At 51.8% G+C, this 137,483-nt stretch overlaps 7 protein-coding genes and 2 long non-coding RNA genes across 24 annotated transcripts in view; 5 read left to right on the top strand and 4 right to left on the bottom strand.

Moving 5' to 3' along the window:
• ALAS1 (5'-aminolevulinate synthase 1) overlaps positions 1-14,763 on the top strand; it is a 16,377-nt gene extending 1,614 nt beyond the window's left edge. For both annotated transcript variants that reach the window (XM_055274869.2, XM_055274878.2), the window contains exons 3-11: positions 2,782-3,009; positions 4,117-4,269; positions 4,949-5,171; positions 6,101-6,285; positions 6,833-7,012; positions 8,358-8,522; positions 11,740-12,008; positions 12,713-12,875; positions 14,473-14,763. In XM_055274869.2, the coding sequence (XP_055130844.1) occupies positions 2,782-3,009; positions 4,117-4,269; positions 4,949-5,171; positions 6,101-6,285; positions 6,833-7,012; positions 8,358-8,522; positions 11,740-12,008; positions 12,713-12,875; positions 14,473-14,633 (1,727 nt within the window). In that variant the 3' untranslated portion in view covers positions 14,634-14,763. The remainder of the gene's footprint in view (positions 1-2,781; positions 3,010-4,116; positions 4,270-4,948; positions 5,172-6,100; positions 6,286-6,832; positions 7,013-8,357; positions 8,523-11,739; positions 12,009-12,712; positions 12,876-14,472) is intronic.
• Positions 14,764-21,467: 6,704 nt separating this feature from the next.
• TLR9 (toll like receptor 9) lies at positions 21,468-28,735 on the bottom strand. Its single transcript, XM_055274779.2, has 2 exons — positions 25,916-28,735; positions 21,468-24,701 (listed from the first exon to the last, which is right to left on the bottom strand). The coding sequence occupies exons 1-2, from the start codon at positions 25,916-25,918 to the stop codon at positions 21,606-21,608; spliced, it is 3,099 nt and encodes a 1,032-aa protein (XP_055130754.2). The 5' UTR covers positions 25,919-28,735; the 3' UTR covers positions 21,468-21,605.
• A 248-nt stretch (positions 28,736-28,983) lies between these two features.
• TWF2 (twinfilin actin binding protein 2) lies at positions 28,984-39,964 on the bottom strand. Its single transcript, XM_055274857.2, has 9 exons — positions 39,372-39,964; positions 35,416-35,493; positions 32,318-32,496; positions 31,817-31,912; positions 31,500-31,604; positions 31,243-31,368; positions 30,293-30,443; positions 30,033-30,154; positions 28,984-29,573 (listed from the first exon to the last, which is right to left on the bottom strand). The coding sequence occupies exons 1-9, from the start codon at positions 39,844-39,846 to the stop codon at positions 29,406-29,408; spliced, it is 1,500 nt and encodes a 499-aa protein (XP_055130832.2). The 5' UTR covers positions 39,847-39,964; the 3' UTR covers positions 28,984-29,405.
• A 1,169-nt stretch (positions 39,965-41,133) lies between these two features.
• Positions 41,134-51,246, top strand: PPM1M (protein phosphatase, Mg2+/Mn2+ dependent 1M). 9 transcript variants are annotated; one of them, XM_063646202.1, is made up of 13 exons: positions 41,134-41,279; positions 45,601-45,698; positions 45,789-45,900; positions 46,033-46,687; positions 47,340-47,457; positions 47,619-47,873; positions 48,328-48,440; positions 48,803-48,887; positions 48,985-49,103; positions 49,285-49,348; positions 49,602-49,709; positions 49,916-49,968; positions 50,316-51,246. In XM_063646202.1, the coding sequence occupies exons 4-13, from the start codon at positions 46,161-46,163 to the stop codon at positions 50,458-50,460; spliced, it is 1,587 nt and encodes a 528-aa protein (XP_063502272.1). In that variant the 5' UTR covers positions 41,134-41,279; positions 45,601-45,698; positions 45,789-45,900; positions 46,033-46,160; the 3' UTR covers positions 50,461-51,246. The 9 variants fall into 9 exon arrangements, with proteins under 9 accessions (XP_063502272.1, XP_063502275.1, XP_055130781.1 ...); XM_063646205.1 differs by having other exon boundaries at positions 50,291-51,246; XM_055274806.2 differs by having other exon boundaries at positions 49,820-49,968.
• Positions 51,247-55,138: 3,892 nt separating this feature from the next.
• Positions 55,139-81,078, bottom strand: WDR82 (WD repeat domain 82). The gene is made up of 9 exons (XM_055274744.2): positions 80,577-81,078; positions 73,064-73,161; positions 69,263-69,329; positions 62,163-62,262; positions 61,171-61,287; positions 60,492-60,647; positions 59,910-59,979; positions 59,250-59,392; positions 55,139-58,235 (listed from the first exon to the last, which is right to left on the bottom strand). The coding sequence occupies exons 1-9, from the start codon at positions 80,735-80,737 to the stop codon at positions 58,206-58,208; spliced, it is 942 nt and encodes a 313-aa protein (XP_055130719.1). The 5' UTR covers positions 80,738-81,078; the 3' UTR covers positions 55,139-58,205.
• Positions 81,079-81,115: 37 nt separating this feature from the next.
• LOC129480701 (uncharacterized) lies at positions 81,116-83,425 on the top strand. Its single transcript, XR_008657107.2, has 2 exons — positions 81,116-81,355; positions 82,672-83,425. It is a non-coding gene; the product is annotated as an uncharacterized lncRNA (long non-coding RNA).
• Positions 83,426-90,669: 7,244 nt separating this feature from the next.
• On the top strand, positions 90,670-98,101 carry GLYCTK (glycerate kinase). Of its 3 annotated transcripts, none has more exons than XM_063646226.1 (5): positions 90,670-90,720; positions 93,145-93,560; positions 93,801-93,952; positions 94,583-94,758; positions 95,097-98,101. In XM_063646226.1, exons 2-5 carry the CDS (start codon positions 93,184-93,186, stop codon positions 95,961-95,963), a joined length of 1,572 nt encoding a protein of 523 aa, XP_063502296.1. In that variant the 5' UTR covers positions 90,670-90,720; positions 93,145-93,183; the 3' UTR covers positions 95,964-98,101. The 3 variants fall into 3 exon arrangements, with proteins under 3 accessions (XP_063502296.1, XP_055130703.1, XP_055130706.1); XM_055274728.2 differs by lacking the exon at positions 90,670-90,720 and having other exon boundaries at positions 93,184-93,560; positions 95,097-95,406; positions 95,883-98,101; XM_055274731.2 differs by lacking the exons at positions 90,670-90,720; positions 94,583-94,758 and having other exon boundaries at positions 93,184-93,560.
• On the bottom strand, positions 91,423-102,650 carry LOC129480700 (uncharacterized). 5 transcript variants are annotated; one of them, XR_010122541.1, is made up of 7 exons: positions 102,590-102,650; positions 102,403-102,501; positions 101,723-101,790; positions 95,864-95,998; positions 94,650-94,831; positions 93,727-93,976; positions 91,423-93,608 (listed from the first exon to the last, which is right to left on the bottom strand). It is a non-coding gene; the product is annotated as an uncharacterized lncRNA (long non-coding RNA). The 5 variants fall into 5 exon arrangements; XR_010122540.1 differs by having other exon boundaries at positions 102,403-102,647; XR_010122542.1 differs by having other exon boundaries at positions 91,423-91,567; positions 94,650-95,998; positions 101,723-102,501.
• Positions 102,651-118,984: 16,334 nt separating this feature from the next.
• DNAH1 (dynein axonemal heavy chain 1) overlaps positions 118,985-137,483 on the top strand; it is an 83,780-nt gene continuing 65,281 nt past the window's right edge. Inside the window, exons 1-8 of the mRNA XM_055274669.2 lie at positions 118,985-120,701; positions 125,326-125,692; positions 126,728-126,800; positions 128,577-128,751; positions 129,172-129,328; positions 130,305-130,437; positions 133,570-133,731; positions 134,556-134,808. Coding sequence (XP_055130644.2) covers positions 120,643-120,701; positions 125,326-125,692; positions 126,728-126,800; positions 128,577-128,751; positions 129,172-129,328; positions 130,305-130,437; positions 133,570-133,731; positions 134,556-134,808 — 1,379 coding nt within the window. The 5' untranslated portion in view covers positions 118,985-120,642. The remainder of the gene's footprint in view (positions 120,702-125,325; positions 125,693-126,727; positions 126,801-128,576; positions 128,752-129,171; positions 129,329-130,304; positions 130,438-133,569; positions 133,732-134,555; positions 134,809-137,483) is intronic.

The following is a 137,483-nucleotide window of genomic DNA, read 5'->3' as shown; positions in this document are numbered from 1 at the left end:
TCTGTTGGGGTTTTAGTGTTTCCTCAGTGCCTCGTTCACATAAATGTTAAATTGGAATGTTCTAATTTCCCTCATTAAACATTTGGCCATCGGCTTTTTATTTATCTATTTTTTCTTTTTTGAGACAGAGTCTTGCTCTGTCGCCCAGGTTGGAGTGGTGATGCAATCTCGGCTTACTGCAACCTCCACCTCCCAGGTTCAAGCGATTCTCCTGCCTCAGCCTTCCAAGTATCTGGAATTACAGGCATGCACCACCACGCCCGGATAATTTTTGTACTTTTAGTAGGGTTTCACCTTGTTGGCCAGGCTGGTCTCGAACTCCTGACCTCAAATGATCCACCTGCCTCAGCCTCCCAGAGTGCTGGGATTGCAGGCGTGAGCCACCGTGCCTGGCCCCTTTGGCTTTTTAAAGTAATGATTTTTTTTTCCTTAAAAGTTTTTGTTTTATTGTGGTAAAATGCCCAAGAAAAATTACCATTTTAAGCACTTAAAAATGTGCAGTTCAGTGGTACATTCATATTGTTGTGTCATCACCACCATCCATCTCCAGAACTTTTTTCATCTTCCCAAACTGAAATTCTATACCCATCAAACAGTGACTCTCCATTCCTCTCTCCCGAACCCCTGGCAACCACCATTCTGCTTTCTGTCTCTATGAATTTGACTATTCTAGGTACCTCATATAAGTGAAATTGTACAGTATTTATTAGTGATTTTTAAAAACAAATTTATCCTAGCTGTATGCAGTGGCTCACTCCTGTAATTCCAGCGCTTTGGGAGGCTGAGGCAGTTTGATCACCTGAGGCCAGGAGTTCGAGACCAGCCTGGCCACATGGTGAAACCCCATTGTTACAAAACATACAAAAATTAGCTGGATGTGGTGGTGTACGCCTGTAATCCCAGCTATTTGGGAGGCTGAGGCATGAGAATTGCTTGAACCCGGGAGGTGGAGGTTGCAGTGAGCTGAGATCATGCCATGTATCTTTATTTGTATATACATTTGTTGTTGTTGTTTTTAACAAAGAGAGTAGAGTTGAATTTAGTTTGCTCTGGTTCTGATAGGAGAGAACAAAGCTTTTCAGGTTCCACTTAATCCTAGAGAATATCTTACAGGTTTTTCTTAGGCGTGTTCTCTGGGTGTGGGCTTGTAAGAAAAGAAATTTTTTTTTTCTTTAAGCAAAAAGGATTTAATCCTTTGTAGGGTTTATTTTCAAGAGTTAGTTATGTCTTTTTTACCAAAATGCTTGCAATGGTTATGTTTTAAATGGTAGGATTTTTTTTCTTTTTCTAGACTTTAATGAATATGTGTTACTTTTATAATAAATGAAATTAACTTCAAAATAATTTTTTTGGCCTTCCTTTATAGAAGATTTTAATGAAAACTGTATTGAGACACCTTACCCAAATTATAGGAAAGGCTAGCCAGTGACTCACAGGAGTATTCCAGAATGATGAAGAAAGACTTTTCTAGAAAGAAGGTGAATGAATTTGCTCAAGGGGAGAGGGAAGTCACTGTAACTAGAAGGATAATTACCAGCCAACTGTGTTAAGTCAGCAGACTTTGATGAATTTAGATGAGAAAGTAGATGAGGTATGTGAATGTGATATACCCCTATTTTTTCTTACTTTATTAGCAATCTAAAGACCTAAGTTTTAGTCTAATTTCTTTTGTTTAGATGAAAACCAATAGCTTTTATGTTAAGCAACAGCAAGCTTCTTTGTCAAGAATCTGTTTAGAAAATGTCAGCAGGGACAAGATGTGGTGGCTCATGCCTGTAATTCTAGCACTTTGGGAGGCTGAGGCGGGAGCATTGCTTGAGCCTAGGAGTTTGATAGAAGCTAGGGCCACATAACAAGACTCTGTCTCTACAAAAAATAAAAAATAAAAGAATCAGCTGGGCGCAGTAGAACACCTGCAGTCCAAGCTACTTGGAGGGCTAAGGTGAGAGGATCACTTGAGCCTGGAGGTCAAAGCTGCAGTTAGCTATGATTGCACCATGCACTCTAGCCTGGTTGACAGAGTGAGATCCTGTTTCAAAAAAAAGGAAAAGAAAATGTTAGCAGAGAAAAAAATGTGTGTGAATATTTCCATTTACCTTACAGAGTGTGTCCTCTCATAAAATAAGCTGAGTGTAGTTGGGGTAGAAATTACTGGAAGTGATCCAACTCAAGGATTCCGGGTTGTCTAAAACTAGAAAATGGTACTTTTTTGGATTTATGAAGAGAAATACTATGGGTTTAAGAGGCAACTGGAATGTGCCAGTTAACTCTTCATAGAAGCATTGTTTCCTGTGAAGCAGATGAAAAACTAGAGAGATTAGCAGAACTTAATAAAAATAAGCTTGTGGCTGAGTGCAGTGGTTCACGCCTATAATCCCAGCACTTTGGGAGGCCAAGGCAGGTGGATAACCTGAGGTCAGGAGTTCAAGACCAGCCTGGACAACATGGTGAAACCCCATCTCTACTAAAAATACACAAATTAGCCAGGCATGGTGGTGCACACCTGTAATCCCAGCTACTTGGGAGGCTGAGGCACGAGAATCACTTGAACCCAGGAGGTGGAAGTTGTAGTGAGCCAAGATTGTGCCACTGCACTCCAACCTGGGGTACAGAGCAAGACTCCATCTTAAAAAAAAAAAAAAAAAAAAAAAAAACTTGTGTCTGGATGGTGGGGTAGAGTAAGTATTAAGTTTATCTTTGAGGCAATAAAAGAAAGAAGTGGTTTTCTTACACACTGTGCAACCAGATCTGATGCTTCACTTTTTCCATTTCCTCCCTCAGAAGACAAAACTGCCAAGGCCAAGGTCCAGCAGACTCCTGACGGATCCCAGCAGAGTCCAGATGGCATGCAGCTTCCGTCTGGACACCCCTTGCCTGCCGCAAGCCAGGGCACTGCAAGCAAATGCCCTTTCCTGGCAGCACAGATGAATCAGAGAGGCAGCAGTGTCTTCTGCAAAGCCAGTCTTGAGCTTCAGGAGGATGTGCAGGAAATGAATGCCGTGAGGAAAGGTAAAAGATGAGTTATGAACCATCAGTGGTAGTGAAGGGGTCCTTTTAGTTCTTTTGGGCCCTCAGATTTGTGTATGAGCTATTATTAGGGTAATATTTATGGAAACACCTTCCTCTTTTAGGGCCAGAGAGGAAGGTCTTCAAGATAGACAGTCAAGGGACTGTATTGCGAAAGTGGGACTTTCTTTCTGGTGCATGTGTGGGATGTGACCAGCTTTTATAGTTACTACTTAATTTCTGAAAATAACCTGCAGTCTTGAGCTGCCACCAGCTGCCTTTTGTCCCTTTGGTCTTTCCCATCATCTGGTAGGATAAAGATAGAAAACAATGGTTTTACTGCAGTAAGTGCTGGTCCTAGGGCTCCCAAGCTGTGTGTCTTACTGATGGTCATTGAATTGCAACCTTAACTCCACAATATATAGGTGTGGCTATATCTGCAGAGAACTCAAGGCTCCCCAAAAGCCTAACCAGCAGAAATTATGCATATGGCCAAAATTGTTTTCTGTGAAGAAAGTTGAGATTAGGACCAGGCCCAGTGGCTCACACCTATAATCCTGGCACTTTGGGAGGCCAAGGCAGGTGGATCACTTGAGGCCAGGAGTTTAAGACCAGCCAGGCCAACATGGCGAAACCCCATCCCTACCAAAAATACAAAGATTAGCTGGGCATGATGGCACATGCCTATAGTCCCATCTACTCAGGAGGTTGAGGAGGGAGGATCGCTTGAACCCAGGAGACAGAGGTTGCAATGAGTCGAGTCCAGCCTGGGTGACAGAATGGGACTCTGTCTCAAAAAAAAAAAAAATTGAGATTAGGATTCGGGTGGGGATGTAGTGGAGTGAATAAAACATGCCAACCAGCAAGAAAGCTTTGGACTTTATTGTTCATTAAAGCTGGCCAGTAGCTCTGAAAACAACACCAAGAGTCTGCCATTACAGTAACTAAAATAGAAGAGATGCTTTGTACACTCAGTTACAACTAACTTTGGTTATGCTTGGCCTTTTTTGTGAACTAGGCCATAAGCCATTTTTGACAATATGTTTGGAAGATATTGTGAACTCAGAATAGAAAGTTGGTCCCATTTGTTTCTTGTTACTTTTGTTCCAGAGGTTGCTGAAACCTCAGCAGGCCCCAGTGTGGTTAGTGTGAAAACTGATGGAGGGGAGGATCCCAGTGGACTGCTGAAGAACTTCCAGGACATCATGCAAAAGCAAAGACCAGAAAGAGTGTCTCATCTTCTTCAAGATAACTTGCCAAAATGTAAGTCTCCTTGTTATTTGCCTGAGGTAGGAGAGAATTTATAATTTAAATGTACATTAGATTAAATATAAAATTGCATGGCGAGGCTGGGCACAGTGGCTCATACCCATAATCCCAGCACTTTGGGAGGCTGAGGCGGGAGAAGATCACTTGAGGCCAGGAGTTTGAGACCAGCCTTGGCAACACAGCAAGACACTATCTCTACAAAAACAATTTTTTTAATTAGCCAGGCATGATGGCTTGCATCTATAGTCCCAGCTACTCAGGAGGCTAAGGTAGGAAGATTGCTTAAGCCCAAGACTTCAAGGTTCAGTGAGCTATGATCACGCTATTGCACTGCAGCCTGAATGACAGAGAGAGACTCTGTCTCTAGGAAAAACAAAAAATGTATGGTGAGTTGAGGCTTGAAAGCCATATTCCTTGCTTGCGTGAGCAGGTGCTTTTGGTTGTGGTGACTACAGGTGCTGTCGGTAGCCTGCCTTCTGTCCTTTAATACCTACCGTCTACACATGGCACTGGGCCAAACACGACATACAGTCTTTCTTACTTACAAGATGAGGACATCAAATAAGCTGCCCAGAATCTCCCTCAGTTGCCAAGCTGAGACTTGTTGTCTTTCACCAAAACGCAGCTGTGTTTCACAACCATCATTCTGTACTGTCTTTTGTTCAATTTTTAGCTGTTTCCACTTTTCAGTATGATCGTTTCTTTGAGAAAAAAATTGATGAGAAAAAGAATGACCACACCTATCGAGTTTTTAAAACTGTGAACCGGCGAGCACACCTCTTCCCCATGGCAGATGACTATTCAGACTCCCTCATCACCAAAAAGCAGGTGTCAGTCTGGTGCAGTAATGACTACCTAGGAATGAGTCGCCACCCACGGGTTTGTGGGGCAGTTATGTAAGTAGCCCTTGGCTTTCAAATATTACTGGTGTTATTTGGCAAGCCAATGATGCTGTATAGGGGTTGGATCTTTTATGGAGGGAACATTCAGTAGCTGAAAGTGTGCCATAGCAAAATACTATTCTTAGCTTCTGAAAAATATCTACAGATTACTTTTAAAGGAACTCTAATATGCAGGTAGCTGCTGGAGCCCCTTAGCTTGTGAGGGTTCAAGCTTATAGGCTCAACGACCACGCACGTCAGTCCACTTTCTATCACTTTGCAAGTGAGTGTGCCTTTAACACCAGGCAGTCTTTCACAGAGACATCCCTGGATATGGCTGTGAGTGGAGAAATACGAATCTAGCAGCGCTAGAGGAAAAGCTACTTCAAAAGACCTGTTAAAAAGGATGGTAGATCCCATCACTCGTCCTTCAGGAGACTCACCATCCTAGGGATGCTGGAGAGAGTTGCTTGCCAGATTCTCCAAAGGCTTGCTAAGGAGGATCTCGGTTTGAGGTTTAATGATAGTGATGTATCCTAACATTACATGACTGGCTTGCAGAGGGTAACCACCATCCAGGATGTCCCTCTAGAGTTTGCTTTTTCTTAAGCTAACATGTTATTGGAAAGAATAATGTTTCTCAGAGAAAATAAACCTTAGTTTCTTAGAAAAGAAACTCAGCTAATACCAAGCACTTACTGACTGTTAAATGAACACTTGTTCTTGATGATTCCTGGAGGTATCATCACCCTAGCATTGACACCTTGTCCCACCTAGTCTGAAGATGAAATCAGTTGAAATTTCTGACCCCAGGTTTCACAGTGAGAGAGTTGCTACATCAACATGTTTCAGTCTCCTGGATCCTAGAAACAGGAAAAAATTCACATGGTGTTTAGAACCATGAGCTTTATTTTCTGGTTTTGTTTGTTTGTATTTTTAAACAGGGACACTTTGAAACAACATGGTGCTGGGGCAGGTGGTACTAGAAATATTTCTGGAACTAGTAAATTCCACGTGGACTTAGAGAGGGAGCTGGCAGACCTCCATGGGAAAGATGCCGCACTCTTGTTTTCTTCGTGCTTTGTGGCCAATGACTCAACCCTCTTCACCCTGGCCAAGATGATGCCAGGTAAGGAAGCCTGGCATGGGTGCCTTAGAGTTTTTTGGGTTTCTTAGTAATAACAAGAATATTGGCAACAAAGAAGGCTTACTAGAACCTCTCCATTGAAAATCATAATCCTATCTGGGCATTTGTTCCGGGGTCAAGCATGAAATGCTAACTGTACATTATGGGTTCCAGGAGAACGTGATACCAGTGAAAATTCAAACTTGAAACGTCTCGTCCTTGAGCTAATTGCCTCAGATATGTTTTATATTCTAAGATGATCCTTTGGAGAAGTCTCTTAATCATTTAGTTAGCTCTTGATTGAGTTTGGAGTGAGGCAGTCAGATTTAAGAGCAGATTAATTGCCTGCCACCAGGTTATTCTACACCTTTGGGCCTTCTCACAGGGGAAGCACTAACTAGTTATTTTGCCAGGAAGAAACTGGCACACAGTGTCTTTTTCCTACTAGGCATTTTCAAAGCATCATTTCCAAGGAAAAGTCTATTGTCTCTCTCTAGGAAATAATTTGTCTTCGATGACATGGCAATAAATAGCATTTTTGTTGTCTTAGGCTGTGAGATTTACTCTGATTCTGGGAACCATGCCTCCATGATCCAAGGGATTCGAAACAGCCGAGTGCCAAAGTACATCTTCCGCCACAATGATGTCAGCCATCTCAGAGAACTACTGCAAAGATCTGACCCCTCAGTCCCCAAGATTGTGGCATTTGAAACTGTCCATTCAATGGATGGTAAGTGTGGATAGAGGTTCCTCTGAAACCTAAGATGAGAAACTAGGCCTGAACTCTTTAAAAGTATGGTGTTTTGTTGTGTTTTTTAATTTTTTTTTTTTTTTTTTTGTGACGGAGTCTCACTCTGTTGCCCAGGCTGAAGTGCAGTGGTGCGATCTTGGCTCACTGCAAGCTCTGCCTCCTGGGTTCACGCCATTCTCCTGCCTCAGCCTCCCGAGTAGCTGGGACTACAGGCACCTGCCACCACGCCTGGCTAATTTTTTCTTTCTTTCTTTCTTTTTTTTTTTTTTGAGACGGAGTCTCGCTCTGTCACCCAGGCTGGAGTGCCATGGCGCGATCTCAGCTCACTGCAAGCTCCACCTCCTGGGTTCACGCCATTCTCCTGCCTCAGCTTCCTGAGTAGCTGGGACTACAGGTGCCCGCCACCACACCCAGCTAATTTTTTGTATTTTTAGTAGAGACAGGGTTTCACCGTGTTAGCTAGGATGGTCTCGATCTCCTGACTGCGTGATCCGCCCGCCTCAGCCTCCCAAAGAGCTGGGATTATAGGTGTGAGCCACCGCACCTGGCCTTTCTGGATTTTTAGTAGACGGGGTTTCACCGTGTTAGTCAGGATGGTCTCAATCTCCTGACCTTGTGATCTGCCCGCCTTGGCTTCCCAACGTGCTGGGATTACAGGCGTGAGCCACCGCACCCGGCTTGTTGTGTTTTTTAATTTTCTTTTCCTTTCTGCCAGGATTTTTTTTTTCTTCTTCCAACTTTTAGGTTCAGTGGGTACATGTGCAGGTTTATTATATGGGTAAATTATGTGTCACAGGGTGTTAGTGTACAAATTATTTCATCACCTAGGTAATAAGCATAGTACTCGATAGGTAGTTTTTGATCTCACCCTCCTCCTACCCTCCACCCTCAAGTAGGTCCCTGGTGTCTGTTGTTCCCTTCTTTGTGTCCATGTGTTCTCAATGTTTAGCTTCCACTTATAAGTGAGAGCAATATTTGGTTTTTCCGTTCCTGTATTAATTCACTTAGGATGGCCTCTAGCTCCATCCATATTGCTGTAAAGGACATGGTCTCATTCTTTTTTTATTGCTGTGTAGTATTGCATTCTGCCAAGATTTGTAATTGGTGGACGTTTTTTAAATAGATTTGGGTGAAAGTGGATTTTCTATTCTGGCTTTTACTAGGCTCTGGGACCCCAGGTAACCTAGAAATTGGAGGAAGTTCATTTTCTTTCCAATATTGAAAATGATACCTTAGAATATAAGTTTACATTGTTCTGACTCTAACCAAAACAGAAATTTCTGAAGTGGCAAGCTCTTCAGAGCAGTCTCTGGTCTTTCCTCAGGGGCAGTGTGCCCACTGGAAGAGCTGTGCGATGTGGCCCATGAGTTTGGAGCAATCACCTTCGTGGATGAGGTCCATGCAGTGGGGCTGTATGGGGCTCGAGGCGGAGGGATTGGGGATCGGGATGGAGTCATGCCAAAAATGGACATCATTTCTGGAACACTTGGTATGTATACATTGCATTACATACACTAAAATTCCATTATCCTAACAAGGCCAAGGACTAAGTATTCTAACTGGGATCAGGTGAGGAGACAGCCTGACAGCATATGAAACCTGGGCCACTCTTTCTTTTTTTTTTTTTTTTTTTTTGAGTCGGAATCTCGCTCTGTCGCCCAGGCTGGAGTGCAGTGGCGCAATCTCGGCTCACTGCAAGCTCCGCCTCCCGGGTTCACGCCATTCTCCTGCCTCAGCCTCTCCGAGTAGCTGGGACTACAGGCGCCCGCCACTCTTTCTTTTGGCCCAGCTTAGTGGAATCCCTTGGGTCATGGAGGCATGAGTCTTAGAATCAAAGTAAAGCCCACAGCCTAACACACAGATAGACCATTTATTGCCATCTGAGCTCATTTCAGACATAGTCGTGGGTCTAGCCACATGCCATGTCAAGAGCCTGTACTCTGTATGCCTCAGGCTGTCCTTATTTAAAAAGAAAAAGAATTCTAGTACTTTTCTCCTGGAGCACTTGTTAGGTTCAGGTGTTGTGAAGTGCTGAGCTCTGTGCCTGCCATGTGGGAACATTCTAATTCATCCTGGTTTTCCTCTGCTCTTCCGCATACAGAGGCTATGTCTCATGGTAGGTGGGAGCTAGACTTTGGAGTCCTGCCACCTCACTAGTTGTGTGACCTTGAGTTGGTAGTTAACCTTTCTATACCTCAGTTTCATCATCAATATAATGGAGAAAACAATAGGACCTAAATCAAAATTTGTGTGGAGAAGGTAAATAAGTTGTATGCAAACAGTTACTATAGACATTCCCTCTGAGAACCTATGAGAACCCTAAAGAGATGAAAGTTACATAAATTTGAAGGTTTTTTTTTAAGCCTTCAAAAGTGGGCAAGGCAGTTGGAAACCCATCTAGCAGTTAGCTAAAATGCCAGTTTATAGCCTATGCTTGGTAAAGGAAGGGCAGGCTTTTTAAAAAGTGTCCTTCAGCACCGTCAAGGGGTATGAGAACCTAGTGCAGACCCAGAAAGCCTGGGAGTTCTAAGGGTGGAACCCCTACCAGGAGAAAAGCACCTGATCATGTGTCCTAATTCAAGAAGCTCTTTTCTTTTCTTTTTTTTTTTTTTTTTTTTTTTTTTGAGACAGAGTCTCGCTCTGTTGCCCAGGCTGGAGTGCAATGGTGCAATCTCAGCTCACTGCAAGCTCCACCTCCCGGGTTCATGCCATTCTACTGCCTCAGCCTCCCGAGTAGCTGGGACTATAGGCACCACCACCATGCCTGGCTAATTTTTTGTATTTTTAGTAGAGATGGGGTTTCACCGTGCTAGCCAGGATGATCTCAATCTCCTGATCTCGTGATCTGCCCGCCTCAGCCTCCCAAAGTGCTGGGATTACAGGCGTGGGCCACTGTGCCCGGCCAGAAGCTCTTTTCTTTTAAGGATGTCTCCTGATGTGGGCTCTTTGAAGATATGGTCATTGTCAGATGGAAAAGGCTGGAGAGAGAAACTTTGTACCGTAGGAGATTGAACCAACCCAGCTTTGCATGTGGTTTTAGCAAAAACATTAATTATAGAATGTAATGTTAAGATCTATGAAGACTCTTCTGGAGTTCTTTTTGTTTTTTGAGACAGGCTCTCACTCTGTCACCCAGGTGTGATCACAGCTCATCTGCAGCCTCCACCTCCTGGGCTCAAGTGATCCTCCCACCTCAACCTCCTGAATAACTGAGACTACAGGTGTACGCTAGCATGCCTGGCTAATTATTGTATTTTTAGTAGAAACGGGGTTTCACCAGTTGGCCAGGCTGGTCTCTAACTCCTGAGCTCAAGTGATTTGCCTACCTCGGCCTCCCAAAGTGCTGGGACTATAGGTGTGAGCCACTGCGCCTGGCCTCTTCTGGAGTTTTTAATCCTGAAACTTGAGATGTAAATTATACAAAAGGACTCAATGAGAATTGAAAACCAAGTCTGGCCCTAAATCAATCCTAACAGGCTCTGAGTTTTCATATTTGTCTAGCAAATGCATTAATTGTCAAGAGTTTTGTTCTTAAGTAGGAAATAACACCAGTCACACCAAAATAGTTAATGCCTTAGCTGGGTAAAATTCCAGCTTCTGGGATAATGTTCGCTGTGGGAGGATGGTGCAAGCACTGCAGAGCCAGTCTTGTTCCAAAGAGCACATGCAGTGCAGACATGGGGAGTGGAGCTGTGCTGGCTGTCAGAGCAGCAAGCCTGGGTGAGAAAGGGAAAGGAGGATAAGATGGTGGGAAGGGAGGCAGCAGCAGGGTATTTGGGCACACTGGGACCAGTCACTGAGGTTTCAGGTCTGATTGGAAGACCTGCATTTTGATCCTGGTTAGACACCAGCTTGGCCATATGACTTTGGGCAAGACCCTTTTGTAACTTTCCTTAGCTTTTTTTACCCTTTTAAAAATGAGTAGTCAGGCACGATAGCTCACACCTGAATCCCAGCACTTTGGGAGGCTGAGACAGGAGGATCACTTGAGCCCAGGAGTTTGAGACCAGCCCTGGGCAACGAAGCATGGTCTCCTCTTTACACAAAATAAAAATTTTAAAAATTAGCCAGGCATGGTGGTTGGCTGTCCTAGCTACATGGGAGGTTGAGGCGGAAGGAATACTTGAGCCCAGGAGGTTGAGGCTGCAGAGAGCTATGATCATGCCACTGCACTCCAGCCTGGGTGACAGAGCAAGACCCTGCCTCTAAAAAAAAAAAAGGAAGATTAGATATCCTTTTATAGTCACGCGTCGTTGCTTAACGATGGGGGATACGTTCTGAGAATTGCATCACTAGGCAATTTCATCATTGTGCAAACACCACAGAGTGTACTTACATAAACCTAGATGGTATAGCCTACTGCACACCTAGGCTTTGTGGTATGGCCTGTTGCTCCTAGGCTGCAAACCTGTACAACATGTTACTGTATTGGATACTGTTGGCAACACCATGGTATTTGTGTATCTAAACATACCTAAACATAGAAAAGGTACAGTAAAAATCCGGTATTATAATCTTATGGGACCACCATCATATATGTGGTCGTCATTGACTGAGACATCATTTATGCGGTGCGTGACTACTCCAATCAGTCCAGGAACAAATTAAGAAGATGAGGAGAAAAGTCAGTGCTTTGAGGCTCCACAACACCTTGCTGTGTCCATTTAGAGGCTGTTGCTGTCATTAATGAAGCTATCTCCTCCCAGGCAAAGCCTTTGGCTGTGTTGGAGGGTACATCGCCAGCACGAGTTCTCTGATTGACACCGTACGGTCCTATGCTGCTGGCTTCATCTTCACCACCTCTCTGCCACCCATGCTGCTGGCTGGAGCCCTGGAGTCTGTGCGGATCCTGAAGAGCGCTGAGGGACGGGTGCTTCGCCGCCAGCACCAGCGCAACGTCAAACTCATGAGACAGATGCTAATGGATGCCGGCCTCCCTGTTGTCCACTGCCCCAGCCACATCATCCCTGTGCGGGTAATGGCCTGTCTCTGATTGGACTTGCTGCGGGGTGTGCCTCTACACATGATGTACGGATGTTCTGCTTCATACCTTCCTGAAGTTGGGCTTCAGCGGGGCGACTGCCAGGGCAGGGTTATAGCCAGCCACCCTCTGTCATGTTTCTGCCATTGGCTGACTTCACCTTGAGAAGAAAGCCTTTGAACCCAGCAGGCTGGGGCAAAAGTTCCCTCTCTGGAGCACTGACCTTAACAGGGTAAACACAGAGCTTGTATCTAGAAAGCTCCAGAAGCCTGAGCTTGGCCAGCTTTGAAGTATGGCTTTCTACTTAGTAAATTTCAAAATAGGTTTTGCCCTTCCTACTACAAATGGTAGCACTGTTGATGTCACAGTTGAATTAGTGTAATGAATACAGCTAGTATAACTGAATCTAGATTATACATCCTGGGTACGGGAGTCTGCTGGTATGAACAGAACCAGTGTTTTCTCATTAAAAATGTATTTCTTTTTAATAAGGTTTTGGTTCTCTGGTGTTCACGAAACAATACTGGCTCCTTTTAAATGACAGGTGTTTGGGCAGCGCTTTCCCTCTGCCCCAAGCTTGCGTATGTTGCTACAGTCTGGTCTTGAGCCTGAGCGTTGTGGGGACTGTGTTCGTTAGAATCTCTGCTAAGAGGTGGTCCTTCTGTTGTGACCTTACCTTCTGCTCTCATTGAACTTAGGTTGCAGATGCTGCTAAAAACACAGAAGTCTGTGATGAACTAATGAGCAGACATAACATCTACGTGCAAGCAATCAATTACCCTACGGTGCCCCGGGGAGAAGAGCTCCTACGGATTGCCCCCACCCCTCACCACACACCCCAGATGATGAACTACTTCCTTGGTGAGTACCTGGGGAGCTGCTGGTGCCTCACTGAGGAGTTGCATAAAGCTGTCTTTGCAGTGTTTACAATTGAAGGCCTTCAGAGGCATTCAGATTTGTTTCTTCTTCTTTTTTCAGTTTTGTTTTTGAGACAGAGTTTCGCTCTTGTTGCCCAGGCTGGAGTACAATGGCACAATCTCAGCTCACCGCAACCTCTGCCTCCCAGGTTCAAGTGATTCTCCTGCCTCAGCCTCCCGACTAGCTGGGATTACAGGCATGTGCCACCATGCCTGGCTGATTTTGTATTTTTAGTAGAGATGGGGTTTCTCCATGTTGGTCAGGCTGGTCTTGAACTCCCGACCTCAGGTGATTCGCCCACCTCAGCATCCCGAAGTGCTGGGATTACAGGTGTGAGCCACGGCGCCCGTCCTGTTTTTTCTTTTTCCAAGTAACTAAGCATGCCCTCAAATGGTTCAAAACCCTAAAAGATATTTATTGTCTGATTCACATCAAGAGGGTGGAGAGTCATTTTGGGAGCTCTGAGGGAGCCTGGGAATCCGCTCAGTGTTCCCAGTGCCCCGTTGTCTATGTGGCTAAAGGATGCACGGTAATGACTTGCAGGGAGAGGAGGCCTCTGAAGGCTTGAGTCCCTGCTGGCCCTCCAGAGTCCAGCTCACATTTGTCTTCGCCACTGCCCTCTACTCCGTGATGTTGTATAATCCTTGAATAACCCCACACCTAATCGCCTCTGATAAGAGGAATTGCTAATATTTTCAACTGCCCCATGGTTCTATACTGCCCCACCCATGTCCAACCTAAAGGCAGAGACGGAAGGGGGCTGTTAGCCACAGGTCACCTCTGCCTCAAAGGTACCTTGCCCTCCCAAGCCCGCCCAGCATGGCTCAGCTTCCTCACGGGCTCTCTGTCCTGTTGGAAATGCTGCGTTTAAACTGTCACGTGGCGGTGTTGAAACAGCTTCTTCCCTACAGGCCTGTGAAATCAAGCCCAACTCTGGGTTTTATTTTTCTCTTTATTTATTTTTATAAAAGCCTTAAAATTTTTATAAAAGCCTTATCTCAATAGAGATATAACTCACATACCATAAAATTCACCCTTTTAAAGTATCCAAGTCCATGATTTTTAAGTACACTCCCAGTGTTATGCAACCATCACTTCTATCTGATTCTAGAACATTTTCACCACCTCAGAAGCCCCTACCCATTAGGAGTCACTCCTCTTTTCCCCATCCCCAGCCCCTGTCAACCATGGGTCTTTCTGTCTCTATGGATTTGCCTTTTCTGGACCTTGTGTCTAAGTGGAATCATACGGCCTGTGCTCCTTTGTGTCTGCCTTCTTCCAGCATCATGTCTGCAAGGCTCATCCATGCTGTAGCATTCATCAGCACTTCATTTCTTTCTATTACCAAATAACCTTCCATTGTATAGATTTACCACATTTTGTTTATCCGTCTATTGGTGGACATTTGGTTGTTTCTCTTGTTAACTATTATGAATAATGCTGCTATGAACATTTGTGTACAAGTTTTTGTGTGGACATATGTTTTCATTGCTCTTGTGTATATTACTCCCTTTAATATTTAAAAACTGTTTCTTCTCAGAGAATCTGCTAGTCACATGGAAGCAAGTGGGGCTGGAACTGAAGCCGCATTCCTCAGCTGAGTGCAACTTCTGCAGGAGGCCACTGCATTTTGAAGTGATGAGTGAAAGAGAGAAGTCCTATTTCTCAGGCTTGAGCAAGTTGGTATCTGCTCAGGCCTGAGCATGACCTCAATTATTCCACTTAACCCCAGGCCACTATCATATCCAGATAGTCTTCAGAGTTGTCTTTATATGTGAATTAAGTTATATTAAATTTTAATCTATAGTAAAAACATAGTCCTGGAAATAAATTCTTGCTTAAGTGGTGGTTCTTTCTGCTATTGGCTACTGAATAAAATTCTTCATTGGCTAGACACAGTGGCTCACACCTGTAATCACAACACTTGGGAGGCCAAAGCAAGAGGATCACTTGAGGCCGGGAGTTTGAAGCTGCAGTGAGCTATGATTGCTCCACTGCACTCCGGCCTGGGTGACAGAGCAAGACCGCCTCTAAAATAAAAAATAATTGTCATCATCCCTGTAAGTTCAGTCTGTATTCTAGGAATGAATAAACTGAATAAAGTACTGGAGCTCTGGTAATGGCTTCAGAGCAGGAGCGGCAGAACCTCCCACTGCTTGAGCCCTGCTACCTCCTTAATGCCTACTGTATCCAGTGGCTGACCCAGCTGCACCTGGCAACTGAACAGTTTTGAGTGACACCACCTTGGCGGCCAGTTTCACTTTAAACTTCTCACTTCACATCTTCAATGGACAGTCAGTGCTGCCCAGCAGTCCTGCTACAGCTGCCTCCCCCCGACTTTCAGCTACTGCCTTGACCCCATTCTTCCCTGTGAAAGTCTGGGCGTCAGAAGACTGGCTTGTCTGTCACCACCCCATCCTCCAGCCTGTCGGCTTCCTTCACCTGTAGTTGTGTCCCATCCAGCAAAAGCGGAGGGGTTTGTGCTCCTCACCCTGCCTCTCTCCATTTGTATTTCGGGTCCTGTTGTTTCTTGCATGGTCCTGCAGCCATCTCTTTGCCACAGAATTTCTCCCCCTCTGCTAGTTCATTCTCCTTGGCCTGCAGAGGCTTTGTCCCCCTTCTGAAAAATAAGCTCGCTCTGTCTAGACCCCCTTCTTGCTGCCCCTGCCCCTCTGTGCTGCCCCTGTTCTAAGCAGTCGCCCTTTCATCTCTGTTCTCTAGGAAGGCTGCTCGTCTCTCACATCTGTATCTTGCCAAGTCCAGTGGCCAGTTCTGTCTTCCTTTGTTGGATCTCAGTGGTATTTGCAGTGGTTGTCCTTGACCTTTTTGAAGCTTCTCCTCTAAGCGTCTGTGCCACTAACCTCTGCCGGTTGTTTTCCCCCTACCTCATGAGCTGGTCCTTGCTCCATTTGGGTGGGTCTTCCTGTGAACCTTGATGGCCCCACCAGGCTCGTCTCTTAACTGTACTCAACTCCCCCACCCCACGGAATCTCTCGCAGCCTGGGCTTTAAGCTGCATCTGTGCACTGCCATCTCTGCCTGGGTGTCAAACAGGCACAGCCAACCACACAGGCACGGAGGGCACCCCGGGTCTGCTGCCCCTCCCTGCCTGGTCTTCTTCTTGCCTTATGATCTGCCCAGGCACCCAGACCTCTCCTGTGGAAATCAACCCTTCCCTCACATGCACACTACTAGCAAGTCCTGTAAGTTCCACCTCTGAAGTGCATCTCAGGCCAGGCCACGTCTCATTCCCTCCTCTGCCACCACCCTCGTCATGCCACCATACGGCATCTGCCCAACTCACCCCAAGAGCAGCCTGAGAGATCTTTTAAAAATAAAATCAGATCATGTCCCTACCCTGCAGAAAACTTTCCTGGGTCTTCTAGTCACACTCAGGTTAAATTCTAAATTCAGGCTGGGCATGGTGGCTGATGCCTGTATCCCAGCACTTTGGGAGGCTGAGGTGGGAGAATTGTTTGAGCCCAGGAGTTTGTGAGAGCAGGCTGGGCAACAATGGGAAATCCTATCTCTACAAATAATTTAAAAATTAGCCAGGTGTGGTGGTGCACACCTGTAGTCCAGCTGCTCGGGAGGCTGAGGCGTGAGGATCGTTTGAGCCCAGGCGATCGAGGCTGCAGTGAGCTGAGACTGCATCACCGCACTCCAGCCTGGGAGACAGAGCAAGACCCTGACTCAAAAACCCTAGGCCAGGCGTGGTGGCTCACACCTGTAAGTAATCCCAGCACTTTGGGAGGGCAAGGCAGGTAGATCACGTGAGGTCAGGAGTTCGAGACCAGCCTGGCCAAGATGGTGAAACCCCCTCTCTACTAAAAATACAACAAATTAGCCAGGCGTAGTGGCATGCACCTGTAATCCCAGCTACTCAGGAGGCTAGGCAAGAGAATCACTTGAGCCCAGGAGGTGGAGGTTGTAGTGAGCTGAGATCATGCCACTGCACTCCAGCCTGGGTGACAGAGTGAGATTCCATCTCAAAACAAAACAAAACCCTAAGCTCCTCACACAGGCTGACAAAGTTGGGATCAAGGTCCCATCCAGTTCTCCAGACCCGTCTCCCATCCTACCCTCGTTTGTTCACTGTGGGCCTCAAATACCTAGGTTCTCTGCAACTTCCAGGCCCTGGTGTGAGCCATTCTTTCTCTGCCAGTATGCTTCTCCCCTGGATCATGGTGTGGCTGCCTCTCTTCACTCAGACAAGGGTCCCCAAGGAGACCCCCACTGAGCATGCCAGCTAAGGCAGACCATCTTGCAGTCTCACCATTGCTTGGCCTCTGACGTGATGCCCTTCAGAGCTCTCGTCACCACCCACAATGACTTTTCCCCTGCTGGCCATTTGCCCTGTTGTAATGTCATCTCCCTGAGGACAGGTGCACTGTATTCTCGCTTCCGTGTCCTCAAAGTCCAGCACAGTGCCTGATACATAGTGGATGCTAAACAAATGTGTACTGAATGAAAGAAAAAGAAACCCAATGGCAACAGGTCAAGTTTACTAGAAAGACTGAGACAGCTGAAGCAAAACCAAGCAGCTGGAGTTGAGCAGAGTCCTTTGACCTTGCCTCCCTTCTCATAGCTCTAGAAACGGCAGCTGTGTTTTCTCCTCTCTGTACAGAATTGGGCTGGCACCCCTTCCCAGGAAGCTGGCAGTGGGCCTGGGGCACACACCCTCAGAGCTCGGCTGAGTCACACTCCCATCAGATAAAACCATACACCTAGGCAGGCTACAGGGCTTGATGGAAACCACATCACCTCGGAATCATGATTCAGTTCCTTCCTGCTCAGGAAACGAGCCTCGCTCAGCATTCCTGGCTCTGCTGCCTCACAGGAGCTTTCAGGGCTTTCCATTGTCCCTCTCATTCCCACGCCCAGGACCCCATCACCTCCCTTCCTTCAAATGGGATTGTTTTCCTCCAGCTGGGGTAATGTTGCTACCTGAATGCTTAGGAAGATCCACTCTTCCTTCCTTCGTAAGACCCAGAGCCAGCAGAAGCAAGGCCCTCAGGTGCATGTGCCCCTCCCTGCTTCTTGGGGTTATGAGAACAAAGGACCAGGTGATCTGCAGGAAGTAGGCGGGATTCGTGAACTGCTTAAAAATGGAAGTTTGGGCCGGGCTCCATGGCTCACGCCTGTAATCCCAACACTCTGGGAGGCCAAAGCAGGTGGATCATTTGAGGTCAGGTGTTCGAGACCAGCCTGGCCAACATGATGAAACCCCATCTCTACTAAAAATACAATAAATTAGCCAGGCGTGGTGGTGCGCCCTTGTAATCCCGGCTACTTGGGAGGCTGAGGCAGGAGAATCGCTTGAACCCGGGAGGTGGAGGTTGCAGTGAACCAAGATCACACCACTACACTCCAGCCTGGGTAACAGAGCGAGACTCCATCTTAAAAAAAAAAAAAAGAAGGAAAGAAAGAAGGGAAGTTTGGCTTTTATAAGCAACTCTAGTGTGAAACTACGATGTCATGAAAGTTCTCTAAGGATATTTAGAAGCTGACGGCATTAAATAAGGTGTCCTAAAGGGAAAAGGGCAAACTGTATTTGAAATCTTAGTGAACAGACATTCCTCACCTTGAAGTTTTCCTCCTATCAGGTTGCCTGAGTCTCATGCCTGCTCCTCTACTTCTTGTGCTGGGAAGCACTCTCTGCTCCCCAACACGAGGGGACGACACCAGGTCCATGGACTTTCCCAGGAGCCCTGGTCCTGCTCCCACAGTCAGGTACTGTCCCAGCTTCATGTGCCTCTGATGCAACCACATCTGAATCCTGTCAGTGCCCTGGGAGGCACCGGGTGGAGAGAGAAACACTGAAGCCACATCAGTTGAGGGTCCTGCGTGTAAATCCCATCACCTAATAATAACTCAGGCCTGCTCAGCGTTTCAGACCTTTACCCATAGTATACAAACCCCTCCAACGTCCTGCAGAGTGGCGCTGCGCATTCCCATTTATAGAGCGAGCAAGCTGAGGCTCCAGAAGGGGAGGTCACCTGCCCGAGACAACCCAAATGGCAGAACTGGCAGGCAAGCCTAGGCAATCTGGCCCGAGTCCTGTCTCTTTCCTGGCCGTGCTGACGGGCAAGGATGGCCGCTGTGTGGAGGAGAGAGCCTGGAGCCATCTCTGAGCACCCTTCCTGACTACAGTGCAAAGGGCGCTGCCTCCCACCCAGCCCCACCCTGGCCCAGCTCCAACCACTTCCCGCAGGACCTGAGATAGTGGTGCTCGGCTTCTCTGATCACGTAGGTAGCACAGAGCCAAGTGCCACAGACCCCCAGACTCACTCGAGCCGAGCCCAACAGCCCCCCACCATGGCCCGTGTGCTTCCTCTCCAAATGCTGTCCTGAATCTCCAGCCCCAAAAGCATCAGGACTGTGAGCGTGGACAGGGGATGGGGAGATGGAAGGTCCACCAGGAACTGCTGGAGGGTGGGCCTGGCAATCCCAAGAGAGGCAGGTTTGCCTTGCCTCCCACATGCAAAATTCGGTTCCCTGAATGGGACTCTGTTTCCAGCTTCCTGTCCCTGCCCCTGATTGTGGCCAGAATAGTCTCAGAGCCACTCAACAGGGGACTCCCCTAGACTCCAGCCTGGGGGAAAGGACTGATGTTTTCTTTTCTCTGCAGGCAGCCAAGGAAGGATGATAGGTTGGGTCAGAGCCCATGTGGGGTACGGGGCTTCCGATTGGAAGGTCGGAGACCCTCCTTCTTTCAGATGAGCAGATAACAGCGATCTACAGCCCACCACAGGAGCCCCTGTACCCAAGTCAGAAAGAGGATGGCAGCCTAGACTTCCCCCACAGCCATGCCCTGGGGAGTGGGGCAAAAGCAACCCCCCAAGGGCCTGCCCATGATCAGCCCACCAAGTTAGCTGTCTGCTGCCAGCTCCAGCTCTCCTCTCCAGAGGCCCTGAGTGGACGAGCAGATCTCAAACTGGCCTGGACCGGCCAAACCGGGCCCCAGCTCTGACCTGTCAGCCTGCATATTTCTCCCCTGCTCCTCAAAGGGCAGGTTTGGCAGTGGTAATGGTGTAGGCTGCCAGCCCAAGAGAGGGCCCCTCAGGGGCTCCAGGCCTGATGCTCCTCATGGCTCCACACAGAGTGTGGAGGAGATCCTGCTGAGGACAGACCCTGACCTCCCCAAACACTGGTCATTGGGGCTCCCAGCTCTATCCCGAAATGTACACTATCACATATAGACGCCGGGTGCAGTGGCTCACACATGTAATCCCAGCGCTTTGGGAGGCCGAGGCAGGAGGATTGCTTGAGCCCAGGAGCTTAAGACCAGCCTGGGCAACATGGTGAAACCTGGTCTCTACTAAAAATATAAAATTTAGCTGGGTGTGGCCTGTAGTCTCAGCTACATGGGAGGGTGAGGTGGAGCACCTGGTCCCAGAAGGTTGAGGCTGCAGTGAGCTGTGATCCCACCATTGCATTGCACTCCAGCCTGGGTGACAGAGCAAGACTGTGGCAAAAAAAAAAAAAAAAAAAAAGTCAGGCTTGGTGGCTCACGCCTATAATCCCAGCATTTTGTGGGGCTGAGGCCGGAGGATCACTTGCATCCAGGAGTTTGAGACCAGCCTAGGCAACATAGTGAGATCCTGTTTCTACAAAAAAATAAAAAATTAGCTGGGTATGGCGGGCACCCCTGTGGTCCCTAGCTACTCAGGAGGCTGAGGTGGGAGGATCGCTTGAGCCCTGGAGGTCAAGGCTGTAGTGTTCATGCCACTGTACTCCAGCCTGGGTGACAGAGTGAGACCTTGCCTCAGAAAGAAAGGAGAGAGAGAGAGAGAGAGAGAGAAAGGAAGGAAGGAGGGAGGGAGGGAAGGAGGGAGGGAGGGAGGGAGGGAGGGAGGTGGCTTGCCTAGGTGTCCCTTTAATATCAGAATGGAGACACCCAGCAAGCACCTGTAGGTGGAAAGAGAAAGGAGTGGATTCTCCTGTCTGCGGCTCCCAGCTCCCTGCTGCAAGGATGCACCCACAGGCCTTCCTCTCCCCACCCTGAACCAGCCTTCTCCGCCTGGCACAGGCATGGCCACCAGAGGGCGAAATCACCCCTCCACCCTTGCTGCAATTCATTCTCCCCTTCCGTTTTGGAATGAACAGTCCCCATAGCTGCTGCCACTCAAGACTTTGCTGAGCGCCAGAAAGGAACCAAGCCTGCAGCTTCTCTGCCCTCAAGGCATTCCAGTCCAGTAGGTGAGGGAGACAGACAACCTGAGACCCATACACAACAAAGGGGTGCTGCCAAGTCTGTCAGGGGCTACCCCGTTCTGCATGGGAAAGGTAGGGCAGGGCATTCTGCGAGGGGCTAAAAGAGGCCCTTGCTTGGAAAAGAGGGTCCTTGGAAGGACCAAGACCACATCCAGTGACCATCATCAGACTCCCCAGAGAACAGAGCTTAGCAGCTTCCTCCCCTGCAGACCTCTGTCCTGTCTTTATGGCAATTTTCCCTGAGCTGCTTCGTGGAGGCCTGGAGAATTCTCCCTTCCCTCCTCCTGTCCATGCCTCCAGGGAGCTCAGGGTTAGCATCTAGCCTTCGGTAGCATTTATTGAGTGCCTGCTCTGTGCCAGGTATGGGGTGAGGGAGGCAAGCAGGGGAGGGTCAGAGCCAGGCAGGCAGAGGTGAAGTGAGTGTGGAGGTGGCACCATGCAGGATTCCGGCTCAGGGCTATTCGGCCGTGGGTCCCTGGCAGAAGTTCCGGTTATAGAAGTGGTGGTTGTCTCTGGTCAGGGCCATGCCCAGCTGGGCCCAGAAGCTGCGCTGACCACTGGGCTGGTGGGGCCAGAGGAGGACACTCTGGCGGCAGAGGCGCTGGCGCAGCCGCACGTAGCGGGAGCGGCGGCCGTCGGGGCTCAGGATCACCAGCACCACGACGTCCTTGCGGTCCTCCAGCAGGCGCTGCTGGGCCAGCAGGAAGCTGGCGCGCAAGAGACCACTGACCCGGTCCGTGTGGGCCAGCACAAACAGCATCTTGCGGCTGCCATAGACCGAGGCCCACAGGTTCTCAAAGAGGGTCTTGCCAGGCAGCCAGTCACGCTCCTCCAGGCACAGGCGGAGTGCCCAGCGCCCACGGCGCTCCTCCAGCTGCCCCCGAAGCTCGTTGTACACCCAGTCTGCCACTGCGCTCTGCGTCTTGTCGAAGACCACGAAGGCATCGTAGGGCAGGGCATCCTCACCTTGCCCACTTTGCCGACCCCGCCAGGGAAGCCAGGCCAGGCACAGGTAGAAGCAGTACCAGAGGTCCCAGCCACAGAGGTGGTGCAGCATGGGCACACCCAGGCCCAGAGCCACAGCCAGCAGCGAGAGGGCGAAACAGTCCCAGGAGAGGGCCTCATCCAGGCAGAGGCGCAGGTCCTGCGCAAAGATGCTGAGGCCCTGGAGCTGGCCCGGACTGCCACACTTCACCCGGCTGGGCAGACCAGGCACGGCAGCCTGCACCTCCAGCAGGAAGTCCATAAAGGCCGCCCCACAGGCGCAGTGCAGAGGGTTGGCGCTTACATCTAGTGTTTTCAGGGCACTCGCCAGGGGCCCAAACCAGGAGTGGTCCACTGTTTTGAGGGCGTTGGCGCTGAGGTTGAGCTCTCGCAGCTCCTTGGCCTTGGAAAAGAAGCCGGGGGCCACGAAGCTGATGCTGTTGCAGCTGACGTCCAGCCTCCGGAGCCGGGTGCCAGCAGGCAGGCTGCCATTGGTCAGGGCCTTCAGCTGGTTTCCCGCAAGGTCAAGGACTTCCAGTTTGGGCAGGTATTTGAGGCTCCACCACCTAAAGAAGGCCAGGTAATTGTCACGGAGACGCAGCACCTGTAGGCTCTTGGGGAGGTTCTGCAGGGTGCGGGGCAGGAGGGTGTGCAGGCGATTCTGGGACAAGTCCAGCCAGATCAAGCCGCTTAGGCCTTGGAAGAAGTGCAGATAGAGGTCTCCCTCGGCCCACATATGGCCCAGCGCATTGCCGCTGAAGTCCAGGGCCCGCAGCGATGTGCTGCAGAGCTGCTGGGACACTTGGCTGTGGATGTTGTTGTGGGCCAGGCTGAGGTGGCGCAGGGTACGCAGGTGAGCCACGAAGCTGAAGTTGTGGCCCACGCCCTGCATGCCAAAGGGCTGGCTGTTATAGCTGAGGTCCAGGGCCTCCAGTCGCGGTAGCTCCGTGAATGAGTGCTCGTGGTACAGGTCCAGCTTATTGTGGGACAGGTCTAGCACCTGCAGATCAGTCAGCGGCAGGAACTGGGAGCCATTGACTGCCTGCGAGATGCAGTTGTGGCTCAGGCGCAGGCACTGCAGGTGCGAGAGCTGGGCAAACATCTCCGGCTGCACGGTCACCAGGTTGTTCCGTGACAGATCCAAGGTGAAGTTGAGGGTGCTGCAGTTGGGCCTGAAGTCTTCAGAGCTGGGAGTGTCCACTGGGGCCGGAGCAAGGTCCCCGGGATGCAGCCAGACCTTCTCCCCTCCATCTGCCTCCCCCATGGTGGCTGTCAGCTTCGAAGCTCCGCTGATGCGGTTGTCCGACAGGTCCACATAGCGCAGGCCAGGGAAGGCCCTGAAGATGCCGAGCTGGGCCTGGTTGATGAAGTTCATCTGCAGATGCAGAGTCTGGAGCATGGGCAGGCGGGCCAGCGGCCGGAGCGTGGTCTCATCGAGTGAGCGGAAGAAGATGCCGTGCATGTCCAGCTCCTTCAGTGCAACCAGGCTCCCGAAGGAAGGGGCCAGAGACAGGTGGGCAAAGGACACCCTCTTTTGGTAATTGAAGGACAGGTTAAGCTTGCGCAGCTGTGTTAGGCCCTGGAAGGCCTTGGTTTTGGTGATGCATTTGTAGAGGAAGTTCTCACTCAGGTCCAGCACTCGGAGGTTTCCCAGCCCACGGAACCAACTGGCATTCAGCCAGGAGAGAGAACTGTCCTTCAACACCAGGCCTTCGAGACGGCTCAGGTGGCTGAAGGTATCGGGATGTAGCTGGGGAAAGTGACGAGGGCACTCCATGCAGGGGTTGGGAGCGTGGTCGCAGCGGCGGCAATTTCCGCCCACATCGAGCACACGCAGGGCGGTCAGATTGGCCAGGTCCTCAGGCGCCAGTTTGACGATGCGATTGTAGGACAACAGCAGATACTCCAGGCTGGAAGGCAGGTTGCGGGGCACTACAGTGAGGTTGTTGTACTTGAGTGACAGGTGGGTGAGGTTGCCCAGGCCAAGGAGGGCACCTGGGGCCACCTCCAGTGCCTGCCTGCAGGGGTTCTTGTAATAACAGTTGCCATCCATGAATAGGAAGCGCAGGGCATGCAGGCCGGTGAGGCTGGCAGAGTCTAGCATCAGGATGTTGGTATGGCTGAGGGACAGGAATATGAGGGATTTGGGCAGCGCAGGCACAGTCATGATGTTGTTGTAGCTCAGGTTTAGCTCTTCCAGGGTGGGCACAGCCGAGAAGGTGCTAGGCTCGATTGTCATGTGGCAGGGGAAGTGCATGGGGCTGAGGCCAACCGGCGGGCAGTTCCACTTGAGGTTGAGACGCCGCAGGCTAGGCAGGTGGGCAAAGTCAGAATCATGGAGGTGGTGGATGCGGTTGGAGGACAAGGAAAGGCTGGTGACGTTGCCACGGGGTGCTGCCGTGGAGAAGTGGGGCACAGACTTCAGGAACAGCCAGTTGCAGTTCACCAGGCCGTGGGGCTGGAGCTCACAGGGTAGGAAGGCAGGCAAGGTACCCAGGGCCAGGGTCATGGCCAGCACGATGGCCTGTACCAGGAGACACAGCGGGTGCAGGGCAGTGCGGCAGAAACCCTGTGGGGGTGGGAGGGCTGTGTGAGTGGCCGGCCCCCAGCTCCACCTCCATCCACTCCACTTTATGGGCATCTTCCAGCGTCTTCCAATCCCTCTCTCCAAGCCCTACCTGCAGAAGTTCTTCCCTGGCTGCCAAGCCCCATTCCCATCCTCCATGGCTTGTGGGGAACCTGAACTCGGTCTCAGACTCAGTCTTGGACTCAGAATTAGGCCTCAGAACCAGGACTGAGACCTAGAATCCGGACTTATGATCTGGAGCTTTCACCGTAACCAATCCCTGGCTATACAAGGCCAGGCAAAGTGGCCCACGGCCCCCCCGGTCTCTCCCCAACTTTCCCTTCCTGCTCCTGAGCAAGGTGGCAGCTGGCTCCCTCCCCTCCAGCTGCCCTGAAATCCACTCTCTGCCCTCCACCAGCCACCCACAACCCCTTCCTTTCCCTTCGGCCAAGATTCAGGCAGGTGTGAGAGTCTCCCACTATGGCCCAGGCCGGCTGCCTCCCAGGTACCCTGGCCAGTGGGCACTGCACAGCTCCATCACTCTCTGCCTGCCTCACCTAGCCCGAGAGCCCTTGCCTTATGGGTCAGAACAGATGGAGAGAGGGGTGGCCAGCAAAGTGCCACACAGAGCCAGCCCCAAGCTACAGGCCCAGTGAGACCCAAACCCAGGCTCCAGCCCCAGCTCCATCAGTGCCTCAGCCTCCTCGTCCCCTCTGGGGGTTTGCGTCTCATTGCTCAGAAGAGGGCTTCAGTGGCCGGGCACGGTGTCTCACACCTGTAATCCCAGCAGTTTGGGAGGCCGAAGTGGGTGGATCACCTGAGGTCGGGAGTTCAAGATCAGCCTGACCAACATGGAGAAACCCTGGCTCTACTAAAAATACAAAATTAGCCGGGCATGGTGGCACAAGCCTGTAATCCCAGCTACTTGGGAGGCTGAGGCAGGAGAATCGCTTGAACCCGGGAGGTGGAGATTGCAGTGAGCGGAGATCAAGCCACTGCACTCCAGCCTGGGCAACAAGAGCAAAACTCCGTCTCAAAAAAAAATAAAATAAAAAAGAAGAGGGCTTCAGCTCTGAAGTCTTCAGGATTCAGCGAGTGTCCCCAGGGCCATATGGGTGACAACCCGTCACTCTTGCTTGCAGCTGCCAAGCCCACCTCTTTCCCCACCCCTTCCCAGGATATCCCCTTCCCCAGGGGACTGAGAGCTGTTGTCCTACCATGCTGGGGGGCAGGGGCTTCTCCAGAGGGTCTGGCGGGCAGACTGGACAGCAGCTGCAGGGAAGGATGCTTCACACTCGAGGTCCCTTCCCACGGGGGCAGCAGCGGCTCAGAGAATAGAGGAAGTAAGACTTTTATACCAGCCTAGTAGCTCCCCCTCCACTCCACCCTGCCCACAGTGAGGAGGACAGGGTCCCATGAGTCCAAGGCCATTTGCATAGTCAAGTGGCAGACAGCTCCTTCACCCCTTCCTCTTTCCACTCCCCTCTCAGACAGCCTACATCCCATGAGGGCCTCACACCTGTCCCCTACCAAACCCAGGGAGGAGCTAAGGCCCAGAGCTCAGGCAGAGAGCAGGCAGAGATGGGAATTCAGGGTAGCACCTCTAGTGGGTACACCTTTCTGGGCACTCCCCATTCGAAGAGGACTCTTCCACTCTCAGGTCTTGGCTCCCGCACCACAGCTGGTACCCTCAGGACAGCGGCTACCGACTTGTCCTTTCCTGCCCTTGTGGGCACCATCTCCAGGGTTCTGCAGGGCCTCGTGCATGGAGGGCCAGGGTGTAGCTTGAGTGGGAGGCTGGGCTGCACCTGCCTTCACCACAGCCTTGCAACCTCTTCCGGAAACAAGACCTCCTCCTCCGCATTCCCAAAACCCCTGGGGCCCCATCAGAGCACACACCACATCACTCCAGATGGGGCTCCTAGAGGCCAGGTGTGCGCTGGCCCAGCGGGGCCCCCAGCCAGTCCTCCCCGTCAGTTCTTCCCACACTCCTTCTGACCTAGGTGACAAGACTCAGATTCCTCAGGCCCAAAGCCTCGGGTGACCCCGGGCCCCTCAGCAAGTTCTGCTGGGTCCACCACGCTGAAGGGTGTGCCCGCAGCCCACCGCCCCCATGTCCACCAGCCCCACCCTCTCTCCTAGACCCATGCAGGTGCCACCGCCCTTCTGGCTGTCCTGCCCTGCTCTCCACCCTCCAGGGGCTGGTCACATCCAGCCCCTGGAGGGACCTGTTCAAACCTAAGTCACACTGGGTCCCTCCTCTGCTCAGATCCCTCCCTGGCTGACTCTGGAGTCAAAGCCACAGTCCACAGATGGCCAACAAGGCCCTATGGGACTTGCCTCCCGCTGTTCCCCTGAGTGTTCTCCAGACCCACTGGCCTGCTTGCGGTTGACTGAGTAGCATTCTCCTGCCTCAGGGCCTTGGGATGTGCTGTTCCCTCAGCCTGGAAACTCTCCCAAGTCTCACATGACCCCTCCTTCGCCTCCATTACGTCTCTGCTCCCATGTTACCCTCTCAATAGGGCCATCCGGCCTTCTTACAAACCTCCCACCCCAGATCTGGCACTCCTGAGCTCCTTTGCCTGCTCTGTGTTTCTCTTTGTCCTAACATTTTTTAACTGCTAGCACACCAGATCATTGATCTTTCATGGTTTATTGTATATTGTCTTATTCCCCTGCTGGAATGTCAGCTTCTTGAGGGCAGTGATCTTTTATCTGCATCCCCAGGATCCAGCACAGTGCCCAGCACATGGTAAGTCCTTGATATCTGCTGAATTATGTGTACCCAGCAGTCAGCTCTGGGCAGGCACAGACAGGGTATTTCTGAGTGAAGGCTGAATGAATGAATGGTTGCTGCTGGGAGGAGGCAGGCTGCACATCTGCCAGCCTGCTCCCCCCAGGCCCACTCTGGGTGGTATCATGGCAGGCAGCCTCCAAAGTGCCAGGCATCCGGGTGGCTCAGCAGCAGGGGGCGATGGCGTTGTCTTCCTGCCCACCTGGGAGTATTTAGGTTGGGCAAGGACAAGCCTCCTCTGGGTCCTAGCTAGGGTCTGGCTCTCCTCTCTACAATTCTAGGGGCTTGAGCAGGGGCTCAGAAAGGTGCCAGGGATAGAATGCTGCCCTGAGCCAGGAGGGAGAGCAGTGCCCACTCAGTAGCTGGGCTGCAGGCATCAACCCCATGCTTCCACTCCTGCCTGCCTGGGGTGGAAGGCACCTGCATTCACTCCCTCCATCCACCTCAGAGGCATACACCAAAGCTCGGGCTCCTGTGGAGCCCCAAGCCCGAGACTTTCCCAGAGTCCCTTAGACCAGGGACCCAGATCCCCATACCCAGCAGTGGCCCTGCCTTCCTTGGAGGCAGAAAACCAGACAGGCCAGTAAGCTGACAGAGGGGTCTGCACACACATGTACAGACCCATGCACGTGGACACACTCAGCTTGGAGACACCAACACCGATGTCCACAGAAAAACTTGTCCTGGCCTCAGCCCAGGGAGGCTGGGAAGCCTTCGAGGAGGAGCCCTTATCCCATGTGGGAGGCTGCATAAAGCCCCTCTTAGAGATCCTTGTCCTAATTCCCCAAACCTGCAAACACGTGACCCCAACGCCCCACATAGAGTGTGGCAAAAAGGACTTCGCAGATGTGATTAAGTTACCCATCTTGAGGGGGGTAGGTGGTGGGGTCGGGGAGGGTGAATGCAATTACAATGTCCCTTATGAAATGGAGACAGAGGGAGATTCGACTACAAAAGGCCACAAGAGCCCAGAGGCCCAGGGAAGCAGAATCAGAGATTATCACCTCTGGCTTTGAAGGTGGAGGAAGGGGCCCCAAGCCAAGGAATGCAGCCAGAAAAGGCCAGGAGATGGGTTCTTCCGAGGGGCCCAGACAGAGCCAGCCCTGCCAACACCTTAATTTTGGCCCTGTGAGACCCATCTCAGTCTTTCAGCCTCCAGAACTGTAAGAGAATACACTTGGGTTTCTTCTAAGCCACTTAGTTGGTGGTAATTTGTTACGGCAGCCTCAGCAAATGACCATACGCAGATCCCTCATGTCACAGTGGAGGCGCACCTGCCTCTCCAGCAGGGCTCCTATTGACTGGGAGACCTGAGTGAGGCTGCACCCCCCCTCACAGGCACAGCCTCTCCCACACACCTGGCGGCGGAGTGCTGGGGCTCCACCTTGCAGGCCGGCAGTCCCCTCTTCCCTGTTAGGAAAGGACAGTTATATGCACAAGACTGCCCAATTCCCAGGGCCAGAGACGGTCTCTCAGGGCCAAGCACAAGTCTTGATTTAAAAATATTTGATTCTTTAGAAAATACAGCATTCAACCATCCCAAACTGCAGTGACCCCTGCCCCAGCCCTGACTGACCCCACCTCTTGTGGCCAAAGGCTTCTGGGCTGTGCTGGGACCCTAGTCTCAGCTCCCCGGGAGGCCAGGTTCATTCCAGGCCCCTGACCCAGCCCCCTTAAGCCAGCCAGGCAGGGTCCCTGGACACCCTGGGCACACAGATGAGATGCAGGGACAGCAACAGGGAAGGGTCACAAAATGCCAGCCCGGTGGCCCTCGGACGCTGCAAGTGCGTTCAGCTGCCAGCCCTCCTGCCCTCCCAGAAACACTTTCCTGGAGCCCAGGAAGGAGGATGGTGGCAGGGAGCGGAAGGCAGGCAGCCCCACAGTCCACACGCGGCCGGCCCTGCTCCAGCCTCCTAGCTGTCATCCCCATTTTCACCCGGGCCGCGGATGAGGCGCTTATGGCCCCGCTTGCCCCCTGGGCCCTTGGGCTTGGCGAAGGCCTGCTTGAAGGCATGTTGCTTGGGGTGCACCTCGTCGTAGAGGAACTCTGCCGTCAGCTCTGTCCCATCGCCAATCTCAATCTGCATGGGGCAAGGCAGTGGTCACCCCAGTGGGAGGGGCTCTGACACACACCACCCCTGGTAGCCCCCACTCCTGGGGCACCCCTTGATCTCACATCCTAGCCCTGGGGTCTCCTGGGGTCTCCCCTTGAATCCCCACCTGGAATGCCACCCCCAGGAAAACAAGAGCTTAGGGCCTGCTGCCCTGCATGCCTTGGACTCTGCTCGCCGGGGTCACCTCCTCCATGTCTCCAGGCCCAGGGAAAGGACATGACATGGTAGCCAGGACTTGGACTTTTCTGAGCCGCCAATCAGCTGGGCAGCCTTGGGCCATGCATGTCGCCCCTTGGGCCTCAGATGCCCTGTAATCAACACGGCAGCAACGATTCCTGCTCTGCTGTCATCTCAGGACCCCAGCGCCCCACATGGAGATTGGGGTGATAGGGCCTGGGGAGGCGAGGCCCTGGGGAGGGCGCCTACTTTCTTGGCGATCTCCAGATGGAAGTCCTGCTCCACAGAGTCGAGGAGGCGGCTCTTGCAGCTGGAGTAGAGCATGCGCTCCTTGATGCTGCACTTGTACCCCGGCATGGAGTAGATGAACACTGTGGGGGGGGCGGGAGGTGAGTCTGGGAAGCCTGGGAAACCTGCTGACCTTCGCACCCAGAGCGGGCCCGCCCCACTGCAGACCAGCCCTGCTCCCACCCAGCCACAGGCTTGGTGGCCCTGCCATGGCCACTCACCTACAGACTCAAGGGGGTCGCCCTCATGGGTGTGCTTGTAGAGGAAGAAGTGGTAGCGGGCAGCATCTCGGGGCACCCGGGAGGGCAGCTGGGCCACATCCGTGGGCTCTGTGTGCACCAGCTCGATGGTTTCCCGCTCTAGGTCCAGCTTCTGCCCAGGGCCAAGGGAAGATGGGAGAGCACCAGGTTGGGGCGGGCCCAGGCCCCTCTCCCCAAGAAGCCCTCAAACAGGATTAGCTGGTGGGCAGGAGCCTGATGTGACCTCCCTCTCCCAAGACTCCTCTGCAATGGCCATCCCTCCATGGGGGTCCCTCTGAAGAGGCCAGTCCTGGGCCCAGCCCAAACTCTGCCCCTTTGAAGGTTGTGCTAGAGAAGGAACTCCCACCAAGGGTAGTAAACGGTAGTGACTCCTGGGACAGGATGGTGTGGAGGGTCTCAGCCTCAGGGAGATACTGTCACTGGGCCAGCCCATCCTCAGAGGCAAGGCCTCTGGCAGAAGCATCTTGGAAGGGAGGAGTCGTTTTGCTTGAAAGGGGCAGCCAGAACGGCCAGGGCAGAAGGACCCCGCCTAGGGAAACGGGGTGGCCAAGGAGACAACAGAGGGAATCTGTGACAGGAAGGGCCTCAGGGCTGAGGGGTCAGTGTGACCCCAGGGCTATGGGTGGAGGGCAGAATGGGGCAGTGTGCTCACAGGTGTACCTGTGTATAAGCAGGGCCTGGGGACAAGGGACCAGAGTGCATCTATGTGCACATAGTGGCTGCGCCCGAGGCAGAACAGGTAGGGATCAGGAAGAGGTGGGGTGGACCATGTGTTCCCAAGAGCACATGGACAAGCTGAGGGGGACAGACTGCAGGCTGGTGGGGTGGGGACTCCATGTACATCTGCGCATGTGCATGGGCAGGAGTAGGGGTGGTGGCAGCGTGTCCCAGGGTAGGGAGCAGGCACCCACCATCTGGATGTAGTTGACCATCTTCTGCTTGAGCTGCTGGAGTGCCCGCTGGGCCTCAGGCTGCAGGGGGAAGGCGAGGCCCTGCAGGGTCTGGTGCTTGCTTTCCACACTGATCTCTGTCTTCACCTGTGGGTAGGGGAATGGTAAGGGAGGCCCTCATTGGCCCAAAGCAGGGTGTGGCTCCCAGGCAGCACAGGCTGCCACTGGGCCGATGGGACCCTGAGGGCTCAAGGCTGGGGCCTCTGCTCCCCACCCACCTCATTAATGCGGATCTGCTGGAGCTCTCTCTCGGCGGAGGTCAGCGGGGCAGGTGCCGCACAGGATGACAGGTGTTTCTGGTACCCAGCAAAAGAGAGGTCGTCCTGCAGGGGTGGGGGTGAATGCAGAGCCATAAATGGGCACCTGGGGATGGGCTAGAGGAGGCCCACCAAGCACGCCAGCTTGCAGCCCTTAGACTCCCCCAGCGCCCCCATCTTCCTCCCGAGGCTGGCACTAGCTTGCTCTCTGACCCTGCACAGTGACCCCTCTCTGTGGGCCCAGGATTGTGTCCTGGTAAGTCCTGGCTTAGGGTTACCTTCACAGTCCCGAAGAGCTCATCCTTGATGTGGCCACCTCCAAATTCCTTTTTCACTGTGGCCCGTGTGGCCGCATACAGCATCTTCAGCCGCACCTGAAGGGCAAGGGCCAAACCATGAGAGGCCTCTGGGCAGGGCTGCCTCTCCCGGAACAGACAGGTGCCTCTGGAGGAACCCGGTGGGCTCATTGTGCTGGCACACCTGGCAGAGGGCCAGCCCGGGGCCAGGGCGCAGCAGGTGGCCCCAGCTAGCAGGGGGAGCCCTCGTCCAGCCTGATCACAGCCTCCAGAGCCAGGCTGATGCCTGGAGAACGAGAGGTACCCAGGCTGTGGGCACAGGGCCTTGACCCTCTCTCAGACTCCCTCGGGCAGGGCCTGACAGCTCTTCCTCCACCCTCCAGGGGCAGGCCTGTGTCCCCTCTTAGATCCCCCAGGGCAAGGCCTTGTTGTCTGGCTCAGCCCCAGCTCCCCCTCCTCACTCCCCACTGGCCCAGGACTCACGGGGGAGTTATCAGGCGACCAGGCGAGGAAGAGCCATTCGAAGCCCTGAGCATTCTGTGAGTCGAGGCGGTAGAGCAGGTAGCAGGGCTGCTGGGCGTCCAGCAGTGGCAGCACAGCCCTGTCATAGTCCTGGTCCCAGCGGCCCGCTGGCTCCTGCGAGGCACCCAGCACGAGCTGCTCTGGGGGCAGAGGCTGGGTAAGCAGCCACTCCCAGCTCCCACTGCACCTCCCACTGCAGAACTCCAGCCTCGCCGTGGCTGCCCAGCTGGCTCAGAGCCGCCGGCTGCCCCTCACCTTCCCTGGAGCCCCCAGGTCCCAGAAGTATGAGGCTGTGTGGCTGAATGAGTGAGCAAGGGAAGGCACAAAGCTGCCACCTTGGGGCTGCCCCCCTGCACATCCCCAGCGCGTGCACACCCGTGCACACCCCCACACACACACACAATGTGCACAGGTCACCAACAGAAACAGCCACACAAAGACACACAGCCGTCAGCCCCTCACAGACACCACACCCCTGGGTGCTCCCTTGGACCCCACCTCCACCGCACAGCTGCTCAGCCCACAGTCCCCACGAAACTGCCTCCTGCTCGCCTCCTCCCCTGGGGCTCCAGCAGAAGAACTGCAGCAGACCCCCCTCAGGACAAATGTGCTGAGGGGCAGGTCACAGCCCCAGGCCACAGGGACCTGCAGGGGCAAAAGCCTCTGGGAAGGAGGAGCAGGGGCTCTTACCAGACCTTGCATAAACAGACATCCTGCGGCTACCTGCCAGCTGCAGTCCCCTCGAAAATGTCACAGATCCTTGCCGGGCGCGGAAGCTCACGCCTATAATCTCAGCACTTTGGGAGGCAGAGGCCGGCGGATCACCTGAGGTTGGGAGTTCTAGACCACCCTGACCAACATGGAGAAACCCCGTCTCTACTAAAAATACAAAATTAGCTGGGTGTAGTGGCTTGTAATCCCAGCTGCTCGGGAGGCTGAGGTGGGAGAATCGCTTGAACCCAGGAGGCGGAGGTTGTGGTGAGCCGGAGATCGCGCCATTGCACTCCAGCCTGGGCAACAAGAGCAAAACTCCGTCTCAAAAAAAAAAGAAAGAAAGAAAGAAAATGTCACAGATCCAAAGCAGCCACCATTTAAGTGCCTAGGCACTACAGGCCTGCCAGCTCCTTGGCTGAATGGGGCATCCAGCTGCACTTGTAGACTGGGACCTCATCTGGGCACCAGACACCAGCCTGGGTATACACAGGTCTAGCGTGGAGCAATAACTGGGGCAAAGGGGCAGTCAGCCTGGCTGGGGGTCCCAGTGTCAGTCCACCAGACTCTCCTGATGGGGGCAGGGGCCCCGATGCCTGGACGCCCCAACAGACCAGGCCCTCTGAGGCCTCGGCCTCCTCACCTGCCCACCCAGAACTCAGACGGGATCACAGTCATAGTGACTTTGAGTAGTCACGGCCTGTGTTGGCCCCTACAGCACTGTCAACATCGCTTAATTTGTTGCTAACATTTTCAAACTGGGAAATTTTACATAAGAAGTAGAATTCTCAGCCTCTCTAGAAAAATCAGGCCCTCTGGCCACACTGGAGCCACCCTCAGTTGGAGATGGACAGTGGCTGCCCATCGGGGGCCTGGACCCTCCTGGGCACTCCCAGGTACCCCAACAACTGTCATGCAGAACTGAGATAAAAGTCAATCCAGAGATTCCTCCTGTTTACAATCTTCAGGGACAGCCGGGCGCGGTGGCTCACGCCTGTAATCCCAGCACTTTGGGAGGCCGAGGCGGGCAGATCACGAGATCAGGAGATCGACACCATGGTGAAACCCCATCTCTACTAAAAATACAAAATTAGCTGGGCGCAGCGGTGATCGCCTGTAGTCCCAGCTACTCGGGAGGCTGAAGCAGGAGAATGGCGTGAACCTGAGAGGCAGAGCTTGCAGTGAGCCGAGATCGCGCCACTGCACTCCAGCCTGGGCGACAGAGCGAGACTCCGTCTCAGAAAAAAAAAAAAAACAGTTTGCAGGGACATCTTGTCTGGGAGGCAACAGGGAAGGCCGAGGACTGGGGTCAATGAATGCAACTGCCTTTTTAAGGGTGGGTGGCTGTGGCCTGCCACTCCAGGAAGCCGTCACTAATATCCTGCCACAGTGACCCCTGCCCAGTCTCTGAGGGCATCAGAATTTGGAGTCCCTGGGCAAAGCACAGCCAAAGCCCTAAAACTTGGAATGGCAGACCCTGCTTTGAGCCAACACAACGCGTGAAAAGTCAGCTGAGCACCAGGCCCATTTGGGCAGCCATCCAAAGTGCGCGCTGCTGAATGGCTACTGAGAAGAGCTGGGAGGACCTCTGGGGAGCCTGGCCCACCCCAGTCCCAAAGTCTGTACCCCTCACCCAAAGGGACAGTCCGTTGGCATGGAGGAAAGGGGAAAAAATGTTCTCTGGCCTCTGACCTCCCAATCCTCCTCAGTTTAATCCTCTGCCTCCCCAAACCCTCCCCACTTCAGGCCTCAGCTCAAGTCCCAGTGTCCCCAGCACTGCTCTCTATACAGCTCCCAGGTCCTCAGGGGCGAGGCCAAGGTCCAGCCAAGCCTAGAACCCTCCCATCCTGCTCTCAGATGAGCCAGACACTGGTCCCTTCTCCCCATCATGGGGGCACTTCCAAGAGAAGGGTGCAGGATCTCCTTAGGTCTCCCCTCGGCCAGCAGCTGAGCCAGGCCAGGCCACAAACAAATAGGGGCGGGTGGCACCAGCCACAAGGGGCGGTGCTGGATTCACTTATCCCCTGCCCCTCTGCCTAGCCCAGCTCGGCATCCTGACCAGGCCCATCTGAATATCCATGCAGCCTCTGGGAGGTGGCAGGATCCCAGGACAGGGCTCTGTTTGCTGACCCCAGCTTCGGCTTCCCGCTCTGCATAACAGTTGACAATCGCGCCCACCTCTGATGCTGCCCTGTGAGGCTCTCCTTTGTAAGGATGGCCTCACACCCATTTCCAGAGTGGGAAATTGAGGTCCCGGCAGGCCAGGGGCCAACATCCTCCTTCCCCCACCCACAGAGGCAGCAGAGTCCACCCCCAAGCCTATGCCCTGGCCCGTGAGGGGCACTCACCGTCCTCAATCACAACCTTGATGAGCCGCACAGACCCAGCCCGTGCCTTGGCAAAGAATTCCTTCAGCTCCTCTGTGGCTATAAGAACAAGAAACATGGTGGGGGATGAGCGGGCAGAGTGGACAGAGACGAGTATGGGGCCTGCTCTGTCCCACAGGGTCTGGTGGCTGAGCTGGGAACCAGGTCAAATACAGCCCCCCATGTGACTGGGAACCTGAGACAGCCACTAACACAAGCTCCCAAATTTAGCCAGCAGAGGTGGCAGGCGAGTGGCCTGCTGGCTGGGATAGGTCTGATGATGGGGCGGGGTGGGCAGGGATGGGACAGCCCACCAGAAGATGGGCAGGCTCTGGTATAAGCCAGGCCAGCCACAGTGAATAGCCTCCATCTGCCCCGTCCCCTAGGATGGCCGAGCTCTGGGCTGGCCTGGGCACACTCAGCACGGTCATATACACAGACAAAGGAACACAGACAAATGCCCCCACTGTGCAATGACCACTATGCCCATTCACTCACACACACATAGCTCAATCCAGCATGTGTGAATGTAACACACAACACGCATGTGTGACAGAGGAACAGAAATTCAAACACCCTCATACATGAACACATGCTCAGTTGCTCAAACACAAATAGACACACACATTTAGATACGCAAACACACACAGAGATATAGTCCCTGGCTTGCTAACACGCACACAGGCAGGCAAGTGCAGAGCTTGGCTGAGACGTGTGTGCAGGCAACAGGATGTATCAAAGTATACACAGACGCACATGGACACGCATGACACCCATGTGTGCAGCCCCAGTCCCAGCCCTCCAGCCAGGCTGTCTAACCCTGAGACCCTGAGGAGCCACAGCCAGCCCAGACACAGCCCTGTGGGGGGTGGGGGGATAACATGCCCTTAACCCTCAGGCAGTCGGGGCAGCTTCTAGGAGAAGGAGTGGCCCCCCGAAACTCACTAAGAGACTCCATCTTGGTCAGGTGCGGTGGCTCTCGCCTGTAATCCCAGCACTTTGGGAGGCCAAGGCAGGCAGATCACCTGAGGTCAGGAGTTCAAGACCAGCTTGGCCAACATGGCAAAACCCCGTCTCTACTAAAAATACAAAAATTAGCCAGGCATGGTGGCATGCGCCTTTAATCCCAGCTACTCGGGAGGCTGAGGCAGGAGAATCGCTTGAACCCGGAAGGCGGAAGTTACAGTGAGCTGAGATCACACCATTGCACTCCAGCCTGGGCAACAAGAGCGAAACTCTGACTCAGGAAAAAAAAAAAAGAGAGACTCCATCTTGGTCATTGGGCTGTAGAGCTGGAAGGTGAGAGCCAGTGAGTGACCAAGGACCCCAGGGCAGAGGTGAGGACCATGGTGAGAGCTAGGGAGCCATAAGTGGTGGATCTACTAGTGGACAGGGAAACCACCATGGTCCACGTGGGGAAGGGCCCTGCTTGAGTCCCTGGGTGAGCAGGGCTAGGCCAGTGTGACCTTGAGGCTGCCCAAGGGTCCGGGGAATTCCGTCAGGAACACAGCTGGAGGCCTGAGGTCAGAGAATATTTATAGGGCCAGGACTGGGCAACTCAGGGGCGGGGGGGCCTTTAGGAAAACAAACTCTGGTTATGTCCTCAGGTGCCTCCCCTTGCAGAGTGACTGTTAATCTGAGACCTCAGGCTATGCACCACCCTCCAAGGCCACTGGGTGGGCTGGGCCCCAACTAAGCTCAGCAGGCCCTTAGGGCTCAGAGAAACACGGCATGGAACTGTAGGCAGGTGGACACCGTCCCACTGGGCCAGGACAGAACTTTCCATTGGCAGATCCCAAGCAGGTCTCTGAGGCCCCAAGCCTGGCCTCTGGGGCTCCACCTCTCCCTCAGCTGTGTGACCCCTGACCTCTCTGAACTTCAGTGTATAAAATGGAGATAATAGCCCCAAACTTGGCAGGGCTGTGGTGAGGGGTAAATGGGAGAAAGGGCTTGGCGATGGTGGCCTCTATTAATAACAATTAATCTTTTATTACGATAGTAACAGCAAGCTGACTGTGCTGAGCTGCCCCTTCTACCTGCCCAGACCTTCCCAGAAGGAAGGCCAAGAAGCTCCCCTAAGGGACAGGCCGACGGGCCCCTTCTAGTGTTACCAGGGCAAACTGACACCCCAGCAGGGAAAGGCACATCCCTGCCCACCCCAGCCCCAATGCCTGCCCAGCCACCATCAATAATCCAGAGGCCAGGCCTGGGACACTTGAGCCTCTATTATCAATGATTCATGAACACCCTCCCTCCGACTCCAGTGAGCCTCACGTTACAGGTCCCTTTCCTGCCCTGCTCTGAGGTCAGCAGATCCACACCTATGGTCGGGACAGGGCTGGCACTTGGTCCTCCAGGGTGATCTCTGCTGCCAACCTCCCTGGCCAGAAATGGGAAGGAGTGGGGTGCTCACAGGTGGAAGGAGGGCTGGGGGCAGCCCAGTCCCCAGTGACCCCCTCAGTGGGTCTGTCTCACTATGGGAAAGGAGGGAGTGAGGCAACAGGGAAGGGGTATGGGGTGGCTAACTTCCTGGGATCTCCTCCACCAGGGCTGGAGGCTAGGAGGCAGCAGCTATGACCAAACAAAGGGGAAGGAAGAAGCTGGCCAGGAGGCAGTTCCCTCCTGTGGGGCTGAGTCATGAAGCCCGGCCGCCAGCTCCTCCTGGAGAAAGGCTGGCCCATCTGGGAGCCCTGGCCCTGACCCAGGCCCCTGCCTTGGCCGGGCCAGGGAAACCTTCCCAGGGCAGCCCGCCACCAAGTGGCTACAACCGCACCAGGATTCAGGTGGTCAGGCAGGTCGATGGTGGCAGCCCCAAGCAGGGGATCCTAGTGTGGTGGGAGGGGTGGCTGATGGCCAAATCTGCCAGGCTGTCTGGGCAAACAGCCTGGGCCTTCCCCACAGGCCAGGCAGCCCTCTCAGGCCAGTGACAGATGAGGACACTGAGCCCCAGGTAGAGTCAGGGCACCTGGCTCCCAGCCACTGCTTCTCTCACAGCCAGTCCAAGAAGGAAACTGGGACCCCTGGGGGGAGGGGGGTGATGTGATGCTAGGGGATGGTGAAGCTTCCTAGGGATGGGGGCTGGGGGTGGGAGCTGGCCTGGATTCTTTAGGGCCAGGACTATCCCCCCAAAACCCCATATCTGGACCTCTTCCCTGTCTGCAGCCTGGAGCTGGGATCTTCCAACCAGACTGAGGCAGACTCAGAAAGTCACAGTGGAAAATGGGAGGGAGGTCAGAGGTCAAGGTCAGATAGGCAGCTTTCTCCATCCCACGTAGAAGTCTCCGTTCCGGGTTTTCCCTAGCCTGGGGAGAGTGAGTGTCCTGGAAGGAGCAAAGGTCAGGGCCTTCTCCTTACACACATACACAAGCCCATTCAAGTCAGACACATGCGGTATATGCATCCTTGGCAACAAATGCACACTGAGATGCACTCCAACTGTGCACACACACAGACACCCACATACATGTGCACACTGCCATGAAACACTGATGTCTAAAGAAGGTCCTATGCGACCTACAGTGTCCATTCAAACAGCCACTAGTGCCAGTGCATGAATGACCCTAGATGTGCACAAGCGAGTCACATCCAGAGGTGCACAGGCAGGACTGTACACGGAAGACGTGTGCACATGCGTGTACACCCACTCCCGGAAAGGAACAAAAATATACAGATGGGCACACACAGCCACATTCATCTCCAGGTAGGCACACAGATACTTCCACCCCAGTTGTGTACGTACATGTACACCCACTCCTAGCTATGCACACCACGTCCGTACTCCCCTAGATGTGCCCACCCCAGGCGACCCGCGGCTGCAAAAGAGAACAGGAAGCTTTCTCCCGGCTGGTGCGGGGTGGAGGGAGGGGCCGAGAGCCGGGGAGGGGGCGCTTCCGAGAGCCGAGACCGAGGCCCCCTGCCCGCCCGCCATCCGCCCTCACCGTGGATGCCCGTCTGGTGCGCCATGTCTCGGCGCTTCGCTCCGTCCGCGCCGTCGAAGCCCTCCGCTTGACCCTGGCCCGGCTCCGCTCGCTGGACCAACAGAGGAGGAGGATGTGGCGGAGGCTGTCGAGCCTCGCGCAGCTTCCCGGGCGGTGCCGCAGGACCCGCCCCCAGCGGCGCCCCGCCCCTGACAGGCGCGGCTGGGAGGCGGGGACTCGGGGCCGCGCGTGCGCGCAGCCTGTGCCTCGGTCCGGGTGGGTCTAAGGGTGATGATTGATCCGCCGTGCGCACGCCAACGCGTTCCTCTGTAGCAGGAGAGGGGGCCTGCGTGTGACTGAGCGTGCGTGGGAGGACGCGCGTGTGTGTCTGTGCGCCCTGATCACGGTGGTCTGTGGGTGGGGCGGATCGTGCGCGCGCGCCCGATCTGTGCGCCCCAAGCCAGGTGGGTCTCCGAATAGGAGTGGGTCCCAGCATACACGGGTTTGCACCCAGGAAGGGGTCTGCCTGTGGGTGGGCGCGCCAGCTCTTCCCCAGGGGCCGTTTCTTGAGCGCCTCCCGTGGGGTCCTGGGCACCTCGGGGTGGTCATGGCCGCTAGGCTTTGCCCTCACGGGCTCAGGCCCGCCTTCATCCACTAGATGGAGTGTATGGTGGTGAGAGCCCGTCGAGACAGTGTGAGGGGCTGCCAGGAGAAGGCGAAGATTGGAAGCCTAGAGGGGAGAATGAAACAGTCCAGCAGAGTGGAGGGAAAAGTTTTCTTTCTTTCTTTTTTTGTTTTTTTTGTTTTTTTTTTTAAATTTGAGATGGAGTTTCGCTCTTGTTGCCCAGGCTGGAGTGCAATGGCGCGATCTCGGCTCACTGCAACCTCCGCCTTCTGGGTTCAAGCGATTCTCCTGCCTCCGCCTCCCGAGTGGCTAGGATTACAGGCATGCGCCACCATGCCTGGCTAATTTTGTATTTTTAGTAGAGACGGGGTTTCTCCGTGTTGGTCAGTCTGATCTCGAACTCCCGACCTCAGGTGATCCGCCCGCCTCGGACTCCCAAAGCGTTGGGATTACAGGTGTGAGCCACTCACTAGTCCCAGCCAGAAAGGTTTTCTGAGAAGAGGGCATTGCATGTGCAAAGGCCCAGAAGTTGAAAGAGGGCCAGAGCCTGGTGAGGAACTTCCCATGTCCTAATGACCTTCTGTGTCTATATCCAGCAGCCTTGCCTTACTGGTACCAGTACCTGCCTGCTGCTACCAACCAGTCAACATGTGGCATCTTCCAGGCCACTGTGATGAGTCAGGGATGAGCATCTGACTCTGGTTGCTCCAATCAGCTTGTCCAGGGGCTTTGGCTGGGAAGATCGGAAAGGAGGCCAGCTTTTTGGGCTGGGGTTGCTGAGAGACATGATGATGAACTGTGTGGCCTACCTGGCATCTGGCCCCAGCTTCAGCTCCGTTTACTATCTTGCTCCCCACCCTCACTAGCCTGCATTGAGGCCTCCTCTGTGCCCCCCAACCCCTGAGTTTCTCATCCCCAGAGAGCCCAGCATACACAGAATTGAAGGGTTTTCTCATTCATCTTCCTGTGCTCACCCTGAGGACTGGGCCTATGTCATCTGCTAACTACTGTCCCCCCAGCACTCACAGTGGAAAATGGAGTGCTATGCAGCCCTGCAGCTTGCCTTCCAGAACAGTTCACGGGCAAGGCCTCCCACACTGAACCCTGCTACAGCCAAATGGTGCCAGCAACACAGAGCTACTTGTTACATCAGCTCAGACTAAGCCACATCCACAGGAGCATTTGGTGATTCCACAGAACCACAAGAGACTTGACCTCCTGGAAACGAATTAACCAAGATTAATGAAACAGATTAAGGTCATGTGCCCTGTAAAAATGTCCCTCACTGGATGAACTGTGACAAGGTAGGGTACTGCGTGGTCTCCCCGGCTGACCCTCTCCATGGGTCATTCTTTGCTTTTATCACTACCTGGCACATATCTTTACGTATTTGTTTATTGTCTTCCCTCCACCAGTAGTTAGGTGTTTGCCCTTGCTGTATCCCCTGTGCCTAGAACAGTGCCCAACATTGGCAGGTGGCCAATAATTGCAAAATAAGCAAATGTATGAATGCATCATTAGAGGCTTTGTGTTGTACACTTACTACCTGCTGGGCACATTTATTTAATCCTCATGACAGCCCCTGAAGTAGGTGCTACTTTTTCCATCTTAGAGATAAAGACTCTGAGGTTTGGAGAGGTGAAGTGATTTGATCAATGTCACATGGTAGTGAGTGTGCCCAAGAATCATAGTTTCATTTTATTCAAGAAGTTGGGGGCCAGGTGCAGTGGTTCATGCCTGTAATCCCAACACTTTGGGAGGCCAGGGTGGGAAGATCTCTTGAGCCTAGGAGTTTGAGACCAGCCTGGGCAACAACATGGTGAGACTCCATCTCTACAAAAAAAAAAGAATTATTGGTGGCCGGGCGGGGTGGCTCAAGCCTGTAATCCCAGCACTTTGGGAGGCCGAGGCGGGTGGATCACGAGGTCAGGAGATCGAGACCATCCTTGCTAACACGGTGAAACCCCGTCTCTACTAAAAATACAAAAAATTAGCCGGACGTGTTGGCGGGCGCCTGTAGTCCCAGCTACTCGGGAGGCTGAGGCAGGAGAATGGTGTGAACCCGGGAGGCGGAGCTTGCAGTGAGCTGAGATCGCGCCATTGCACTCCAGCCTGGGGGACAGAGCATGACTCCGTCTCAAAAAAAAAAAAAAAAAAATTATTTTAAAATTAGCCAGGCATGGTGATGTACACCTGTAGTCCCAACTACTCGGCTGAGACAGGAGGACTGCTTGAGGCCAGGAATTCAAGACCAGCCTGGTCAAGATGGCAAGACCCCATCTCTACATATACATATCTATAGATAGATAGATAGATTAATAGATATGTATTAGCCAGGCACAGTCACACGTTTGTAGTCCCAGCTACTTGGGAGGCTAAGGCAGGAGGATCACCTGAGCCCAGGAGGTAAGGGCTGTAGTGAGCCGTGATCACACCACTGCATTCCAGTTTGGGTGACAGAGTGAGACTCTCTAAAAAAATTTAAAAATACTAAAGAAACAAAGGGAGCAGTTTGTAGAATCTTGGAGTGGAGGAAACTTCTGTGTCACCAAACACAGAAACCATCAAAGAAAATCTTTCAGTTCCAAAATTAGTCTGTAGAAAAAAAAAAAAAAGAAAATCTTAACCCAAATAAGAGACTGAGGCAAGAGCTTCAATCAATCGAGGTTTACTGAGCCAGAGTTGGAGCATGCCCAGGAAAGCAACACAAGTCACAGAAACGTCTGTGGCCTGTGCTCTCCCAAGAAGTTTTCAGGAGGCTCAATATTTGTACATTTCTTTAAAGGGGAGAAGACAGTGAGGCAAATGGTTATGTTTTTGTGAGACTCTTAATTAGTGTCCCGTAAATCTAGGCTATATGGAAGATAGGGTGAACACTGGAAGAACAGGGAGTAACAGAAGAGCCAATTATGCAGAGGTCTCAGGGTAGGTGGAGGAATAATTGATCTCATCCTATCCTTGTTCTGCATCTGGGCAGATAAACTTGTAATTGACATTGTCAGTGTGAAATTTAACAGACTTTGGTTTTAGGAGTTAGGTTTAGGTTGCAGACCTAAAGTTGCAGTTGACATGTCCTTGTTTTATAGGAGGATATACATCCTGAAAGTTTTAGGGACTGGCAAAGAATTTACTGCTGAGCAATTTGTGAATGCAGTCACCTGGAGATTCATGAGGCTTTTTGCCTTTTTGTGGGGATCTGGTTAATGCATAATATTTTGACACAATTTTGCAAGGTAACAGGTATCCATTTGGGAAAAGAATGACAGTTTTGGAGAACATTAGTTCTACAGCATAGAATGAAGTGTTGCCGGAATAAAATTAAAAAAAAAAAAAAAAAAAAAAAGGCTGGGTGCGGTGGCTCATGCCTGTAATCCTAGCATGCCTGTAATCCCAGCACTTTGGGAGGCCGAGGTGGGTGGATCACCTGAGGTCAGGAGTTCCAGACCAGCCTGACCAATATGGGGAAACTCCGTCTCTACTAAAAATACAAAAATTAGCTGGGCATGGTGGCGGGTGCCTGTAATCCCAGCTACTGGGGAGGCTTAGGCAGAAGAATTGCTTGAACCCGGGAGGCGGAGGTTGCAGTGAGCCGAGATCGTGCCACTGCACTCCAGCCTGGGTGACAGAGCAAGACTCTGTCTCAAAAAAAAAAAAAAAGGAATGCCAGTGTTGTGTGACTCAGTCTCCAAGCTTAACTCTCCCTTTAGCATAACAAATTTGGGGGTCCTAAAGTTTTTATTTTCCTTTATGAAAAGATCAATAATCCATTTGCATTAAAAATAAAGTCTATATGGAAAAAGCCACCATCACAGCCAAAACACAAATAACAAACAGTAACTTGTTACAAACAGCATACTTGTAACTCATTTCAAAATAAAGAGCTGATTTCTCTAATATATAAAGAGCTCTCATAAGTCAATAAGAAAAAGACCAATGGTAGCCAGGCGTGGTGGCACATGCCTGTAATCCCAGCTACTCAGGAGGCCGAGGCAGGAGAATTGCTTGAGCCCAGGAGGCAGAGGTTGTAGGGAGTGGAGATCACACCATTGCACTTCAGCCTGGGCGAAAAGAGCGAAACTCCGTATCAAAAAAAAAAAAGAAAAAGAAAAAGACGAATGGCCCAGTAGAAAGTGTGGCAAAGGATACAAACAGACCATTCACAGAAAAAGATATATAAATAATATCTCTCAGGAAAGTACCTCCCAGTCACCCTTTCTTCGAAAGCTGTTGAAGGATGCACTTCAGCAAAATGAGGGAGTAAACCAAGAGACATAGGCTTAAGATCCAGGCAAGAGTGAGGCGCTCAGGAGCCCTGGTAGCCAGAAGAGCCTGGTGGCACTGAAGGAACACTCAGGCCACCTTGGAACAGAGGGGATGGGATTGCCATGTGTTTCCACATGGCTCTGAAAATAGGCAATGGCTAAGCTGTGCAACAGACTGCCTATGACATCTGGTTGCCCAGAGCTTCTGTGAAAATACTTTAGGACACGGCTTTCCCCCACCCAGGGGTGGGTTGGGGAATAGAGTGTATGCACTTTGTTCTGTCCAATTTTAGACTTTAAAATCCTCTGAGGCATCAACTGGTGAGGGTGAGGAAGTGGCCCCATAGACTGAATTGGGCCTGACCCACCCTGGTACATTTCTGTTCTGTCACAGTGACAGTTCTCAGCTCAGAGGTCCTTTGGGAAACTTTATCTGACGTCGCCCCATCCCCTTGCCAGCTGGATGAAGCAGCATCCACCAGAACTGCTACCATCACTGCAGGGGGCTCGGTGGGCAGAGGCCTGGCTAATCTCCATTAGCACTGTGTTCCTGTGCCCAGTGTGGCCCCAGCACACACTGTGGGTTCAGTCAATCAGCCCCCAGGCTGCTCTGGGACTGAGTCATCGGAGGGAGTGGGTGTTGAGCACAGCTCCCTGCCCTAAGAACCTTCCTTCTTGGGCCCGAGGAACTCCCACTGGGGCAGGGCTAGCTGCTGGGAGGAAGTGGGGCCTACTGAGCGTCTGCCTGGGCTAGGGAGTGGAGGTGAAGGTGGACTCCTCATATAGCTCATATGGGGGCACTGGGCTGTGGAGCCTTAGCTGCTTTCAATTGGCAAGCCCTGGCTTCCTGGAGGAGGAAAGGGGAAGAGAAGTGCCCTGGGGGCGAGGATTGAGTCAGCTGCATTGTCATAATGGAAATAGTACAGCCCTGGGTGTCCAAGACTTCCCTTCCATGGGCCTCAGAATCGTCCATATGAAGTAACACTCTTTTTTCTTTCTTTTTTTTTTTGAGACTGAGTCTCGCTCTATCGCCCTGGCTGGAGTGCAGTGGCTCCATCTCGGCTCACTGCAACTTCTGCCTCCTGGGTTCAACCGATTCTTGTGCCCCAGCCTTCTGAGTAACTGGGATTACAGGCGCACACCACCACGTCTGACTAATTTTTGTATTTTTAGTACAGACGGGGTTTCACCATATTGGCCAGGCTGGTCTCGAACTCCTGACCTCAAGTGATCCACCCGCCTCGGCCTCCCAAAGCACTGGGATTACAGGCGTGAGCCACTGCCTCCGGCCAAAGTAACACTTTTGCACAGGGAGTTGGACTTGAGTGACAAACGGGTGACAAAGTGCTTTGTTAACTCGCAGATGTGAAGGGGACACTGCCGCTGACCGCCTGGTGACAGCTAGCCAGTGGTTGAGAGACCGCAAGATGGTTCCTCGTCTTTCACTTCCCTTCGTCCCAGGTCTGAACTCGGACCAGCTGGAGCCTTTGGGGGACCACGGATTCCCCTTTACACTCACACGCATTTCTCTTGTCCGTCACTCACTCACAGTCCAGTAAGGATCCTGCTGTCTATTCCGCAAAGACATCTTGAATGCAGGGACAGCCATGTGGAAGACTGTCCTCGAGGGTGGCAGCAGCCTCTCAGGACGGGGAAAGCCAAGGTGACCACTAAGTCCGTCTGGGGTGGAGAAGATTGAAGGCCGCCTGAAGGAACCTGTGCTCGGTGGCATGTACTTAATGGGCAGGTCTGACACCTCCCAGCTCATCTTGTCCCCATCTTCCCCTTGCGTCAGGTCCCCACCCAGCAGGAGGAGGTCCGAGGCTCTGCGCGACGCTGGCCCCGCGGAGTGTGGGGGACTTTTCCTCTCAACCACCAGTGCCCCGCAAGCGTGGGTGAACAGTCCTCCCTGGCTACTGTGGGATGCTGGGCAGGCGACTTCGCTTCTCTGGGCCTCGGTTTTCCTGCTTGTCAAATGGGGCTGATGCTGGCGTGGGCTTCTTCGGGCGGTCGCAAGGGTTGACCCCTGGAGTCAACGAGCCAGCCACGCATGCACTCCCGGGCGGAGGTCGGGGCCTGGGGGCGCACCTCCCGCCTACGCGCCCCCGGCCCCGCCTCCCGCCGGCGAACCCCTCCCCCGGCCCCGCCCCCGGCCCGCTTCCTCCTCCCGCGGGCGGCGCAGCCCTAGCGCCCCGCGCTCCGCGGGCAGCCCCCTGCCGCCGCGCCATGTCCGCCGGCTGGTTCCGGCGCCGCTTCCTGCCTGGGGAGCCGCTCCCCGCGCCGCGGCCGCCCGGGCCGCGTGCCAGCCCCGTGCCCTACCGACGGCCCCGCTTCCTGCGCGGCTCCAGCTCCAGCCCTGGGGCAGCCGACGCCTCGCGCCGCCCAGACTCCCGAGCCGTGCGCAGCCCGGCACGAGGACGCACGCTACCCTGGAATGCAGGCTACGCCGAGTGAGTGCCCCTCCCCAACCCCCAGCTCGGGCGCGGGCCTGAGCCCGCTTCGGGTCCTGCGCCGGCCTAGAAAGTGGGAGGAGCTGAGTGAGTGACAGCCCCCACCCACCTGTGGACAGCCCCTTCTTGCCCTCACCTCCGAATCCTGACAACTTCCCCATCATCCCGACCCAGCGTTTTCCTTGGGATTCCGACCTCCCCCTCAGAGAAGACAGGAGGAGGTCGGGAAGGACCTGCAGCCCAGGGGCTTCCAAGATGAGGCCCAGAGACTCGGTAGAGTTCCAGCATTCGGGGCTTTGAAGATTTCCCCTCGCCCCCTACCCCCACCATCTCACCCTGGGTATGACCTGCGCTGTATGGGACAGGGCTTTGGGCTGCGACAGGACAGGGACAGGACCGGAACCTACCCTTACCTTCTAGCCGTGGGTCACCAGGTAGGCTCCAGAGGAGCTGAGCCCTGACTTTTACCTTAGCCGTGAGGCCACTGAAGTTAGGAAGCTTATATCGTGGTTGTCTAAGTGTGTGTTAGGGACGGCACTGGGGAGCTGTTGCCCCAGAGGGAGGGGTCCTCTCCCTGTGCTGGCTCGGGTCCCTGTGCCCATGGGGACATAGGTGTGTCCCTGGAGGGTCGCTTACCATTTCCCGGCCTCAGGATTATCAATGCAGAGAAATCTGAATTCAATGAGGATCAAGCTGCCTGTGGGAAGCTGTGCATCCGGAGATGTGAGTTTGGGGCTGAAGAAGAGTGGCTGACCCTGTGCCCAGAGGAGGTGAGTGCAGTCTGAGTTCTTGGCTGGAATCCCTTCTACAGGCTGGGGCCACGACCTGCAGGCTGAAGTTCTTACCCTGCTGCCCCAGGTCCTAGTTAGGTTGCGTCAGGGGACAACTGGGGAAGTCAGACAGAGGCTGACACTGAGCCCTTCCTGTGCAGTTCCTGACAGGCCATTACTGGGCACTGTTCGATGGGCACGGCGGTCCTGCAGCAGCTATCTTGGCTGCCAACACCCTGCACTCCTGCTTGCGCCAGCAGCTGGAGGCCGTGGTAGAAGGCTTGGTGGCCACTCAGCCCCCCATGCACCTCAGTGGCCGCTGCATCTGCCCCAGTGACCCTCAGTTTGTGGAGGAAAAGGGCATCAGGGCAGAAGACTTGGTGATCGGGGCATTGGAGAGTGCCTTTCAGGAATGTGTGAGTTTGTGGCTTTTGGCTGGGGAAGAAGTGGAGATTTTGCCCCTAGGGATCTCGGGAAATGGCATCTCTGTATACCCATGGTCATCACACCAGATCCTTGGATTGGGAGGATGAGATTGGGTTGGTTGGATTGTTACTAACGGCCATCACTATCAGCATAACCCTTCTCACTTATCCAGTGCCTACTGTGTGCTAACTGCTTTTACCTGCATCATCTAATTGAATACCCTATTGGTCCTTGGTGCAGGGGCTGGTTTCTCTTCCTATTTTGAGTAGCACTTCCCTTGTCTAGATCTCCTGACTGCAGGGATCTTGGAGGCATGGCTGGACTTTGGGCTGGGACTGTCAGGCCTGCTGGTGGAAGTGAACCGTAGGGTAGGGTGGGGATTGAGAGACAAAGCAGTATGGTGGCAGAACAGGCAGCAGCTAAAGTGGCCTCGGTTTGCCCCAGGATGAGGTGATCGGGCGGGAGCTGGAGGCCTCAGGCCAGGTGGGCGGCTGCACAGCCCTGGTGGCTGTGTCCCTGCAGGGAAAGCTGTACGTGGCCAATGCTGGGGATAGCAGGTGAGTGAGTCACCCCTTGGAGGGTGGGCAAGGGTGGGATGGGGAGGGCACAAGTAGCAATGGGGTCAAGCAAAGGTGGCTAGAAGTGGAGGGATAGTAGGAAGGATTGACTGGCTGAATTGTGTGTGTGCTTGGTATGTGTCGAGTGTGGACAGTGGCTGCTGGGGAGGGCAGGGACCTCAAAGGCCCCGCTAAAGGGCTAAGCCTTCACCCTTGCAGGTCTTAGGTAGTCATGGAGGGCTTTAAGGGATCATCATGGACAGAGCTGGGTCCTGGTGGTTGGAGGAGGGACTGGTAGGAGGGTGGCCATGGGTGAGGGTGGAGGCCCCCTCCTAGACCTCTCCCTTCTCTCCTCAATCCAGGGCCATCTTGGTGCGGAGAGATGAGATACGGCCACTGAGCTTCGAGTTCACCCCAGAGACTGAGCGGCAGCGGATCCAGCAGCTGGTAGGTGCCCTTGGCAGCATGGAGGCTGTGAAGCCCCAACTCCTGGGTCCAGGGCCATAAGAAGGAGTATGACCTGAGCGCAGCCTCCCCACCCCAGGCCTTTGTCTACCCTGAGCTTCTGGCTGGCGAGTTCACCCGACTGGAGTTCCCTCGGCGGCTGAAGGGGGATGACTTGGGACAGAAGGTTTTGTTCAGGGATCACCACATGAGTGGCTGGTGAGTGGGGATGCGGGACAGGTGGGAAGGGAGACCCCTGGGATCCAGACCCAGCTGTATGGCCTGGGGCCCCCCTCCACCTTGGCAGGGTGGCTGTGAGGGTGTGACAGCTGGGCCCTGAGTTGGGGAAGGATGAGATGGGGCACAGGGCTTGGGTTGATGCTGGCTCTGCTCCTGGTAGGAGCTACAAACGTGTGGAGAAATCTGATCTCAAGTACCCACTGATCCACGGACAGGGTAGGCAGGTCAGTGCCCAGTCCCCCTCAACCCCAAGAATCCCTCTTCATTGTCCCCTGCAGAGGTGGGAGCTCCTTTGCCTCTTGCTGGTAGCTGTGGCTGTCGGCCTGGGATTTGCTCTGAGACTAGGAATTTTCTCTCAATCCAAGGCTTCCAAGGGCCACAGTCCACCTCTCCCTGTGTGCTCTGCAGTGCTAGGGCCTGGTACTTGTGCATTTGCTGGAGCCGTTTGCCATCGCCTCACACCTCACTTTCCCTCAGGCTCGGTTACTAGGAACACTGGCTGTCTCCCGGGGCCTGGGAGACCATCAGCTCAGAGTCCTGGACACGAACATCCAGCTCAAGCCCTTCTTGCTCTCTGTCCCACAGGTAAGGAGGCAACGCTGTCCAACCCAGATTCCATCTGCCTAGAAAGGCAGACAGTGAGGCTGGTGGGAGTCAGGAAGGGAGTGTACAGGATCCTCAGGCTTAACTTGTAGGTGACTGTGCTGGATGTGGACCAGCTGGAGCTACAGGAGGATGATGTGGTTGTCATGGCAACTGATGGACTCTGGGATGTCCTGTCCAACGAGCAGGTGGCATGGCTGGTGCGGAGCTTCCTCCCTGGGAACCAAGAGGACCCACACAGGTACTGTAGCTGCTGGGGACCTGCCTGGGCCTGGGTTGGTGCCAGCAGCAAGCCCAAGTAGTTATGGCTGAGAAGACAGAGCACTGACAATGAGCTGGCAGCTGGCCAGGATCAGGGCTGTCTGAAGCTTCTTGGAGGAGGAGGGGAGACCGTGGGTTCCAAAAACCCCTGGATCTAGACTCTCATGGTTCAGCCCGTGGCCCTCCCAGGCTTGCTGCTTGCTTGGTCCACAGTCGGACTGCACTGCTTGGGTCCCCATGTTCAGCCTTGTGCAGTGAGTTCTCCTAAGGTCTGGCCTTGCCCCTTTGCTCTGCCCCTGAAGTCTATCTGCAGGATGGTCTTCACAGGTTCTCAAAGCTGGCCCAGATGCTGATACACAGCACACAGGGAAAGGAAGACAGTCCCACAGAGGAAGGGCAGGTGTCCTACGATGACGTCTCTGTGTTCGTGATTCCCTTGCACAGTCAGGGCCAAGAGAGCAGTGGCCACTGAGGATTCAAGACACTGTATCCCAGAACTGCTCTAGTGCCCGGGTGTGGTCTGGGCATCCCTCCACTGTGACCAAGAGCAAATCCTGCCTGCCCTATCCCTAGCCACAGCCCAGTGCTCTCACTATCCACCTCAACACACATCCATCTCAAGAGGAACATTTATACCAGGCAGTCAGAGCTGGAAGTGTATGGAGAGCCCAGCCCACCAGGTCCTGCCTTTTGCAGTGATAGCCTTCTCTGGCAGAGTGACTTTACAACTTAACTAGGAAACCCATGTGAGGCTCCTCAGACAGGATCTTCAACAGCCCAAAGTATCATTCTCAGATAGGGGCACCCAGGCTAAGGGTATTAGCCAAAGACACCAGGATGAGCAGCTAGCCCATGTTTAGATCCAGGTCTCCAATTCATAGATGTCAGGGCATGTGTTCAACAACCCCCAAAGTCCATGCAGGGTGGCTTGTAGAAACCTTTGGGCAGCCTCATGTCTGCTAAAACAGCCATCTTCAAGACAGCCCCTGAAAAAGAGACCAGTTCAGGTCCTGCCCTGCTGTTCTTTGCTGGAGACGAGGAACAGGCGCTGGGGCTAAAGTTTGGAGTAGAGCACAAGGGACAAGAGGAACTCTTGGAGTTGGCTGGGTGAGAGGGCTCTCCATTTGCTACCTGTAGTAGCCTGCCTCCTAACTGGTTGCTTCTCCCTAGTTCCAGCCCTGCCCTGGTCTGATGCCCCAACACTGCCCTTGCTTTGTTTTCCCTGTCACCTCCTTATTATTAAATGTTTTCTACAGAAGAGCCTTGTGAGTCATGAATTGCTGTACAGCTTGGATTAAGGATACCTATTGCTATTTCTTGTTACCTTTCAGTGGATTAGTTTTAGCTCCACCTTGTAAGCCTGCATATAATCAGGACTATGTTTTCTTTGCAGTTTCCCTAGTTCTCAGCTTGGGTGAGCCCCAGTGAGATAATTTTTGGCCAGGAAACAGAAAAGTCTCTACCACCACTTTTTTTTTTTTTCCTTTTGAGATGGAGTCTCGCTCTGTCACCCAGGCTGGAGTGCGGTGGCATGGTATAGGCTCACTGCAACCTCCAACTTCCACCTCCCGGGTTCAAGCCATTCTCCTGCCTCAGCTTCCCAAGTAGCTGGGATTGAAGACATGTGCCATCACATTCAGCTAATTTTTGTGTTTTTAGTAGAGACAGGGTTTCACCATGTTGGCCAGGCTGGTCTTGAATGCGACTCCAAGTGATCTACCTGCCTCAGCCTCCAAAGTGCTGGGGTTACAGGTGTGAGCCACCGCACTAGCTTTTTGTTTTGTTTTGTTTTTTTTGGGAGACAGGGTCTCACTCTGTCACCCAGGTTGGAGTGCAGTGGTGTGATCACAGCTCACTGCAGTTTTGACCTCCTGGGCTCAAGTGATCCTCCCACCTCAGCACTCCAAGTAGCCGGGACCACAGATACGCACCACCACACCCTGCTAACTTTTTATTTTTTGTAGAGACAGGGTCTGTGTTGCCCAGACTGGCTCAAACTCCTGGATGCAAGTGATAATCCCACCTCAGCCTCTCTGGGATTACAGGCGTGAGCGACCATGCCCAGCCTCCACTACTTGTAGGCTCTGGGCTTGAGATACTGCAAGGGTGGTCTTTTCACTTAAAAAAAATAAAATAAAATGTAGGGCCAGGCATGGTGGCTCACACCTGTAATCCCAGCACTTTGGAAGGCTGAAGCAGGGCGATCGTGAAGTCAGTTTGAGACCAGCCTGGCCAATATGGTGAAACCGTCTCTACTAAAAATACAAAAATTAGCCAGGCATGGTCGTGCATGCCTGTAGTACCAGCTGCTCAGGAGGCTGAGGCAGAAGAATCGTTTGAACCTGGGAGGTGGAGGTTGCAGTAAGCTGAGATTGTGCCACTGCATTCCAGCCTGGGCAACAGAGCGAGACTCCATCTCAAAAAACTAAAAATAAAAAGTAATGAGACGGTCTATTTTGCCCAGGATAGTCTCAAACTGCTGGGTTCAAGCAGTCCTCCCAGCCTGTAGCTGAAAGGACTAAGGACTAAGCTGGAAGGAAAAAGTCACAGTGTAGATGTACACTGTGACTTTTTCACTTACGTTTGAATGCAAATTTCCATAAAGCTAGAATTAGCTGGATAAAAGTTAGGGCCTTAGGGCTTGCTGTTTAATAAGCAGCTTAGTTCATCTTCTCCAAAAAGACTATGCTGTCATCTTGGCTGGGCACAGTGGCTCACGCCTGTAATCCCAGGACTTTGGGAGGCTGAGGCAGGCAGATCACTTGAGCTCAGGAGTTTGAGACCATCCTGAACAATATAGTGAAACCCCATCTCTATCAAAAATACAGAAAATTAGCAGGGCATGGTGATATATGCCTGTGGTCCCAGCTACTTGGGAGGCTGAGGTGGGAGGATCACCCGAACCGAGGAGGTGGAGGTTGCAGTGAGCGGAGATTGTGCCACTCCACTCCAGCCCAGGCAACACAGTGAGATTCTGTCTCAAAAAAAAAATAATAATAATAAAAATAAAAAAATAAAAACCGGGGCCTGGTGTGGTGGCTCAGGCATGTCATCCAGCACTTTGGGAGGCTGAGCAGGCGGGATCACCTGAGATCTGGAGTTTGAGACCAGCCTGACCAACATGTTGAAACCGTCTCTACTAAAAATACAAAATTAGCCAGGTGCGGTGGTGCATGCCTGTAATCCCAGCTACTCGGGAGGCTGGGGCAGGAGAATCGCTGGAACCCGGGAGGGGGAGGTTGCAGTGAGCCAAGATCGCGCCATTGTACTCCAGCCTGGGCAACAAGAGCAAAACTCTATCTCAAAAACAAAACAAAACAAAAACAGCTATGCTGTCAACTAGAACGTACCAAAGCTCAAGTGCTCAGGAATTATCTATTGAATTACAAGGCAAACCACCTTCATGACCTCAGCTTTACTTGACCCTTCCCTGATTTACTCCTACTTTATAATTTAGGTGAATTCTCTTACCAGGCAACTGACAGCCTAAAATTGCAGCCAAGAATATCCAACAGGTCACAGAGCCAATGGTAAAACCTGTATAATTAACTCAACTCAACTGAGAGGCTCTCAGAACCCACCCCACCCCAGCTTTTTTTTTGTTTGTTTGAGATGGAGCTTCGCTTTTGTCGCCCAGGCTGGAGTGCAATGGTGCAATCTCAGCTCACTGCAACCTCTAGCCTCCTGGGTTCAAGTGATTCTCCTGCCTCAGCCTCCTGAATAGTTGGAATTACAGGCACACACCACCACACCCAGTATTTTTAGTAGAGATGGGTTTCATTATGTTGGCCAGCCCGGTCTCAAACTCCTGACCCCAGGTGATCCACCCACCTCGGTCTCCCAAAGTGCTGGGATTACAGGCGTGAGCCACTGCGCCCGGCCTCAGACCCCCTTTCCTACCCACCCATTAACTCTAGATTTCATTTCCTACACGTTCTCCAGGGAAGACTGGAAAAACTGCATCAGACATTTCCTACTGCTGTATTCCACAGTGCAGGACTTCAGGGTTGAACCTGTCCACAGCTGGGCCCTATGGTAGTCTCGCCAGAACTCCTCTAGCCAGGCAGCTTGAGTGCTGTCGTACCAGCCTGTAGGAGTGTCACTTCCTCTTTCCTCACCACAGCCCCCACTACCTCACCACTCCGCCTGAGCAAAAAAAAAAAAGTGTGGGCAGCATCCTGTGCCTGTTTCTCTTACCCACATCAACTGCTGAGCCAGCTCGCCCCCACAGCCTGCTTGCCTAGCTTGCTACCATGCCTGCTGCTGTTCTCACATCACAAGGCTGAATGAAGCCTGGGGAGTGGGTGAAGTGGGTCTTTGAGTTGCGAGCAGGCCAGAGACCAGAGTGGCTGCTGTAAGGGCAGCCATGCTCACCTACTTCTTCATGTCTCCCAGCAGAGCTGAACACGGCAGCAGTCCTCCCACCAGACCAGGAGGGGGGTCTCTTCCTACATACATAGTCTGTGTCAGAAGAGCCTATGCATGGCCTGTCACACACAAGCTAGGATGTTCTCTCCACCACTGTTGCAGAGTCCCATGAGCAATGTGAAAATGTGGCAGGCCCGAGGTTTTCTTCTCTGGTCCAGAGAGGGTGAGACAAGAGCAGGAAGCAGGTTCTACAGCTCTGAGAATGCTGAGCTAGAGCAGCAGCCTCCAGGCAAATGGGTTACCAAAGCAATTGCCTTCTGCCAGACTGGGTGGTGGGGCCTCAGAGACACTCCAGTATTCTTGCCCTCCTGAAGCCAGGGCCTAGCAGGACAAAACGTATTCCAACTAGAGGTTGTCAGTCTGGTCAAGGATTGAGGTAAACAGTAGGGGATCCAAGGCAGCCTGAGGTAAGTGCCAGACAGTCTCCGAAGATTCAGGCTGGCTCAGGCTTGCCTTTCCCAGTCATTGCTGGCTCTATGGCTATTACAGCCTGGGGTTGAAGGTTGGTTCTAGGGGTTCCTCCCACCAGCCCATAATCTTAGTTACCAAGGGGCAGTCAGAGGCAGTCCCAGGGAGCCCAGCAATCCGTCCACACAGCATTACAGCAAGCTGCAGTGTGAGCCAGAAGAACTAACAGGAGACGACCCAAGCCTCCCTCCAGCTCTGGGAACCAGGCAAACAATGCTACAGAAACTCAAATCGAAGAGGCTGCAGCCATAAAATTCTGTTTAAGACTGTAACATGGAAAAATGTTTATACGTTAAGTACAAAAGGGACATAAAATTGTATATACAGAATAATGACTATGTAAACACACCAAAAATCTATGCACAGAAATGTCTAGGGGGAACATTTAACACCAAAAGATTAACAGTGGTAGCATTTGGGTGGCAAACTTGATTCTTTCTAAAATTCCCAAATTTTCCTTAATAAGCAGTAATTATAATCGCAACGGGAAATAATTTCTTTAAGTACCCAGTGCAGTGTTGCTGTCAAATAAACATCAGTGGCTTTGGCCCCGATTCCTAAGGTGGCAAACGCCGCTGCCCCACTCCCCACCCATCCCCAATAGGGCAAGTACCTCTAGCTCTGCTGAGCACATCTGTGCAGCCCCAGCCCTCAGCATCTCTTCCACTCACTTCCAGCTATATTTTTTCCCTTTCCTTCTTAATTCAGGAGGCAGCTTTGCAACCACAGGGCCCAATGATAGAGACCGTGAGGTGGCATATTTTTTTTTTTGAGACGGAGTTTTGCTGTTGTTGCCCAGGCCGGAGTGCAATGGCACAATCTCAACTCACCGCAACTTCCGCCTCCCGGGTTCAAGCAATTCTCCTGCCTCAGCCTCCCGAGTAGCTGAGATTATAGGCGCATGCCACCACGCCCGGCTAATTTTGTATTTTTAGTAGAGACAGGGTTTCTCCATGTTGGTCAGGCTGGTCTCGAACTCCCGACCTCCGGTGATCCGCCCGCCTCAGCCTCCCAAAGTACTGGGATTACAGGCATGACCCACTGCGCCTGGCCTTGAAGTGGCATGTTTTCAAAGAACATGGTGCCTCAGTTTTGGACACACAGGAACTCAAATACAATCATTTTCCTGCTGCTAAGTAATGCTTGGTGGCTGCTCTGGTTGCAGATATGTGAAGTTAGGTAGCCTTTCCTGTTAACCCACGGTTCCAAGCACTCTCTCTTAACCATCATTCCTATTGTGAATTTTCTACCCTGAAAAGCCAGGGGTGGGCAGTAACAATTAAGATCATTTGGTTTCCAGAAGTTCTTCCTCTCTGGGAAAGCAGAGCTATACAGTGGGTGGCATCCTGCAGATTCTAGTCTACATTTGGGAAAGGTGTATGCCTCTTGCACTTTCAGTTGGAGGAACAAGTCAAAAAGTAATTGCTTAAAAAAAAAAAAGTGCTAGCAATTCACAGCCTATTCCTGCCTGCTGAACAGAAGTTGTGATGCCTTGATTTACCCCCTAGCAGCTACATATTCTTGAGCAAATCACAACCCTATTGTGCCTCAGTTTCTGGATCTGCAAGGAGTGTTGCCTGTATAAATGTTTGTTTAGGAACTTAGTAAAATGACATACCACTCTCTCTGCTCTAAGAAGGCCATGAGCCAGCTGCAGCTCATCTCACTCAGCCTGGGCCTGACCAGAGTCCCTTCCTCTTCCAAGAGAAAGCAAGGAAAAGCAGCAAGCAAGCAGGCATGCCAGGTCAACGGGAGTGATCTATCATTGGCAACGAGGCCTCAAACAAACTGCAAATGCTCTGGCTTCAGCACCTTATCCCCAAATGCCACAAACCAGACACGGAAGCCATGCAAGAGTGACTATCACACACACACACACAGGCACAGACAGAGTACCACCAAGCAAAAAGGGGGCTAATACTGCAGAGATGGCCCCAAAGTGCAGCTTGAGGAACACAGCGAGTCATCCCAAGAACCTCACTTAGCTGCCAAAGAAACAGCAAACACCATAAGCTTTGCTTCAGTCTTCTGAAATGAAAATATTAATAAGGAAGACTCACTAATACTTGTGGCAAACACTATTAGCAGGGATGCAGTGTGTCTCCTGAGCTGCAGGACTCCATCTGCTTCAGCTGAACTCTCAGAAACTACCGATGAGAGATATATGCATACGCACACACATATATGCATATCTGTATGCACACAGATGTATTTAAATGAAGGTGCATACACTGTGCTAAAATACAAACAACAGAAATCAAAGGTCATATATAAAAAGGCTAAATATGACATATAACACAGGCCTCGAACCAGCTCTTCGCTGGGAGCTGGGGAAAGGGGTGGTATCATCTGAAGACTATGTACACAATCTGTGGTGGGCAGGGAAGGCATCAGTGTAAACAACTCAGACTCACTTCACAATACTGGCCCACAGGAAAGTGTGATGTATCTCATGTACAAAAATAGACTCCCACCTTGCTTTTGTACAAACCAAGCTTGGTAGGCACCCAGGAGGACCGTGGGTTAGTCTTGATGACAGGGCACTGCACCAGGCTGCTGCGAAACCTTCCTAGACCTTCCAGCCCTAGGAACTCACCTGCTACCCTCCCACTACCCTCCCCTTTCCCTCCCTTTCAGGCCCTTGGGTCTTTTCCCACCCAACACCTACAGCCTGAGGCCTGCCCGACCACCTAGCCTCACACGACTAACTGCAGAAACTAACTGCATGGCGTCCTGCAAGCAAGGTCCTTCTGTATCTGTCCCTTTCTCTGACCCCAGGATATATGAAAATGTTTCTGTAAATGTTTGGCACCTAAGAAACATGATGGTTGTGGATAATGCCGCAAGTACACAGGGAGACCCAGTAACAAGACATGCAGGGTGAGGGCAAGCGGCTGAGCTGCCTAAGCGTTTCAAAACCAGGACTTTGGCTTCCCATGCAGTTGGAGGGTAGGAGAAGGGATGTGCGGAACTGATGACTTCACCGGCTCCTCAGCAGCATGTACATTCAAATTGAAGATGCTTGAGAGCCCCACTATACCAAATCGTGAGTCTGGTCACTCCTCTAGCAGAGCTTGGTGCAGTGACAGCTAGAAAAGCTGAGTTCCAACTGAGTCTGTTGCACCAAGAGTCCTTTTGAAGACGCTCATCAAAGTAATTATTTTCTTTTGAGCACAAGTACAGCACATCCATGGGAAGGCCATGTAAAAGGATGTTCTCCAGCCCAGTCAAATGATCCAATCCCACTATTATCTCAGTTCCCTCTGAGTTTCTTTCTGCTGGCCGCCCTCACTGTACAGAAATAGCCGAGCAGCAACAGGGTCAGTCATCAATGGTGGGCAACCAAAAGGCCTAGAAGGAGAACATAAATCAACTTTAAAAAGCCAAGCATCTCTTCACTGCCAACGGTTCTTCACATCCCACCCCACAGCAAAAATGTGCCCAACCCCAATGGCTCTGGTAGCCCTCCCTCCTAACCAACCAACTGCTCTAAGGAGACAGAAACACTCTTCCCTCTATGTGAAAGTAAACTGGTTTTGTTTTTCGCCAATAATCACTGTCCACCTTCCACCAGAGTAGACCCCCCCCCTTTTATTTAAAGGAAGGGAAAAAAAGGAGTGCTGCCTGGGAGGTGGGTGAATAGGTAACCTGCCCTCATTGCTAATCCACCAGGTTACCTCCAACAGGCCCCCTCCTTCCTGGGCTGTAAAAAGTAGGGAACTGGATGGTTTTGCTACATTTTTTCTAACATTTTTTTCTTGGTTAAAAAAAAAAAAAAAAAGCAAGGGGGCAGTGTGCTCTGGGTAGGCTAGTAATGAAATGTCTCATCCCTGAATACCCAGGCAGGTTTAGGAGATCACAAGGGAAAATCGGAGCTGAGACTCACTGATCCTTTGTTCTGTTAGTATTATGTAGGAAGAGACAAGGGCCTGGAGTTAATTCTAAGTGGTGAGTTATGACCAACTGTAGAAATTTCTGGGAATTTGGCGTAAACCAACAGGAATGGAAAACTGAAACCACAAAAGGCCAGTTCAGAGTACTTTAAGGAGCAAAAAAATTGCCAAGCGTAGCCCAGGTAGTTTGGACCTAAAATTAGGGTCCAGGGCAAAAACTGGCCTATGATCTCCTTGGAGCTCAAAGGTGATTCCTGATCACCTCTAGGAAGAATAAAAATGAAAGACAAGACCAGCCCAGCTAGAGATCAAGTAATAGGAGGTGAAATAGGGAAACCACCAGTTGAGAAACATGTACTTGGATGCTTGTAATGTACCTATGTAGAACACACCTTGCTGTGCTTGTTGAGGCACTGACCACCCCAACTGGAAAGGGTCCCTGAGTGGCAGATACCTCTTAATGTTCACATACCATGTTGGAACACGCGCTGGCAAAAGTCATGAACTTGGGGTTGAATTGCAAACAGGTAATCGGGCCTGTGTGTTTACCATCCAACACAGCTACTTTTATACCGCTCTCTCCATTCCAGACATGGATCTTGCCATCCTCTGAACCTAAAGAGGATATTCAAGGAAAATGTAACAGCTCAAGGCACAATACAAAGACAACTGGAAATGAGACATGGATTGAGATCTGAGGATACGCCAAGCTTTAGGACACATCCCTCAGGCAAAATTGAGAGGGAGGAGAGGCAGTGAAGGAAAGACACTTTGGAAATTGATCTTGACCCTAGCTATTTGTTCACAGGCATGTCACTTCCCCTCTAACTTCAGTTTTCTCATCTAAAAAAGGGGCCGAATACCATTACCCTACCAACAGGCAGCCACTAAGATGACTGAATGTAGGGTTACACCAGGACATTAGTATTACTAATAAGGTAGTGCTTGTGGAGTTTGACTCAAATTTTGGTCCGGTCAGGGCAGTTAAAAGACACTATGTCCTTGGCATAATGTGCTATACAGAAATCTGAGAACATCTATCAAATAGATAATAATGTCTCAGTTAATAATTTAAACAAAGAAATGCATAGTACCAGAGAAATAACCCCCACAGGGGATAAAGGAAACTCACCAATCATAATGAACTGAGAGTCTGGAGTAAATGAAGCCTCCAGTGTGACAGCTTTGCTGTTGGCATAACCCTAAAACAGAGCAGTTCTTTTGTTGTTACAGAGCCATTAATAAAAACAGCTGCCTAGAAACACTGACTCAGCACATGCATCACCTTCCTTTCCATGAAACCCTTTCCTTGTCATGTACTACACCACCAAGCTTCCAAATGTGGTTGCCATCCTTGACAATCCACTCCCACCCTCAACTCTGTATTCAAGGTATACTCAAGGGGGCAAGAAAACTTTATTGTTAGGAAATTATTTTATATCTAAATACCAAACTTGGGTCACTTGGTGAGAAATGAACGTCTACGAAATCCAAGAGAGGTAAGTTCATGAGCAGGAAGAAAATACAAGTGCATGCCTTCATGAGTAAGTCAAGAGTAACTGTTGGTCTCCACCAACCAGCTAACGTAATTCTTAGCATAGGAAGTATGAGCATGGAAATAGCCATGCTTGAAGGCTGTCAGCTCACCCCAAACGTGTCTTAGCATAGGAAGTATGAGCATGGAAATAGCCATGCTTGAAGGCTGTCAGCTCACCCCAAACGTGTGCATCACCACTCCTTTGAATGCATCAATCAGACGAATGAAGCTGCCGTTGGTGGAAATGAGGATGAGCTTGCCATCGTTGCTGAATTTAAGTCCTGTCCACTCACAAGTTCGATCATACTGCATCTTAAAGGTAGCAAAGGGCCCCTGCAAAAGATAAAAAACAGTAGCCCCAGGCCCAAGGCATATTAATAATTTCTTCTGCTAGAGCCAATTCCCATCCTATTCCTTTAGATTACTTTTTGACTAAGCAAAGCAGAGAATGAGCTACTTCTCTGCCACTCTCTAATATGTACCATATTTTTCCTTCTGTAGAAAAGGCTCTTACAGGGCTGGGCGCGGTGGCTCATGCCTGTAATCCCAGCACTTTGGGAGGCCGAGGTGGGTGGATCACCAGAGGTGAGGAGTTTGAGACCAGCCTGACCAACATGGTGAAACCCGTCTCTACTAAATACAAAAAATTAGCCAGGTGTGGTGGCAGACATGTGTAATCCCAGCTACTTGGGAGGCTGAGGCAGGAAAAATCACTTGAACCCAGGAGGCAGAGGTTGCAGTGAGCTGAGATTACACCACTGCACTCCAGCCTGGGCAATAAGAGCAAAACTCTGTCTCACAAAAACAAACAAACAAACAAAACCAGCTCAAAGATCTCAAAGATTCAAAGATTTACCTTATCAAAAGAACGAAGGTCATAAAGCTTGACCATTTCAGAGTTGACACCTGCAGCGAAAATTAACCCTTCTGGATCAAAAGAACAAACTGGCTTCCCCTGCAGATGCATGAGGCCCTAAGAGAAAATAAATAAGAGATACACTAAAACACACATACCACAACCCATATCTGGAATAACCAAAGACTGCTAGTACAATGGGGAAAAAAAAATGAATCCAGGACCTTACCACACTATATAATTTACTTTTCCCAATTAAAACTAAGAAAGGCATACAAATATCAGCCTACCTACAGAACAGAAAAAGCAAACATAAAACTAAAATGAAGCTTTTAAAAAACAGGTCTCTAGACAACAATTTCTGGTCAACTCTAACTGCACAATATTACAGACACATAATTCAAATAAAAATAAATCCCTTGAAGCTAAAAGCTCTAGGAACACTTTTAAAAACATTAAGCCGGCTGGGTGCAGTGGCTCACGCCTATAATCCCAGAACTTTGGGAGGCCAAGGTAGGAAGATCACCTGAGGTCAGGAGACCAGCCTGACCAACATGGAGAAACCCCATTTCTGCTAAAAATACAAAATTAGCCAGACATGGTGGTGCATGCCTGTAATCTCAGCTACTCGAGAGGCTGAGGCAGAAGAATCACTTGAACCCTGGAGGTGGAGGTTGCGGTGAGCCAAGACTGCGCCATTGCACTCCAGCCTGGGCAACAAGAGCGAAACCCTGTCTCAAAACAAAAACAAAAACAAAACAAAACAACAAAAAACCCACAACAATTAAGCCACAGAGTATAATGCAATCTGCACTAGATTAGGGTATGTGCTTAGCAGCTACCAACTAAAAAAACAGATTTTCTCCAAAGTTTAAAAAGACCCTGTGATCCCAGAATGGAACCACTGTTTTCTCCCTTCTTTGAGAGGTGGAGTTCATTACAGTGCCTACCAAAGAAAATGCTCAAAAAGTGTAACTGTGAGGTACCATTACCTGGCAGTTAGGAGACCGGAGATCCCAAAGTCGAATGGTCTTATCAAGAGACCCAGAAATGAAAGTGTCATCCACAGGTGACATGGACAAGGCCACCACCCTGCAATACATCGAGATAAATAGGAGTTGATGTGAAATATTAGCAAAAATTGGATGTGAATTCTAAACCACTCTGCCTACCTATATATATATACCTGTTCTCCCAAAATTACCATTTTAAGAAACACACTAAAACACACATACCACAACCATATCTGGAACAAACAAAGGCAACTAGTATAACGCAAAAAATTTTTTTAAAGCTATAAAATAAAAATATATGATTCCAATGCAAATCAAAACCACTATGAGACTACTCCACACCCTCTAGCATAGCTATAATAAGAGAGATAACAAGTGTTGGTGAGGATGTAGAGAAATTGGAACCCTCATACATTGCTAATGGAAATGTAAAAATTGTACAGTTGCTTTGGAAAAGTTTTTCCAAAAAAAGTTACCATGTGACCCAGAAATTCCACTCCTAGGTATTTACCCAAGATAACTGAAAATATATGTCCACACACAAAAATGTACACATATGTTCAGAGCTGCACTATTCATAATAGCCAAAAAGTAGAAATAACCCAAATGTCCATTAACTAATGGATGGACAAACAAAATGTGCTACATCTATACGATGCAATATTATTTGGCAATAAAAAGTAATAAAGTACTGCTTCATGTGACAACATGGAGGAACCTTGGGAACACCATGCTAAGTAAAAGAAACCAGGCACAAAAGATCAGATATTAACTGATCCATTTACACAAAATGTCTAGAATAGGCAAATCTATAGAGACAGAAGTAGATCAGCGGTTGGCAGGGGCTGAGGGAGTGATTACTAATGGGTACAGAGTTTCTCTTTGGAGTGATAAAAATGTTCTGAAGTTAGATGATGGTGATAGTTGTCCAACTTTGCAAATATAGTAAAAGCCACTGAATTGTACATTTTTAAAGGAATCATTTACAGTATGTAGACTGTATCTCAATTAAAAAAAACACAAAAAAGCATGATTCCTTATCAAGATGTGTGAGGACTACACAGATATTCTCAAACCTAAGTGGCATCAGCATCACCTGGAGGGTGGGTTAAAACAGATTGCTAGGATCTACTCCCAGAGCCTCTAATCCAGTAGGCCTGACTTGGGGTCTGTGAATCTGAGCTTCTAACTAGCCCCCAGGTGATGGGTGAGGCTGCTGTTTGGGGCACCACACCTAGAGAACCACAAGCCTACGCTAACAGGAACTGTATTCCTTTTCTGGTCCCCTTTTGTGGTTATACCATCAAGAGACACTCACTTAAAAACACTTTCTTCCAATGTAACTCAACTAACATCTGCACCAGCTCCTCAACTTAAAATTTTAAAAGGTATTGTTAAAAGCCAAAATTTCCTAAGAATGCCAAGGAGGTAATAAAACACAATGAGCAGGCCGGGTGCGGTGGCTCACACCTGTAATCCCAGCACTTTGGGAGGCCAAGGTGGGCAGATCACCTGAGGTCAGGAGTTTGAAACCAGCTTGGCCAACATGGTGAAATCCCATCTCTACTAAAAATACAAAAATTAGCCGGGCCTGGTGGCGTGCACCTGTAATCCCAGCTACTCAAGAGGCTGAGGCGGGAGAATCGCTTAAACCCCAGAAATGGAAGCTGCAGTGAGCCGAGATCACACCACTGCACTCCAGTCTGGGAAACAGAGCAAGGCACCGTCTCAAAAAACAAAAACCAGAATGTGCAGAACACATTGTGGACATGTAATTTTATGCCATGGCATTCAGCCCAAGAACTCAGCACAAGACTCTGTGCTGAGAAGTACAGGGAACATATGGAGAAGTAAGACCCCGACCATAAGGAATTTTAACTGTCCAGTCCACATGACTCCAAGAGGACCAGAGAAGGCTTCTGGAAAGATACAACATCTGAGGTGGAAAGGATTTCAAAGGGAGACGCCTTTCTGAAAGGTGCCAGACAGGAAGGCATGAGGCCCAAGTTCAAGAAGTAGCCCAGAGTTCACCTTAATGGGAATGGTAGGAGAAAATGCTGGGAAAATGGGTCAGAGCCAGAAGGGACAGAATCTGACTACAAGGGGAAGGAGCAATGAAAATGTAGAGAACCATTAAGGGAGATTGTGAAGCAATCAAACTGCAATCCAGGATGCTGAAGCAGGATGTTAAGAGATGGGATGATTAATTAGGAGCTAACGATAATTTACATCACAGGGCATGAGCCAGGGCAGAAGCAAAGGAGAGAACACAGAGGAAAGTGACACATGAGGTTAAACCTAGGGAGAACTAAATAGTTTAACAACTCACTGAATATGATGGCACAGGAAAAAGAGTGAACTGACAACAGATGCTTTGAGCCAGAATTGGAAGAGACAGAGATGAAGAGATATGAGGAAGATAGAGAGAAGCTGGCCCAAAAAACGTCACAATGATGGACAGAGTACTACACCTAAGTATTGGAAAGAGTATTGGACAGAAGAGACAGCTACAAAGATGTGTATAAAACATGTAGGTGGTGCTGGGCGCTGTGGCTCATGCCTGTAATCCCAGCACTTTGGGAGGCCGAGGCGGGTGGATCACCTGAGGTCAGGAGTTTGAGACCAGCCTGGCCAACATGGTGAAACCCTGTCTCTACAAAAACACAAAAATTAGCCGGGCATGATGGTGCACACCTGTAATCCCAGCTACTCGGGAGGTTGAGGCAGGAGAATCGTTTGAACTCAGGAGGTGGAGGTTGCAGTGAGCCAAGATCAGGCCATTGCACTCCAGCCTGGGTGACACAGTGAGGCTCCATCTCAAAAAACAAAAAAACAAACAAAACCTGTAGGTGGAAGGTGGGTCTGAAATTCATAACAGACATGAGCTAAAAATACTGATTTGGGAAGCCACCTGAATGGAGGTGAATGAAATCAGCGATGGAGATTAGAAAGCAGATAAAATATTTGTTTATTTTAGAGTCAAAACAGAGGCTGAGAACTACAAGAACAGAACCAACATGGGAAAAGTCACCTGCCACGGGAAAGTAAGTTTTACTGAGAGGTTAAGCACCAAGAAAAGCCCAAACTAGTGGGTTTTTAACTAGAGGCAGCAGGCAATGAAGGATAAAGGTTTGGATAAAGCCCCATAGACGATTCTGGGACTAGTGCAAAAATGATTTCAACAGTGAACGTGCGTGAGGAGGTGGAGATGGGAATGTACAGATTCTTCTTTCAAGTTTGATAGTGACAAGGAGTGGGTGATAGGGTCAATAAGTAGATTTAAGATAAGAAAGACCAAGTAAATTTGTAGGTAGCAAAGGAAAGGCCAATTAAGGAGATGGAAGCAAGCAGAAAGAGGAAGGTTTGTTTTGTGAAAGAAGGACCACAGCTTTCTCAAGGAAAGGATTCCAAGGAAGAGAGGAATTTAGGTGGAAGGGATAGATGTTTAAAAGAACTCTTTTTTTTGGAGACATGGTCTTGCTTTGTCGCCCAGGCTGGAGTACAGTGGCACAATCATGGCTCACTGCAGCCTCAACCTCCCAGACTCAAGGGATCCTCTCACCTCAGCCTCCCAAAGTGCTGAAAACAGGCCTGAACCACCACACCCAGCTGAAAGAACTCATTTTGCATAGCCTTGATTTTCTCATAAAAGGAGGGACGAAGTCATCTATCAAGAATCGGGAGGTCGCCCGGCCAAGTGCGGTGGCTCACGTCTGTAATCCCAGCACTTTGGGAGGCTGAGGCGGGCGGATCACGAGACCATCCTGGGTAACACGGTAAAATCTCGTCTCTACTAAAAATACAAAAAACTAGCCGGGCTTGGTGGCGGGTGCCTGTGGTCCCAGCTACTCGGGAGGCTGAGGCAGGAGAATGGCGTGAACCCAAGAGGCGGAGCCTGCAGTGAGCCAACATTGCACCACTGCACTCCAGCCTGGGTGACAGAGTGAGACTCCATCTCAAAAAAAAAAAGAATCAGGAGGTCAAGAGGCTGAATAATTCGGAAGACTGGAAAGCATGTCAAACAACTGCATCAACTCTTAATTACAAATAGTACATTTGTGAACATTAATTTGAATAAAAACAAGCAAAAACATCTACTTATCATGAGCCATCCTTTGTCTGAAACCAGTTACCACTGGCTGCCACCTTATTTCACAGAAGGGATAGAATCTGACTACAAGGGGAAGGAGCAATTAATAAAAACAAGCAAAAACATCAGCAACACAAATGGCCTGCCCAACTGGAAGTGCAACTTTTTTTTTTTTTTTTTTTTGAGACAGGGTCTCGCTCTGTCACCCAGGCTGGATGGAGTGCAGTGGCGCCACCTTGGCTCACTGCAGCCTCTGTCTCGTGGGTTCAAGCAATTCTCGTGCCTGAGCCTCCGAAGTAGTAGGAATTACAGGCGCACACCACCACTCCTGGCTAATTTTTGTATTTTTTGTAGAGGCAGGGTTTCACCATGTTGCCTAGGCTGGTTTCGAACTCCTGCACTCAAGCAATCTGTCCTCAGCCTTCCAAAGAGCTGAGATTACAGGCATTAAGCCACCATGCCCGGCCTGGAAGTGCAATTTCTAACAGGAGGCTCTCAGGCCATCTCCTGTCAGGGCTCCATACCAATCGAAACCATCCTGGGTTACTGTACATTTGCAAATGGATGCGGGAAAAAATCTCTCAAATGGTTAAAATATTATCCAGGGGAAAATGTGTTTAACATTCAAACAAAAGTTGAAAAATTTGAGAAAAAAGTAACTAGGGGCATTGGGGTGAAGAACAGAGAGAAGCAACCTGCATTACAATACAGAAAAAGGAGATAAACCTCTTGATTTTAAAAAAAGGACTTTCTTTTGCATTCTCATTAAGATCTTTAAATGGAACATTTTTACATAGGGGCCTGCTGAAATGGGGCCCACATATATCGGAAGACCTCATAAACACAAATAGTCCTTTATTAAGGGATGTGAGATTTGGTATTCCTAAATGCCAAATCTAATTTTTACTACATAGGTTTTCACTGAATATCTTTAATCCACATTTTTTCTAGTTTTATATATATATATATATATATAAAACTAGAAATATATATCTATAACTAGAAAAAATATATATATCCTTCCTTCCTTCCTTCTTTTCTTTCTTTCCTTCCTTCTTTTTTTCTTTTTTCTTCCCTCCATGGCCCAGGCTGGAGTATACTCAACTTGCTGCAGACTCCCTGCGTCCGGCTCCCGTGATTCTCCTGCCTCGGCCTGCGGGCTGCCTGGGATTGCAGGTGCGCGCCACCACCCCTGCCTGCTTTTTGTCCTTTGGCTGGAGGCGCGGTTTTGCCATGTTGGCCACGCTGCTCTCCAGCTCCTGACCTCGAGTGGTCTGCCCGCCTCGGCCTCCCGAGGTGCTGGGACTGCAGACGGAGTCTCGCTCACTCGGTGCTCCGTGTTGCCCGGGCTGGAGTGCGGTGGCGTGGTCTTGGCTCGCTGCAGCCTCCGCCTCCCAGCCGCCTGCCTTGGCCTCCCAGGGTGCTGGGATTGCAGCCTCTGCCCGGCCGCCACCCCGTCTGGCAGGTGGGGAGCGTCTCTGCCTGGCCGCCCATCGTCTGGGATGTGAGGAGCGCCTCTGCCCGGCCGCCCCGTCTGGGAAGTGAGGAGCGCCTCTGCCCGGCCACCCATCGTCTGGGATGTGAGGAGCGCCTCTGCCCGGCCGCCCATCGTCTGGGATGTGAGGAGCACCTCTACCCGGCCGCCCCATCTGGGATGTGAGGAGCGCCTCTGCCCGGCCGCCCCATCTGGGAAGTGAGGAGCGCCTCTGCCCGGCCGCCCCGTCTGGGAAGAAGTGAGGAGCGTCTCTGCCCGGCTGTCCCGTCTGGGAAGTGAGGAGCACCTCTGCCCGGCCACCCATCGTCTGGGATGTGAGGAGCGCCTCTGCCCAGCCACCCATCGTCTGGGAAGTGAGGAGCGCCTCTGCCCGGCCGCGCATCGTCTGGGAAGTGAGGAGCGCCTCTGCCCGGCCGCCCATCGTCTGGGAAGTGAGGAGCGCCTCTGCCTGGCCGCCCCGTCTGGGAGGTCTACCATGGAGGCCAGATGCAATGTGGGGGCTGGACGTGGTGGCTCACGCCTGTAGTCCCAGCACTCTAGGAGGCTGAGGCGGGTTGATCACTTGAGGCTAGGAGTTCGAGACCAGCCTGGCCAACATGGCGAAACATATGAAAAACACAACAGACCAACCAACCAACCCAGCAACAACAAAACAGGTCTACCCTGGAGTCATACTCTAATTTTTTCTATTTTCCTCCCTTTCTGATCCTTTATCCCACTTTCTTTTTCTTCCTCTTCCTTCTTCTTTGTCAAATAGAGGATTGAGTTATTATCATTGATCCATACAAAGTCCCTCTCTCATTTATTTTCTTTAATTCCTACCCCCCATTTCTATTCCCCGTCTTCCCATGTGCAACCTTCCTAATATGTTTGATATGCATCTTTTTGTATGTATTTTTCGAAAATGTTTATTGTTTTGTGTGCAAATAATAATAATAATAAAACTGGCATGTCTTCAGGAAAAAAAAAAAAAAAGAAAAAAAAATATATGTATCTTTGAGACGGAGTCTTGCTCTGTTGCCCAAGCTGGAGTGCAGTGGCGCGATCAAGGCTCATTGCAACCTCTGCCTCCTGGGTTTAAGCGATTCTCCTGCCTCAGCCTCCCGAGTAGCTGGGATTGCAGCTGCCCGCCACCATACCTGGCTAATTTTTGTATTTTTAGTAGAGATGGGGTTTTGCCATGTTGGCCTGGCTGGTTTCAAACTCCTGGCCTCAAGTGATCCGCCCGCCTCAGCCTCCCAAAGTGCTGGGATTACAGGTGTGAGCCACTGCACTGGGCCTAGTTATATTTTAACTGAGGTATCTCTGAACACCTACCCCTGTACCTCTATAACCTCAGTAAATCAAGAGTTGACTATTTAAGAGAAGATGAAGAATGCCAAGCAGTAGTGAGGAACTAGCTTCAGTTCACTAATAAGCTCTCTCTAGCCTTCTATTCTCTGGGTAACCTCAGGGATAAAAGAACTATCTGCTTCTATAATATGTGGATCTTACCTTTTGCTATGTCCAGGAAAGTATCTGATGTATTTGTTGTCATGCAAGGACAAGTAACGAATAGTATCTGTAAAAAGACAAACAAGGTATGATGATATTATACTATTTAAAAGAAATTTACTTTGCATTTTCATCTTGAAAAGACAAGGTCAAATAATCCATTGTATTCTATATCCTAAGCAAGGCAAGAATAAATAATGGTGAATAATTCTACTCTGCAGCTAAAGAGTGGGTATGTAGATTTCACCTAACTCAAAAGCAGAGTTCTTAAGCTGACAGCATAGAAAGCAATGTTTGAAATGACCTTTTATTACCAATTTGGCTTCTTCATAATTACAATGCAACTCCCACCCTGCAAATACACCCTGGCCAAAAAACAAAAAGAGTAAAGCACACATAATAATTTTAGATACTGGTCTAGTGTCCACAGAATGGCAAACCTTAAAGAAAAATATGTGGCTGTTGAGCGAACAGACTTAAAGAGGTAAGCAGCCACGGCAGTTAAACTGAAGATTAGGTTGAACCCTGGCAGCAATTTTTGTCTAGAGTTCTCCATCAGTGTGTTGACCCACCCTCAACTCATCTGAACATTCTTCAATTGGACACACAAATTACAATGAAAATAAACAAAACGTCAGAGAAGTGATGTCAAGATCTGGGTTAAAAAGATCTTAAGACATTAAAAAAATCAAATTCTTATACCAATGAGTAATAGCAGTGAGATTTTGACTATATTAAAGAAAGGAACAATCAGAGATTTGTGCTTGGGGAAAAATAAGACAAAGACTCTTAACCAAATGATTCTAACTGAAAGAGTAAACAAACAAAAAAGATGGTGGCGATAGAGAAATGAAGTGCCATAAAGAATAAAACTGCAAAATAGAAAAGTATTATCCCCTTAAAAAGACTAGGAATAAGGAAAAATTGTTGAGAAACAGCTAAGGGAAAATGGTACCAAAATGCAGAAAGAAAAGCACAGAAAGAACATTCTGAAGGCAAACAGAACATAGGAATAAAGGGGTTGAAAGCATCGAGTCATCCCAGGGGTTCACAGGGGTGCTTTCTAATAAGAGGGCATTTAACTTGGGAGGGGGAATAGGGGAATAGGGATATTTGTATATTCCATAACTTGAACACTACACAATTTTCCTTGAAAACATCTTCAAACTTCTTGAATGACACCTACAAAGTATTTCTAGTTATTCTACTGCTAACAATGACTCACCTGCCCTAAGAAGAAAAAGACTTCCTCCCCATTACCTGGTTTCCCAGAGATGAGCAGGGTGACGCCATCCTCTTAGCCCCACTTGGCAGCTGGTGCGCTGTTCCTGGCAAGGCAGTGGCCTGTACAGTTATCTCCTGTACCGGGTGGTATCATAGACCCTCAAACTGTACAAACTACTACCTCAGCCTGGAATCAGGCAAAAGGAAACGGAGCACTGGAGGAATTCTTCAGGATGCACTTGAGACAGGAAAGGGAACATCCTCACAGCAGAGGCCTGGCAGCAAAGCTACAAGTGCCACACATTTGCCTCATCTTGCACCACATTTGGAGAATCCTCATTTAATCACTCAGAAAACAGCCCAACAGAAGAAATAAACCAGTCATTCAGATGATCACATAGACACGTTTCCTCAGGATCCTAAGGTTTTACATTCTTGTCCAAAATCATTAACTACACTGCTTCCTTAGAAAACCACTTCTGAAATACAGGCATGAAAAGTAGAAATGATATACTTAACTAAAAATCAGTACAGGCAGAAGAGTCTCATTTAAAAAAAAAAAGAAACGGAAAAAAAAGGACTTCCACCCATTCTGCTCTGAGATAGGCACAGCCAAAATAGCAGTATAAGCTATCCTTATGGAATGACATTAGAAAAATCTTTTTTGTTTGAGATGGAGCCTCACGCTGTCACCCAGGCTGGAGTGCAGTGGTATGATCATAGCTCACAACACTCTAGACCTCCAGGGCTCAAGCAATCCTCCCACCTCAGCCTTACAAGTGGCTGGGACTACAGGCGCGTCCCATCACACCTGGCTAATTTTTGTATTTTTTGTAGAGACAGGGTTTTCCCATGTTGCCCAGGCTAATCTCGAACTTCTGGGCTCAAGTGATCCACTCTCCTAGGCCTCCCTAAGTGCTGGGATTACAGGCATGAGCCACTATTTAGCCACTGGCCTAAAAAAAAACCCTACTGCAAAATGTGAGATGATCACCAATAAACCACTGAAGTAAGTTTAAATAGAATCCTGGCCGGGCGTGGTGGTTCACACCTGTAATCCCAGTACTTTGGGAGGCTGAGGCAGGCAGATCACTTGAGGTCAGGAGTTCGAGACCAGCCTGACTAACATGGTGAAGTCCCATCTCTACTAAAAATACAAAAATTAGCCGGGCCTGTTGGTGGGTGCCTGTAATACCAGCTACTTGGGAGGCTGAGGCAGGAGCATCACTTGAACCCAGGAGGCTGAGGTTGCAGTGAGCTGAGACTGCACCATTGCACTGCAGCCTGGGCAACAAGAGCAGGACTCCGTCTCAAAAGAATAAAGAATAGGCCGGGCACGGTGGCTCACAAGGTCAGGAGATCAAGACCCATCCTGGCTAACATGGTGAAACCCTGTCTCTACTAAAAAATACAAAAAATTAGCTGGGCATGGTGGCATGCGCCTGTAGTCCCAGCTACTTGGGAGGCTGAGGCGGGAGAATTACTTGAACCCAGGAGGCAGAGGTTGCAGCGAGCTAAGATCGTGCCACTGCACTCCAGCCTAGGCAACAGAGTGAGACTCCATCTCAAAAAATAAAAAATAAATAAAAAAAAAAAAACAAATAGAAAATAAACAAAATAAAAAAATTAAAGAATCCTAACATGAAAATAAGTGTTACAGTTCAGTTACCAAGACAATCTGTTAACTTAGGACTTCTCTCAAGAAATGAAATGCAGGCAAAAACAGAGATTGTTTATTATACAAAGCAACTCACAAGTTCAATTTCTAAAAGTAACTCTTTACTCTTTAGATCAAAAAACATTCCTGGAATCAGAAGTGACTAAGGTTGGGAAAACACCAAAACTGTTCTAACTTCCCTTAAACTATCATAGTTCAAGCATTTGTGAAACTTTGCTCAAATTTCTATCATTTTGAAACAAAAAGTCCTGTTGTTTATCACTTGCTGTGTATCAAGTGTTCTTTCCTTTTATTTGTTCTAAAAGTGTTCTTTTTGGAGATGGAGTCTCGCTCTGTCGCCCAGGCTAGAGTGCAATGGCGTGATCTTGGCTCACCACAACCTCTGCCTCCCGGGTTCAAGCGATTCCCCTGCCTCAGCCTCCCAAGTAGCTGGGATTATAGGCGTTCACCACTGTCCCCAGCTAACTTCTGTATTTTTAGTAGAGACGAGGTTTCACCATATTGGCCAGGCTGGTCTTGAACTCCTGACCTCAAGTGATCGACCCACCTCGGCCTCCCAAAGTGTTGGGATTACAGGCGTGAGCCACTACGCCCGGCTTTAAAAGTGTTCTTTTAAGTTTCAGGAATTACAAATCATAAATACAATCAGTTGCTTCCTTTTTCTACTCCCCACTCTGAATTGAAGACTTTTCATACTCAGTCCCAAGTCCTTCAAAAGTGCTAATGGCTTGCTTCCAGCATTCCTTCAGTCAAAACAATGTAATTAACATTACTAACATTATATGAAAACAGTTAAACTAAAGTAACTATAGTCAAACCAGAAGTAGTCACAAAGATTCCATGAACTATTTAACAAAAGAAACCATGACCCTGACTTCCTAAAAAGAAGGCTTGCTTACCGTCTATTTTGTTAGAGCTGTAAACAACTGTGTTTGCTGCATGAGTGTATCTGATGAGGTCCACGCCATATTTCTTACTGTACAGGGTTCTCTTTGGTCTGATAAGAAAATAGAGACAGAAAATCATGAACATTCTCCATCATCAAAATCTGGGATCTCCACATAAAGAGAAGCACTTGAATGATGTGGCAAAGGTGAGGATTTTTGGTAAGTTCTAATACTGGAAAGAAACAACTTCTTCCAAAAGGGAAAAAACAACGCTCAAGCAACAGCCATCTGAAGAAGCTTTCCACCTTAGAACACCTAATGGCAAGGTTAGGTAGGAAGTAAAAGTAAATCTGGGGATTCAATTCAGTCTTTACTACAATGTTCAAAACTAAGCTTTGAGAAAAAATACAGTCATGTGCCATGTGACGACATTTTTATCAACAACAGACAGCACATAGGGTAATGGTCTCATAAGATTATAATGGAGCTGCCCTCTACAACAGATGTTTCATTTTTTAAATCCCTTAAACTGTTTTACGGTAACTTTTCTATGTTTAGATACACAAACACTTAACGCTGTATTATAATTGCCTACAGTATTCAGTACTGTAAAATGCTGTACAGATTTGTAGCCTAGAGCAATGGGCCATACCAAACAGCTTAGGTGTGTACAGATTATACCGTCAGGTTTGTGTAAGTACACTCTATGATGCTGGTGCAACAAAAACTCACGTGATTATCCCCATCTAAGTGATGCATGGCTGTACATCTACTTGGGAAGTAAGGCACACAAAACAAGTCCTAACTTACAACAAAGAGGGATATGAGAATATGTCAAACCCAAGAGGCCAAACTTTTCTTCTTAAGACATTCATTTAGAAAGAAGCTCTGTTTTTTTTTTTTTTTTTTTTTCAAGACAGCAGTGATTTCTCAAAACTGAAACCAGATGCAAAACTGCTTGCTTGCCTTTGCTAATGTAACCTGCTCTTGCAGAAGACATCATCCTTCCTATCCTACAGGTCAAAAGCACTTGATGAGTCTTTTAGAAGGCAAGCCTCACTTTCTCTAGCAAAACCAGTTAAATAGTTCCTTTGCTTTACTTTAATGCAAAAATCACACATTTCTGGCCACAAGGTGGTGGCTCACATCTGTAATCACAGCACTTTGGGAAGCCGAGCCAGGCAAATCACCTGTAGTCAGAAGTTCAAGAGCGGCCCAACACGGTGAAACCCCGTCTCTACTAAAAATACAAAAATTAGCCGGGTGTGGTGGCACGCACTTGTAATCCCAGCTACTCGAGAGGCTGAGGCAGGAGAATTCCTTGAACCCAGGAGGCAGAGGTTGCAGTAAGCCAAGATCGTGGCACTGCAATACAGCCTCTGCGACAGAGTGAGACTCCACTTCAAAAACAAACACAAAAAATCACACATTTCCAAGCTAGAGGTTACCAATCTCCATTTGCTGAAGTTCCTTAAATGTCTCCCTCTACAGAACCTTGAAGAGCAAGGCTAAAACTGGTCTCAGCAGAACCTTTAACCAAAAACTCTAACACATACTGGTTAAGTTAGAAAAATTTTAGGCCGGGCGTGGTGGCTCACGCCTGTAATCCCAGCACTTTGGGAGGCCGAGGAGGGTGGATCACCTGAGGTCAGCAGTTTGAGACCAGCCTGGCCAACATGGCGAAATGCCATCTCTACTAAAAATACAAAAATTAGCCGGGCGTGGTGGCCAGCGCCTGTAGTCCCAGCTACTCAGGAGGCTGAGGCATGAGAATCGCTTGAGCCTGGGAGGCAGAGATTGTAGTGAGCTGAGGATCACGCCACTGCACTCTAGCCTGGGCAACAGAGCAAGACTCCATCTCAAAAAAAAAAAAAAAAAAAAAGAAAAAGAAAAATTTGAGACTTAAATATCTATGTAAATCTAGATTTAAATGCTAAAATAACTCTCCAATACGACCAATTCAAAAAACAGGAAAGCCTTTAACATAATGTCCTACATTTAGTTCTTTAGAAAGATTTCATAAATCCTGTATCAATGTTAACCAAGAGTTCCAACTTATGAAAAGGAAAGCTAACCCTCTCAATGTAAAATCCTCTCAGAATCTAGATGCTAAACAACAATCACATGACTCAAGCAGTCTTTAAGAAGTCAGTTATTTGCACTTTCAATTTTTGTTAAAGTGAGGCCAAGGGCTTCCCTACATGAAACCCATTTCCAAAAGACTTCTCACTACAAATACACTAGATTTTCTACATTCTTACCTTTACTGAAATTAATACTTAACTCCTAAAAAGATCAGCAAAGGCTATTTTGCCAAGTCCACTGTCTGGGGTTCTGATGTGGGGTTACTGTGTGGTAACCAGTGACGGAGTCTGAGTGTGTGGCTGTATACTTACTCTCTAGATAGCTGACTTTGCTTCTACCAGTGGAAGAAGTTTGTATCAGTTATTTCATCCCATCTACAATAGCAAAGACAGAACCTGGCCGGGCGCAGTGGCTCACACCTGTAATCTCAGGCTTTGGGAAGCCAAGGTGGGTGGATCACCTGAGGTCAGGAGTCTGAGACCAGCCTGGCTAACAGGGTGAAATCCCATCTCTACTAAAAATTAAAAAAATTAGCCAGGTGTGGTGGAGGGCACCTGTAATCCCACTTACTCGGGAGGCTGAGGTAGAAGAATCACTGGAACCCGTGAGGTGGAGGTTGCATTGAGCCAGGATTGCGGCATTGTACTCCGACCCGGGCAACAAGAGCGAAACTCCGTCTTAAAAAAAAAAAAAAAAAAAAAAGACGGAACATGAAGAGCCAATCTAACTTGACAAGTTGAACGGGAATAGTGTCAGGAAAATTTCTGGTTCCACTTAGATCTGGTCTATTTGTCTCAAATTTATCAAAAACACTAACCTGAGATTTTTTTTCCTGATAACAGAAATCTAGTGCCTCATTTCATTTCCCAATTTGATTTTTATTATTTTTGTTTTTGAGACATTCTCGCTCTGTTACCCTGGCTGGAGTGCAGTGGCAGGATCTTGGCTCACTGCAACCTCTGCGTCCCCGGTTCAAGCAATTCTCCCTGCCTCAGCCTCCTGAGTAGCTGGGATTACAGGCCCCCGCCACCAGGCTCAGCTAATTTTTGTATTTTTCTGTAGAGACAGTGTTTCACCACATTGGCCAGGCTGGTTTTGAACTCCTGACCCAGGCGATCCACCCGCCTCGGCCTCCCAAAGTGCTGGGATTACAAGTGTGAGCCACCACACCTGGACTCATTTCCTAATTTGAAAGCAAGATTATACTGTACTGCATCCATGTGGGTCTTACAAAGTACATGCACAGCATTTTTCAAATATTTTGGTAAGCTTCCTTCCTCAAACTATAATTCTGGTGATCAAGCATCAACAAGGAAAATAATATTAACCTTTCATTTTGAGTAATTTGCTTCACCTACCACAAACAATATCCTTTATATTCTTCCAAGTTGAAATATCACTCAATAGGCGAACTCCATTGTAAAGAAAATTTAAATGACCAGTAAACTGGAAAATACTAAGCACACAAAACCTTGCGTTAGCCATTTTCAAACTCCCAAATTCTAACATTAGGGTCATCTAATAAAGATACTGTGCCTTCAGCTGGTCATAGTAGCTAACACCTGTAATCCCAGCACTTTGGGAGGCCTAGGTGAGAGGATCGCTTGAGTTCAGGAGTTTGAGACCAGCCTGGGCAACCTGGTGAGACCTTGCCTCCACTAAAAATAAAAATAGCCAAGTAAGTTGGCGAGCGCTTGTAGGCCCAACTACTTCGGAGATTGAGGTGGGAGGATCACTTGAGCCCGGAAGATGAAGGCTTTAGTGAGCTATAAGCATGCTACTGCACTCCAGCCTCAGCAACAGGGGAAGACCTTTGTCTTTAAAAAAAAAAACACACACACACACACACACAAAAAACAAAAAAAAAAACAGGGCCGGGTGCGGAGGCTCACATCTGTAATCCCAGCACTCTGGGAGGCCAAGGTGGGTGGATCACTTGAAGTAAGACGTTGAGACCAAGGTGGCCAACATTGTGAAACCCCATCTCTACTAAAAATACAAAAATTAGTGGGCACACTGATGGATGCCTGTAATCCCAGCTACTTGGGAGGCTGAGGCACGAGAATCGCTTGAATCCAGGAGCGAGGTTGCATCAGTGAGCCAAGATTACGCCACTGCACTCCAGCCTAGGAAAGAGTGAGGCCGTCTCAAAAACAAACAAACAAACAAAAAAACAAAGGCCCGGCGCAGTGGCTTATGCCTGTAATCCCAGCATTTTGGGAGGCCAAGGTGGCGGATCACCTGAGGTCGGGAGTTCGAGACCAGCCTGACCAACACGGAGAAATTCCGCATCTACTAAAAATACAAAATTAGCCAGGCGTGGTGGCACGTGCCTGTAATCCCAGCTACTCAGGAGGCTGAGGCAGGAGAATCGCTTGAACTCGGGAGGCGGAGGTTGCAGTGAGCCGAGATGGAGCCACTGCACTCCAGCCTGGGCAACAAGAGCGGAAGTCCGTATCAAAAAAAAAAAAAAAAAAAAAAGATACAATATCATGCCTTCCAAGGAAATACTTCTTTTCTTCTGAGGTTGCTTTGACCTATACTAGTGACAAAATTTTTCGTCATATTATTGCCTAGAATGGAAACTAAAGAGGTTGTCTAATATCCAAAGAAGTAATCTGACCAATGTCACATACCTAGTCACAGGCCAAACTAGAACCCAGTTCCCTCCTAAGTACCAGGCCACTCCTTCACCACAGATAATGAAACAAGGTCACAATTAATTGATCAGAGAAAACTCAAAAGAGCATGCCCTGTAGTATTGTATCAATACTAAATTTCCTAATTTGGATAACTGTGCTCTGGTTATGTAAGAATGTCTTTGTGCTTAGAAAATCCATGTTGAGCCGGGCGCGGTGGCTCACGCCTGTAATCCCAACACTTTGGGAGGCCGAGGCAGGTAGATCACGAGATCGGGAGTTCAAGACCTGCCTGACCAACATGGTGAAACTCCGCCTCTACTAAAGATACAAAAATTAGCCAGGGATGGTGGCACGCACCTGTAATCCCAGCTACTCAGGAGGCTGAGGCAGGAGAATCGCTTGAACCCAGGAGCCAGAGGTTGCAGTGAGCCAAGATCACACCACTGCACTCCAGCCTGGGCGACTGAGCAAGACTCCATCTCAAAAAACAAAGAAAACCCATATTGAAGAGTTTAGGGATAAAGAGGCTTGATACCTCCAACTGTAAGCGTGGAGGGAGGCACACAGTACATATGAATATTTACCTACAGTGATGAAGCAAATGCAGAAAATGTAACCAGTTATTGAATCATATGGGAGTTCTTTGAAACGTTGTAACTTTCTGTTAGTTTGTAATTATGTAAAAATGCTACATGAGTAAATAAACTGCCTTACGTCATAAAACTAGCATTTTACTTTTAACAAGACAGGATTTGGCCAGGCGCAGCAGCTCATGCCTGTAATCCTAGCACTTTGGGAGGCCAAGGCGGGCAGATCACTTGAGGTCAGGAGTTCAAGACCAGCCTGGTCAACATGGTGAAACCCCATCTCTACTAAAAATACAAAAGTTAGGGCATGGTGGCAGGCGCCTGTAATCCCAGCTATTTGTGAGGTTGAGGCAGGAGAATCGCTTGAACCCGGGAGGCAGAGGTTGCAGTGAGCCAAGATCGCGCCACTGCACTCCAGCCTGGGCGATGGAGAGAGACTCCGTCCCCCACCCCACCCCACCCCCCCAAAAAAAAGACAGGACTTTATGTCAAGGTCATCCTTCCCAAATCAAAATTACGCCAAATTTGGGGACAAACTGCAAAGAAATGCCATCACAACCTTCATTTCCTTTAAATGAGGATATACATCTCCATCCTCAGGTTCTGGGAAGAGGTTCTAATCTGTGCATAAGCACTATACATTTCATGCAAGCCAGCTTCAAATTACTCCTCCAGGACCCCACAATGCTGACCCTACTACCACATCTTTAAATGTTACTTCCTCTTCTAAACTGATTCAAGTGACCAGACCAGGACAGAAATCTGTCTACTCGATGAGTAACACTGACTCAAATAACTTAAGTATTTGTCCAGCTAACAATTCCCTCTTTCTTAAGACCACCACCGCAGACCACTCTGCCACATACTGCAGGCAAATCCAGAGCCAGTTACATAATACTTTCTCACAGCCCCAGTGGGAAAAAAATTGGGGGGGATATACCATTATAGCTCAGTCCAAACTAGCATTACTTCAGATAATCAAATTCACAAATGAAGAGATATATTCCAAAATTAAGACACCAGTTTAAAAAACAAAAAAAAAGGCAAAAGGAACAGCTGGAGAAGGTAGAGAAAGACCCAATATCTCAAAAAAAAAAAAAAAAAAAAAAAGATCTGTTACTAGGTAACAAAATCAAGTCTGAAAAAACCAGGGGCCACCGAATTAAACCAAACATCAGCAAGCCTTCTTGGGGAAGGTGGCTAAGGGTAAAGCGAATTTAATCTAAACTAGTTTTGGCTCCAAGGAGCTGCAAGTCCACAAGCGTGCGGTGAGGGGGGCTGACAAGGACCCCCAAGGAAAAAGGCAAAGTGCTGTGCTTAGATTTTGCGAAAAGATGTAGGTATGGTGGGTCTCCAGATGACTTGTGGCAACATAAAAGTTTCATGATCAGAATTGGAATTCAAAGTGGACCAAAAAGTATAACAGAAAAAAAAAGTATGAAAGGAAACCTGAAATTGTTTTACGATGCTTGCTTTGTTTTAACGGAAGCTCACATTCAGGTCGGGATGGGACGACCAAGTTCGTTTGTGTGTGGCAAAAAAGAAGTTTTAGATGTTTCTGAAAAGTTCACTTATGAACGTGGGCACCGAGTCTGAATGAGTAAGAAAAGGCTAGGAGCAGGAAGAAAATGCAAAGGGGCTCAAAGATGTACAACAAATAAATCCTGACAGCTAAGAACTGCAACCCACAAGGTCTGACGGCAGAAAGGCCGCGGGAAGCTGAGGGGCAGGGGATGGGCGGAGTGCCAGGGCGGAATCGAGGTCACAGTGGAGAGAGCACAAGAGAGAGCTCACGCTGCCGAAGGAGGCAGGAAAGCAGCCCCTGCAGTCCTGCGTCGAGGCCGGAGCAGACCAGCACCTTTGACAGCCTGAGGAGCTGAAAACGCTACCTGATGGGCCCAGGGTGGGCGGACCGGGCGTTTAAAGGTCAAGGTCAAGGTGGGGTTTGGCAAGTGATGCACAGCGCTCAAAGGAGACCGAAGACATACAAATAATAGTAATATAAAATTGTGACTATCGTTATCTTTTTTTTAAGAAGAAAAAATAAAAGGTCTCCTGGACGGCTGCGGGGTGGAGGCGGCCCCGGCAGGAACGCGTGCAAAATAGGCTGGGGGCTGAAGTCGGGACGGAGGGCGGGCCGAGGGACCTGTGCTGGGCCACCGGAGGGAGGGAGGCACTGAGACTCGGGCCCAGGGCCTCCGCCGCACTCACTTGCCCTCCTGGCAGTCATAGAGCACGATGGAGTCGTCGTCGCTACTCGAGATGACTGTCTCGCCGTTGGGGCTGAAATCGAAGCAGTTAATCTTGTCCGAGTTTTCGCGGAACACCTTAGCGACGCGGAAGCTCCGCAGCACGCTGTCGGTCAGCTTCATGGCGGCGGCTGGGGAAGGCAGCGGCGGCGCAGGGCCGGGGCGGGGCCCGGCGGCGAGCGGGCGGGCTGCCGAGGGGCCAACCCAAGCGGGGCGGGCGCCGCGCCGGCGGCTAGCGGGAAGTCGGCCAACAGTTGGGCCGCCTCCTTCTCTTCCTCCTGCTTGGACGAGGGTCTTCTGCCTGGACGGTGGAGCCTCGCCGACTGTTCGTCCTCACAGCCACCTCACGGACAACCAGCGCGTCGCCGGCTCATTGTGTCCGCCATTTTGGGGCGACAGGCAGAAGCTGAGGGCGAGGAGCCTTAGCAGCGGCGCACGCCGGGAAAGGGGGCGGGGCGGGAACGGCGGCGCGAGGCGGGGAGGAGGGGTGGTGACGTCAGCGCGGCCGCGGAGGAGAGTAGTGGCAGGGCGGGCTGCTGGCAGGGAGCGGCCGAGAGGTGCAGGGCCTTCCCCGGGGGTCGGAAGGTTGCGGGTGCCTTGGGAGCCGGGGGCCCTTGCGCGGGATTGCAACCCCCGCGAAGACTCTGGCGCCTCCTGCAGGCGCCGCGATCGCAGGCCGCGTGGGAGGGGGTACTGCAGGATCGGGTACGCCGCTGGAGGCCGGTTTTGGGGGTGACTCAGGTGAGCCGCTCGCAGGCAGACTTGACCGCTAGTCCACTGCAGCGCCCGCTTAGACAGCTTCGACCTCTTTACTTTTTTTTTTTTTTTTTTTTGAGATGGAGTCTCTCGCTCAGGCGCGCGCCACCACACCTAGCTAATTTTGTATTTTTGGTAGAAACGGGGTTTCACCATGTTGGCCAGGCTGGTCTCGAACTCCTGACCTCACCCGCACCCGGCCTGGTGTTCTTAATCGAGGTGGACTTTAGGTACAGTAAAAATAAGCTTTTTTAGGCCGGGCGCGGTGGCTCACGCCTTTAAACCCACCACTTTGGGAGGCCGAGGCGGGATGATCGCTTGAGCTCAGGAGTTGAGACCAGCCTGGCCAACAAGACAAAATGCCACCTCTACTAAAATACAAAAAATTAGCCGGGCATGATGGCGCGGCTGAGGCACGAGAATTGAGAAAGGCGGAGGCTGCAGTGAGCCGAAATCGTGCCACTGCATTCCAGCCTGGGCGACAGAGCAGACGGTCTCCCCCGACCAAAATTAGCCTTTTTAGTGGCTAGTTTTATGTTCTGACACCCATACACAGTCATGCAGTCACCACTACATTCAAGATTTGGAAGAGTTGCACTACCCTGTTTGTAGTCAACAGGATTATTTTAAAGGTTCTATCATATAAGTGATTCTTTGCCTTAAAAGAAAGTTTATCTCTAACAAAGGAAAGCAGTATTTGAACAGAAAATAGGAACCAAGCTTCCTAACCTTAACTTTCTGGGCAAGGGGTTAAACTCAATGCCAACCTATGTGGCTTCACAGATTTCTATCTTGTGTGAAGCTCCTCAAAAGGTTAATTGCCTGGGGTTTCCAACAATGGAGATGGGGATTATTTATTTTTGTTTTCTTTAGCTAAAGAGAAACAAAAACGAGGAAAGGCTGTGAGACATTTCAGCCGCTATTAGGAAGGTGTGATATCCAGAGACCTGTGCAATGGTAAAAAACAAAATGGAAACCTTGGGACAGTTGGGGTCTTTCTAGAAAGAACTAGAGGCTGTATCCCAACCCCTTGGGTAAAAGGAGAGCCAGGATCCTCAAACATAAAAGAGAAGTTGTTCTCTAAGGGAAGAGGCAAGTTCCTGGCTAAGTCTGGGGTATAATTGCCTCCTGACAAAGAGCAGAGCTTCTGGCTACAATTCGTTCTGGGGTCTGGAAAAAGCCGGTTTGAGTGAAACCTGAATAGATGGCAACTTTCCAAACTGCACAGCAATGGAAGAAAAACCCTCCACGTCCCAGATCACTTGCTCTGCTTCCCTGTAATTCCCGTGCCTTTATTTCAGAAGCTAGAAAGTCTGATACAACGTCTGCTTCGAATAGTTTAGAAGGCAACAAGGACAGATCGAGTGCCATGTTCTAGAACTGTCAGGAAGTGAACACGCCCAGTAAGATGATGCCGTATTTTGATCCATGTTAATCTACAAAAATAACCACAGAAACAGCTGTAATCTACTGAATGTTGCCAGCCAAAATAAATCTTTGCAGGGTATCTTTCAAGTATTGTACTTCCTATACCTTTTCCAGATTTCACCGTTAAGACCAAACCTTCCTCCCAAGACTTGACTTTCTGCATTATTTTTGGAATGCAGTCTTTTTTTTTTTTTTTTTTCCCATTTTTAAGAGGGTCTTCAAATCCTCATCCTGTTTCACATTCTTACTGTTTCCAATTCCTAGCCTGGCTCCCTGCCCTATTATAGCGGGGCTCTCCTGGCTTTCAGCCCAACAGCATGCTTGCCTTAAAGGATGGACTTTAGGCCAGGTGCGATGGCACTTTGGGAGGCCGAGGTGGGTAGATCACAAGGTCGGGAGTTCGAAACCAGCCTGGCCAAAATCGTGAAACCCTGTCTCTATTAAAAATACAAAAATTAGCTGGGCGCGGTGGCAGGCGCCTGTAATCCCAGCTACTTGGGAGGCTGAGGCAGGAGAATCGCTTGAACCCAGGAGGCAGAGGTTGTAGTGAGCCGAGATCGCACCAATGTACTGGGCGTTAGAGCAAGACTCCATCTCAAAAAAAAAAAAAAAATGGACTTTAAAAAGTGACACAGAAAGCCAGCTCCAGCGGACGGGTGGATGGAGAGAAAGCTGCAGTCAAGAGTGAATCAGATGGCCTTTAAAAGAGCATCAGACTTAATTTTTTATATTTCCTTTTATTTGTAGTCATTCTTTTACTTGTCACATATTCATTGCAAAAAAATAAAAAATACAAATAATAAAAACAGCATCCAGAGATAGCCACTGTTACAATCTTTTATTATAGTGAAATATATATAACATGAAATTTACCATTTTGATGTAGAACCTTTCCAGTTTTTTCATATATATATATATATATATATATATTTTTTTTTTTTTTCCCTGCTTTGTCACCCAGACTGGAGTGCAGTGGTGTGCTCTCAGCTCACTGCAACCTCCACCTCCTGGGTTCAAGTGATTCTCCTGCCTCAGCCTCCTATAGATGCCCGCCACCACGCCCAGCTAATTTTTGTATTTTTAGTACAGACGAGGTTTTATCATGTTGGCCTGGCTGGTCTTGAACTCCTGACCTCCGGTGATCTGCCTGCCTCAGCCTCCCAAAGTGCTGGGATTACAGGCCTGAGCCACCACACCCAGCCAATCCCTGAAATATATTTTTAATGGGTTCATAGTATATTGTTTATAAGTTTACCCATACTATGAACATATTCCAGATCAATAAATATCGATACAATCATTTTGAATGGCTACAAACTATTCTATTATATGGCTGTAATTTTGCTTCCCATTTTGTCCAGAGCCCAGCCAGAGCTCAGTATGGATTAACTGAATAAATGAATTTATCCAAAGGATTCCAGATACTTGATTGGCCCATTTATTAAATTTTTCTATTTCATGCTGCACAATTGGAATGGAAACTGTCCTAAACAATGTATCCTCTTTCCAAAACACAGAGCTCCTTATGAATTCTAATTCTTTGAGATAAATTTCTGAGCTCCAGTGCCCAGCAGCAGGGCTTCTCTAGAGATTGACTAACTTCTTACACAACCCTTGGAATAAGTAGAATCAGGTGACTCTCTTCTTTGGGACAGCTGCATGTGTGTGAGTGTGTGTATGTGTGTGTCTCAGTGCTTACACAGCCCTCGGAATAACTAGAATCAGGTGACTCTCTTCTTTGGGACAGTTGAGTGTGTGTGTGTGTAAGCTTAATTGCCACAGAGGAAATGCAGAACACTGGAACACAAAATGCCTGGTGAGGTGTCTGAGCCCCAGCACCAGGAAGTGGTCGCCTCACAGGTTGGCAAAAAGAACTTACTGACAACAGTATAGGTTTGAAAAAGGAAAATTTCTTAGAAAGAAAGAACGCTGCAGAAGAGTGCAGCAGGGCACCCCAGTGAGAGGACTGAGGGCCTTGGTGGATTTTCCTTAGGTGCATTTATGGACCTTCAGGCAGGAGCTTAGGGTTGTAAAATTAGTTTCAGCATGGCATTCCAGAGATGCCTAGAAATTTTAGTTACTTATAAAAGTTGAAAGAGGCCTGGAACCAGATTCCCACTTTAGATACTAGGGAAGTTTAATTACTTCTAATTTCCCCAGATAAGGAGGTTTGCCTCTGGATGGCCTGTTGGGTGGTCACCGGGTGGTCACCAGGTGGTCTTTGCTCCCTTCTAAATTCCTCAGATAACGGCCAGGCACAGTGGCTCATGCCTGTAATCCCAGCACTCTGGGAGGCCAAGGTGGGTGAATTACTTGAGGTCAGGAGTTCAAGACCAGCTTGGGCAATGTGGTGAAACTGCGTCTCCACCAAAAAATACAAAAATTAGCCAAGCATGGTGGTGTGTGCCTGTAGTCCCAGCTACTCGGGAGGCTGAGGCAGGAGAATTGCTTGAACCCGGGAGGCGGAGGTTGCAGAGCCGAGATCGCACTCCAGCCTGGGTGATAGAGTGAAACTCTGTGTCAAAAAAAAAAAAAAAAGAAAAAAAGAAATATTGCAAGGATAAAGTAAGCCATTTTTATTTAGACAGAATATAAGTGTGTGCATGGAAAATCTTGTGGGATATGCATGAATATTACTAGAAATAATAAATTTAGTTACTAACATATGTCCACTTTTACTGGAATTCCTCAGAGAGGTCCTGAGACTCCAGGACCAGGGGGCCTGGATAAAAAGAGGGTATCTTTCCCTGGCAGCAGGACCAACTACCCAATTTGTGGGGCCCCTTGTTAAAAAATTGCTAAGAATCTCAAGATGGCAACAACAGAATATTAAACGAAGTGCAGGGTCCTTCTGACTATACAAGTCACACACCCATGAAGCTGGCTCAACCCAGGACTAGTACAGCAACAACACTGAGCCTTTCTACATGCACTGGAAACATTGTGATGAAGACTCTGAAGTTCTGAGAGGTTAACTTTCTCAGGGTCACTTAACCAGTAAGCACTAAAGTCTGGATTCACACTCTGCTTCGGCACTGGAAAGCTTGTGTTCTGTTTCCAGGGCAAAGGACAAGCAATCACTCACATTTAACAAAGACCACTGTTAGTAAACAATACCTTCTTAGTCTGGAAGGAAAGGATGGAATCTTCCCAGATAAACCCTGACTGCTCAGAGCCAGGAGGAACTGCCTAGAGTCTCAGGGCCAAGGCCACTGTCTCTAAAACTACAGCACTGTTTCCTAAGGCTTAAAAACTTTCCCAAACAATGCAACATACACAGCTTTAGTGGCCTCTCATCAGTGACTTGCCTAGAGTCATAGCTGAACTGCTTCTTAGTGCTTTGTTTTACTCTCCGTAACTCCTCCTTCCAAGAAAAATAGCTTTAAGATGTTATTTGTTGTGTGTGTGTGTGTTTTTTTTTTTTTTTTGAGACAGAGTCTCACCCAGGCTGGAGTGCAGTGGTGTGATCTCGGCTCACTGCAACCTCCACCTCCTGGGTTCAAGCAATTCTCCCACCTCAGCCTCCCAAGTAGCTGGGATTACAGGTGCATGACACCACATCCGGCTAATTTTTTGTTGTTGTTGTTGTTGTTGTTGTTTTTTTTTTTTTTTGAGACGGAGTCTTGCTCTGTCGCCCAGGCTAGAGTGCAGTGGCACAATCTCGGCTCACTGCAAGCTCCGCCTCCCGGGTTCACGCCATTCTCCTGCCTCAGCCTCTCCGAGTAGCTGGGACTACAGGCGCCTGCCACCACGCCCGGCTAATTTTTTTGTATTTTTAGTAGAGACGGGGTTTCACCGTGGTCTCGATCTCCTGACCTCGTGATCCACCCGCCTCGGCCTCCCAAAGTGCTGGGATTACAAGCGTGAGCCACCGCGCCCGGCCTGTTGTTTTTGTATTTTTAGTAGAAACGGAGTTTTGCCATGTTGGCCAGGCTAGTCTCGAACTCCTGACCTGAAGTGATCTGCCCACCTTGGCCTCCCAGCTTTAAGGTGTTTTACAGCCCTTACACAGGACACAGCTCCACTTTACCCTGCCTCCAACACAGCTGACCTTCCCTTCCATGGAGTAACCCTGCAAGCCCAGGCTGGGCACAGTGGCTTACACCTATAGTCCCAGCACTTTCAGAGGCTGGGCAGAACTGCTTGAGCCCAGGAGTTTGTGACCAGCCTGGGCAACAAAGCAAGACCCTGTCTCCACAAAAAATTAGCCAGGCATGGTGGTGTGCACCTGTAGTCCCAGCTACTTGAAAGGCTGAGGCAGGAGGATCGCTACAACCCAGGAGGTTGAGGCTATAGTGAGCTGTAATCACCACTGTCATCCAGCCTGGACGACAGTGCGAGACTTTGTCTCCTAAAAACAAAAAAAAATTAAAATTAAAAGTACCACTTCTTACCTATCCCAGCAGCTACAGCATTCGGCCCACACAGAAGGCACTCAGGAAATGTCTTGAATTATGTCTGAAGAAGGAATAAATGCATGCATGGATGAAGACAGCTGACTATAACCAAGAAAAAACAATAAAATTTTTAGTATTTACAACCTCTCCCACATTAAAAAGGGCAATTCCACCTAAGGATGCCTTTTTTTTTTTTTTTTTTTTTTTTTTTTTGAGACGGAGGCTCGCTCTGTCGCCCAGGCTGGAGTGCAGTGGCGCAATCTCGGCTCACTGCAAGCTCCGCCTCCCGGGTTCACGCTATTCTCCTGCCTCAGCCTCTCCGAGTAGCTGGGACTACAGGCGCCCGCCACCATGCCCGGCTAATTTTTTTGTATTTTTAGTAGAGACGGTGTTTCACCGTGGTCTCGATCTCCTGACCTCGTGATCCGCCCGCCTCGGCCTCCCAAAGTGCTGGGATTACAAGCGTGAGCCACCGCGCCCGGCCAGGATGCCTTTGTTTTGATGATGTGGTGGGAAATCATTTAGGAGAAGGAATACAAAGTCTCATATTTTAAAAGGAAAAATCCAGGGAGAAGGATGGGTGTGGTGGCTCACACCTGTAATCCCAGCACTTTGGGAGACAGAGGCAGGAAGATGGTTTGAGCACAGAAGTTTGAGACCAGCCTGGGCAACATGGCAAAGCCACTTCTCTACAAAAAATACAAAATATTAGCTGGGTGTGGTGTTGCATGCCTGTGGTCCCAGCTACTTGGGAGACTGAGGTGGGAGGATCACTTGAGCCTGGGAGGTGGAGGTTGCAATAATCCAAGATCATGCCACTGAACTCCAACCTGGGTGACAGAGTGAGACCCTGTCTCAAATAAAAAAAAATATATATATAAGAAAGAAAAATCCAGGGAGAGAGCTGGAAGTGGGGGCCAGGGGAAGGGAAAGGTTCATGACAAGAGCACAGCATGGTTTGGAGACCTACGGAGAGATGTAGCAACTGCCAAAGGGAGCAGGTAGGGGGTGTGAAAAGAAAATAAAATTTCAGGACATTCTCAATTTATAATGTGAAGGAGAAAAGTTAAGCCCTGGAAACTGAGCAGGCATTGCTTTTTTTTCTTCTCTGATGCATGACTGCTACTTCCTGACCTTTGTATTGAAATATTATACATTAACCAGGCTCCCTATTCTTCATTCAGACTTAGACTAGATGATGTGGGAGATAGAGACCCTTGTGATTGTTGTCTCTCTACAATAGAATGTTAAGTAAACTCCTTCCAGTATAATCAATAGTAGCCAACCAAATCTTGTATTTATGTTAGCCTTTTTTTGGAAAATGTTGTAATTCTGGTCAGCACCCCTGTTTTTGCCTATATAAACAATCTTTTTTTTTTTTTTGAGACGGAGTCTCGCTTTGTCACCCAGGCTGGAGTGCAGTCGCACAATCTCGGTTCACTGCAACCTCCCAGGTTCAAGTGATCCTCCTGCCTCAGCCCCCTCAGTAGCTGGGATTACAGGCACACACCACCATGCCTGGCTAATTTTTGTATTTTTAGTAGAGATGGGGTTTCACCATATTGGTCAGGCTGGTCTTGAACTCCTGACCTCAAATGATCCCACCTGCCTCAGCCTCCCAAAGTACTGGGATTGCAGGCATGAGCCACTGCACCTGGCCCAAAAATGCATTTCTAATGTCAACCTAAAAATCATCAAAAGGTTCGAGATCCAGTTAAAAGAATTTATTCAAGCATAAAGTGTGAGGGCAGCCATCCAGGGAAACACAGACACCAAGCAGTGGCAATTAGTGTTCCCCAGCATGGGGAAAGGTGAAGATTGTTTATATAGGCTGGGCACCTGTAATTGTTTATACGCCTGTAATCCCAGCACTTTGGGAAGCCAAGGGCGGTGGATCACAAGGTCAGGAGTTCGAGACCAGCCTGGCCAACATGGTGAAACTCTGTCTTTACTAAAAATACAAAAATTAGCTGGACGTGGTGGCGGGTGCCTGTAGTCCCAGCTATTCGGGAGGCTGAGGCAGGAGAATTGCTTGAACCTAGGAGGCAGAGGTTGCAGTGAGCCAACATCATGCCCAGGCTGCAGTGCAGTGGCAGTGAGCTGAGATTGTGCCATTGCACTCCAGCCTGGGTGACAGAGCAAGACTCCACCTCAAAAACAAGAGAAGAAAATGTGTTTTTGTTTGTTGGTTGTTTTTTTTTTTTGAGACAGGAGCCCAGGCTGGAGTGCAGTGGCGTGATCAAGGTTCACTGCAGCCTCTACCTCCCAGGCTCAGGTGATCCTCCCATCTCAGCCTCCCGAGTAGCTGGGACTACAGGAGCATGCCACCACACCTGGCTCTTTTTTTTTTTTTGGTAGAGATAAGTTTCGCCATGTTCCCAGGCTGGTCTCGCATTCCTAGGCTCAAGCGATCCACCCACCTTGGCCTCCCCAATGTTGGGATTACAGGCGTGAAACACTGCGCCCTGCCAAGAAACATGTTTCAGTAAAATTGTTAGGAAATCAAGTGTGTGATTTGTGATGCAACTCTCTCCTCTATCTCCCTAAGAAAACATCAGTAAGAACAGTGAACTGTTTTGTATTTTTGGATTCTGATCAGGACTCATCTTATGAATGTGGGAAGGCATCCAGCCAGCTCAGGGTGGGCCCAGGATGAGAGCAGGGACAGCGAAGTAGGCCCAGAGTCATTCGCGTTTACGTGCTGCTTATGTGCTTGAGGATCGCAGAATGGAACTCTTGCTAAGCCACAGCTGTATTTGGTGGCCCATGGTGGGAGAGGGAAGAACAATAGTAAGTTGTGGAATAAAAGCTATGGAGAGGAGCGGGAATTACTTAATCTGGCTCCAGAAGGGGTGAGTTGTGGGGAAGGGGTGAGTTGTGGGGAAGCAGTGATTCTCAGTTCGTTTGCTCAGCCCAGTGCCTGACACTCAGAGTGCATCTGCTGACTGATCGTAGAGGATAAAGGAAGGGAGGGGCCGGGCGCGGAGGCTCAAGTCTGTAATCCCATCACTTTCGGAGGCTGAGGTGGGTGGATCGCTTGAGGTTAGGCATTCGAGACCAGCCTGGCCAACATGGCGAAAGCCCGTCTCTATTAAAAAATACAAAAATTAGCCCGGAGTGGTGGCACATGCCTGTAATCCCAGCTACTCGGGAGGCTGAGGCATGAGAATCGCTTGAATCCGGGAGGCGGAGGTTGTACTGGGCCGAAACCGCGCCTCTGCACTCCAGTCTGGGCGACAGAGTGAGACCCCGTCTCAAAATAAAAATCGGCAATCGGTGAGGCGGGGATCATTACCCTCAATGTAGAGATTAAAAAAATGAGGACTGAAGGTGACTCCTTCCAGGTCTGTCGGCGGCCAGCAAAGAGCCAATACCCTAAACTCTCCCCTCCCGGACACCGGCTTCGGCCAGAGCTCGCACACGCCTGCGCCGCTCCACCCACCCACACTTCCGGCTTCCGCTCCGCCCACCCGCGAGTATTTCCGTTCTCCAGCGCTGGGCACCGCGGCCCGGAGCTGTGGGATGGTAAGTCTGCGCCGCCAGGGCTCGCATGACCTTCAGAAGCAATCCCTGGGCTGGGCGACGACGGGTCCTGGTGGCAGCAGGCCCTTCTTTCTCGCATCACTGGGCATTACGCGGCAACCATTTCCCTCGCGAAGGCCCTACCTTAGGATGACGTAACTTCCGGCCCCTACTGGCTGGGGAAAGCCGGAAATGGTGCCAGCCCCCTTTGATGGCTGGGAGGAGTCTAGGCCGGTAGTCTTCCTATTTCCGTGTTTTGCTCTGGAGCCTCCTGGAGTTTCGGAGAGACCACGCCTTGGATAGAATTGGAGGACTTAGCAAATAAAAATGTAAAGCGTCCAGTTAAATTGTTTTTTGAGATAGAATCTCACTCTGTCACCCAGGCTGGAGTGCAGTGGCGCGATCTCGGCTCACTGCAACCTCCGCCTCCCCGGTTCAAACGATTCTCGTGCCGCAGTCTCCCGAGTAGCTGGGATTACGGGCGCCCACCACACCTGGCTAATTTTTGTATTTTTAGTAGAGACAGGGTTTCACCATGTTGGTCAGGCTGGTCTCGAACTCCTGACCTCAGGTGATGCGCCCGCCTCAGCCTTCCAAAGTGCCGGGATTACAGGCGTGAGCCACTGCGCCCGGCCACGTCCAGTTAAATTTGAGTTAAGATAAACGACGAATAATTGTTAAGTCCTAAACATTGTATGCACATACTTATACTTTAAAAATTACTTGTTTATTTGAAATTCAAATTTAACCGGACGTCCTGTATTTTCTGTGGCAGCCTTAGCATTGAGCATCCCCCTGTCCTGTGCTCATATCCAGTGGCAAGGCTGGGATCTTCTAGGCTCTTGTCCATCTGGGAAATAGATACAAATTTCACCCAGGTTATAAAGACCGGCTGTCTTAGTTGCTAAGATGCTTTTAGCTGTGAGCCTAATAGGCAAGCTCCAGGGGTCCCCCTGGCCAAAACTGGACCCATTTTCAGAATCCCCATGACGATGCCCTCTGTGTTCCCTTTCACAACAGAAGTCAGGCATGGCTGTCTTCTTATAGGAGAGCTGAGAACTAGGCAGGCAAAATGGTCAGAGTCTAGAAGTAACCACCATATTTGGGTGTGGGGTAAACCGGTGTTTGAGATCCGTGTTGCAGTGGACAGTATCAGAGAGCCTGAGGTTGTTAAGGGGAGAGCGTAGTGTTAATCTCACCTCATGTCTCATTTTGCGGATCAGGCCCAGTGAGAGAAATGGAGGTGTCCCAGCCACTCAGAAAACCTATAGTAGAGCTGGAACCTCAATTCCCAGCCTCCTTACCCTGCTTGGTCCATACTTGCTGATGAAGTCAGCTTGCAGCATTTATGGTAGGCATTTATTAAAGTAGATGCAATAGTACATATGTAGTACAGATGAGCTCTTTGGGTCTTTGTTGTTTCTATACCCCTCTACAGCTTCCTGACCTTCACGCCAGGGCTTCTTTAGCTTTTACTCTGCCCAGTGGGGAAAATGGCTATGGGCTCAGTTATGGGGGCCTGGCCTTTGCTTACTTCAGCCCTTGGGCTCTCACCACTGTGGGTGGTGTGACCTAGGACTTGTTTTTGTTATCTTGGAACCAGAATGGGTGTTCTTGGCAGAGTTGGGCCTGGCCAGCTATGTGGGTAGAAGGGCATCCTTTTCTGTCCTGCAATTGGGCTTCATGGCACATGGCCTCACATGATGCCTGGGGACTTTTCTAAGGTTCCACCATGAGCCAGACTTTGCCCTCACTCCTGATTTGAACCTAAACCTCTTGCTGAACTGGTTCTGAATACTGAGATTCGTCAGATTGCTTGCCCTGAGGATGTGTTCTGGGCTTGACTTGATAAACCTGCAGCCTCCTGTAGACCCCAACTTCCCAGGCTGCTAATCCCGGTCTGATGAGATAATGAAATAGAGAAGGCTGGAGGTCAATGGGCTCAGGGTCAGTTGGTGGGACAATCAACAGCTTCCTGGCAGCAGAGGTGGTAAAGAGGCAAGGAAGGAGTGCCAGAAAGGGGTGTTGCCCCTGGGTAAGAGCTCAGAAGTGCAGGGGGTGGAAAAGGGGTGGGATAGGAGCCCACTGGTAGAAATTACTCCCTCTGTCAATGATTAACTCCCAGCCAAAGGGGTGACCTAGGAGGAGGGCCCAGCTAATAGGAACTTTGGACTTGAGGCAGAGTATCGAGAGGGCCGGCATGTGGTCTGCAGAAGAGGAGGACATGGCTGGGTGGCAGGGCTGGTCTCCAAGGACGAGTGAGATCCTGCAGCTGTGGGCTTCAGGAGGTCTCCTGGGGCTATCAGATGGCTCCTTCTTGTAGCAGCAGCTGTGGGGTCCACTGGCCCTGAGCCCTCAGAGGGGTGGCCGTGGGGGACCTCCTGTCTTTTGCCTTGCAAGGGCCTCAGTTGTGCTTTTTCCCTCTAGGCAGCCATGGGTGCCAGGCAGTGCTGAGAGCAGTGGGGCATGGCTGCAGCCCTGCAGGTCCTGCCCCGCTTGGCCCGAGCCCCCTTGCATCCACTCCTCTGGCGGGGCTCAGTGGCCCGTCTGGCCAGCAGCATGGCCTTGGCAGAGCAGGCCAGGCAGCTGTTTGAGAGTGCTATAGGTGCAGTGCTGCCGGGCCCCATGCTGCACCGGGCACTATCCTTGGACCCTGGTGGCAGACAGCTGAAGGTGCGGGACCGGAACTTTCAGCTGAGGCAAAACCTCTACCTGGTGGGCTTTGGCAAGGCTGTGCTGGGCATGGCAGCTGCAGCTGAGGAACTACTGGGCCAGCATCTTGTGCAGGGTGTGATCAGCGTTCCCAAGGGGATCCGTGCTGCCATGGAGCGCGCCGGCAAGCAGTAAGGAGCCATGGGGGGCTGCCTCCTGCTGTCTATCTGGAGGGAAACCTGGGCCCAGACCCAGGCTGAATCAGACCTCCCCTCCCCACCCGCTTCCCTTTTCTCCTGGGTCTGGCCTGGCCCCAGGATGCATGTCAGTGGGCATCTTCGTTCATGCCCCCCTCACCTGTAAAGTTGAGAGATCAGGTGGGAGGAGAGGAGTCCACCCCATCTCTTGCTCTCTGACCTTTCCCTCCCCAGGGAGATGCTGCTGAAGCCACATAGCCATGTCCAGGTATTCGAGGGTGCGGAGGACAACCTCCCGGACCGCGATGCACTGCGGGCTGCGCTGGCCATCCGGCAACTGGCCGAGGGACTCACAGCTGATGACCTGCTGCTCGTGCTGATCTCAGGTGTGGTACCACATTGGCCCAAGACTGTTGGTGGGGGGTGCACCAAGTATCAGGTCTTTGAGAGATCAGGTCTGAGCCCCCAGGGTCACAGGGTGAAGTTAGGAGCAAGGGAGGTGGTGAGGAGCCTGGATGGTGACTCCTGGGTTGCCTTGGGCTAGTCGTCTGGTCTCCCCTGAGCAGTGGAGTCCTCCCCCTGAGCTGACCTTTTGGGTGACAGTGAGAGGGTGCATGGGGAGCACCTAATGCAGGGCCTGACACATCCGTAGAGTCCTTGGAAAATGTCACTGCTATTGCTGCTGTCTGTATTAATGTCACCTGGGGCTAGGCCCTCAGATCTCACGGAGTCTTCTCCTTGATCTTCCATTGTGTGCCCCCTGCCCTGCCTCCTGTTCTAGTCTCTTAAGGAGTAGTTAGTTTTTCTGGTGCCTACTGGGACCTAGGGTACCCCAAGGCAGGGGCAACCTCAGGTGGCCAGGATGTGGTGACTGTACACATATTGCGTATCCACACGGGGGCACCCTAACCCCACCTTTCCAGCCCCCTTTTTCTAATGTGGGCTTGTCACCCCTGCTTGCCTGGTTCCCTGGGTTGTGATAGCCCCTCTGCCTGATACCCTCATTGTCTTGGGAGGTGGGGGGTCAGCTCTGCTGCCTGCCCCCATCCCACCTGTCACACTGGAGGAGAAGCAGACACTCACCAGACTGCTGGCAGCCCGTGGAGCCACCATCCAGGAGTTGAACACCATTCGGAAGGCCCTGTCCCAGCTCAAGGGTGGGGGGCTGGCTCAGGCCGCCTACCCTGCCCAGGTATGAGTCCCTTCTTCCCCAGGCAGCCTTGGGTTGGTGGAGCCAGGCCCACATGTGCCGGGGATGTGAAAGCCTAGAACAGCATACAAATTGGCAGGGGCATGGTGTGAAAGACCATGGGGCCGGCTGGGTGACATCATGGGAGGGGTGCCAGAGATGGGGAGGAGGTGCCTGCATGACCAGGTGTTTTGCAAGCCCACGTGAGAGGAGTTAACCATGGGTAAGGAAATGCACTGAGTTGGGGGAGGGTGTGTGGATACCCAAGGGGCAGTTTGTCCTTATGGGCTCTGAGGGGAGGAGGAAGTGGGCCTGAGCCTTGTCTGGTGGCCCTTCCCCAGGTGGTGAGCCTCATCCTGTCAGATGTGGTGGGGGACCCTGTGGAGGTGATTGCCAGCGGCCCCACCGTGGCCAGTTCCCACAATGTGCAAGATTGCCTGCATATCCTCAATCGTTACGGCCTCCGTGCAGCCCTGCCACGTTCTGTGAAGACTGTGCTGTCTCGGGCCGACTCTGACCCCCATGGGCCACACACCTGTGGCCATGTCCTGAATGTGATCATTGGCTCTAATGTGCTGGCACTAGCTGAGGCCCAGCGGCAGGCCGAGGCACTGGGCTACCAGGCTGTGGTGCTGAGTGCAGCCATGCAAGGTGATGTAAAAAGTATGGCCCAGTTCTACGGGCTGCTGGCCCATGTGGCTAGAACCCGCCTCACCCCATCCATGGCTAGGGCTTCTGTGGAGGAAGATGCACAGCTCCATGAGCTGGCAGCTGAGCTTCAGATCCCAGACCTGCAGCTGAAGGAGGCTCTGGAGACCATGGCACGGGGAAGGGGCCCAGTCTGCCTGCTGGCTGGTGGCGAGCCCACAGTGCAGCTGCAGGGCTCGGGCAGGGGTGGCCGGAACCAGGAACTGGCCCTGCGTGTTGGAGCAGAGTTGAGAAGGTGGCCGCTGGGGCCGATAGATGTGCTGTTTCTGAGCGGTGGCACCGATGGGCAGGATGGGCCCACAGAAGCTGCTGGGGCCTGGGTCACACCTGAGCTTGCCAGCCAGGCTGTAGCTGAGGGCCTGGACATAGCCACCTTCCTAGCCCACAATGACTCACATACCTTCTTCTGCCGCCTCCAGGGTGGGGCACACCTGCTGCACACAGGGATGACAGGTACCAATGTCATGGACACCCACCTCTTGTTCCTGCGGCCTCGGTGATGGCATAGGTCACATTTTGGGAGTTCAGAGGAGGCCTACAAGGGCAAGGTCAGATGGCAGAGCAAGGTTGGTCCTCAGGGCCTCTCTAAGCCTTAGGGCTCCTCCTCTCCTTGGCCTTGGCTGTTTGTTTAGCTGTCACCTCCCACTCAGGGCCTCGGCTCTATGTCCATTCCCTTCCAGCCAGACTGGCAGATGGGGGCTTCCCCCTACCCCTGAGGACTAGGACAAGCCCCTCGGCCAGTTCTGTGTTCCCGTGATTCTCCCTCGGGCAGCCTCTCTCTTGAGCCCCTCACCCTGTTTCTTTCTGTGAAGCGAGAATGTCTGAAAATAAATAGGACCATGCCATGGGTTCTCAGCATGCCTTCCCTCAGAATGAGGCCTCACGGGGGAGCTGCTCGGAGGGGAGCGTGGTATGGCTGCAGCCACAGTGCCAGGGCCTGGCAGGACTCTTAACGCCCCTTTGCTGGGCTGGGTACATGAAGGATGTGCCTCACATAACGGGAGCCTGTGCCTGTCTCTCTGGAGCATGTGAGGGTTGAGCTTGGCTCCTGACAGCTTTGATGTGCATTAGCAGAGACCCCAGGGAGGACAGGCCTAAAGACTGCAGTCTGGGGTGACCAGCCACCCACCCACCCAACCATGACTCCCCCATGGCACTGTCACCATGGCCTCTCCAGCCTCAGCTTGTAGGCCTCATTGGATGGACGTCCTTTCTGTCTTTGGACAGCCCTTAGCCACATACTGCACTTCTCGTTGAGCTGAAGTTTGTCCCACCCCTCAGTGCTGTCTCCTTGTGACAGCCCTTGTCCTAGGCGGAACATCCCCAGTTCCTTCAGCCACTCCTCTGGGGACCAAGTCCAGACCCTGATGTCAGCCCTTCAGTGGGGAATCCCAGCACTGGGATGGTGGGTCCAGCCAGTGATGAGGTCCAGTGGCCCACACCCCTTCCCGTGACCACTGGCGGAAGAAGAGGCAAGTGGGAATAGAGGAACAGCTGTGTTGGCCTGGCCAGCAGCCTGGGTTGAGAGAGGGAGGTGCCACTGTCCTGCCTCCCTTTGGGCCCCCTTGCTCAGTGTCAGAGCCCTCCGCTGGCTGTCCCCGCCGTGCGCCACGGCTCCAATCCCTATATGAGTGAGAAGTAGAATCACATAGGAATAAAAAGCCATAGAGAACAGCGAGGCCTGGGGCTGCTATTGCAGGCACTTCTTCCACCCCAGCCCTCCCCTCCTCCCTGAGGGTGCTGAGGGGCCCTGGGCCAGGGCTGGCGGGACTTTCCCCTGGGAAGGGTTTCCCTTCCCCACCTGGGCTCTGGGCAGCCTAGCTTGCACACGGTTCATGACCTGGGGGCCTGGCTCACACAGGGCAGGCTGGAGATTGGGAGGGAGGTGAACATGGTAAGCGGGCTCTGGGGACCAGGGAGGTTTAGGAAAAGGGGAGCTTGCACCCCACTGGGATGCGCGGGCACTACTTCCTTCCCTTCTGTGCTGGCGTGGAGTTCCTGCTGACTAGGGTCACAGTCTCTGGGGTTATGGTGATCCTCACATGATCCTGTGCCGTGGTGCTCCTCTGGCAGCCTCTATACGTAGCCTGTTCCTGCCTCAGTCCTTGCTCTTGGGAGCATAAGTATTGGCACTGGGTGCCAAGTTCCAGGCAAAAGCAGGATAGGAGAGCTGGGGCAGGGGCTGAGGGCCTGGCAGCCATGTCCCCAGTGTGTGTGTGTGTCGTGGGTGTGTGAGTATACAGACGTTGGTGTTGGCGTACTGAGAGTGGGAATGCATCTGTGAGTGTACACATAGGTACTTAGTACAGGGCACATGACTCCCTGCATCCCGCTGAGGGCTTTGGGTATGGATAGGATCTTGCAGGAGGTTCCCCCTGCTCTACATTGATGCCTTCCCTATACTTCTGTTTGTAGGGGCTGGGATGCCAGGGCCCGGATTGTACCTCATAGGGCCAAATAGTCTGTGAGCCTAACCCGTTAGATTTGCTGACTGGATACCCCAGAGATAAGAAAGGATGTATTTGGCCACAGTCTAGATGCTGAGATGAGATCAACCCTGCACAGTGAATGTTTTGATAGGATTCATTACTTGCTCCATAAATGTCAATTTTGGATCATTAAAGTGCCCCTCCCTTGCTCTTGACTTCTGTTTCTTCCCGCTGCTGCTGCCCTTATGCCCACATCTTCATTTTCTGAAGCTTCCCCTGGCCCAGCTGGAGGATTTCACCATGGAGAGTGTCTGACCCTGCTGGATGTAGCAACCCTCACAGGCCTCTCCATTCTCTGCACTTGGCATGAGCCAAGAGCAGTGGGGCAGTGGGCCTGGGCAGCCCTTCAGTGTCAGCTAGTCCCAACTGTTTGATTTATAGTTGGAGATTCAGAGAGAGAAGGTGGCTTACTGGGGACTGTACAGTCCCACATAAGGGCCACAGAACCAGGATAAGAACCTAGTTGGAACCTGCTTGACTATCTTCTGCCACTCTCTGGGGCTCAGATACCCTGGGGCCAAGCAAGGGCTCAACCAGATCCAGGGGATCTACTTCTGCTTCCCCACTGCCCCTCAAGGGCTTGGGATGGTGACACAACCATGCTTGGCCTCTCCAGGGATCCACACAGCAGATGTGTTGGACCCTTCTTGGCTCAGAGGGACAGCTCCATTTTGTGTGTGATTTGGCAGAAAACCATGCGCAGTTGAGTGGTGGGCTTCTACATAAATGCATGTCTGCATCTGTATGCACATCTGTGTGTGTGTGTGTGCATGTGTGCGTGTGCATGGATACTTGTATAAGCATGTGTATGTGTAGTGCAGCCCACAGCCAGTCTCTGAGCTGTGCTGTGCCCCATCCCAGGGTGGAGACACACAGGTGTAGTTAGAGTATAGGGGATACAATGAGCAAGTTGGGCAAGGAGGCCCAAAAGACTGGCAGAGGCTAGTGTGCCTGGCCGAGGGAGCTGACTTCACATTGACATCAATGGCAAACCTCATGAAGATTTTGGCAGGGAACAATGTCATGAAGCTGTTTTGGGACTTTAATGCTGAAATCCAGCTTCCTTACTGCAGAGGGCAGGGGGTGGGGGCATGCAAGGAGATGGAGGGGGTTGCAGGTAGGAGAGGTGCATTACTAGGCTCTGAGAATGCTCTCCCACCTTCCCTATGCAGCCTCAGCTCCAAAGCCTTTAGCCAGCCCAGTGAACCCTTTAGATGCCTGCTTCGGAACCAAGGCTGAAAGCCCTGGCTCAAACACTGTTGGGAGTAACTGAGCCCCTCTGTCTCTGGGAATGCCTCAGGGTGTTGAGGATTTGTGGGGGCAGAGGCTGGGCAGCTAGTGGACACTTTGGTGGGCATAGGGACCCCACTCTCATGTAAGATCTCACGAGGGTGGCAGTTAAGTGGCTTGGAAGGAGCACTGGAGTAGGAGTCAGGCGGTAAGTCCGAGTCCTGGCCTTCCCACCTTCCTTTCTCCAGGCCTGTTTTCTCGTCTGTTTAATGGGGAAAACATCCTTGCCCTATCGCCTCTTTAGAGAGGTATCAGCAGCAGGTGGATCTGTGCGGGAAAGCTCTGTGCAAGTGGGGAGCTCAGGGAGGGAGAGAAAGAAGGTAGAGGTATTGGCCTCTTCCAAGGGGAATCTCAGGGAGCTCTTGGCTCAGGTAGGCCCCCTTCTTCCATGGTAGGACCAGAGTTAGAGCCAGCGGGACCTTGGTGCTCACTGACTGAGGCTGAGTGAGCAACCTGCTGGCCTCTGGCACTAGGCAGGCACCAGCAGGGAATGGTATCTGTCTTTAATGGCCAGTAGGGTGTACAGTGCCCTGGGAGATCACGGAGCTGATGGATGATCACCTGGAGTCAGAGTGAGCTGAGCTGCCTGGAAGAGAGCCCCCTAATGTCTCTGGAAAATGGGTAGGGCAACCTGCCTCCCTCTGGGTCTGGGTCATGTGCGAGGGACATGATGAGGCCCAGACTGCGGTGAGGGAGGACTGGCTTAACCCCAGGCCAGGATGGCTAGCTAGGTAAGAGGATTTGGGATATGCTAGGGGAAGGGAGGGGATATGCAGGGGTGGGGGACACACACACCCTGGATGATAGGGAAGCCAGTGACCTAGGCAGGCTGCCACATGAGCTATAGGACCATGGGGCTGTCGTGAGCTCTGCCCAGCCCAGGAGAGATGGGCTTTCTCCCCAAGGCTGTGGGCCAGACATCTCCCCAGTAACCACTAGGGCCAGTTCTGAGGCTTTGCTCTCCACTTCGCCTGACTCAGGCTGGTTTGTAGTGGCTGGAGGAGGGTGGGCTGGGGGTGGACACTCAGCCTGGCACAAGCTCATGCCCACAGCTCTGATTCCACCTCTCTAGACATGTTGCTCCCATCTGGGGGTTTCTAGGGGGAAGGGGTGGGAGCAGGTGCAGCTGTCACCTTGCTCAGATGAGGAAGTTCTAGCCAAGGGAAGAGGGCAAGACAGTTGCCCCTGGAACAAGTGCCCCATCTGCCCAGTCCTATGAGGCCACTGCCCTCAGCAGCTCTGCCTCATGGGACCACTACTCACCAGGATTTGGTCCACCACTGCCTCCTTAGGGAGCCAGGGAGCTGTAGGACTTGGCTCTGCCCCAACCAGACAACCAGAGGCTAGACCCCCAAAATGCATCCCATTGAGAAGGTCTTCTCTGGTGTCCCCTCACATCTGGGCTGGCCTTTTCTTTTCCTCCACGAGCAGCCAACAGAGCCGCCCTGCCCATCTCCCTGGAAAGGTGTGAGCCATACCTTTCTCCCCATCTCCAGCCCTGCCTTTCCATCCCCACTACCAGCCAAGAAGGGGGCGGGGCCCTTGGCACTTGGCTTCTGCCCCTTTACATCATTCCCACCCACCTGCACAGCTTTAGAGTCTCAAGATCTCCTTGCGGCCCTTGGTTGTCTCCAAAAATCACACTTGTAGCCTCATTGGAGCCAGGCCTCTGTCTCCACCTGCTTTCCCCACCCCTATCCACAGAGCCCCCGTTCCTCCCTGTCCAGCCCAGTTCCAGGAAGCTGACTGCAGGAATATCTAGGCTCTGGGTTGAAACCCTGCTGTTTGCAACTCTGGGCAAAGCTCTTCTAGGGATGCTGTCTGGAGGGAGCTGGTCAAAGACCCCTAGGGGAGGGAGAAGTGCCTGTCTTTGCCATGTGGCTGTATGGGTCTGGGGATCAGTAGCTCGGAGTAAAACCTGTGAGCCTATGGCAGGGGGAAGATCTCTCCCTCTGCTCAGACTCTCCACCTGGGCAGTGGGAGCAGCCCCAGCACATTCCAGCCAGCGGCCAATCCTCCTGCTAGCACAGGCACTTGTGAGGGTCACAGTCCCCTGGACGGTGCCGCTGCTGGCACCCAGCAACCCCATAGCTGCAGCCCAGTCAGAGGCAGGGTCAGAGCCCTGGACTCCAGGACTGGGCATACACTCAAACCTTCAGGGGCGGCTGTTCCAGGCAGCCCAGCCCCCGCCCACCCTCTCAGGTCCCCCTGAGGGTCTCTCTCAGCCCAGGGCCACCCACAGAAACCAGGCACCCGGGCAGGAACAGAGCCTGCCAGCTCCCAGCCAGCCTTGTCCCTCGCGGCTAACTGGCCGCCCCTCTGCCTCCCATTCCTGCTGACCCCTGGGGGACCTGAAGCTGGCAGTCCACTGCTGCTCCCACTGCCTGGGGCAGAGAAGCATGCTTCCCATTCTCCCCACCTGCCTGCCCCGCAGGGCTCCAGCCGCCCCATGCCTGTGTCCCCAGATCCCCAAGGCTCACCTCAGTGGCGCTGTCTCCTCACCAGAGGCACTGCAGTGTGGGAACTGTCCCGAGGAGCTGGTTCTCAGCTGAAACAAAGAGGTGGGGGAGAAAGGGGGGGCAGCGGGAGAGGGAGAGGGTGAGTGAGCGGGCGAAGGAGTGGAGGCTGGAGGGGGAAGAGAGAAGGGAGAGGATGAGAGAGAAGAGGAGAGGGGAGGGGAGAACAACGAGCCTGCCGGCCGCCGAGAGATAAAGCCTGACACCCAGGGACTAAAGGGCCAGTAGAGGAGGGGAGAGGAAATGGGGAGGGGGCGGGGGAGGTGAGGGGCCAGACTGAGAGCAGGGAGACTGTTAGGGGGGCGGGAGAGCAGGGACAGGGTGAGGAGGTGGAGGGCAAGTGAGGGGCGTGGGCAGGAGAGGAGCAGGGTGAAAGGCAGGTTGCAGGGGGCTGGTGGCTGATGGCTGAGCTGGGCAGAGGGGCCCCACCCCTGTCCCATGCCAGGCTCTGGACTCAGGGGAGACCAGTAGAACTTGAATGGCAGGCCGTGCACGAAGGGGACCGTCAGGGAGGGGAACCCCACCAGCCGTTGGGTAGGGGGCTGGGCTGGTGGGCTGGCTGAGAGGACTGCGGCCAGTGGCAAGGCGACAAAGACGTGAGAAGAAACAACGGCATCTGAATGGAGGAATTGGCTTCTGCTGACCCCTGGGTGCCCCAGCCCTGAGCATCCCAGCCAGAGCTTCCTGGAGTGGGGGCGGGGGGCAGATCCACTCTGGGGCGGTCCAGGCTCTGAAGTGGCGGCCTGAGGTGGAGGGGAGAGGAGATGGGCTGTGAGGCCAGGCAGGGGTCCCAGTCATTCTTTGAGAGCTCAGAACAACCAGGACACACACCGTGATTGACCACACATCAGGATGCTGGTGTCACTGTCTTTTCAGGGAGGGGATGGTTGACGGGGCCTATCCTGTGACTGAGAACTGGGTAGGGGAAGCCCCCTCTTGGGGAGAGTGTGTGCCCCGCCTCCATCCCAGGGAGGAGGGCAGGGTAGGGAGCACAGAGAGGGAGGAGAGAAGTGGGGATGAAAGAGGTAGGGAAGCAGGGGAGAGAGAGCGGGTGGGGGGAAGGAGGCTGCAAGGGGTGGGCGCGGAGCTGCAAGATCGCCAAACCAGAGGCTCCCACTCCACACCCCACAATTCTCAGGCTGCCTAATGCCGAGCTAATGAAGGATGAAATAATGAGCCACTTCCCTGCTGCTGCCCTCCTACTGCCAAGTGCTGCTGTGACAGGCAAGGGCACTGCCTGGGGAAGTCAGCTCGGTAAGTCTGTGTGAGCGTTCGCTGGGAAGGAGGACAGGATGGCCTTGAGCAGGGCCGTCCCATCCCTCTCACCCCACCAGGCACAGCCCCCGGGCCAGTTCAGCCTCCTCTCACACTCAAAGGCACAGAAATTCCGGCCACCCTCCCACACCTTGTGACCAAGGGAAGTTCCCTTTCTTATCTCAGACTCCCAGAGCACATTCTTTGGAGAGTAGGAGGAGGAGAGGGAGCGAGGGCTTGCCTAAAGCTGTGACAGGGAGACTCCCAGAGAGTCAGCCCCTCAGTGCCACCCTCCATACAAGGGTCAGAGGTGTGTGCCCCTTAGACTCTGCCTCTCCAAGCCGTATCACCTCCTCAGGGAATCCCTCCTGGCCCCACCCAGCAGGGGTACAGTGACCTGGCTGCCACTGGTCGAGCTGTCTCTTCCTATAGCCTAGAGCTCAGAGAAAGGAAAAGACCTTTCCTTCCTTCTTTCTTTCCTTATTCTTCATTTATTTTTTATTTAGAAATGATTTCAAACTTACAGAAAAGTTGCCAGAATAGTAATAGTACAAAAGACACACATGTGCTCTTTTGGGGATATGTTCAACTACTGTGAATATTGTGCTCCGTTTGCTTTGTGTGTGTATGTGTGTGTGTGTAGACACACATATTTTCTTTCCTACTCATTTGAGTACGTTGCAGACATTTGAAAGGATTGCTTCCTATCTGTCTCTGTCTCGAGCCAGCCCACGGGAGCCCAGACCACATTATGTGGAATGCATGAAGGCCTGGGACAGGCAAGGAATGAGCAGATGTCACCTACTGGGAGCTTGAGATCTGGGACTGGCCAAGGCCACCCTGGGAGTTGGGCCGGCCCAGGGCTTGAGTTGGGATAGGGGGCTGTGCTGGGCCTGGGGTCCTGGGAAGCAAGTGAGCAAGCGGGGAGGGAGCCATTGCCCACCAAAGCGAGCATGTGGTGTTTGCCGGGTGTGGAGCCGCAGCATATGTTTGTGGAGATGGCGGCAGGCAGGCAGGCGGGGTAGAGCTGGGAGAGCGGGATGGCCATGCTGTGGCACCTGGCACACTTGGGAGACTGTGTGCTGTTGGGCCCTAAGTGATGTGAGAGGACCCAGCTGTTGGAGGCCCCAGCCCCACCCACCTGCCTTTGGGACTCACCCTACAACTCCGTAAAGGACAGGGCAGGGATGGAGTCCACCTGACCAGCTGGTCTGTGCTGATCTGCTCGGAAGGGGCATGATGGGGCTCCAGCCCTACTGAGGCTTACATACCGGTCCCTGACACAGGGCTGCGTTCTTTCTGCACCCCCAGTACCCCCAAGTAGGTTGGAGTCCCATCCGGAGACCCTCCTTCAGATGGCTGTTCTCATTCCTCCCAACTCCCACCCAAAGGTCATGGTTAAGAATTTTGGTATTGGTCGGGCGCGGTGGCTCACGCCTGTAATCCCAGCACTTTGGGAGGCCGAGGCGGGCGGATCACAAGGTCAGGAGATCGAGACCATCCTGGCTAACATGGTGAAACCCTGTCTCTACTAAAAATGGAAAAAAAAAAAAATAGCCAAGTGTGACGGCGTGCGCCTGTATTCCCAGCTACTTGGGAGGCTGAGGCAGGAGAATGGCGTGAACTCGGGAGGCAGAGCTTGCAGTGAGCCGAGATCATGCCACTGCACTCCAGCCTGGGTGACAAGGCAAGACTCTGTCTCAAAAAAAAAAAAAAAGAATTTTGCTATTTAGGCCAGACTTGGTGGCTCATGCCTATAATCCTAGCACTTTGGGAGGCTGAGGCCAGTGGATTGCTTGAGGTTAGGAGTTTGGGACCAGCCTGGGGAACATGGTGAGACCCGTCTCTACAAAAAATACAAAAATTAGGCGGGTGTGATGGTGCGCACCTGTAGTCCCAGCTACTCGGGAGGCTGAGGTGGGAGGATCACCAGAGCCCAGGAGAGTCAGGCTGCAGTGAGCCACGATTGTGCCACTGCACTCCAGCCTGGGCAAAAGAGTAAGACTGTCTTAAGAAAAAAAAAAGTTTGGTATTATTTAGAAATCACATCTTGGAGATGACCTGAGTTCTAATGCAGTGATATTCTCCCTGCCTTGTAAGTGAAGTCCCCCTCCTTCAGAAAGCCCTCCAGACCTCCTCAGAGCATCCCTCCTCAGATGACTTCCTGGGAATGCCAGCCTTGTTTGTCCTTCTGCTAGTTTACTTGGGTGCTATGCCCAGGAACTGGGGCTCTGCTCAGTCATCAGCCATTTTTCCTCCTGCTGCCCCAGGCCAGGCACATAACTGGCATCCATAGATGACTAAACACCGGGCTCCTCTGGTGTCCCCGTGCCCGGTATGTCTGAAAGGCCACAGGCCCTGGGCTGGCTGAGGGGAAGGACAGCAAGGGGGCCCACATCAAAAGAGGAAAGGGCTTATTCAAGACCACCAGCCTGTCGGGGTCAAGTCAGGCCTTCGACCTGGGTCTCTGACCACTTGGTCAATGGCTTCTGCACCCTCCCCTGCAGCACAGGCACACTAGTCTTGGGCTGTGGTCAAGGGCCCTCGCTGACGACCACTGGGTGACCCCAGGGAGGGGCGGGCCCCCACCCTCCTCTGTTACCTCCAGCCCACCCAAGTGAAGCCCAGGGGACACCAGTGCCCATCCCCCTGAAGAGATTTCAGCCAATTAGCACGTACAGTATTTACTTAATTAGGGTAATGACATAATTAGTGTAACTTGGGCTCCATCACATGGCTTCAACATGCAATTAGGAGCTGTCAGCGGGAGGCGACATTGTGAGAGTGCTCATTCAATTTTGGTTCCAGCATGGAGGCCTAGCAGCTGCCTCTGCTCAGAGGGAGGGAGATGGGTGGATGGTGGCGGCTGCTGTGTGTGTGAGGTGACTGCAGGCAGCCCATAGCCTAGGAGAGAAGAGTAAGAGGGGACAGAAAGGCAGTTTCCTGGGCTAATGGAGTCCCTGACTGAGCCTACTCACATCCCCAACAGAAGTTGCCACCCTTGACCCTAGCCCCAGGGCAAGGCAGGGGTGGTGGCTTGGCTGGGGTGTCTGCGATTAGGGGGCTGAGCACTGCAGGCTCCTCTGCCCCCAAGTTCTCTGCCTGAAATGCCACCATTAGCAGGCTGTCTTGTCTCTCTTTAGGGCTTTGCTGTTCATAAGAGCCACCGTCTCATACCCACTGGCCGGTTGGCTATTCTTGGTAGCCCCGGGAGGCCACAGACTGGCAGGACTGGAATGATCCCTGTTATCCTCATTGGATTCATGGGGAAAGTGGGGCTCAGGTCAAGGAAGGTGGTAGAGCCAGTCATGGCAGTGCCAACCCCAAGAGGGAGCCTGTTATGGCTGGAGACTCCCCAAGCCTGGGCATATACCCCCTCACCCCCAAGGATGTCTCCTGCCCCATGGCCTCTTTCTCTTGGAAGGAGTGGGGCTGCCTTTGGAGTTACTGAGGTGATCCCCAGGCTCCTGGCTCCCTTAGCCTCTCCTCCACCTTATACAAAGCTAGGAGGCAGGGCCCTGACTCTGTCTACAGCCTTCCCCTCGGTGAACCTCAGCAAACCTCACAGCTTTCTTGAGTGGGGGGCATTGCGGGAGAAAGGGAAGAAAGGAAGATGGGAGTGCCACCATTGTGCAGGTAGGGAAACTGAGGCTCCAGGGCCTTTAAGGAGGTGCTGTTAGAACCGATATCAGCCCCTAGCAACCCTACCTCTGGCCCAGCAGGATGACCTGGGCTGAACCTCTCCCTTGGGTCTCTGTTTCCTCTTGTCAAAGGAGAGAGTTTACGCTTCATAATCTCAGACATCCTGGGCCTATCCAGAGCCCCCTAGGAGGTGGGACCCAAGGAACTTGCCATCCCTCTTCCCTCTTTCCAAATTAGGTCCTCAGAGCTGTCCCTTCCCTTTGTGAGCTGCCCCTTTCTGGGTTAGCCCCATTGCATAAATGAAACAGACAAAGGTCCCTGGTTGCAGAGAAGGGAATCCATTTCCTAGGCCCTGTGATCTCACTCGATCCCTGTGCTCAGCCTGCAGTGCTGGAACCACAGCCTTCTTAGAGGCTAGACTGGTGTTTAATACCCCTCAACTCCCTGCTCCCACCTCAACAGCAATTCAGGTGAAGTCACCAATGCTAGGTTTACAATGCACTTCATGCTTCCATCTCATGGGCATCACCTACATCCTGCTAAATGACAGCGATGTCTCTGCCTCTTAGGTGGATAAACCAAGGCAGCAAGACCCAGTAAAGGACAGCACCAAGTCCCAAACCCCAGCTTTGGTCCCTGCAGGTCAGTGACTCCCCTCACACTGAGCGTCCTCAAGTCTGTCCTGCCCTGACCGCATGTCTCCAGATCTAGGATCCAGGGTGAGAGGGGCTCTGATGAGACCAGAGTCCAGCCAGCTGGGAATACTGCTGGTAAGATCGGGTGCCACTGAGTGGGAAGGTCTGGGATGACACCCAGAGCCCAGGCCTTCTAGATGGGAGACAGAGATTCTCCAGTTCAGAAGGGCAGAGGGTCTAGCCTGGACAAAGGGAATTGCCAGTCAGAACTGTCTCCAGGGGCCTAGCCCCTCAGACAGGGCACAGGTGGGGTGGGCACACAGATGGCTGGTGGACAGCTCTGGTCACAGGCAATAGTCACAACAAGACTAAAACTCCCTTATTTCTGTGAAGGCTGGGGCATAATCTGTGAGATGGCATAGTGAAGATCCACTGGCAGAGGCCAGTGCTGCCAGGAGGAGAGAGGAGCTCACTCTCACCTCTCAGAGGAGGTGGGGGCTGTGGCCAGAGGGCCAGAAGGTCCTGAGCACCCAGCCATCTGGCCTGGTGTCCCTGGACTTTTCAGCCTCAGGAAAGAGGCCCTTTCAAGCCAAGGAGGTGAGGACTAGCACAGGAGGGGAGCCTGAGGCCAAGAAACAAATGGCATAGCCATAGTCATAGGGGAATGCTGGCTGGTGGGAGGATCCTGAATTGTCTATGTTAGGACTGGGCCTCCTGGAGCTAGGTAGAGCTGGAGGCAGCCTCTCCGCACTTGGGCTAGCTGCCTAGGCTCATACTCAGACCTGGCCACATCCTCAGCCCTGAGATGGGACCTGCAGCTGGGGGACCCCATGTACCTACCCACCCTCCTTCCCTCATCAAATGTTTGCTATGTGCTGACTCTAGGCCAGCCACCTTGGGATTGGCTACTGGGGCAGGAATGGGGAGCAATGAGCAGGCAGAGATGAAGGCCAGCACTTCCAGAGGCTCATGTCCTTAGGGTCCAGACAGACACAGGCCCAAGGAGTTCTCTCCAAAGAGTAGGCAGAGAGAAATCCCAGGAAGAGACAAGGCCAAGGGCCAAGTCAAGCTCACTAGTTCAAACAGGTTGTGGTCCCCACCCTGTCCCTCACTGGTCAGAAGTCTGGGGGCAGGCCAGAGTTTCTGTTGGCAAATGGTAGGAAAAGGGCATTCCAGGTGGTTGGACCATGTGAGCAGAGGCTGGGGGCCAGGACATAGGATTCAAGAATACTATGCTCTGGCCTGAGGTATTTGGGTGGGCTCTGGGCAGCTCAAGGAAGGGGCTGGGGACTCTAATCACTTGTGAAAAAGTCAAGGCATTCCTCCAACACCCATTTAGCAAAAAGTTCCTACAGTGTGCCAGGCATATGCTGTTATAAGCTGGGGATTCAGTAGGGATCAAAACAGATGAAGTTCAAGGGAGATAGAAACACAGCATTTTCAGATGCTAACAGGTACCATGCAGAAGATCCTAACAGGGTGATCTAGGAGGCGATCTAACAGGGCTAGGGCTTAGGAGGAGACTTTAGGATGTGGGGCCAGAGAAGGCTGCAGTGATGTTTAAGCCAAGATCTGAGTGATCCAAAGGTCAGGGGAAGAGCATTCCAGGCAGAAGGAGTAGGCAGTTTAGAGGCCCTGAGGCCTATGAGGTCCTGAAGGGCAGCCCATGTCAATGGGGCAAGGAGAAGGGAAAGGAGGTGGATGGGACCAGCGAGGCAGGTGGGGCTCTGTAGGTTGGGCTAAGGCCTATGGACTTTATTCTAAGTGCCATGGGAAGTCATTGGATTTTGAACTAGGGAGTGATTTTTTTCCTTAAATCACTGTGACAGCTTCATGGAGACCAGATTATGGAGGCTCCATGAAGACCAAGGGAGACCCTGTCGAGATGGGAGAGGACAGTGGCCAGGATTGGGTGCTTGCTGGGAGGTGGTGGGAAGCTGGCATTTGGGGATGTTATTTGGAGGCAGAGCCAACAGGACTTCAGTAAGGGTTGGCTGTAGGATGTGAGAGAGGGTTGTCCAGGGCAGTTCTTCAGTTTCTGGCTTAAGCACAGGAGCAAATGGCATGGCCATTTTCAGAAGAGGGGGATGCTGGGAAAAGCAGACCAGGGAGAGGGAAATCAAGGGTTCTGGGTTGTCTGTGTTAGGACTGGGACTCCTGGGGCTGGATAGGGCTGGAGGTGCCAAGGGAAACAGTTGTCAGATTTAAGCCTAGAGTTCCAGAGAGGGGGTTGCCCCAGAAATTGATCCATCTTTAGCATAGAGATGTATTGTGCTTATACAAGGGACAGGGTACCCCTCCAGCCCCAGGAACCCAGAGATTCAAATGAGCCATTGATCTGGAGGCCCCAGCAGGGTCAAGGCAGGGGCCAGTAAGGAAGGACTCTACTCTTGAAACCTCCCCCATATCTGTCTAGTGAACCAAGACCACCTCATCCCACTCCAAAGCTAGAGAAGTTGATGATGTAAACTTGGCTTTCAGAAGCCAAGGCCCAATTGGGGGTGGAAGATGCTGCCGTAGGGACTGTAGAGGCCAACTGTCTAAGTGATCCTCTGCCTATCCTAGCCTGGCCTGGTGTGAAAGAGTCTAGACTCCACCCTGACAGGACCCCATCATGGCTTGAAGTGCTCCTTCAAAGGGCCTGGGAGCCATTCACGTCCATTGCCACCAGTTAGCTGTGTGTCCTCAGGCAAGCCCTTCATCTCTCTGTGCCTTTCCCATTACAGGCAGTTGGAAGAGTAACTCTCTGAGCCCAGGTCCTCCCCTGTCAGAGGTGTGTGAATGCAAAAGCCAGCCAGGTCATGCCTGTTACACCCCAAACTGAGCAAAGTGTGGCTTCAGCCCCAGCTCAGACAGGGCAGTGGGAATGATGGGAGGCTAGAGCTGGGTGGGCTGCTGTTCTTGCAGCATGGCCCATGACCCCTGCCTCACCCATCCTCCTGGGATTCTCAGCTCTTTGGGGCCCACTCCAGGCAGACAGGCATCACCTCCTGAGTGTCTCTTCTTCAGGGAGAAGAGGTGGTTGCCACCGCCACCGCCAAAGCCACCCTCCGGGTCCTGTGCTCCTCCATGCCAAGCACATTAGGGGATAATTAAGTAAAAATAGGCATTCCGACCAGTGTAGCTCATTAAGGCCTAATTAAGTTAATTAGTTCCAGGTGTGGATGGCGAGGTTCAAGTGAGGCGGCGGCTGTTGTTTGCTGTAATTGCATTTTCGCAGCGGCAGTGATGGTGACAGTAATGGTGTGGCAGAGACAACAGCTTTCTCCGAGGCCTGGAAGCCCGCCAGGAAGTTCAGGGGCTGTCGCTGAGCTGTGAGGGGTACGAGGAAGCCAGGGGCCACCCATAGAGAGTGGTGACTGGAGGTTCAAGGTCTCCCAGGCCCAGGGACGCCCTGCTCAGTCTCTGTGTGGGGGAAGTTTTGTGTGTGTGTGTGTGTGTGTGTGTGTGTGTGTACAAAGCCACAAAGAGGCATCTTCCCCTCTGGTTGAGTAGGGGAGGTGCGCTGTGGCTGGTGTTTTGGCCTTGGGCTCAGTTCTCTCACACCCCATCACAGTTCCCAGAAAGACTTTAAAGTGACTTTGCTAAAAGGGAATCTGTGGGCCAGAGGGAGCGGGAGAGACCTCTAGGAATCTGCCTCACTCACTCTATTTGGCTTGAATCCCCCATTCCTGTCCCTTCTGGCAGGTGCGTGGATCTTAAGCTGTCCCCTTTTTGTGATTCAGGTCAGGAGTGGGGGCTACACAAGTCCGGGCCTCCACAGAGGACCTGTTGACCCAGTTAGTCTCCTGACCCAAACGTCTCCCTCAGTCCACTTTCTGTCATGGCTTCTGGACTCAGCTGTCCTTGGGGACCTGCCCATGTGGGACAGCCCTCTCAGCCTCGGTCACACTCTCATTCATGCATTCATGCTTGCATGCATTCAGCTGTTGCTCACTGAACATCCCCTCCGTGCCAGGCAGCAGGACCAGGGGATGGGAATATGGGCTGGGCAAGACAGGTTGGACTCTGCCCCATGGCACCTTTGGTCTCTCCAAGGAGGCAGACCTGTTAATGACTCTGGCCACACAATTTTGCCATGTCTGTGGGCACCTAGGGTTGTTTAACCCAGTCCAGGGAGGAAAGATGTCCAAGCTGCAGTGAATGTGATGCAGGTGACAGGGACAGAGTATGTGTCAGGAACTGAAAGGGCTTCCCTCCGGCTGGAGAACAGCATGAGGGCACTGAGTGGGGAGAGTGGGGCCAGATCAGGGAGGACTGTGGGGCTGCTGGGTAGAAAATGAACTGGCACTGGTGACTGGGAGGCCAGGGAGGAGGTGGCCAGGGCTGCATCTGTGGATCCAGAGAGGAGTGGATAGATTTGAGGGATATTTAGGAGGAGAACCGATGGGGGCACTGGTTGGGTGTAAGGGATGGGGTAGGAGGAGGCTGTCAGCCTTGCAGAGAGGGGCCTTGGAAGTGGGGTTGGGCTCTGAGATGTCCCCACAGGCTGGGACTAGCATGAGACAAGGGAAGTGCCTGGGGTGAAAAATTGGGGGAATTCGCTACCAGCCTTGTGTTCCCTCTTGTGCCTCTCTCGGGTGTCCTGAAATTTCTCACTAAGAAAGACATATCTTGGAAAGTGGAAGCCACCCCTGGAGATGGGACAATGGGGGCATAGTTCTCAGCAGGGTGTGCCCCCTGGGCCCTTCAGCCCCTACCTGGGAGGTGCTGTCTTCTCTGTACCTTCCAGCACTGGGCTGGGGCCAGGATTGACACCTTAGGGCCTCATTTGCTCTGGATAGGTACTCTCTTTCCATTCAGGTGTCCAAATGACAGGAAAGGTGCCCATTCAGCTTCCCCTGGCATGCCTCCCATGACAAGGAGCTCCTGCCATCTGGGCAGCCCAGTCCTTTGGTTGGGACCATTATAAAAATGTATCCTGAGCCCAAATCTGTCTTCTTCCAACAGTTGACTCAGCCCTGCCTCCTACCCTCCCCTACTACCCAGGCAAGTCTGCCAACCCCCTTTCCCCGGCCAGCTTCATCTCTCGGAGTCTCAGTGTCCCCACCTGCAAAAAGGGAAACAGTAATAGCCATCCCCTTCTAGGATTGGTGTGAGGATTAAATGACATGTGTATAAACCTCATGGCATATGCTAACTTTTCTATTTTATTTTTCAGAGACAGGGTCTAACTGTGTCACCCAGGCTGGAGTGCTCTGGCGTGATCATGGTTCCCTGCAGCCTTGACCTCCTGGGCTCAAGTGATCCTCCCACCTTAGCCTCCCAAATAGCTGAGACTACAGGTGTACACATGTCACCATGCCCAGCTAATTTTTAAAAATCTTTTGCAGAGATGGAGGTCTTACCATGCTGCCTAGGCTGGCCTCAAACTCCTGGGCTCAAATCGTCTTCCTACCTTGCCTCAAACTCCTGGACTCAACAGTCCTCCTACCTTGGCTTCCCAAAGTGCTGGGATTACAGGTATGAGCCACCACACCTGGCCACATGCTAATTTCTTAGTAACTGGTTCCTAACCCATAGTAAGGATGAATAGCTGCAGAGGTGGACACTGTGCTCCTTCTGGCTTGGGCTGCCCAGTGGTACAGTCTTGTACCACTGGTACGTCAGTGGTACCCATCTGTTGGCCCCAGGTAGCTGACCCTACCACCACCCCACTCACATCCAGTGTAGATGCAGAGCTAATTGCAAGAAGAATGTCCATGGGGAAGAAGTGACATTTTGTTGGGATGGCAAAGCCATGATGACCTGCAGGGTCTGCCCTGCTGGTTATTGAATCAGTTCTCTGCTCAGCCCCAGCCCCTCCCCTCTGGTCCCCCTGCTCCTCAAGTCTCTCATTCAGGGGCACCGGTGGACCTGTCCTGCCTGTAAAGTGGCCCTGGTGGTGGGAGTCCCTCCTGAGCCTGAGGGCCCTGCTGAGCCCCAGATCCCTTGGAGGGTAGCAGACCCTTTAGAAACACGTCATTGTCTGGGGTGCCCATACTTTTCCCACAAGGCTGCAGGGTGTTGAGCCTGGGGCAAGGGGCTTGCAGGAACCCCTGGCTTCCCTCAAAGATCAGAAGAACCGCCCAAGAAAGGACAAAGCCATCCTGCTGCCTTTTCCTGTGCGGTCCCATCTCAGAGCCTCTGTCTGCAGCAGTGAAACTGGCTTCCACAGCGCTCTCTGCTGCTTCTTCTGTTTCCCTGTTGAAAACCAGTGCTTGTCTCAAGGAGGAATTCTTTAGATTTAAAGGACAGTGGTGACCATCCTCCCCGAGCCCTTGGTCACCGGGGACCACCAGGTTCCTGTTGGAAGACAGAGGGCACCACAGGGGAAGGCAACCACAGGGGCAAAGGAATGCCCAGAGCATGGGCAGGGCGGCCATTCAGGCAGTGCCGTGTCATGTGGGTGGGCAGGGGTGATGGGTGGGAACAGGGTGTGTGGTGTTTGTGGGATTGACAATGAGCTGGCATTGTGCAGAGCAGGCCTTACCTCCTTCTCACCCCAACTGAGGGAGGGTTGACTGTTTCTACACACCCCCTTGTTTTTCACACCCGAGACTTGGCCCTAAGGGACTTTCCCAAAGGCACACAGCTGGTGGGGCCTGGGGGTGGATGATGGAGGTGTGGGCCCCCTCACACCCCTGCTGAGTCCTGCTGACAAGGCTTCTTCCTATGGGGGCGCCAGGAGAGAAACAACTGTGAGGCTCAGTTTGTTTGGTTTGGGGGCCTAATACCTTGAGGCCCTGGGCCTCCAGGAGGTCTGGCTCTGCCACTGGCTCACTGTGGTTGTGACCGGGACCGGGGCCTAGCTTTGCTCTATGCCTCAGTTTCCTCAGTTGCACAAAGGAGTTAAGTTCTGGGTTGGCTCATGCTTTTTTGCCTCCCACAGCAAATGGCACACCCGGGGAAAGGGGTCATCCGCAGTTACAGTCACAGATGGGAAAATGAGGCCCAGAGATGGGACAATTCACTCTGGGGCCAGCAGACTCAGTTCTGAGCATGTAGCCAGCAGGCAGGAGAGGAGGCTGCAGGGGGAAATGCCAGCAAAGCCCAGCCTTTTTGCATCTCCAGTTTTCTTTAACCTGCCCTCCAGCCCTCCTTTGCCTGAGTTCACAACTCAACCCCAGCTGAGTGTATCCTGACGCAAGGCCCCCTTCCCTCCACCCAGCAATTATGGCTGGTCACAAAAGCTGGACCGTGACCAGACAAAGGGACAGGGATGAAAGTGCTGGTTGTCATGGCAACCTGGTGGGGTTGCTAGGACCCAGGGGAGGGGCCTGGCTGTATGCCTGAGCCCAGGCATCAGGATGACCTCTGAGCATGAGCCAGGGCAGCCTGACGGCCCACAGGGACCCCCCTCCTGCTCTGAGCCCACCAAAGCCGGGCATACAATGGCAACCTCAGCCCCTCCATGGGCAGCACCTGCTCCCTGGGCCTCCCCCAGTGGCCCCATTATCCTGCACCTGCTGACCACCGCCCCCCCAACCTGCTTCCCAGCCCAAGCTCCCTCCCCAGGGCAGGCCCTGCCCATCCTCAGGCCCACCTGCCTTCTCTGAGAGCCAGCCAAGAGGGCTGGGGAACCAGAAGGGGTAGCAGGGAAGGCCCTGGGCAGGGACCGAGGCTCCAGCTGCCAAGCCAGCTCTGCCTGGCCAGCAGTGTGTGTGCTTGCAACAAGGTTCTGCTCCAGGACCTCAGTCTGCTCATCTGAAAACTGGGAGCAGCCAATCCTGCCTTCAGGGCCTGCAAGGGCCAGTTTCTCTCTGCTTGGAGGGAGGGCTGAGGCCAGGTTGGGAAGAGAACAGAGATGGGGGTATCTTGGGTCATACTCTCAGGGCCGCATCTGTTGGACCACGTGGAGACCTGAGCCCCTTCTGTACACTTCAGAGTCACTGCTTAGGTTTGGAGGTGACATTTTCCAGAGGCCTCCAAGGGTACAGAGCAAGTGGGCAGGAGACCCAGTATTGCCATGCTCTTTTTTTTTTTTTTTTGAGATGGAGTCTCTCTCTGTCACCGAAGCTGGAGCACAGTGGCCTGATCTCGGCTCACTGGAACCTCTATCTCCTGGGTTCAGGCAGCTCTCCTGCCTCAGCCTCCCATGTAGCTGGGACTACAGGCATGCGCCACCATGTCTGGCTTATCTTCGTGTTTGTTTTGTTTTGTTTTGTTTTGTTTTGTTTTGTTTTGTTTTTTGAGACGGAGTCTTGCTCTGTTGCCCAGGCTGGAGTGCAATGGCGCGATCTGGGCTCACTGCAAGCTCCGCCTCCTAGGTTCACACCATTCTCCTGCCTCAGCCTCCCAAGTAGCTGGGACTACAGGCGCCCACCACCACACCTGGCTATTTTTTTGTATTTTTAGTAGAGACAGGGTTTCACTGTGTCAGCCAGGATGGTCTTGATCTCCTGACCTCGTGACCTGCCTGCCTCAGCCTTCCAAAGTGCTGGGATTACAGGTGTGAGCCACCATGCCCAGCCTAATTTTTGTATTTTTTAGTAGAGACAGGGTTTCACCATGTTGCCCACTGGTCTCGAACTCCCGAACTCAAATGATCCGCCCACCTCAGCCTCCCAAAGTGCTGGGATTACAGGCATGAGCCGTCATGCCCAGCCAGTGCCAGGCTCTCGAGTGGCCTATCAGGAGTACTGAGGAAAGAGAAAGACAGTGGGGTGAGGACTCTCCAGGAGGAGAGTGCTCCACAGGGGGCAGCTGGAGGCTGGCTGGGGGCCCTGGTGATGGACAGTCCAGTTCTTCCATAAACAGAGAAACTGAGACTCTAGCAACTATCAGTGTCTGGTGCAAAAGGTAGGCCTGCCTGCCAGCTCCCTGATGCCCCACCTCAGTGAATGTGAGGATGGTGGAGTGGAGGAGGGACAAGGAGTGAGAGGAGTGTGAGGCCAGGCAGATGTCCCTCCTCCTCCTGTAAAGGGAAGTGGGATTCTCATGGCAACGGGTCTTTGTCTCATGGTCTTTTCCTTGCGGCTCCCTATATCCTGCAGTACAGCCCCAGGTTCCCGTCCCACTCTGCCATGACTTTGGGTGAGGCCTCTCCCTTTTTGCCACCTCAGTTTGCAGACCCAGAGTGTGGGAGCGGACTGCCAAGGAAGTTGTCAGCTCTAACTGCCACCCTAGCTGTTTGAATGTCCCTAGGCCAAAGCAGGCAGGCCATTTGCAAGGGGTGGTGGGGAGGAGGGCTTCCCCACCTCTTTGGGAGTGAGGGATTCCATCTCTTTGGAACAAACCCTTCCTTACTGACCTGCTGGGAGTTTTTTACACACTCGCTCCTGGAGGTCTGGCAAGGGCAGTGCTTTTACCAGGAATGGAAGTAGTCGGGGCAGGAAAAGTCTTAGTGTCCCTCACACCACTCTGTACTGATAACCCCACCATGACGCTGGGTAAGGTTTCTGTTCCTCATTGTGCAGAAGAAAAACAGGTCTAACAAACGAAGGGACTTGCCTGGTGAGTCATCAGAAGAATCCAGGCCTCCTGCCCCGTCCAGAGCCCTTTCTAGGGGTGGATGAAAGGTCAGGCTGGCAGTCTGGTCCACAAAGTGGCCAGCCTTGGGGGACGAGTGGATGGGAGGGCCCAGCTAAGCCTCAGCAAACCCAGGCTCCCTGGAAGGTGGGAGTGGGGGCACTTGATGGGTCACAGGGCCAAGTTGATGAAGTCACCCACTCTGCCAAGATATTACTCAGCTGATGCTCACCAAACTCCTTGGGACTGAGGGAAAATCAGAGGTGCTCAGAGCCTAATTATAATAAACAGTTTCCTGTGCAGCTCCTAGAGCCCCCCTGGGAAATGTCCTGTGGAAGATGTCTTTGTCTCAGAGCCTGCCATCTGGCGCTTTGGCCCAGGAAGATGGGGACCAGCAGGCATCCCCCCCTCGGGCCGCTGCTCCTGGAGCATAGAGCCTCAGCATCCTGCACCCTCAGATGGAGGTCAGAGAAAAGTAGGCTGGGGGAGAGGAGGTGAGGGTGAGATCATGTGGGGTCATGTGCAACTGGGCTGGTGTCAACAGCCACTATCTTTGAGGTGATGGCCCCAATGTGGGTTGCTGTATCTTCCAGTCATTTCTATGGGTCTTTCCTGGACTGACGCATGGGCAGGGCTGCTGAGAAAAGCTGTGCCTCTGCCCCAGCACCCCCTGACCCCATCCATCAAGTCCACCCTCCAATTGGGAGAAACAGCAATGACCATCACATGGTAGGGAGTGAGTGGTTCTCTGAGCTGGGTTTCCTGAGAGTGGACCCTTTCAGCTGTGGCCTGTCCATCTGTCTAGCAGCCACATCCCCTGTGATGTCACTAGCCCACAGCTCAAGCCCAATGTCCCGGTGAGGGACTCAGCAGTGACCATTGTAAGGTCATCTACCAAGTGGTACTGACCATGGTCCTCTGGGGCCCTGAGGAGAGTGTGTGTTCTGTTGGCCAAGGCACTCAGGGAGGGCGTCCTGAGAAGTAGCCCAAGATGGGATGGAAGATCATAGAAAAACAAAGAGGGAAGAGACTCTGGCAGGGAGGTTGCACAGGAGTAAATGTGGGCACGGGATTAGGTGGGGGCTGTGATGGATGAAGATTGTCTGTTCATGGGCCAGTGGTCTCCAGTCCTCCAGCCCACGAGAAACTCTGTTCTACTCCTTGTTTGAGCTCTGGGCTTTCAAGGTCTTGTCTGTCAAGGTGATCATGTGGATCAAAGGAGAATTAATTTTTCTCCATTTTTATTCATCAAAGAGATGATTATGCTGGTCAGAACTGCTGAGGGCAGCTGAGCAATGGCAGGGAGGCTTATGTCGGGGAGGCCTGGGGAGGCGGTGAATCCTAGACCTCACCCAGTCCCTTCTCTGACACCCCCCGCCCCCGATGCCTGCAACTCACTTTCTCGTGGCATAGCTCAGAGCTCCAGGCCTAGAAAATCAGAGGAAGATCCTGGGGGCCCAAGAGGCAGGCTGGGGGCAGGTGGGGAGCGGGTAGCTCAGCCACTCAGTCTGGATGCCTGTCACCTTCCGTTCTGGCTGGCCGGCCACATGAAGGGCCCATTCCGCTGCCCGTTCACAAGGGGCTTTCATCTCTGCAGCCAGTGAAGCATTGCTCCCGTCTCAGCCAGCAAGGAGACACAGGGGAGGGGGCATGCAGACCTGCCATGTCCTCAGACTCCATGCTGGAAAGGCATGGCCCTGGGCCAGGGCATCCTAAGCAGCCCATCTGCCCCAATCCCCTAGCTTCCAGGCCACCAGAGTCCTCAGCAAGGGGGATCTGAGCAAGAGATGGGCGGTGACTCCCCAACTCTTATAGAAACCTAGTCCTCCCATTTCAACAAGGGTAAGGCTGACCTCTCTTCCAGCTTATTCGGGGCAAAAGATAGCCCTCCCATCACAAGAGGGGCAGGAGTCCAGTGGGTCATGGCTCAGCCCCTTGCTCCTTTCCCAGGGAGCAAGGTAAGTATGGTAGCCTTCAGGACAGGGCAGGAAGACCAAAGCCTGAACCCTTGCGCAGCCATGGGAGAAGACAGTGCATTAGAGGGTAGCCCCTGAGACCCAGGAGAACAGGGACTGACTCACGGTCTCCTTCCAGGGAGGAGGGAGGCAGTCATATCCACATCCTGCCCTTGAAGAGGCACGAAGTGGAGCTGGCAGGGCTGCTGGTAAAAGCAGCACCCTCTGGCCCCCACCCCTCAAGTCCATTCTCCAGTTGGGAGAAACAGCAGTGACCATCACATGGTAAGCAGTGAGTGGTTCTGTGAGCTGGGCCTCCTGAGAGTGGACCCTTTCAGCTGTGGCCTGTCCATCTGTCCAGCAGCCACAGCCCCTGTGATGTCACCAGCCCACCGTGTTGCTTGGCAACTTTCCAGGATTAGCATTCTGCCCCTCTCATCCCTGACGTCCCACCATAGGCTGATGTTGCCGTGGCAACCCGGATGGATGCTGCAGCTTTTTGGACAGCTGTACCCAGTGTGGGAAGTGCCAGGCAAAAGCAGGGAAGCAGGTGCCTCTCTACAGGCCAAGGGGGGTACTCAGCCTATACCCAGACCCATTGAGCAGCCAGACTGCCCTAAACAGGGCTATGGGGTCCCTGTCCCTTCTAAGAGCTGTGGACACCTTGCCTCCAGTTCCCCTCACGCTCCTTTCTTCCTTCTGCCGTGATCACTGAGTATCTGTGTGAATGCCAACAAGAAAAAACCACAGTTTGGATTCAGCAAAGGTTGCACCAGCATCAGGTCTTGAAGGGTGAGTAGGAGTCCAGCCAGATGCAGGAGTGGATGGAGACAGGTTCTAGACAGAGGAAGCAGAAGCCTGTGCAAGAGCTGAACCACTGTCTCCAGGCACAGCTTACACCCTGCCTCTAGGTTCCTCATGGCCTGGCCTCTCCATCTTTCCCACTCAATACACTTTATGGTGGGGATAGGGTCCAATTCGGTTCCAGACACTTAGTGCCCAGCAACAGGCCTGGCACCAAGCCAGCACGACTAAAATGCCAAGTAAAATTCAACATCAGGGCTTATGACCTCCCCTGGTACTAACCGTCTCATCAAGTCTTGTTTCCCCATCTATGAAATGGGGCCAGTTTTGAGAAGGCTCTGGGCAGGGGTTCTCAGGTACAGATGGGATGATGTTTTTCTTTTGGTTCTTTTGGTTTGTAAACCACTTCTTTCCCTTACAGAACAAATTGGAAGACTGGTACAGTGGACATCTGTGACCTTCAGATTCCCTAATTGTTATATTGCAGCACTTTTGCTTTAGCTCCTCTTTCTCTTTTTATCTAGCTATGCTTACCTATATGTATAATTTTTGCTGAACCATTTGAAAGGAAATTGTAGCGGACATTCTGACGTGTTTCTTGAAACATTTCAGGCCACATCAACTAAGGACAGTCTGATACAACCACAGTAGCATTATCACATCTAAGAAAATTAACAATAATTCCATATTCAGAATAGGGTAGGAGGATCAAAACCTGAACCCATGCTAGGTCCTGAGAGCAGATGAGGGGCATCGGAGGGTGGGCGCTTGAGCCAAGGGGTGTTGGGCGCATCCGCTGCCCAGCGGAAGCGGCGGCCTGAGTGGAGTCACCGTGCAATGGGTGGGTGTGGCTTTGTGAGCCAAGCCCCAGGAGAACCAGAACCCACCTTTTCCTCAGTGCCTGACAAGCTGTCCCGCAGCTGTGGCTTAAATGCCAACTTCCAATTCGTAAATTTCTCCAATTATTCCTCCCCAAATTATTTACATATGTATATGTATTTAAATCAGGATTTAATCAAAGTTCTCACGCTGCATTTAGCTGTTTCGCTGCTTACTCTAAAAGGGCACAGGAGGGAAGATGGGTGGGTAATGGAGCCTAGAAGAGTGACGCTCCCTGGCCGGCCCTAATCCTGCTGATCGGGGCATGTGCTGGAACACCCCAGTCCCAGCGTCCTGGGCGGAAGTAATCGAGACCTGGAGTTGGTGAGTAGGTATGGGTTCGGGCTGGGGAGGTTCGCGGACGGAAGCTCCCGCCCTGCGGTGCCGGATGGCCCCGCCCCTTAGCAACGGCCTAGCGTCCCTCCCTAGAGACGGGGCTGACGCATCCTCGCACTGCTCGGTGGAACCGGTAGGTCGGTGAGGCAGAGGGGTTGCGGGGCCAGCGCGGGCAGCGGGACCTCGAAAAGGAGCGGAGGGCGAGTGGACGGGGGTGGGGAATCGGGTCTCCCAAGAGTCTGGTTGCTGAGCCTTGGCCAGAGGGAAAGAAGGGAGGTGCACTTTATTATTTTTGAGACGGAGTCTCGCTCTGTCGCCCAGGTTGGAGTGCAATGGCGCGATCTCGGCTCACTGCAACCTCCACCTCCCGGGTTCAAGTGATTCTCCCGCCTCAGCCTCCTGAATAGCTGGGATTATAGGCACCCACCATCATGCCGGCTAATTTTTGTATTTTTGTAGAGACGGGGTTTCACCCTGTTGACCAAGCTGGTCTTAAACTGCTGACCTCAGGTGATCTGCCCGCCTTGGCCCAAGTGTTTGGATTACAGGCGTGAGCCACTGCTCCCGGCCTGGAGGTGCACTTTAAACACTTCGCCTTGCTGTCAAGTCCTGTACTTGCCAGACCGGTTTTTGGGCCCCATCCCCATGCTAAGCATGTGGCAGTCCCATCAGCTACCCAATCCCTCTCCAGATCTCTACGAGAGTTGTTACAGAGGTCAACTTCATTCCTTTCTCCACTTCGCCCATCCATTAGTTCATTTGTTCACACAATCATTCAGCAAGTACTTTCTAGGCACCAGCTGTGTGCCAAGCCCATGCCAGTCTCATGCTAGGTGCTAGGTGCCAAGTTTCCAGAGATCAGCGTTACTTGAAAATGCCTGCACAGCTGACAGGAAAGACAGATGTGCACATATAATACAGGGAGACGTACACTGGAGGGGAAAGACACAGTTGTGGGGGGCAGTTTGCATCAGATGAATGCTTCAAAACGATGGAGAGAACCCCAAGCCTGGGGGAGCAATAACCAGTCATGGTGTTGTTTGCCTGGTCGCCCCAAGGGCAGATACTTCCCAAATCCCTTAAAGTCACAGATCCATTTGTCTGCTTATGCAGAACCCCGGGGTGTGAAATGGATAAAGGTGCAGGATCCTTGTTGAATCAGGGGTGAGTGGCATAGAAGCCCTCCTGCTTATGTGGCTCCCCACAGGCACCCACTTTGCAGAATCTCAGCACCCAGTTGGAGAACCACTGTTGCGGTGCTAGAACACGGACCTTTGGGTCAGCCAGAAGTGAAGACCTCAGTTTCCATTCTGGTTCTGCCAAGTGTTTGGTTGTGTGACCTTTGCAAGTTTCTTTACTTTCCTGGGCCCTAGTTTCCTCAATTGTAAATTGGCAATAATAGTAGTACCTGCTGTGAGGTTGGAATACCCCTATTCATCTGTGTCTATTTAGCCAAGTGCTTGGCTACTGGTTGAGTCAAGTGGGGTTGAATGTCAGTGAATCCAACCAGAAGCTTCCTCTGGCTCAAGCCAATAGGGCTCCCAGGTGATCTGAGTGGGGAGAAAGAAGAACTTGGGTTCAGATTTCAACTGTGGCTCTTGCTGGCTCTGTGACCTTGGGCAGGTCACCTAACTTCTCTGAGCTTCGTTTTCCTGCCTCTGAGAAATGAGGATACTCTCAGTTCCCACCTCAGAAGTTTAAATGAGATGATGCATAAAATCAGTCTAAGCCACCAATAACATTCACCATTCCCAACACTGTGCCCACCAGGGCCACCCCTGCCATCTCACTGGCCAGTTCCCTTCAACACACAGGGGGAACTGCCCAGAATGACCAGAGGCAGAGGCCTTGCTGGGAGCCATGTCCTTCTCCCCTCTGCCAGTCACACTTATTCCCAGGCAGAGACTGCTGTCACCTATGAGGCCATGGCAGGAGGCAGACTGGGTCTTTCTTTCTGTCTGTCTGTCTAGCTCCTGAGTATACTGGTAATGCACAGGTGCACAAAGTTGGGGCAAAGCTGGAAGGGAGCCATTGTGAAGGGCTGAGGGATGGAGGGGAAACAGGTTCTGAGTTTGCAGCTCACTCTCACACCTTCTTTGGGACACACCTCGGTGCATCCCCCCCACTGCCAGCTTGCATGGAGGGAAACAGTTTACCGGGGCAGCAAGTTCATCCATTATGGATTCCTTTTGCCCCCAGCAACCCTGCAGTTTCCTAGACATTTGCACATCTGTTATCTCCGAAGATCCTTATAACTCCTTATAATGCACCAGTAAAGCAAACCAAGCATGTTCAGGCCCATCTGAGAGCTGAGGAAGTCATGGAATGGAATGCTCTCCTGTGGAGCTGGGACCCTGGCCTCTCCAAGCCCTGCTCTGTTGGGTGATTTTGTTCAAAGATGAAACAGACATCTGTGGGTTTGCAGCATGATGAAGCTGAGCCCCAAGGGGTCCTCTGTTCTTTAGGGTGCTCCGGGAAGGGTTGGTGACTGTTAGACGGGGGGGCCAGACTCAGCATTATCTTCAGCACCTGCCGTGGGAGGCAGCTGGCCACCAGAGACTGGATTCAGGGAGCAGAGTTCTGCTGGGGGAGGCCTGGCAGGCCCAACTGTTTGGAGGCAGGTCGGCCTTTGGGCTGAGTGTCTGGGGCTTCATGCCAGAGCCCCATCTGCCCTTCTTCGGCCCTCAGGCACCCTGACAACTCACCATCCCCTTCTTAGAAATGGACTCAGCTGCTGCATGCTGCTTCAGCACTGCTGGGTAGTTTTGCTCTAGATAGCCCTGGCCACCCACCCCACTCCTCAAGTCAGTGCAAGCAAGGGCTCCCTGCCGTGATCCATCAGGAGGCCTACACTAGCACAAAACACCCAGCAGAAAGAGTGCCCTGTTCTTCAAGCTCTTGGCTCTTTGTCTCAGTGTGCAGAAGGGATGGGAAAATGGGATGGGGCTGGGGAAGGAGGACTTGCTTGGGCTAGGCCTGTATTTCCTTTCGTTAAGATGCTTTCCTTTTCTTTCTTTCTTTTTTTTTTTTGATGGAATCTCGCTCTGTCACCTAGGCTGGAATGCAGTGGCATGATCTTGGCTCATTGCAACGTCTGTCTCCCGGGTTCAAGCGATTCTCCTGCCTCAGCCTCCGGAGTAGCTAGGATTACGAGTGTGCACCACCACACCCAGCTAATTTTTGTATTTTTAGTAGAGATGGGGTTTTGCCGTGTTGGCCAGGCTGGTCTCTAACTCCTGACCTCAAGTGATCCGCCCACGTCAGCCTCCCGAAGTGCTGGGATTACAGGCATGAGCCACCAAGCCTGGCCATTTCTTTCTTTTTTCTTTTTTTTTTTTTTGAGATGGAGTTTTGCTCTTGTCACCCAGGCTGGGGTGCAATGGCGCGATCTCAGCTCACTGCAAACTCTGCCTCCCGGGTTCAAGTGATTCTCCTGCCTCATCCTTCCAAGTAGCTGGGATTACAGGCATGTGCCACCACACCTGGCTAATTTTGTATTTTTAGTAGAAATGGGGTTTTACCGTGTTACTCAGGCTGGTCTTAAACTCCTGACCTCAGGTGATCCACCCGCCTCGGCCTCCCAAAGTGCTGGGATTATAGGAGGGAGCCACTGCCCCGGCCTCTTTTTTTCTAATTGCAATTTTTATTGAGATAATTGTAGACCCCCTTTTTATTTTTTGCACTAGCATTATGTACAAACCTCTTCTTCACCGTACCCTTGTCCAATTTCTCCTTGTCATGTCCTCCTGCCCAAGGATTCTCCGTGGTGATGAATTTTGAGGTAGCCAAAAGCAACAGTGGCTTTGCAAGGGCTTGCTCCTCCCACAGTAAAAACTCTATAAACCCTTGTCCTCCAGGTGGTGGTTGTGCATGCACCCTGGCGGCATCTGCTACTCCCTTTGCATAAGACGGGAGGGTATACATTTCCTGAGCTGATCTGACCCTGAGAGCCAGGGTGGGTGAATGCTATTTTGTTGCTGGTAGATCTGTGAGCCAATGGAGGGTCAGGATTGGGGTCCTGCTGGGGAGACCATTTAGTCCTCTGGCTCCAGGGTATTGGGGGAAGTGGAGTGGGCAAACACAGGGGAGGCAGGGCATGGTCCAGCGCTCACAGGTGCTAGGGAGGCTCATGCACCACATTGGAAAAAGGTAGGGAAGTCTAGCAGGGCTGGGCTGGGGGTGCCGGGGCTGCTACTGGCTGAAAGTCATTTTAGGGAAATTTACTGGGTGAGCAAGCTCTGGGCCTCCCTCCCTATCTCCTGCTACTGAGAAGTCAGGCCTTGCGCTATAAAATGGGGGAGAGGGATGGACAAGTGCAGTCGCATGCATGGGTTGGGGGCATCTGCAGTGCTTCCCCTCACTCAGCCCTTAACTCTGGGTGGGCTCATTTCTCACATGCAGTGTCCAGGGCAGGCCCTACCATCTCCTGGTGGGACTTGGGGTACTGTATGCCTGTCCAGATTAAGAGGAGACCACTCCCTCCTTCTTGCTCTTCTGTTACCCATGGGTCATGGGCTGGGGCTTGTGGCAGGCAGGCAGTCTAGGCATCCATGTGTCTGGGGGCTGAGACAGAGGCTGGCAAGGGCTGACTGACGCTGGGTTCTTCTCCTAGGAACTTCGGCTGGGGCATCTCCCTGAGGAGCAGCATGGAGCAGCCTAACAGTAAAGGCTATAGCCCAGGAAGGACCCCTCAGGGCCCAGAGTGCAGCAGTGCTCCTGCAGTCCAAGCGGGGACCCACAGGGGCCTAGAATATAACCCGGGGAAGATTCTTCCAGGATCAGACTATGGATTGGGAAATCCTCCAGCCCTTGACCCCAAGCTCCCACATTTACCCCTGCCCCCGGCCCCACCCACACTCTCAGACTTGGGGCAGCCCCGGAAGTCACCCCTGACAGGCACTGATAAGAAGTACCCGCTGATGAAGCAGCGTGGGTTCTACTCCGACATCCTCAGCCCTGGAACCTTGGATCAACTTGGGGTGAGTATGGCAGCCATCCCTTACCAAGCCTCAACCCTTCCTCTGGGCTCCGTTCACCCATCCTTTCATCCTTCTCCCCATCAGTCAGTCCATCTGTTCATTTAGCTGTCTGTCTATCAATCTGTCCATCTGTCTTTCTATCCATCTACCCCCTATTCCCCCCTCATCCATCCTTCTATCCATTTTTCTCACCACCCATCCATCTGTCCATCATTTGACAACTCATTACTGAGCTCCTGCTGTGTGCCAGGCCCTGGATGGAGCCCTGGAGATGCAGCAGGGATGAGACGCCCACGTCCCTATTGTCGTTGTCGTGGGGCAGTGGCTTTGGTAGGGAAGACCCCTTCCCCTGGCTCTGGTTGGGAAGGTTCCACAGATGAGGTGATGGACTGCTGAGATCTAAGAGACAGGATGTAAGAGTGGGGCCTGGGAGCATGTTCCAGGCAGAGGAGACAACAGGTACAAAGACCTGGGGTCCCTGAGAGAGGGCATGGCTGTGTGAAGAAGAAGGCTAGAATGCGAGGGGAGAGATAGAGGGAGGAGGCTGGGGGCAGGGGAAAGAGGGGAGGGAATGACGAGGAGAGAATTCAGAGTCCTGTAGGTCCCAGGCAGCCTTAGGCTTTAGGCCAGGGAGGGGCCAAGAAAGACAGGGTAAGGACCCCCTGATATGCATTAAACCTGCAGTGCCAGTGGCCCTTGGGAGAGGAGGTATGTACAGAGATACCTGCTGGCCTTGCAGTACCTGCTTCATGGCTCAGCCCCGGGATGCACTGTGGAGTGTTCTCAGATCAAGGAGAGGGAGCTGGGCTGGACCAGAATGGGGTGGGGCCAGGATGTCCTGGGTAGCCACAGCTTGTTGCCCACTGTGGCCTTTGAACGGGGAATTGTGCATACTCACTGGTTCTGCCCGCTCCTGTGCTCCTGGAATGCTCCCTGGTAGGCCTCAAGGGAGGCGCCTGGGCTCGCGGTCCCTCCCGGGTCCTGCCTGTCCCTGGGAGGTTGACACATACTCAGGGCTCCATGGTTTGGTTTCAGGAGGTGTGTCGTGGCCCCCGAATGAGCCAGAACCTCCTGCGGCAGGCTGACCTCGACAAGTTCACCCCAAGAGGTCAGTGCTCAGGAGGGCTGTGTGAGTGGGTCCCGGTAGGTATTTCAAAGCAGGCTTTTGGCCCCAGGGAGACAGCCTTTTCTTGGCCGTGGGCCCCAGCTTCCTTAACTGTGGAGCAGGGATAATAAGAAACAGGGTGCTTCACAAATTCCCACTCATGCTGAGTGCTCAGCCACAGCTACCGAGTCATTACTCTTAGTGGAGCCATGACCTTGACACTGGGCTGGGCTGGGCTGCCAGGGGTCAGAGCCACAGCTTTCTTTCCCTGGCTGAGGTCAGAAGGGCATATGGGTGTATTTTCTGCCTCTTCTGGAATGTGGGCCCTGAAGAGGCCAGGACTGTCTGAGTTGCTTCCTGCTGGGGCCCCAGCACCTAGAATAGGACCTGGCTCAGATAGATGCCTGGGAGATCCCTGCTGCAGGAGGAAAGGGGGCCTCTCCTCTCAGGCTCATGGAGAGTCTCAGAGCACAGCTGGGGTGGCGAACACTGGGACAGGTCTGCAGGGGCCTTCCCCAGTGGCAGAGGGGAGAACAGGGGCTCCAGGAGAAGCTCTGAGTGGTGGTGAGGAACTGCGCAGGTGGCCTCCCACCTGGCCAGGGTTTGTGCCTCTCCCCTGGCAGACAGGACGTCTGGATCAGGCCCAGATGCCCTGTGGCTCCCCCTGTCTGCCCTTCCTCCCCACCCCCAGGAAAGACCTGGCTCCTTCCTGCCACTGTCCAGACCAGTCCTCTTGGAGCCCACAGGCCTTAGAAAACATCACAAGCATGTACATTTGCGCACTTATCTGAGGGTCTGGCCTATTGTTTCCAACAGTCTCACAAGTATCTGTGACCCAGAAAATGATTACTAACCACAGATCTCAGCACTGGGGGTATTGGGAATGGTGCTCCTGCCACACATGGCAGGGTGGGCAGGGGGTGATCGGCAGATGGCAGCTCTGCCCACATGAGAAAAAACAGCCCCTAGTGGCACAAGGTAGTGTCAGTCAGGGCTCTCGGCAGCCAGTAGTGGACATTCACTCTGCTGCCCGAGGGCTGGGGTAGCCTGCCCTGGCCCGCGGACGCAGCAGGGTTGGGAGGCCAGGCATGGGTCTCTTCGCCCTGGCTCCTTCTTGGCCACTGAGTGGGTCCTTCTCCATTGACCATCTGGTGTCTCGGGCAAACTGAGATGGATGGTCACCCTATCAATGGGTCTCTCCCCACCAACTCCCCTTCCCCCAGGTATGGAATGGAAGCCTCTGTATACCCTGCTCATCTAAGTAGGGACAGTCATTTTGTGACTTGAGGGTCCTGCAGGGCCAGAGTGGTGGAGCCACCCACAGTATCCAGGATGCCTCAAGCTGGCAATGGCCTCAGGGAATGAATATCAGACTCCGATATGCTGAGGGGGCCTCTGCAGTAGGGGTGGGAGGAGACCATCCCATTTCATCTTCCTATCCAGTGGTAACCCTCTCCCTTGTTGAACTCAACACCTGGCTTGAGCAATGGCCCCTGGTGCTGGGTGGTATGGAAAGGAGTGGTCAAGCATGCTGGCTCTGGACAGGGAGAGCAGGGCCAGGACAGACCTTCTGGAAGCCACCGTCCCTCCAGGCTCATAGCCCCAGGACACCTGGTGCCATGCCTGTGTTCTCCCAGCCACTGCCCAGCCACAGGCAAGCTCTGAGCTTCCCACACGCCAAAGCATACTACCTGGTTGGTGATTTATTTTATGGGGTGGAGGCTGGTTGTTGGGTGCTGGCCTGAGCCCCGAAGCCCCTGCTCCTGCTTCTGCCTGCAGTTGGAACCTTTGAGGTTCCTGAGGACTTCCAGGAGCGCATGGAACAGCAGTGCATCGGGTCCACCACCCAGCTGCTCACCCAGACTGACTTCCCACTGCAGGCCTACGAGCCCAAGGTGCAGGTGCCTTTCCAGGTGCTGCCAGGCCAGCGTCCTCGCAAGATTGAGATCGAGAGGTACGGCTGAGTGGGCTGTGGGGAGACTGTCCGGGAGGTGGCATCCACCCATCTCGGGATGAGGAACTTCAGATCGCCAGGTGACAATCTTCATGGCAGAGCCTGTGCACAAGTGTTTAGATTGAATCTTCTAGCCCTTTGGTGTCTTAATAGGAACAATTTACATGTTATGGAGTTGGGGAAGGTGGCATTGAGGTCAATGAATGGGACTGTGGGGTGGGACAGAAGGGCAGTTGGAGCCCAGGACACCAGCCCCAGCCACCACACCACTTCCTGATGAGTCTCAGAGGGGCGGAGGGCTTCAGAGGGGTCTCTCGGCCACACCCCTGTCCCCACAACCCCGTAGGCCCTTGTGGACACCCATGGAGCCACCTCACACGAGCCAAGCCATCCTGAGGTCCCCTCCCTGCCCTTGACCAGGAGGAAACAGCAATACCTGAGCCTGGACATTGAGCAGTTGCTGTTCAGCCAGGGCATCGACTCCAGCAAGCTCATGCCCAGGCACCTGGACCCCCAGCATCCCCAAACCATCGAGCAGGGCCATGACCCACTCTTCCCCATCTACCTCCCACTGAAGGTGAGCCGGGCTTCCACAGATGGTTGAGGGACAGGGGCAGAAGTGCAGGACCTCAGTGGAAGCTCAGGAGTCAGATCTGAAAGGGGATTCCCACACCAGTCACCAGCACTCTTGTCAAACAGGGCAGGTCAACAATAGGAACCCATCCTAGGTACTTTGAGCATCCTAGATGGGGCAGGTGGGGCCCCCAGCCTCCCAGGAATGCTGAGTCTTTGCTTCTTCCCTGGGCAGCCTGTATGCCTGGCCTCGGCCTCCGTGCCACCCATGTGCAACCTAGATGCAGCCCAGCTGGACTGTGGAGTAGTCCTCCCTGACCAGTGCCCGCCTCAGGGTAGGCAGCTGCTTCTGGGCTCACTGAAATGAGAAGAGCAGGGATGGAAGAGGGAATCAGTGCCACCCCCTTGAGGTATAAATCAGGAAACGAATCCAGGGAGGAGAAAGAGGGAGCATGGCCTGGCTCTGGCTTTCACTCACCTCCCCTCCCCTCCTCTCTGCAGCCCTGAGTGTCTTTCGCGTGGTGGTCCCTGTAAGGAGGTAAAGCTGAGTCTAGCTAAGGGCTGCCTCCTGACAGCCCCGAATCTCACCAGTTCCAAGTTGAAGTAGAATCCCCTGGAAAACCCAAGGGCCACCTCTTCCCTTGGTCCTGAGCTAGGTGGCCCTGGGCAGTGGGAGAAAGAACCCACCACCTGCTCTGGGTCCCTGGACACCTCTCTGCCTGAGCCTCAGGTGGCTTGGCTGGATGGGGATCTAGGGTTTCACCCAACCAGATGCTGTGTACCCCTGGGAGCAGCAGTGGAGAGGCTCAACTCCCAGTCCTAGCAGTGGAGAGGGTCAGCCCCCAGCCCCCAGTCCCACCTTGCAGCTCTCTCACCTGGGGAGGGGATTACTTAGGCACCCCATCCTTTGGCACACCCAGTCCCACCTGGGCCCTACTAGAGGAGCTGCTTCCTCCCAATGTTGGCCTGCTTTCTTCCAGGTATTTGACAATGAGGACTTTGACTGCCGGACTCCCAGAGAGTGGATCAACATGGGCTTGGAGCCAGGGTCTCTGGACAGGAAACCTGTCCCAGGAAAAGCCCTCCTGCCCACTGATGACTTCCTGGGGCATGGTGAGCAAGGCCAGTCTGGAGTGGGGGCACTATCTCATTCCAGTAGCAGCCCTGTCACAGACTCCTGGGCTCCCCTGGGACCTGGCAGCCACCAGAGGTGAGGGGTCTTTCAAGACCTCTCAGCTGGTAGACAGGCCTAGGAGCTGGCCTCACAGAGGCAGGAATGCAAGGACCAGGGAGAGCATTGTTGGGAGAGCTGGAAAAGGGACAGCTGTCTAGTGTTTTGAAAAATCGTTGATTTATTGGTAGTAAAATATGTACATGCTCATTGGGAATGTTGAAACATGCACGAGGGGCACAATTCCACTCTCCATCCCTCCACCCAGAAGCCCCATTGTTGCAGCTCTAACCGTGGCCTCTCAGCTTTCACTTTTGTGTGCACAACACACACCATCACACACTTGCTCACAAACACACATCCCCATCATCACACACATTGACAAGCACATTCACTGTCATACACACCCCCAACAACCGCTCTCATGTACACATTTTCACCACACAGAAACACACTCGCCTACTGTCACCCATCCACAACCACTGTCACACCTCACCATGCCACACAGGTTTGCCTTGTCTTGGCCTTGTCCGTATCTGCCCAGGGAGTGCCCCTGGCTACTCCTTTGGCCTCAGGCCTGCCCCAGCGGCTGTGGAGGCTCTCCCGTTTCCTGCTGTGGAAAGCAGTGCCAGGTGGGCATCCATGGCTGACATCTCGGCCTGCACGGCTGGGTGTCGATGCAACATCCTAGGAAGGTGTGAGCCATCATTTGGGAACTTGGAGGTGGCTGTTCCCCTGTGCAGGGCTGAAGGCTGCTCTGCTCCCCATCTGATGGGTGGACAAGATGCTGTGAGTGGGGAGTGGGCCCAGTAGGTCAGCTCCAGGTGGGAAGCAGGATTGTGAGAGCCATGACTGGTTTTAAGACTGCACAGTGAGTCCATTGAGCAGGCTGTAAATTTATGTTTCATTTTAAAAACATGTTAATGCTAGAATCAATTTCTCTGAACTAGACAAGAAGCCCAGAATGTTCCCTTTATTTTGGACTTAATTACAAAAATAATTTACTCAATTGTTCCCAGATCGCCAATTCCTGGTGATAAAACCAGAAGGTTTGGGGCTGCATTAGCCTTAAATGCACCAAGCAGCAGCCTCCACCAAGGTGCTCTGCTTACACCCCTTCACATGGCCCTGGTCTGGGGTGGTGGCATGGGTGGGAGGAGGGGTGAGCAGGGAGGGGCTCTGCCGGGGACCTCTTGTTTTCTGCTGGGAGCTTCCAGTGACATCTTTTCATCTGAGTTGAGCCGAGACAAGGCCAGCATTTTCAGAAAGGCAATCTACTAGGAAGGGAAGGGAAAAGCAAAACAGAGAAGCAAAATAGGTGAGCTGTAGGCCTTCTTTACCCATCCTTTACTCAGCTAGCTGGTGTCAACAGGTGGGGAGCATTTCCTGAGAATTCCAGCCCTTCCTTCCTCAACCCAGTCTGTAGAACTCAAACAAAACAAAACAAACAAACAAACAAAAAACCAGGGGGCCAGGTGTGGTGGCTCATGCCTGTAATCCCAATACTTTGGGAAGCCAAGGCAGGCGGATCATGAGGTCAGGAGTTCAAGACCAGCCTGAACAACATGATGAAACCTCGTCTCTACTAAAAATACAAAAATTAGCTGGGCGTGGTGGTGCGCACCTGTAATCCCAGCTACTCAGGAGGCTGAGGCAGGAGAATTGCTTCAACCTGGAAGGCGGAGTTTGCAGTGAGTGGAGCTCACGCCATTGCACTCCAGCCTGGGCAACAGAGCGAGACTCCATCTCAAAAACAAAAACAAAAACAGAAACAAACAAAACAAAAATAAACAGTTTTTATCTCAGCTCACTGAAACCTCCACCTCCCAGGTTTAAATAATTTTTGTGCCTCAGCCTCCCGAGTAGCTGGGACTTCAGGCACACATCACTACTCCCAGCTAATTTTTTTGTATTTTTGTAGAGACGGGGTTTCACCATGTTGCCCAAGGTGGTCTCGAACTCCTGAGCTCAGGCAATCCGCCCACCTGTGCCTCCCAGAGTGCTGGGATTATAGGCATGAGCCATCGCGCCTGGCCTCAGTTTGTTTTTAAGCCACTATGTATTGCGGCTGCTCTGCTGGGCACCATGTGTGTGCATCTTCCTTCTGCAAAAGTTTATCGAACACCTGCAAGGTACTAGTTGCCATTCCAGGCCCAGGGACACAGCTATGACTGAGATGGGACAAAGTCGCTCCTGCCCTTAGTGAGTTGACACTAGTGTGAGCAGGTCAGCTGTGAACCAGGAGCTGATGCATAAGTAGTAAGACTTTCAGCACTGTGAGGAACAGAATGGGGTAACAAGTCAGAGAGTGCCTGGGACAGGGGTGCTATTTTAGGCACAGAGGTTTCTCCTTGGTTAAGGGAACAACTAGCAATGAGGCGACCTGAGTGGAGAGTGTTCCAAGCCGAGGGCACAGCCAGTGCAGAGGCTCTGCAGTGGGAACAAGGTCGAAACTCACAGGAATAGCCAGACATACAGTGTGGCTGGAGAGAAATGTGTGAGGGGCAGCGGCGGGAGGTAAGCTAGAGAAGTGGGCACAGGCTTTCAGCCCAGGAAACCAGTGGGAGGCCCAGCCTGACCAAAGAGCGGCTCCTGCCCTGCCCTGCCCTGCTGTGCCCTGTTCTCAGATGAGGGGCCCGGGGACTGAGCAGCCAGGGGCAGCCTGTGGGGAGGGCTTCACCCTGGCCGTGGTCACCTTGAAGGGGGTCCAACTCATTCATGACCTTTACAACTGGGTTCTCAGCAGGTCTCCTTTAACTTGGGGCTTTCGTGCCGCCTGTCCCAGCCTCCCGTTGACCTGCGTGTCTCTCTGCCCTGGTGGAGGTTATGCTGCGCACCAGGGCAGAGAAGCCTGGTCTTTCTGGCTCCGCCTGCAGCACGGGGTTCCTCAGAGCCCAGCTCAGCTGGGAGGAAACAGGGCCCTGCCTCTGCTGGAGCAGAGAGGGGCATCCCAGCGGGAGAGACACCAGACTGGTGATCTCTGAGACCCATTCCCAGCGCTGCTGCCAGCACTCAGAGGCCCCTTCCTGCCCCCATGGCAGGAGGCACTGGTGGAATTTCCCCTCCTATTTCAGAGGACCCCAAGAGTCAGAAGCTGAAGTACAAATGGTGCGAGGTCGGCGTCCTGGACTACGACGAGGAGAAGAAGCTGTACCTGGTACACAAGACAGACGAGAAAGGCCTGGTGCGAGATGAGATGGGGAGGCCCATCCTGAATGCAGGGGTCACCCCTGAAGGTATGAGGTCCTGCCGCTGCCCCAAGTAGACCCCCAGCTTGGGCCTGGCCGGCCTGTGACTGAGGCCAACTCCGCCCAGGGCACTGCCAGATCAGGTCTGAATTCTACTTTTCTGTTTGCCCAACGCCCTGACCAGTGAGGACCAGAGGACTCATCACTCAGAGACCCCAGAAAGGGCAAGTGGGCATTATTTGGCATGTCAGCTCTGAGCCCAAGTCCCATCAATAAGTGATGCCTGCCCTGGGTGTGGGATCAAGGGATGGGCACTTGAGCAGCCATGCCTGTATAACTCCTTGTCTAAATACTTTCTTTTTTTTTTTTTTTGAGACAGAGTCTGGCTCTGTCACCCAGGCTGGAGTGCAGTGGTGCAATCTTGGCTCATTGTAACCTCTTCCTCCCGGGTTCAAGTGATTCTCGTGCCTCAGTCTCCCAAGTAGCTAGGATTACAGGCGCCCACGACCACACCCCAGCTACTTTTTTGTATTTTTAGTAGAGACAGGGTTTTACCATGGTGGCCAAGTTGGTCTCGAACTCCTGGCCTCAAGCATCCTCCCTCCTCGGCCTCCCAAAGTGCTGGGATTACAGGTGTCAGCCACTGCGCCCCAGCCTTGTCTAAGTGCTTTCCCATCCATCCATGACACCTTGTGAGTTGGGCCGGGCAGGGAGTGTCGTCATGCCCATTTCACAGATGCAGCAGGGGGTCAGAAGAGGGAAACAATTTGTTCAGGGCCACTGGGCATCCACGGCACAGCCGGCCGGAACCTAATGTTTTAGCCCAGAAAGCCTGACTGCGTGTCCCCTTCTCCCTCTCACCCGGCCCCCAGGAAGGCCACCCCTTCAGGTCTGTCAGTACTGGGTGCCACGGATCCAGCTTCTCTTCTGCGCTGAGGACCCTTGCATGTTCGCACAACGTGTGGTCCAGGCCAACGCCCTGCGCAAGAACACGGAGGCGCTGCTGCTCTACAACTTGTATGTGGACTGCATACCCTCTGACGGCCAGCGTGTCATCAGTGAACAGAGCCTGAGCAAGATCAAGCAATGGGCCCTGAGCACGCCTCGGATTCGCAAAGTCCCCTCGTGAGTCCCCGCTTGGCCTTCCCCATTCTGGGCATCGCCTTCTCCAGGGAACCTTCCCATAGGAAGTTGGTGCTACTCCAGGGTGGAGCTCCCTCAGGGCTCATCTGTTTGAGACTGTCCTGCCTATTGCCCTGTGGACTTGGTGGGGCCTCAAACAATTTTTTGTTCATCTCCAGGTCTCTCATTATCCATATGGACTCCTGGATCCTTATTTTATTCAAAGGGTTACAATTGACTACTTTTAAAAAATTTTGGTGCTCAAATTGTCCTAGATTTGGCCAGCGGGAGACTTTTCAAGCTAATTCCTGTGTCGTTTTACCATTTTTCCATCATTCTTCAAAACCCTTAGATGATGATTTATTAGCAAGATGCCCCTAAGATAACTTTACTTTCTGGCACAGCAAGAATTTCCAGGCTCATTATGTACTTTCCCAGGTCCAGTCCTGAAACCAGCTGTTTCTCCAAGGAAGCTCTTTTTATTTATTATTTTAGTGTATTTTTTGAGACATGTTCTTACTCTGTCACCCAGGCTGGAGTGCCTGGAGTGCAGTGGGGTGATCTTGGCTCACTGTAGCCTCAGTTTCCTGGGCTCAAGCAAGCCTCCCACCTCAGCCTCCTGAGCAGCTGGGACCTCGTGATCCACCTGCCTTGGCCTCCCAAAGTGCTGGGATTACAGGCGTGAGCCACTGTGCCCAGCCAACTTTTCTATTTTATAAACTTTTAATTTTTAAAAAAACTGTTTTTTTTTTTTTTTTTTTTTTTTTTGAGATGGAGTCTCGCTCTGTCACCCAGGCTGGAGTGCAATAGGTGGATCACTTGAGGTCAGGAGTTCGAGACCAGCCTGGCCAATATGGTGAAACCCCGTCTCTACTAAAAATACAAAAATTAGCTGGGCCTGGTCGTGGGTGCCTGTAATCCCAGCTACCCAGGAGGCTGGGGCAGGAGAATCTCTTGAACCCGGGAGGTGGAGGTTGCAGTGAGCCAAGATCACACCACTGCACTCCAGCCTGGGTGACAGAGTGAGACTCCATTAAAAAAAAATTTATATGTATATATAATGTGTATATATATAAAATGTATATATATATATTTTTTTGTTTCACTTTCTTCCCTCTTTTTTTTTAATTGTACTTTAAGTTTTAGGGTACATGTGCACAACCTGCAGGTTTGTTACATATGTATACGTGTGCCATGTTGGTGTGCTGCACCCATTAGGTATATCTCCTAATGCTATCCCTCCCCCCTCCCCCCACCCCACAACAGGCCCCGGTGTGTGATGTTCCCCTTCCTGTGTCCATGTGTTCTCATATTTTTTTCTTAAATCCTTATTCTATAAGGTTTTTTTTTTTTTTTGAGGCGGAGTCTCGCTCTGTTGCCCAGGCTGGAGTGCAGTGGCACAATCTCGGCTCACTGCAAGCTCCGCCTCCCAGGTTCACGCCATTCTCATGCCTCAGCCTCCCAAGTAGCTGGGACTACAGGCGCCCGCCACCACACCCGGCTAGTTTTTTTGTATTTTTAGCAGAGACGGGGTTTCACCATGCTAGCCAGGATGGTCTCCATCTCCTGACCTCGTGATCCGCCCACCTCGGCCTCCCAAAGTGCTGGGATTACAGGCATGATCTATAAGCTTTTTAAAAAATGTGTGATTTTTTTTTTGCTTTTTAAACAAAAAAAGCAATGTGTGATTGTTTTTTTTTTTTTTTTTTTTTTTTTTTTTTGCTGCTCTCCCGAGTAGCTGGAATTACAGGTGCTTGCCACCACGCCCAGCTAATTTTTGTATTTTTAGTAGAGACGGGGTTTCACCATGTTGGCCAGGCTGGTTTTGAACTCCTGACCTCAGGTGATCCGTCTGCCTCGACCTCCCAAAGTGCTGGGATTATAGATGTGAGCCACCGCACCTGGCCCTTTTTCCCTTTTTTTTTTTTTTGTTTTTTTGAGATGGAGTTTTGTTCTTGTTGCCCAGGCTGGAGTGCAATGGCGCAATCTCAGCTCACTGCAACCTCCGTCTCCTGGGTTCAAGCGATTCTCCTGCCTCAGCCTCCCGAGTAGCTGGGATTATAGGCATGTGCCACCATGCCCGGCTAATTTTGTATTTTTAGTAGAGACGGGGTTTCTCCATGTTGGTCGGGCGGGTCTCGAACTCCTGACCTCAAGTGATCTGCCCACCTTGGCCTCCGAAAGTGCTGGGATTACAGGCCTGAGCCACTGCGCCCGGCCCCTTTTTCCCATTTTTTAAATGGGATTATTCATTTTTTCCTTGTACAGTTGTTTAAGTTTCTTATAGATTCTGGATATCAGATCTTTGTCAGATGCATAGTTTGTGAATATTTTCTCCAGTTCTGCAGGCTGTCTGTTTACTCTGTTGATAGTTTCTTTTGCTGTGCAAAAGCTCTTGAAGTAGGTCCCGCTCTTCTATTTTTGTTTTTGTTGCAATTGCTTTTGAGGACTTAGTCATAAATTCTTTCCCAAGGGCAACATCCAGAATGGTGATTCCTAGGTTTTCTTCTAGGATTCTTATGGTTTGAAGTCTGACATTTAAATCTTTAATCCTGGCTGGACGAGATGGCTGACACCTGTAATCTCAGCACTTTGGGAGGCCGAGCAAGGTGGATGGTTTGAGCTCAGGAGTTCAAGATTAGCCTGGACGACATGGTGAAACCCCATCTCTACCAAAA

Source organism: Symphalangus syndactylus, chromosome 1 (genome assembly GCF_028878055.3).
Source record: "Symphalangus syndactylus isolate Jambi chromosome 1, NHGRI_mSymSyn1-v2.1_pri, whole genome shotgun sequence".
NCBI classification, from domain to species: Eukaryota; Metazoa; Chordata; class Mammalia; order Primates; family Hylobatidae; genus Symphalangus; species Symphalangus syndactylus.
The sequence above is the reverse complement of the archived record's forward strand: the minus strand, read 5'-3'. Positions and strand labels throughout refer to the sequence as shown.

Excerpts from the sequence above, each read along its gene's own strand:
- TWF2 (XM_055274857.2), bottom strand. The coding sequence starts at position 39,846 with ATGCTGGGACCCACTCCTATTCGGAGACCCACCTGGCTTGGGGCGCAC. Across the intron at positions 31,913-32,317 it reads GGTCGCCTGATAACTCCCCC|GTGCGGCTGAAGATGCTGTA; the intron begins GTGAGTCCTGGG and ends CTTGCCCTTCAG. Across the intron at positions 29,574-30,032 it reads ATCTGGAGATCGCCAAGAAA|ATTGAGATTGGCGATGGGAC; the intron begins GTAGGCGCCCTC and ends TGCCCCATGCAG.
- PPM1M (XM_055274806.2), top strand. The coding sequence starts at position 46,161 with ATGCTGGGCAGGCGACTTCGCTTCTCTGGGCCTCGGTTTTCCTGCTTG. Across the intron at positions 48,888-48,984 it reads GGCAGCGGATCCAGCAGCTG|GCCTTTGTCTACCCTGAGCT; the intron begins GTAGGTGCCCTT and ends TCCCCACCCCAG. Across the intron at positions 49,349-49,601 it reads TCCACGGACAGGGTAGGCAG|GCTCGGTTACTAGGAACACT; the intron begins GTCAGTGCCCAG and ends ACTTTCCCTCAG.
- WDR82 (XM_055274744.2), bottom strand. The coding sequence starts at position 80,737 with ATGAAGCTGACCGACAGCGTGCTGCGGAGCTTCCGCGTCGCTAAGGTG. Across the intron at positions 69,330-73,063 it reads CAGCTCTAACAAAATAGACG|ATACTATTCGTTACTTGTCC; the intron begins GTAAGCAAGCCT and ends GTCTTTTTACAG. Across the intron at positions 59,980-60,491 it reads TGGTGATGCACACGTTTGGG|GGTTATGCCAACAGCAAAGC; the intron begins GTGAGCTGACAG and ends GCTCTGTTTTAG.
- GLYCTK (XM_063646226.1), top strand. The coding sequence starts at position 93,184 with ATGGCTGCAGCCCTGCAGGTCCTGCCCCGCTTGGCCCGAGCCCCCTTG. Across the intron at positions 93,561-93,800 it reads ATGGAGCGCGCCGGCAAGCA|GGAGATGCTGCTGAAGCCAC; the intron begins GTAAGGAGCCAT and ends TTCCCTCCCCAG. Across the intron at positions 93,953-94,582 it reads GCTGCTCGTGCTGATCTCAG|GTGGGGGGTCAGCTCTGCTG; the intron begins GTGTGGTACCAC and ends TTGTCTTGGGAG.